The sequence below is a fragment of the Schistocerca nitens genome, chromosome 1, assembly GCF_023898315.1.
Source record: "Schistocerca nitens isolate TAMUIC-IGC-003100 chromosome 1, iqSchNite1.1, whole genome shotgun sequence".
Taxonomy (NCBI): domain Eukaryota; kingdom Metazoa; phylum Arthropoda; class Insecta; order Orthoptera; family Acrididae; genus Schistocerca; species Schistocerca nitens.
In genome coordinates this window covers 1,083,595,470-1,083,739,648 of record NC_064614.1, presented here as the reverse complement: position 1 = coordinate 1,083,739,648, position 144,179 = coordinate 1,083,595,470, and the positions used below count along the sequence as shown (strand labels likewise).

The 144,179-nt window shown below is 42.8% G+C and overlaps 3 non-coding genes across 3 annotated transcripts; all 3 read left to right on the top strand.

Moving 5' to 3' along the window:
- The first annotated feature begins 28,961 nt into the window (after window positions 1–28,961).
- Window positions 28,962–29,036, top strand: Trnas-cga (transfer RNA serine (anticodon CGA)). Its single transcript has one exon. It is a non-coding gene; the product is annotated as a tRNA-Ser (tRNA).
- A 226-nt stretch (window positions 29,037–29,262) lies between these two features.
- Trnas-cga (transfer RNA serine (anticodon CGA)) lies at window positions 29,263–29,337 on the top strand. Its single transcript has one exon. It is a non-coding gene; the product is annotated as a tRNA-Ser (tRNA).
- A 226-nt stretch (window positions 29,338–29,563) lies between these two features.
- Trnas-cga (transfer RNA serine (anticodon CGA)) lies at window positions 29,564–29,638 on the top strand. Its single transcript has one exon. It is a non-coding gene; the product is annotated as a tRNA-Ser (tRNA).
- Window positions 29,639–144,179: the final 114,541 nt, after the last annotated feature.

Here is a 144,179-nt window from a genome sequence, read left to right as displayed (position 1 = left end):
TTTCCAATCGATTTCTCATACACAAACGGCAGTTGCCTGGTGAAACGTTGGTGTAATGCCACGTGTAAGGAGGAGAAATACGTACCATCACATTTACGACTTTGATAAAGGTCGCATTGTAGCCTATCGCGATTGCGGTTTATCGTATCGCGACATTGCTGCTCGCGTAGGTCGAGATCCAATGACTGTTAGCAGAATATGGAATCGGTGGGTTCAGGATGGTAATACGGAACGCCGTGCTGGATCCCAACGGCCTCGTATCACTAGCAGTCGAGATGACAGTCATCTTATCCGCATGCAGACACGTCTCCATCCCTGAGTCAACAGATGGGGACGTTTGCAAGACAACAACCAGCTGGGCGAACAGTTCGACGACGTTTGAAGCAGCATGGACTATCAGCTCGGACACCGTGGCTGCGGTTACCCTTGACGCTACATCACGGACGGGAGCGCCTGCGATGGTGTACTCAACGACGAACCTGGGTGCACGAATGGCAAAACGTCTTTTTTTCGGATGAATCCAGGTTCTGTTTACAGCGTCATGATGGTCACATCCGTGTTTAGCGACATCGCGGTGAACGCACATTGAAAGCGTGTATTCGTCATCGCCATACTGGCGTATCACCCGGCGTGATGGTAAGGGATGCCATTGGTTACACGTCTCGATCACCTCTTGTTCGCATTGACGGCACTTTGAACAGTGGACGTTACATTTCAGATGTGTTACGACCCGTGGCTCTACCCTTCATTCGATCCCTGCGAAACCCTACATTTCAGCAGTATAATGCACGACCGCATGTTGCAGGTCCTGTACGGGCCTTTGTGGATAGAGTAAATGTTCGACTGCTGCCCTGGCCAGCACATTCTCCAGATCACTCACCAATTGAAAACGTCTGGTCAAAGGCGGCCGAGCAACTGGCTCGTCACAATACGCCAGTCACTACTCTTGATGAACTGTGGTATCGTGTTGAAGCTGCATGGGCAAATGTACCTGTACACGCCATCCCAGCTCTGTTTGACTCAATGCCCAAGCGTATCAAGGCCGTTATTACGGCCAGAGGTGGTTGTTCTGGGTACTGATTTCTCAGGATCTATGCACCCAAATCGCGTGCAAATGTAATCAAATGTCAGTTCTAGTATAATATATTTGTCCAATAAATACCCGTTTATCATCTGCATTTCTTATTGGTGTAGCAATTTTAATGGCCAGTAGTGTATTCATATTGTAGGTGGTGACAAACTTCGGTGGTGTCTTGGGATGGTAAATCACCCACAGCGCCGATACGAATAAATACGATGATGTAGCGTCAGATAACCATGTTCTTGGTAATGAAGCTTTCCGTATGCCATGAATCTACTCTGGGAAAATAAAATATGTTACACTCCGCACGGTCCACGACAGTGCAAAATGTATTCATACAGCGACTGTGCAATCTATCATTAAGCGATATAAGGACAGACTTGTAGTAATAAACAGTGATCGACACTGTCGTTCACAGAATCTTACAACGAGAGAGACCAGAATGCTACTCAGAATCATCTAAGAAAACCCGAAAACGACAGCGTCGGCACTATCTGCATATGCCACTTCCGAAAGGACATCACTCCAACGGCAGTTCGTACCATTCTCAGGCGTTCGGGCTACAGAGCCAGGGTCCCGAGACGAAAGCCTTACATCAGCAAAAATAACGGGAAGTGGCGGATGGAATTCGCGAAACAGCATGCATCCATGACAGCAGACTTCTGGGATACTGTATTGTTTAGTGATGAAAGTAAATTTAATATCGTGCACCAGGATGATAGGATCTTGGTCTGGAGAAGACCGAATACAAACCTCGACCGAAACAACATTCAACCCACGGTGAAGCACGGAGGTGGTGGAGTGATGGTATGGGGCTGTATGTCAGCCTCCAGTGTCGGAAAATTAGTGTTTGTGGAAAGTACCATGGACAGATTTGTGTATATGAACATTCTCATACAGAACTTACAACAGTGTGTTGACGCCTTGGGTCTTCCTAGAAATTATTACTTCCAACAGGACAATGATCCCAAACATACGGCGCAAATTGTCCGGCTGTGGTTGCTCTACAACACTCCTCACACTCTTAAAACACCAGCTCAGAGTCCGGACCTGAATCCCATCGAACACTTGTGAAGTGAGCTGAAAACGCGAGTGAGAAAACACGACATCCGTAGTAAGGCCTGTTTGAAAGAGGCTCTCCTTCGAGAATGGGAAGGTATCACGTCGGAAACTACAAGGAAATTGGTCCATTCCATGCCACGGAGGTTGCGAGAAGTAATACATTGGAAGGTTGTGCATACGAAGTATTAAACATGCTCTGGCTTTGTTAGAAGTGTGATTTTCTGTTGGCGTATGAATACTTAATTCCCAGCGCAGTAGAGAACTTGGCAGACTTTTTTTGTATTTTGTTTTGTAACGGCTTGTTCATTATCGTTCTCTATACCAGCACAGCTGTATTGGCGACTGGCCAATGTGTATAGTGCATATCCAGTTAGTGTTTTTGGTTTCGTCTTGTCAATAAAGGCAGTTTACTTTTCCACGCTCTAGTGTATGAATACTTATTTCCATTACTGTAGGTGGTGCCACACATTTAAATGAGGAAGTAGATACAGTAGTGGAAATCAGTAAAAAGGCATGGATATTTGTAGGAAAATTAACATTTTCGATTACAATAGTTGAGCACAGTGTATATGCAGTAGTACGAGATGCAGTATAACGACAAATGCAGTCACATTTGATGTCAGCAGTACAGTATATAGCCAACGGCCAAACGGGTTCCCGTCAGATCACCGAAGATGAGTACTGTCGGGCTGGGCTAGCACTTGGCTGGATGAGCATCCGGTCTGCCGAGCGCTGTGGGCAAGCAGGGTGCACTCAGCCCTTGTGAGGCAAACTGAGGAGCTGCTTGATTGAGAAGTAGCGGCTCCGGTCTCGGAAACTGACATACGGCCGGGAGAGCGGTGTGCTGACCAAATGCCCCTCCATACATGCTTTCAGTGACGCCTATGATCTGAGGATGACACGGCGGTCGGTCGGTCCGTTGGGCCTTTATGGCCTGTTTGGGCGGAGCCTTTTTATTTTTTATTTTAGTACAGTGTATAATAAGATATCAACGATTCAGGCGGGGAACTTGGTGTAAAGGCAGTCGGCTCTGTGCTGTGTTAGTGTGTGCGTACGTGCCTTTACTGCAAACAGGAAGCAGACTCCATTATTGACAGTGTATGATAGGTAGGGGAGATTCGTACAGTATCGGCCGGCTTACAGCACGGCCACTGCTGTACTTCCCTTTCCGCCTTCAAATGGCAGAAGTGAACAGCAAGCAGAAGCAAGCTTTTGTATCCAAGTGTACTGGGATCGGATATCTCCTTCCTCTCTTCAGTATTTTGTCTGCTCTGCGTGCATGATAGTGTTGCTGCAGCTCTTAGCGATACGAAGACATTTCGTTCCCTGTGGTACCTGTTTTTAAGATAAGTGATTAATTTCGTTGCTGTATATCGGTTATCTGTGTTATGTAAGGACAACAAACGTTTGTGATAATTTCCATAAACGAACGTACGATATGAGAAGATTCTACTGCGTGTTTGTCGTACAGTACCAGCCACATGATTGTCTCTCTTTATCGGCCAGAAGTAATTTCAGTTTTTAAATTATACTTCTTCTCCTTACTTCTTTTCAGTCTGGAACCGAGCGACCGCTGCGGTGGCAGGTTTGAATTCTGCCTCGGGCATGGATGTGTGTGATGTCCTTAAGTTAGTTATGTTTAAGTAGTTCTAAGTTCTAGGGGACTCATGACCTCAGAAGTTAAGTCCCCTAGTGGTCAGAGCCATTTGAACCGTTTTGAACTTCTTTTCAGAGTCACATGATGGAAAATGACAAAGAAGAAAATGGAATGAAGACTGCATGAAAATGGCAGTGAGCAAGGTCATGTCTAACAATGTGACCGCAAGGCAGCCAACTGAAGCGTTTTCAACAATTACAAAAGAAAAAGATCGTCATCGAAAAGAAGAGAATAAAATGAGAAAAAATAAAGGCTGAAAGAGAGATGAAGAAGGCTGAACTTAAGTGGGGTGTTCTGAAATAAAATTAACACCCAAACGACGGCCACGGAATGCAAATTACTAAGCAGCACAAAGAACTCGAATTTCTGTTAATAATGGTAAACAGAAGAGACTGAAAATTGCATTGTGTGTTCGGAGTAATTTGAAGAAGATAGAGTGCTGTGTACCAAATACAGAGGCTGGGCACATGTTGGATGTGTGGATCAGAAAAATATTTTGTATTTTATTCGCGATCTCTGTTAAACAGAGAGTAAACATTGGTGAATTGCACTGAAATACTAACAATAACTTCCCATGAATATGTATTCTATTACTATTCAGTAAGTGTCAGTTCAGTGTATCATTCACAAGCCTATCTCTCACAGGAGAGACAAGGCCGATGCTGCAAGACACTTTATACAAGCCTTGCAGTTGTAGCTCTTTTACTTTCGATGTAATTATGCATTATAAATAGGAATTAAAAATCATTACGTTGTGCTGCTCATATCAGAACATATCTTGAAGTAAGAAAATAGAATCTTAATATTCCGATCAACCAACATGGTTACACAGTAAAATAAAAAACTTAAATCGGCCGTCACTGCACGACTCTCCCCTATATAAATCGTGATTGTAAGAGTGGTATGCGGAAAACAGTTATCATGTGACGAAAAAGCAATACTCGGTGCGTGCGAGGAAGTGGGACTCTCTAATCATCAAATCACCAAGAAGTTGAACTGTTCAAGCACAGATAATGATAATTTCGATGCAGTGGGCGCACGATATGGACAGAAAGGAAAATATGAGCAAAGCACAAAATATCTGAGACACCGAAACAGTTACTTTTGCGCAAATCAAGGGCCACAAACCGTAATTCTTTTCTGCTTGTTGTTATTTTACAGTTGCCAGTAACTGCCAGATGTGCACTATAAATTTTGTCACATAAAAATCGTTCTTCAGACTGGGCTAAATTGCTCTCCAGTGAAGAGAAAAAGTCTAGTTTGAATGGGCCAGATGGATTTCAGTGTTAATGGCATGATCTGAAAACAGATCAGCAGATAAGAATGAACAGGAGTTTTGGTGGTGTTACTGTTATTATTTTGGCCGCCTCCTGAGCTAAAGGTAAATCACTCACTGTTTGACTGAACACTAGAACGAACTCTAACATGAACACTGAGATGCTAGAGACGGAACTGATTAGTATGTATAAAAACGTAAGGAACGAAAACGTAATGTTCCAACAAGACAATGCGTCAGTGCATGTTTCTCTTACAACCAAAATGTGGTTTGGTGGTACAGATGTCAATGTCTTGCCCTGGTCTGCACGTAGAATGGATCTGAACCTCGTGCAAAACCTATGTGGAATACTTGCAAGGCGTTTTTATAGCAGTGGAAGCCACTTGGAGGCAGTATGTGAGTTGGAAAGAGAGATGCAACAAGAGTGGGCGACAATTTCACTGTAAGTACTACAAACCCTAACAAAATTAATGCCGAAGAGAATTTTTGAGGTAATTAGGAAGAATGGATGTTGAGCACAGTACTAACAATGCACTAACATAAAAGGACAATGAGTGCGTTCACACCAATTTCCACGCAGAAAATGCACCGTCTGATTTTGTTACTTGTGTTATGAAAGAAATTATGAAATCCGTCATGATTGTTTATGTCTTAGATGCATCTACTGTCCGCCGCTGGAAGTAGCGTTCTCGCTACCCAAGCACGTGGTCCCGGGTTCGATTCCCGGCGGAGTCAGGGATTTTAACCTGCCCCGAGATGACTGGGTGTTGTTGTGTCGTCTTCATCATCATCATTCACCCCCATTACGGTTGAAGGAAGGCAACGGCAAACCACCTCTGCTAGGACCTTGCCTAGTACGTAAGTTCTAGAAGAAGAAGAAGAAGAGGAAGCAGAAGAAGAAAAATAAGTAGAAGAATCGACAGGATTGCATGGCATAAAATGGGGAGATGCTTAGAACTTGGCCGAGGTTCGAACTGGAATGGGTATGGAGATGTTTGCTTCTTGTTTCTGGCTATTTTGTGGACCGACATTCATTATCCTAAGTGAGTCAAAGCAGGTGTGGTTGTTTTATTTGTTGCTGCTTTGCACTGATCGGCAAGAAGCAATGATAAATTAAACGTGCTATTCTTGTCGTGGACTGATGACCATAGATGTTGAGTCCCATAGTGCTCAGAGCCATTTTGTTGTTTCATGTTTTTAGTTATATCGCATGAAAAAAGAAATTAGTGCCTCTTACCACAGTTGTAAAATATTGGTGTCGTCAATAGAAGAATAAACGCGCGATGGAAATCAAATGACAGCAACAGGTGAGAAGGCAAAGCGGCAGGCGGCTGGATGCTAAGTTTACATTGGGTACCAGTTCCTCTTATTACGTCTGTGTCCCAGGAATGAGTAAAATACTATTCACTTAAGTTTATTGCACACTGATCATTTCATTAAAAGGTTTGGGTAACCCCTCTTAATGTAAAAAAGTATACTGTCAAATCGGATGCTTTTGTTTATGAATTACAAGCTGATAGTTGCTAAGATTGTAGTGTTTAACATACTTTCGAAAGGCCAGGAGCAAAAAAGGATTCCAGTTGGAGTACCTTACAATGAAAGGGAGATTCCTCAACCACATACTCAATTGCATATATTATTGTATCGATTATTCTATCGGTTACCAAACAGCAGATTCATTCATGATGCAGAGTAATTTGGTAACAATCGAGAGTAAACTGAAGTTTCAGAGAATCGTCAGGAAGCATCGACGTGTAAGAGAATTGTGCACTGAAGTACTTAGTACTCTGTCTTAGAAATTCTATGGGCCGCTAGATACTGCTCTAACGAATATCACAGTAGCTAATTTATTTGATAAGTAGTAGACATACTTAAAATGGACAGTCAGACATATTGGAGAGACAGATTTACTTACAAGAAAAATCACTGATAAAGGGTAGTGTATAACAAAACATATCAATTCATCGATACAAGAAGGGAATAAGAAAAAATTAAGAAAAAAAGAAATCAATGGAAGCTAATGTTAAACAGCTGAAAAATAAATTTGAAAAATTCCAGCAGTAAACGGTGGTCGGAAGTACAGATTCAGCACACAGAAGAGTCAAAGTAAAACGGCTCTGAGATAATTTAAAACCAAAGGTATCAGGAGTAGCAGTGCAATAGCACTTCAACTGTTGAGCACGAAGAAAGCAGAAAGTTAGAAAGCGTAAATCAAGGGAATGAACTGTCTGATAACGTTTGCAGGAAATATTTTATCCAGTGTCAGAGTAAGAGTTTTGTAGTAGTTCTGTTAGACTTCCGATCAAACAAGGCAGAAGACACACACACATCAACAGAAGTTTTACATCACCCCAATGTGTCTTGAAGGTGTGTTGTTATTGTGACTGTTCCTGTAGCGGTCGGTAGGTCACTCCTGCCTTGTTACCATGAGCATTACCTACGAGCAGAACGCCACACTCGAGTGGACTGCAGCGTTTCAGTTTAAAGTAAGGCACCAGAAGGGATGCATTAGAGACGTCTGTTGAACAGCCATCGTACCACGAAGGACAATCGTCTCTAACGATCGGACCCGCAGCATGACGTTATGGATAGACGGCTTATCAATCGCGGAAGTTGCTCTACGCGTGCACCGGAGTCAGTGACGCTCCAGTTGACACGTAATGTTGAGTGAGGATCCACACTGCATATTCCATCCACATTCGGCTTTTGAGTCAACGGAATCGTTGGTTGAATGCTTCAGAACTGAATTCGGCCTTCGAAGAGGCTACAGAAGTCATGCATCGCATCAAACTGTTAGGAGACGATTTCAGTAGACGAATCAATTTTCACGACTTCCATGGCGAGCCCATGTCTATAGGAAAACACCATGGACTCCGTTACGGATCAGCGGAAGGAAATTCTGTAGAGGGAATGGCGTTGGGTGTTGTTTATGAACGAAACTTTGATCTGTTTGTACCCTGATAAACGCAGACAACGTGTATGGAGCCAACCTAGTAATATCTAACGTCTCCAACACTGTATCTCACATGTGCAATAGGTTGGTGGCTGGGTAATGTTCTGGGCTGGGAACACATGAGGCCACAGTACACCTCTTGTGATTGTTGAAGGCAATCTCACTGCTCTACGGCATAGGAACGACATTCTGCAGCCAATAGTGGACCGTATCGCAGACGTTATGGTGAAACTATCATGTCGATTTATGATAACTCATACCTTCATCGTGTTGTTCTCGTAAACGCGTTCCTTCATCATGCTAGGATCACCAGAATGGAAAGGTCTGTTGTCCCCGAACATGAACCCAAGAAAACAGACACAGAATCGTCACTGAAGACTGGGGTGATTTGGTCCAGGGCTGCTTTGATGATCTCGCCGATGATATGCCACGACGGATTCAAGCCTGCACCTCTAGCATGGGAACGTACCAACATGTATTAACATTGCTCCTGAGTGCTGTGGAGCCACCTCCCTTTCCTGTAGGGAACAGACGATTTTGTCGTTACTCAAAAGTCCGCTTTTTTGATTGGGTGATTTGGACACGTTGCAAACGGTTGTACACGCATGCCTCAGAGCCAGTCTTTGTTTCTCATGCCATGACTTTCGAAATAATGGGGTGACGCAAAACTGTTGTTGATCTGCGTACATTACAACGCGGTGGAGTATCCCAAAATAGTAGACGAACCGGCAACTAAGCGATTATTCACTGTGAAGAGGAATACACCAGGCCCACTGGTGTACTCTTAATGACTGTACGACACAAAGCTTTACGCCTCGCCTGGGCCCGTCAACACCGACAATGGACTGTTGATGACTGGAAACATGTTTCCTGGTCGCACAAATCTCATTTCAAATGCTATCGAGCGGATGGACGTGTACGGGTATGAAGACAACCTCATGAATCCATCGATCCTGCATTTCAAGCTGGTGGAGGCACTGTAATGTTGTGGGGAGTGTGCAGTTGGAGTGATATGGGAACTCTGATACATCTAGATACGGCTCTGACAGGTGACACGTATGTAAGCATCCTGTCCGATCATGACCATTGTGCATTCCGAACGGACTTTGCCAATTCCAGCAGGACAATTCGACACCCCACACGTCTATAATTGCTACAGAGTGGCTCCAGGGACATTCTTCTGAGTTTAAACACTTCCGCTATCCACCAAACTCCACAGGCATGAACATTATTGAGCACATCTGGGAGGCCTTGCAACGTGCTGTACAGAAGAATCTCCACCCCTCCTACTCTTACGGATTTATGGACAGCCCTGCAGGATTAATGAAGTCAATTCCCTCCAGCAGTACTTCAGACATTAGTCTAGTCCATCCCCGGTCGTGTTGCCGCACTTCTGCGTGCTCGCGTTGCCCTACACGATATTAGGCAGGTGAACGATTTTCTTTGGCTCTTCAGTCTATAGGTAATGCAACACTTTTTTCTGAAAGTAAGTTGGTTTTACTCAGGATTTCAATACACTAAATTGCTCCCCACTCTTTTGGTTGGAAACCTTTTTTCTAACATGATCTTCGTTCAATGCGACGGTCTTACTCCACCGTACTCGGAGGGCCTATATACCTACAGGTACCACTCTACTGGTCGACGTCGGACCAATCGTCTTGCTACATCAGTAACGTCCCCATCATCCACATACTCCTTACCACGGAGTGCATCCCTCAATGGGCCAAACAGATGGAAATCGGAAGGTGTGAGATCCGGGCTGTAATGCACATGAAGAAGAAAAGTCCTATGAAGTTTTGAGAGCTCTTCTCGGTTGTTCAGACTTGTGTGAGGCCTTGCATTATTATGGAGAAGTAAAACTGTGTTTGCATTTTTGCGGCGATGGACACGCTGCAGTCGTTTCTTCAATTTCCTGAGGGTAGCACAATGCAAAATGGTTCAAATGGCTCACCAGTTTTGAATTCAGAGAAGGAAAAGGAGTGAGGAGAGCAGTTTTGGCCTCTGGCATGGTATTGGAGAGAAGGAAAGAGATGAATAAAAGAACTTACCTTACCTTCATTGGCTTAGCAAGATTTTGACAATACGGTCTGTTCCTTTGCACTTTATACGTATATTCTTGTTATTTTGACACGGTTCTTATATTTTGAGAAATACCATTTCGACTATCTGGATAATTTGAAAATGGGTCCCGACAAGAAACTAGTCAAGTAAATAAATAAATAAAAGCGAAATTTGCAACTTTGGCTGTTTTTTCATTGTACTGAATAAAACAAGTTGCTGCCCTGAAATTACTCCAACATACTGCAAGACGGAGCGAGGTGGCGCAGTGGCTAGCACACTGGACTCGCATTCGGGAGGACTACTGTTCCGACCCGGGCCCCATCATCCTGATTTAGGTTTTTCGTGATTTCCCTAAAACGCTTCAGGCAAATGCCTGGATTGTTCCTTTGAAAGGCTACGGCCGACTTCCTCCCCCAACCTTCCCTAAGCCAATGGGATTAGTGACCTCGATGTTTGGTCCCCTCCCCCGAAATGAACCAACCAACCATGCTAACCATGCTGCAACTTCATAAAACCATACGTTCTTTTTTAAGCGACGGCAGGCGTGACAATAAAACGAGGAAAGATCAGAACTATAGAGCGGATGTTCACGTATTTCCCAATTTTTGTTGTCATTAATGGATGAGGCTGGGCTTCCAGATCCTCCAAGAGCAACCGGCGTCTTGTGTCGAACCCCGACCAGCACGCAACTTGGCGCGTCATTGCACAACGGTGGTTCTCGACGGACATGCTACCTGGTACACATTCTTTATTGTCCGGTGAATATTTACCGCTGTTTGTCCTTCTACAGCCAAGAAAAGAACAACAGCACGTTGGTTCTATTTGGACTCATCTGGCAATAACGTCGCTATATTGTAGGTCATGTTTCAGCATTAACCGCACGCACGTCGGAAAGACACGAATGCCACACTAGTCCATGGCCTACAAGTCGGTGCTTATATACCCGCATCGGAGTCGTGCTATGTTGCATATAAGCTGCAGCAACACCCTCAAACGGAAACTTTCTGAACGCCCCTTACAGAAGCTGGCGAAATTAATCTACGGCTTGTAAAAAGTGAAACAGTCACAAGCAATGGTCTGTAACACGCCACGGTAAGAGGAGGTGAAGAACAGCGGAACCATAACAAATTATTTAAATCGCAGAGAGGTGCATGCATGTAGTCCCAACAGCGTTCTCTCTTTTGTTACTGGACGCATCAGTGTTACACAACAAGCAGTCGGTGTGGAGCCGCCATACGGAATGGAAGCGTGTAACCAAGCGCCACTATACCTCACCGACATCACAGGGTGGAATACTGGCATGTGAGTGCATTCGAAGAGGACAGAATGATTGGTCTCTGAGAAGCGGGTCTGTCTTTCCGCGACCTTGCGGCTAGTACTTCAACATTGAGGCGTATGTCCGACAGTGGGTCGTACACAGCGCCTCAAAGTACTAGATGAGACAATGTGACCACTGCGCGAGATGACGGCCATTTTGTCCGCTTAGCCGTGACTGACAGAACAGCTCCGTCCACAGTGTTGATGCGACATTGGAGCTACGCAGGGGGTCCGAGCTCGACTCCCGGCAGGGGACTGGGTGTTGTGTGTCCATCATCATTTTCATCATCATTGACCAAATCGCCGATGTGGCGTCACCTAAAAAGGACTTGCAATACGGCGGCCGAACTCCACCAAAAGGGGCCGTCCTGAAAACAATGCCATACGATCTTTTTTTCTGCATTGGATGTGGACGTGTCTGCGTCGATTGTTCGATGCTGTCTTCTGTGGACTGGACTGGTGGCACGCATGCCTTTGCGTCGGTTTCCACTGACCAGAACCCACCAACGCAGACTGTCATGGGCAAGTGAACGCTGACTCTGACGCGCTGAGAGGTGGTTTCGGACGAGTTCCACTTCAGCTTGTCCTATTGTGATGACAGCATACGCGTTCGACGCAGTCGGGCAGACTGTATTGTTGAGTGGCATAGTGGCCAACCGCCAAGTGTGATGATTTGGGGAGCCATCGGCCATTGTCTATAACAAGCGATCTCGCCTCCTACGTTTAGAGAGCAATCTGAACAACTACTGCCATGTTGTGTTCTTCAGTCCTGAGACTGGTTTGATGCAGCTCTCCATGCTACTCTATCCTTTGCGAGCTTCTTCGTCTCCCAGTACCTACTGCAACCTACATCCTTCTGAATCTGCTTAGTGTATTCATCTCTTGTTCTCCCTCTTTAACCTCCACGCTGCCTTCCAATACTAAATTGGTGATCCCTTGATGCCTCATAACATGTCCTACCAACCGATCCCTTCTTCTAGACAAGTTGTGCCACAAACTCCTCCCCAAACTACTGCCTTATCAGAGAGATTTTACATCCGGAGACACTACTCACCCAGCATGCCGTTCCGCACATCATGTTTCAGCAGGACAACGCCAGGCCGCATGTGGCAAGGAATGTGCAAGCCTTCTATAAAGAAGAAGGGTATTGCTGCTTTCCTCGTCTGCCGTTCGCCTGACATGTCACCCATCGAACATATCTGGGCTATGGTCGATCGGCAGCTTGTTCATTCAGGCCCTCCTGCAGCCCCAGTTGATGCTTTGTGGACGCGCCTACAAAACCGCGTAACAAGCATTCCCCAGCAGCACATTCAGGTGCTCTTTGATCCCATTCCACGATGTCTAGTGACTCTGATTGCAGCGCGTAGTGGCGGCGCCATTCTGTACTGAATTTCCACAGTCCCACTGCCTGTATATCTCTGTAATGCTAATCATTTGGCTCTAAGCACTATGGGACATAACATCTGAGGTCATCAGTCCCCTAGACTTAGAACTACTTAAACCTAACTAACCTAAGGACATCACACACACCAATGCCCGAGGCAGGATTCGAACCTGCGACCGGAGCAGCCGCGTGGATCTGGACTGAGGCGCCTAGAACCGCTCGGCCACAGAGGCCGGCGCTAATCATTTGTGTAGCGTCATGTCACTAATCGGCGGATAAAACATCATTGTGATCACATTTCCCATACAGTGGTTATAAATCCTCATTTCACTGTCATGTTGAGTTCTCAAACCACCCTCGTGTCTGGCAGGAATTGTCATACAAAACTAACTAAAAAAGGAGAAAGGGGAAGGAAATGTGATTCCAGATTCGTAATCCCCATTAAGCATGCGGACAGAGCGAACACGAAAAGGCTCCATCCACCGCAAAAACGCGCCGTGCTCGGCTGCACGCGCTTCGTGGCAGCTCTGCTGCGGACTCGCGGCAGAGAGAGGCTGGGAGGGGCGGTGGGCGGTGGCTGTGGTATTAGCGGCGCGGTATCTGCCGGAGAGCTTTACGACCGTCCGGGGCGGCCGCTCCATCGCCGGATGGCGCCCGGGGGAGCCGCAGGCCTGTTACCGCGGCCCACAGCCGCTCCATGTGCGCAATCTCCACTCTGGCGCGCCCGAAGAATACCACCAGCACTGCACGGCCAGAGCGCACGAAGCGGTCCGCTAAGATACTACACTACTGGCCATTAAAATTGCTACACCACGAAGATGACGTGCTACAGACGGGAAATTTAACCGACAGGAAGAAGATGCTGTGACATGCAAATGATTAGCTTTTCAGAGCATTCGTACAAGATTGGCGCCGGTGGCGACACCTACAACGTGCTGACATGAGAAAGTTTCCAACCAATTTCTCATACACAAACAGCAGTTGACCGGCTATGCCTGGTGAAACGTTGTTGTGATGCCTCGTGTAAGGAGGAGAAATGCGTACCATCACGTTTCCGACTTTGATAAAGGTCGGATTGTAGCCTATCGCGAGTGCGGTTTATCGTATCGCGATATTGCTGTTCGCGTTGGTCGAGATCCAATGACTGTTAGCGGAATATGGAATCGGTGGGTTCAGGAGGGTAATACGGAACGCCACGCTGGATCCCAACTGCCAAGTATCACTAGCAGTCGAAATGACAGGCATCTTATTCGCATATCTGTAACGGATCGTGCAGCCACGTCTCGATCCCTGAGTCAACAGATGGGGACGTTTGCAAGACAACAACCAACTGCACGAACAGCTCGACGACGTTTGCAGCAGCATGGACTATCCGGTCGGAGACCATGGCTGCGGTTACCCTTGACGCTGGAGCATCTGCGATGGTGTACTCAACGACAAACCTGGGTGCACGAATGGCAAAACGTAATTTTTCGGATGAATCCAGGTATTGTTTACAGCATCATGATGGTGGAATCCGTGTTTGGCGACATCGCGGTAAACGCACATTGGAAGCGTGTATTCGTCATCGCCATACTGGCGTATCACCCGGCGTGATGGCGTGGGGTGCCATTGGTTACACGTCTCGCTCATCTCTTGTTCGCATTGACTGCACTTTGAACAATGGACGTTACATTTCAGCTGTTACGACCCGTGGCTCTACCCTTCATTCGATCTCTGCGAAACCCTACATTTCAGCAGGATAATGCACGACCGCATGCTGCAGGTGCTGTACAGGCCTTTCTGAATACAGCAAATGTTCGACTGCTGCCCTGGCCAGCACATTCTCCAGATCTCTCACCAATTCAAAACGTCTGGTCAATGGTGGCCGAGCAACTGGCTCGTCACAATACGCCAGTCACTACTCTTGATGAACTGTGGTATCGTGTTGAAGCTGCATGGGCAGCTGTACCTGTACACGCCATCCAAGCTCTGTTTGACTCAATGCCCAGGCGTATCAAGGCCGTTATTACGGCCAGAGGTGGTTGTTCTGGGTACTGATTTCTCAGGATCTATGCACCCAAATAGCGTGAAAACGTAATGACATGTCTGTTCTAGTATAACATATTTGTCCAATGAATACCGGTTCATCATCTGCATTTCTTCTTGGTGCAGCAATTTTAATGGCCAGTAGTGTATCTACAATGAATTTCTTTTATTTCCGCCAACGATCACAAAACTTTTGGTTCTAAAAAAAATGGTTCAAATGGCTCTGAGCACTATGGGACTCAACTGCTGTGGTCATAAGTCCCCTAGAACTTAGAACTACTTAAACCTAACTAACCTAAGGACAGCACACAACACCCAGCCATCACGAGGCAGAGAAAATCCCTGACCCCGCCGGGAATCGAACCCGGGAACCCGGGCGTGGGAAGCGAGAACGCTACCGCACGACCACGAGATGCGGGCTTTTTGGTTCTAAGACTACCTGTTCAGTCAGCAATGACAATCTTCAAATCTGCAGTAAATCATGGGAAATGGGATACAAATAGTGCATAGATTAAGTCTTAGAACTATAAAATACACTATTTTGTGTATACGGGGCATTTCAGGAGTAATAGTGAGTATTTTAGGAGGTGGTAGTATAGACAAATTGCACTAAAATGCCATATAACATGCGTCCAAGTTTTAATAAGTACAGAAATACAACTGTTAGCATGTAACCCAAACATACTTAAAGCAAAGGCAAATGAGGACGTTCGCAGTTGATTTTTAAAAATTCCAGCGCCAATTTCAATGCACTTTTGACATCTCTTGATAACACCATGTGTAGTTCTTCTGAGGTCGTCTTTGCATTATTTTATGAGGGCTGCACTACTCATAACCCGAACGAGAAAACCGGCTCTTGTGGTTACTTTTTGTTTGGAGAATCCGCCTTTCAACTATTGCCACATGCAAAAATCCAAAGGGGCAAGGTCCGGGGACCTTGGTGAGCAAGAAACATGCCCATGTCTACCGCTCCATCTTCCGTGGAATGTTAGGGTGAGGTGATGTGTCACCTGACGACTATAATGTCCAGGAGCCCCGTCACTCTGGATGTACATACACATTCTTGTAACCAAAGGAATGGCTTCCAATAGTGCTAGAAGCTCATTTTCAAGAAAGTGTAGATAATGGGATCCTGAGAGACGATGCGGTAACACAACAGACCCAATCAACTGGTTGTCTGTCAAACTACACCACACATTTACAGAGAAGCGTTCTTGATAATGTGTCTCCACAATGCCATGTAGGTTCTCTCAGACCACTGACGCGAATTATGAGTGTTACTGATACCGTCACGGGTTAAAATCGCTTCATCAGTGAAGAGTAAAAATGGGATTACCAGGCGATTTTCAAGCATCCAATGACAAAATTCCAGTCGTCTATCTTCATCTGCTGCTCGATGGTGCTGAATGATCTGTAAATGATACGGAAGGAACTCGTGCATACGTATTGTCCGCCGTACTCTTGTGTGTGCAGAAATTTTACATGTGCTTGTTGAAGGGCTACGTTCTACCGAGTGAATAATGTCTTCTACTTCATCCACAGTCTATTCATTTACACGTTCAGATGCAGTATGATTGCTGGGCATTGTATCCGTGTCACGTAGTGTATTGAATATACGAGTAAACACTCTTGAATCTGGTACTCTGCGGTTACAATACGTGTTATATGCCGTATTCTCTAAAAGCAGCAGTAGTAGTGTTTCCATTACAAAACCCACACACAAATACCATAGTGGTATACTCAGCATGAGTAGATACGTGCGGCATGTTTACGCGGTACAGTACAGTAGACGTGTCCAACAAATCACACTGGAAACTTCATTGTAAACTAAAGCACAACTTCACAACGTGAACATCAACACTCAACTGCTGACAATCGATAAATGTAGCCCATAGCAACCGGTGTACCAACACACGAACCTAAAATGCTTTGAACTCCGCTATCTCTCTGTATTCAATAAAATTGGACACATGTTATATGGGATTTTTTATTACAGTTCGTCTGTACTACCACCTCCTAAAATAGTTACCATTTTTCTGAAACATTTTGTATTTTGTGACGATACCACTATGGCATTATTATTTTACTGTAAGTCATAAAACAGGTATGAATTGTCATATTTCAAGTGAATGTTTTCATATCATGAAAGTAATAGTTTTCGTTATGGCGAATTTTTTGTACTAAGACGTAATCTGTGTAGTAGTTGTATTCCGTTTCCCATGACTTGATGCAGATCTGAAGACGGTGAGTACTGACTGAAACCAGCAGTCTAAGGACCAAAACTTTTATCATAGACGCAAATAAAAGAAATTCCTTCTACACTTCCTGGATCACTGTCTAAATCTGCGACTAAGTGCAACTTGTGAAAGAAATTTTTTTATGCTATTAGTTCTGAATGCTTAATCTGGTTACACCATTCAAAACCTGTCATAATACGTAACGTAACTTGCCTGTGAATCCGCTTCAAAAATCGATTTTTTTGTTTTTATTTTTAAATCGATATTTTGAGCTTTTTTGAACAAAATAGTGCTCAAAAGAACTAAATTGGACATCAGAAATTCGTTTGGAAATCAAGTGAAATATCCCTCGGTGTGCGTCCACACCCATGTCTCCGCTGATTTCAAGCGTCAATATTGTCATTAAATTCCTATTAGAGAAACATGTAGTATATGACTTTTTTCCAAGTTGTGCAGCCGTGTTAGAAGGTACGCCTTGCGATATTGTTATGTTTCCCTCTTATATCTTTGGTTCTCGAGCAATGTTCTCTTAAATCTTTCTATAGTTTGAATTGCTGCCATTTTATTAGTCTCGAAAGTTATTATCCCTGTAATTTGGTTTAATGTGGGGCAGTTAGTAGGTGTGAAATTCTGGAGTTGTTAGGAATATATTCTGGGTTTAATGTGAGATAATCACTGTTGGCAGTTGATTCCATGAGAGTGGTCGAAGCTGAAAAGTGGGTCATTGGGGCAACTAAAGAGACCAGAATAACAACGAGAAACAAGAAGAGGAAGAACGAAGATGAGGAGCAAATATGCTAAGAAGATTAAGCATTTGGAATGTATTAGGAACAAAAGAGCTGAGTCTTAGATCAAATATAACTTTGAATTGAATTTCCTGAGAATTCAGTTTCCTGACATATTCATTCCGTGCACAAAATTTCTATTTGAGCTAGAAGTTTGAAATTTTTTGGGATGTTTCACGGTACTATTTTCGGGAAAGTAGATACAGACACTAACCTAACAACAACAGGAAGAAAAATACGAACAATGTTTCTTCTTTAGGGCCAGCAGCATAATATATGTCTGATAATGAAATGGTTGATAGAGTAGATATACCAAACAGCTGCTCACAATAATGGCGATAAAGCCGAATTATTCTGTCGTATATAAAGATATTTATTATAAACAGCTATTTATTGTATCTACTCTATTAAAATTCGAACTGATTAATTACAAAGTAGGTGATCTATGATCTTTAACTTTGGCTTGTAGCTTTTTGGTCGTGTCTTGTGTGTTAGCCTACTGGGTCTTGTTGTGCCTGAGCAGTGGTGCTGTGCACTTACTTCAGTTACATTTTTCCATGTTTTCAACGTTGTTTCCTGCTTCGTTAAGCCTTTACTGCGGCGTTATGTATCATTTTCTTACGTTTTCAAGTCAGCAACGGCGTATACTTTTTTGGTTAAATAAGGTGTATGCCATGTGAATTTGTCACAATAGATACGAGTATGTTTCCACTGTGAAGATGGTCCCTGACTGAAACCAGTAGTCTATAAATTTATTGTAAAACAACACATTGTGGATCATACATTTCGCCAGGTATATCGATGCTGTCGGCAGTTGCCTGAAAATTTTTTTAATCAAAGTAAAGGGCATGAAGGAAGATTTTGTGGTATGCCTAGGTGCAGTCGAGTGGCTGGATGTATCAAACATTTTATTATGGGCATGGAATAATGACAGGTATTTGATATGGCAGGAAAGCTGTTGAGGACACGTGGCTAAGAAGCTGACGGAGCCCATCTAATCTTCAGCAGTCTTCTGTAGCAGTACATTTAGGTGGCTACACTGAGCCACAGCGCCAGGGATCGCGCCAGAGAGTATTATTCTGCCGCCTCCACAGGCAGTGCTTGTCGAGAACTCGTAGTAGTCAGTGCTTGCTGAGATGTCTTAGTGAAAAGTTCTTGTCGAGAAGTCGTAGTGGAGAGTGCTTGTTCCATGTTTTATGCAGTTGTTTGATGGGCTAGACAGCAGATGATGTTCGAATGGAGATAATGTAATGATCAGAGTGCTTTTCGTCAATATATATGAAGGTAACAAAATTCCCTGTTTTTTTTTCATTATTTCAATGTCTTAAATAATGCGTCATTACAGGTTCAGTCAACAAAGCATCTGGCTCGTGTTCCTGTATTAGAGTGTAATTCTGGTTTTCTTGCGCAATTATAGTATTTCTATTTTTTTTAATTACTTCAGTATAAATGGTATTTAAAATTTCTTGTCTTATTGAAGAAGAACCGTGCCAGATGTGTACGTTGAATCACACTTCCACACACAGAACAGCGACTCTTGTGGCTTGTTGTTTCGTAGCTTTCGTAGTTGCTGGGGACTTAATTAATTAATTGTGTTAACGGAAATTTTCTTTCATTCTTTGTTGCTATTCTATGCAGTCAGATTGCGTACTAAAACTAGTCAGGGCCAACCGTTTACGAGACTGCGTAATCGGACTTACAGCTACGAAAAATAAAAATTATTTTCATTATATATAATTAAGCCCCCATGCAACATTTCACTTCCGCACAAAACTACACTCCACGCAAATATCTTCAGAAAATACTTCTTTACACTTAAACTCATATTCAGCGTTAAATTTTTCCTTTTCAGAAAAGTGTTTCTTTCCATCGCCAATCTGCAATAATTTTAATCTAGGAGAACTAGTCATGAAATTTTAATTATTATCCCGAAAAAACAGTTATATAATTTATTTTTCGTTAGTTTACAGATACATGTCAGTCGAATTCGCACACAGTGAATGTGCAAACAAAGAAACATTAACTACATAACTTTATTTTCAGTACATAAAGTATATAGCCAGCCGCTTGCATAATTTTACTGTAAAAATCTTGACAAGGCATCAGTACCACTAAGGGTGCTTCTTCAGAATGAAATTCACATAAATTACACGATGTTAAAACTGTAAACAGACATTATGAGGTACTCTTTGACTTGAGCTCCTTAGCTCATAATGTAAGTTTACAATTTTAACGTCATGTAATTTATGTGGCTTTCCTTCTGAAGAAGATACCCTTTGCAGTATTGAAAACTGGTCAAGGTTTTTGCAATAAACTTATGCAAGCAGTTGGCTGTATACTTTCTACACTGGAAATCTATTTACAGCTGTTGCTGTCAGCCATATTTAAAACTGTAACTTTGTTTTACCAGGATAATAATTATAGCACTATGATCATCTACTGACATGTACTCCACTTTAACAAAGGACGAACCATTTTGTTTTAGACGACTAGCGGCTTGCTACAGTACTTAAGCATGAGATTTTTGGTAGTTACCAAGACTGCATACATGCTCGTTTAAATAAACAAAGAAGTAATAACGCATATTTTTGAAGTTGATAGTTAAAAGCTCATAACTATCCTCGTATACGGTGCAGGTAGTACCAGTTGCCACACACAATAGTGATGAGCATTTTATAGACGTACATGTTACTTGTACTACCCCTTTTTTACAAAAAAAATTGTGAAGTGCGCAATAAATAATAGTGGACCAAGAACGGAACCCTGGAGTGGTTCCAGTGGGATACTACCCCTCACACCTAGCGCAAAGAGTGATCCAGAATAGTGTGGTGGGGGGGGGGGGGGGGCGACTCTCAGTGCGCTCTGTAAATGAACAAAAAAGTAATTACGCAATTTTTTGAAGGTGATAATTAAAAAAATGGCTCTAAGCACTATGGGACTTAACAGCTGAGGTCATCAGTCCCCTAAACTTAGAAATACTTAAACCTAACTAACCTAAGGACATCACACACATCCATGCCTGAGGCAGGATTCGAACCTGCGACCGTAGCAACCGCGTCAGTTCCGGACTGACGTGCCGAGAACCGCTCAGCCACCGCGTCCGGCTGATAGCTCATGACTATCCATCGCATATGATGCAAAAAGTATCACTTGCCACATGCAGTAGTGATGAACATTGTATAGACGTACATGTTACTCTCGCAACGCTTTTTTACTACAAAAATTTTGTAAAGTGAGCTTTCAGTAGAAATAGTAGTGGACCAAGAAAGGAACCCTGGGGTTAGCGTGACAGCTAGGTGGTTCCAGTGGGAGGTGGCCCCACACCTAGCGCAAAGAGTGACTCAGAACGGGAGCAGCGGGCGGGTCGGTTCCCAGCGGGGGCGGGGCTGTAAATTAAGGGCGCAGATATCAGGCGCAGGTGCTGCCGCGGCGGCCAACTTACGCCCTAAATCGCGCGCCGCGGGCGTGGCCATGACAAGACGGCGCGCCGCACCTGCGCTCCCCACTTGCTGCCGCCGCAACCGTACGTAGATCACCCTGCAACTGCGCCATCAGCCGCTTAGCCGGCTGTTCCGCTGATACCGAGAGCACTTTGCTCCTTAACCTGGAAACCGCCGACAACGGGGTGTAACCGAAGTTAGGAGCCGCTCTACTTCAGTTTACCGGCATCACCCGCCTCTGCAGCCTACACAAGCCGGTACTGCGACGCCAAGCCGGAGGTTCTCGTTTCGAATCGATATTACTGCTGCGCGGTGTTTTTACTCTCTCTGTAATCGCAGTTACTGATTCGAATTCATGTAACGCAAGAAACGTTAACGAGCCATATTCGAAATGCACTGTTCTGCAAAACTTGAAGACGAGACAGATAAAGTAACATAACATGCTAACAACTCGCTGGAAATGAATGAAAGTGCGGGAGCATGTTGGCAGAGGTCTCCCAGTCGTACACAGAAAGCTGGACGTCATATGACGTAAGATTAGCGCACCTATAGCGCCAAATGGAACTGGCTTCGCAGTACGAGGCATTTGAAGGAACCGGAAAAGAGTGTGTGTGTCAATCAACGAGCAGTGGGGTGATGGGTGATGTTCTGCATTACAGCACTGCCCGGAGACATCTGGATAACTTCACATGGGGAAGAATCATTGGGAAATTGGGAGAAGGACGTAATGTGACGAGTGTAGCCCAGGCGTTTGTTATCGTTCACAGCATTTTTCACAGCGTTCCGAAACACTGGCATCGCTGTCCTAGATAACCGCTACATTGTGCAGTAGGGAACCGCGTCATATAGCAGTCGCAACGGCAACCACATTTAACGGAATGCAAAGGACGCAGTCTCACGCTGCACAGTGGCACGGCGTCTACATCGGAGTGATCTCTTTGCCAGGCGGCCAGTACGTTGTGTTCTGTTGATATCCGTACATCGACAGCACCTTGTGCGATTGTGCCTAGTTGATGAGGACTGGACCAACAAGGACTGGAGTCATGCTGCTCTGGAATGACAGAAGACCCAATCTCAGTAGTCATTCACGACGTACCCTCATATGTCGAGAGGTGGGAACACGTAATGCACGCAAGAACGTTTTCTAGCACGGGTCTGATATAATTTTTTATGGATGACACGGTGCATAAAACAGAGCAGGTGGAGCAGCTCTTCGAACGAGAGAATATTCAACGAATGGAGTGGTATGTCCATTCCAAACGGCCACATGCACCTATGACCATCCAGCGATGTCAGCCGCGCTGGTGGAGGGATGGAACACTTTACTACAAGAACTTCTAACCATCCTTGTGACCAGCATGGAAGCACGCTACAGAGCATGCACCATCTTGTGTGGTGGCAATATACCCTATTAAGAACGATGTTCCGTCTTTTTTAATATCCAGCGGAACGTCATAAATCGCGGTGACTTTAGCATAATCATTGTCTTCGGAGAAAAGTGTCGCTTCTATTCATGACACTGCGTATTTCTTTCAATTACTTTGTGTGCTATACTGTAGTAGTTCTCTTTATGTATGGCCCATGTTTTATCGCACTAAGTCGCTGTATAGACCCCTCGTAGCCTAATTTCTTTCTCTATTTCATAATGTTACTTAAAATCCGTCTTGATGGAAAAAAAAGAAAATTGCAATCAAGACGGATTTTAAGTAACATTATAAAATCACTGATTGCTGTTATCCCATAAGACATTATGTCTGTTTTTGCAAATTTCTCTATTTCCACTGTGCCATTAGATATTTTCTACACAGAAAAAGCATTATACGAGAATGTGGCCTTTTTGGCGACTTTCACGTTATACGAGAATGCGGCCTATTTTGGTGACTTTCACTGACGAAATCTTCTCAGATTATCTGCCAAGTGGCGACGTCGTCACGACGCAACGTTTCAAAGGGTTTACTTCCACTCATCTTCACGTGAAGCGACTAGTCCTTGAGGGGTATGAGCTTCCATAGTTACTTGACCGCACCATCCTCTGCCGAGGGAGTATCGAGCGATACGTTCACCTGCCCCTGGAAGAAGAATGTGTCACCATCAGTGGTGGTAGATCCGGGTCTCTAGTCCCAAGGTAGCAAGGAAGATTACTATAGCGACTGGTCTAGGATTGGTGCTGCCTCTCAGTTATGGCGTCCGCTACCTGCGCCTCTCTCTCTCTCTCTCTCTCTCTCTCTCTCTCTCTCCATTTCTCCCCACCCACCTACTTACACACAGACGCCCGCGCGTTGTTAGTAATGCCCTCCCGCTTATTCCTAGTTGGGAACCCTTCCGTGCCTCTAGCAGATCGCGTGGTAACTGGGTGAAAAGAACCGCGTCTGTAATGCCGGATTTCGAACAGCCCGCTATATTTCTTGGAGTAGAGTGAAAAAAAAATTAATCGTACTCTGCCATAAAGAGGTGTTTCGGTGCAGTACACATGACGAGCATCTCACCGAATTTACTTTCTAACAACATAATCAGAACTTCAAAAATATGAAGTTTTTGTCTGGGATTTACTGTCTCAGAAATAAATTTAAAATAAAATAAAATCCAGCCCCCTGGTCATATCAAAGTTCTCTTGAGTTCTCTTCTGTTGTAAGGCAGATGCCAGAAGACCAGGAAAATATCTCTTGCACCACTTGCCCCCCTCCTCTCCCTCCCGATTGTCCACATTACTGGCTCGCCTACTATATGTCTGAAGATAGCTTGGTTTTATAAGGCGTTAGAACTTCAACAGCGCACTGTAATCTTCAAGATGAAAAATGATAAGTATTACATAGAGGTGACAAAAGTCATGAGATACCTCCTAATATCTTCCTGGACCTCTTTTTGCCCGACGTAGTGCGGCAGTTCGATGTGGTATAGACTCAACATGGTTGTTGGAAGCTCCCTGCAGGAATACTGAACCAAGCAGCCTCCATAACTTTCCACAGTTGCGAAGTGTTGCCGGTGCAACAGTTGTTTGTACAAACTTACCTCCCTATTATGTCCCATAAATGTTCGATGGGATTCATGTCGGGTGATCTGAGTGGCCAAACCATTCGCTCGAATTGTCTAGAGTGTTCTTCCAACCAATCGAGAACAATTATGGGCCGGTGACATGTCACATTGTCATCCATAAAAATTCCATCGTTGTTTGAGAACATGATATCCATAAATGCCTGAAAATGGTCTCCAAGTAGCCGAACATAAGCATTTCCAGGCAATGATCGGTTCAGCTGGACGTGCAGACCCAGTCTAATCCATGTAAACAAAGTCCACACTATTATGGAACCACAACAAGCTTACACAGTGCATCATTGACAACTTGGTTCCATGGGTTCGTGGGGACCGCACCACACTCTAACTCTACCATCAGCTCTTAAAAGTGAAATAAGAAACTAAGAAGTGCTGAAACGAGTTGTAAGGTAAAATCTGTTTTGAACATTATGCTTTATTAAGGAACTAATATGACAGGATGTGTCTCGAAACAGATGTATATTCTACAAAACACTACAGAAGGCAAGCTACAAGAGAAATATTGAATGAGAAGAAGAAGAAGAAAAATGAGAAGAAGAAGAAGAAAAATGAGAAGAAAACAATCCATCAGTCAATTAAAAATGGGCAGAAAATATGGGCAACTGAAGAAGGAAACTGAGGATGGATATGGAAGAGAAGACTCATATTTGGAACCTAAGGGAAGAACGATCGAAATCTCCCGATCATCTATGACGTGGCCCACAGGCAGCAATCTGTTGACGACAGAAATGTCGTCACCCTACAGCGACGTGATAAACTGAAGCAAATGTAGCTCTCTCAAACTCCAGCTCTTCAAAATGGAACTTCTGACACATAATGAATTAATAGCATAAAATACGGTACATCCAAAGCTTTGGAGATTTTATGCTGTGGAAAACGTATTTCCAGACTTCCACAGAGGGAACGAGAGCAGTTGCCCAAGACAGGAGGGGGGAGGAAACAGTCTTCGTCTTCGTATTTGCATCGGTGCCGCAGAGAGAACGAAGCTTTGTTAGTACCAAGCAATGCCACACAGGCGCGGAAAAGGGAAGATGCCGCTTACCTGTGCGGTTTACCAAAAGTAAAGTCTTGATAAATAAAACGGCTGAAAGACAAAAAGCGGTCATTATGTAGATGTGGAAGACAGAAAAAACGAAACAAGTAAGCCACAATTAGTGGTTACTCGTTTCGTTTTTCCTATCTTTCCACATCTTTGCAACACCCTCACAATGCCAAAAGCACTCATTAAAAGTGTGTACTATTGGACGATGAGTCTCTAGGCGCCTTAAAATCGTTCATGTTATAAATAAAATTGTAACATCACAAAAAAGTTTCCGAAAACTTTTAAATGTAACATTGTTTTCAGACGATGTTCTTATTCTGGGAACTATCCCGTCGGCGACCTTGCAAAAGACCTGAAATGAATATCTGTACTGCTTCCCACAGTCACATCCCACAGCCTAAAGAGACCCATACAAGAACATATTCTGAAAAACATTTGATTAAAGCATGAAATTAAATATTGGGACTGGATATGAATTATTATCATGGTGATTATTATTACTATTATTATTATTATTATTATTACTTATGAAACTTTTATAACATAAAGCCAACATTCATGCACACTATGCATAAGGAAATTTTGTTCATAATATAATGAAGCGAAATAGATTAAAAGAATTCGAAAGATTGACAACGAATTTTGCAGGAACTATAAGATCATTATTTTCCTTGTCAGATACTGGGTATTATTCTAAAGGGCGCAGCTTTCTTTTAAGTTATTAGCCTTCAAAGAACACAATGTGAAGGAAATGAGTACTGTAATGAATGGCTGCACGGAAAAAAGAAACTTCAGCAACCTCAATCTCCCTCAGGTGCGATTACTGATATTCTTGTAGGCAGTTCATTAGACAGTTGTACATACTGACCACATCCCTACACCACATTCACTCCCTTACAGAGTTAGTAGTCAGTAATATACATGAATCACAGTTTGAAAACAAATAAAATATTCATAAGTAACATAACAGAAGCTGAAATTAATTACAGAACCCAACTTAACTATAATGTGGTATAGAAAGATGTGAGGCATTCAGTCTATGGCCATGGACCATCTGAATTAAAGAATTCACAATTTAATAAAATTATCTAGAAACAAAAACTGAAATCATATCCATGTGACAACTATTCTTCTGAATATCTAATAATAGTATGTGTGTGTGTATATGTGTGTGTGTGTGTGCGCGCGCGCGCGCGCGCGTGCGTGAACCTGCGTGCGTGAGTGAGAAAGAGAGAGAGAGAGAGAAAGGGGGAAAGGGAGAAGCGAGGGAGGAAAAGAGACAGAAGGAGGCACAGAGAAAGAAAAACAGAGAAAGTAAGGGTGAGGGAGGAAGAAAAAGGGAGAGGGAGAAAGAAAGGAGGAGTGAAAGGAAAGAAAGGATAAAGGAAGAGGGGGAACAAAGAAAGCGGGGGACAAAGAAAGATGGAGGGAGAGAGAGCAAAGGAAAGAGAGACAAGAGTGGTAGAGGATGTGGGTGGGAGGGAAAGTAAAGAAGAGGGAGGTATAGAGAGAAAGAAGGGGGAGGAAGGGAGAGAGTTGTGAAGAGGGAGAGAGAGAGAGGGGTGATGAAGGAGGGAGGGAGGGATGGAGGGACAAAGAACAGACAGACAAACAGAGAGTGAAAGAGGAAAAAGGAGAGAGATGGGATAGAGAGGAGGAATGTGGAGAGAGATAGATGGAGGGAGAGAGAAACAGCAGGAGGAAGAGAGAGGGAAAGAGAGAAAAGAAAGGAAAGGGAGACAGGAAGAGAGGGGTAGTGTGGGAGGGAAAGTAAAGAAGTGGGAAATATATGGAGGAATAATGAGGAAGGAAGAGATGAATGAAGAGTGGGGGAAGCAAATAGAGAGACAAAGAGAGAGAGGACAGAGATACAAGCAGACTGAGAGAAAGATGAAAAGAGGGAGGGGGAGGGAGTGGGAGAGAAAGGGAAGGAAAAGGGGGAGAGGTAATGAGAAATGAGAGTATGGAAAGGAAAGAAAGGAAGTGGGAAGGAGGAGAGAAAAACAAGGGGATGAGAAAGGAGGAGAGAGGACGGAGGGAGAGAGAGTAGATCACTACAATGATAAAGTGTTGTATTTTCACTGAGAAAGTATAATGTAATTATAATAGTGACGCTTTCCAGATTATAGCGAAATTAGCAATTATGAAATGTGGAACATGCAATTAAACGATTGTCGATCACACTTCGCCTAGAGAAATTTTTCCCTGTCCCAAAGTTCCTGAAACAAGAACACCTCCTGTTCTTCAACGAACTTTAGCACACTTGTCGAATTTATTACATCGGCGGTGGTTCGTTTCCGCCATAGGACAGACGAGCTGAGCCGGTGAGGTGGGCTCGTGTGCGCGGTGTGGGGTACATGGCCGGCGAATGCCAGGAATTCGGGCGGCGGAGGCAGCCGGCGGCGGCATTCCGAGTCTTTTATCGCGGCCGGGTGTCACAGATGCGGGCAATTGGGAGCGGCGCGGCGGTGGCGCTGGCGCCCTGCCAGCAGGCAACCCGCCGTGCCCGCCTGCCGCCGTGTTTGCCGACGCGGCGCGCTCAAGGGGCTGGCCCCACCTCGCCCCGCCATTGGGCACCACTCGCGCTCTTCTTTCCCCGTTGTCAGTTTGCCGCGTTCTGAAATGCAGCTGACTCACTCGTTACAGAGTATCTCATCTGACTGCACCTTCATTCCTTCATTATCGTTTTATGTACGCACCATGTACCCAGCCACAGACATAGACAAGGGATTTTTTTTTTGTTCTTTTATTATAGAGGATGATTTGGCTGCCTCTAGCAGTATCGTTTTATCCAACGCCACATAACATAACAGTTTTGCTGGCGGTTCGCACTGATGATGGGAAGCAAACTGTCGAAATGTTGCACAATAACTGTTAAGGAATATGAAGACTTCTTAGACTCATTGTACAAATTTTGTTTATGAAACTACTTTAGTACGCTAAAGCAGGAAGTCATGTATCAATATTTTCCTTGTCTATACACCGGAATGTTGTTACTCCAACGGTAACTATTTTGATATCTCCTGTTAATTTCGTTGTTTCAGATAGTGAGTTGGGTTGGGTTGTTGTGGGGGAGGAGACCAGACAATGAGGTTATCGGTCTCATCGAATTAGGGGAGGATGGGGAAGGAAGTCGGCCGTGCCCTTTCAAAGGAACCATTCTGGAATTTACCTGGAGCGATTTAGGGAAATCACGGAAAACCTAAATCAGGATGGCCGGACGCGGGATTGAACCGTCGTCCTCCCGAATGCGAGTCCAGTGTGTTGACCACTGCGTTCAGATGGTGAAACACGCTTTATAAGAGAACGTTTCAAAACATTTACGAAAGAATAAGTACGATAAACGGTATAAACTTACAGATCCATCCAAAACTTATATGACTTCATCCCTAATTACACAAAAAATGATTGGAGGCACTTGGACAAGTATGGCAGAAATAAGGTATATCTTGAAACTTCCTGGCAGATTAAAACTGTGTGCCCGACCGAGACTCGAACTCGGGACCTTTGCCTTTCGCGGGCAAAGTTTGGAAGGTAGGAGACGAGGTACTGGCAGAAGTAAAGCTGTGAGTACCGGGCGTGAGTCGTGCTTCGGTAGCTCAGTTGGTAGAGCACTTGCCCTCGAAAGGCCAAGGTCCCGAGTTCGAGTCTCGGTCGGGCACACAGTTTTAATCTGCCAGGAAGTTTCATATCAGCGCACACTCCGCTGCAGAGTGAAAATCTCATTCTGGAAACATCCCCCAGGCTGTGGCTAAGCCATGTCTCCGCAATATCCTTTCTTTCAGGAGTGCTAGTTCTGCATGGTTCGCAGGAGAGCTTCTGTAAAGTTTGGAAGGTAGGAGACGAGGTACTGGCAAAAGTAAAGCTGTGAGTACCGGGCGTGAGTCGTGCTTCGGTAGCTCAGTTGGTAGAGCACTTGCCCTCGAAAGGCAAAGGTCCCGAGTTCGAGTCTCGGTCGGGCACACAGTTTTAATCTGCCAGGAAGTTTCATATCAGCGCACACTCCGCTGCAGAGTGAAAATCTCATTCTGGAAACATCCCCCAGGCTGTGGCTAAGCCATGTCTCCGCAATATCCTTTCTTTCAGGAGTGCTAGTTCTGCATGGTTCGCAGGAGAGCTTCTGTAAAGTTTGGAAGGTAGGAGACGAGGTACTGGCAGAAACAAAGCTGTGAGTACCGGGCGTGAGTCGTGCTTCGGTAGCTCAGTTGGTAGAGCACTTGCCCTCGAAAGGCAAAGGTCCCGAGTTCGAGTCTCGGTCGGGCACACAGTTTTAATCTGCCAGGAAGTTTCATATCAGCGCACACTCCGCTGCAGAGTGAAAATCTCATTCTGGAAATATCCCCCAGGCTGTGGCTAAGCCATGTCTCCGCAATATCCTTTCTTTCAGGAGTGCTAGTTCTGCATGGTTCGCAGGAGAGCTTCTTTAAAGTTTGGAAGGTAGGAGACGAGGTACTGGCAGAAGTAAAGCTGTGAGTACCGGGCGTGAGTCGTGCTTCGGTAGCTCAGTTGGTAGAGCACTTGCCCGCGAAAGGCAAAGGTCCCGAGTTCGAGTCTCGGTCGGGCACACAGTTTTAATCTGCCAGGAAGTTTCATATCAGCGCACACTCCGCTGCAGAGTGAAAATCTCATTCTGGAAACATCCCCCAGGCTGTGGCTAAGCCATGTCTCCGCAATATCCTTTCTTTCAGGAGTGCTAGTTCTGCATGGTTCGCAGGAGAGTTTCTTTAAAGTTTGGAAGGTAGGAGATGAGGTACTGGCAGAAGTAAAGCTGTGAGTACCGGGCGTGAGTCGTGCTTCGGTAGTTCAGTTGGTAGAGCACTTGCCCGCGAAAGGCAAAGGTCCCGAGTTCGAGTCTCGGTCGGGCACACAGTTTTAATCTGCCAGGAAGTTTCATATCAGCGCACACTCCGCTGCAGAGTGAAAATCTCATTCTGGAAGGTATATCTTGGTCCAAAAATACCATATAGCTCATCGCCAATGTTCACTTGTAATTGTTACACAATCATCCCATTTCCTAAAAGTCGCCCTAAGTTTTGAGAAGGAACTTATAGTGATTACGTGGCTGTCGCCTGTCTGGATACAGTTCCTGATGCATATATAGTGAGAGTTGCATCAAACGACATAGGTAGCATTAGCTGAATCACCCTGTCTATCTCAGTCTCAAGTCAGGCTAGTGGTATCATTCCGATTTCGACTTATCGGCACTAGGAAACATTGTGTTGCAGGCGCTGAACTTGGCGCGACTATGACAAGAGAAGACCAAGACACGCCCCAGGCTAGGCGCCGATAACATCCCCTTGGGAGAATGCATACAGGCCGCAGCCGCCGACGGAGCTATCTCAATCTCAGTATCTCAGTACGCAGCATCGGGACTTGGTTTTCATTGTAGCGGAATACGATGCACTGTGCTCTAGTCTTCCACAGTGATAGCCGTCGCCTCGCGCCTTAGCTAGCTGTGAGGGAACGCTAGTCATTGTATATAGTTATGATATAGACACGGACAAGATCCAAAAATTAGTACATGTTATTTGATTGCAGTTAACCACAGAACTCCAGACTGGACATCACTGAAGTTAAGTACTCAATTCGTTCCTGTAATAAAGTGTATTTTAACCAAGTGTGCATTTTGTGTTATAGTGGAAGGAAACCGGCTACCCACCTATCATACCAGCCTCTCCTCATCCAGCCAGGTATCACAAAACAAAGCCGCAACATATTACCCAATTATGACATTATCTGTTGAAGAAGAAAGAAAAATAAGCGTAATAAAACACTAGGATACAAAATTACAAATCAAATTAATTCCCATACATAGACATAAGTACTTGCATATGTTGCACAGTAAGTCACCAACTGGACAGGTCTGCAGAAGCAGCCACAGTGTAAACTTATCTGAACTCAGCTTGTTGGGACTAAAGGGTACAGTTGACTATGTGATAGTAAATCACAAAAATGAAATGAAGAATATTTACAATGTAAAATTGATTGCGAGAGAAAGTCTCGTCGAAGTGTAAATTAGTAAAAAAGTTACTTTACTGATGTGATAAGCAAGTTCCTATTAGACTTTCGAAAAAATATGGTACACAATCCCGAAGAACGCAAGGGCAGATAAGTGCGATAACATCACAATATCAGCTTAACCTTTGATCTCCAGTTGTTTCTGCAGTAAACCAATTTTTAATTCGTTTTGTTTTCAAGTACCAGTGCCTTTAGCATGAAATCACCGATGCTAATAAAAATTTGATCCAGGGCTTTCGTAGCATCGGTAGTCTCATGCAAAAACCACTCGTACTTCAAAACTAAATGGATGAAATGGTGGTTTGTGGGCAGAAATCACTGGGGATCGGAGGTTAAAGGCCCACTGCTTACAACAACAATATATAGCGGAGCGGAAAACAAAATTGAGGATCTGATCGATACGGATTTCGGAAATGTGAGTGGACTAGAGGAGTTCTGATGCTGCGACTGATAATTAAAACAAGAAAAATTACGACACTTTCAAGGTGTTAGTCAACCTCAAAAAAGCGCTCGACAAAATATAAAGTGGTGCAAGATGTTCGGAATTCTCAGAAAAACACGAGGAAACTATAGGGAAATACGGATTATTTACAATATGTACAAGAACCAAGAGGGAAAATAAGAGTGACAGACCAAGAGCGAAGTGTTCCGATTAAAAAGGATGTAAGACAGGGATGCAGTCTGAAGCCCTACTGTTCATTCTAAAAATCTAAGTAGTAATGACGATAGTAAATGAAACATTCAATAATGGGATTAAAAATTCAGGATAAAAGGATATCAGCGAAAAGATTCGCTGATGGCACTGCTATCCTCAGAGAAAGTCCAATACAACTTACAGGACGTGATGAAAGGAATGAACGGTCTGACGACTACAGAATATGGGTTGAGAGTAAACAGAAGAAACGCTAAAGTGATAAGGAGCAACAGAAGTCAGATTAGCTACAAAATTAACACGAAAATTGGGAGACACGAAGTAGATGAAGTAAAGGAATTCTATCGTCTTGGAAGCAAAATAACCCATGACGGACAAATTAAGGAGGATAAAAAAGGAGATTAGTGCAGGCAAAGAGGGCATTCCAGGCCAAGAGAAGGCTACTAGTATCAAAAATCAGCCTTAATCCGAGTAAGAAAATTCTAGAAATGTGCATCTGGAGCACAGCATTCTGTAATAGTGAGTCATGTACTGTCGTAAAACCAGAAAAGAAGTAAATCGAAGTGCTTGAGATGTGGTGTTATAGAAGGAGGTTGAAAATTTGGTGGAGTGATAACGAATGATGAGGTTCTCCACAAGAACGAATATTCTTAATCCTATACTTTCGACCGAAGAGCTACCAACTATATATTACCACATAGTCAATTGGAGCCTTCAGATTCAACAACGCTTGTTAATACGTTTAGATTACGAGCAGCCCTTCTGGCGTTTTCAGTTAATGAGATACTGTGTCACGTATTCAGGTACGTATTGCTATTTACAAAAGTTTATTTGATTGTAATTTAGTTTCCTAACAGTTTACTATCCCCATTTTCCTTTCATTTGAACTTTTCAGCTGATGATGACTTAACATGAAGTCGAATTGGAAAGACACCACTTTTCTGACCTGAAGCTGAAATATGTAGTAAAAAAAAATTCACGCTGATCGCTGTGTTCCCCTGTGGCTATATGAATAATCTGTGTGAGCAAAATGTAGGTCATGACGCTCATATTTCTTCCACTTCTGCAACACCCGATAGTGAGAATCAATAACACGTATTTCATATTTTTATTAATTTCTGTAAGACGTAAGAATTTGCTTCTCCCTGTGTTTTCGTGTATTTCATGTCCACTTAACGAGACTATGGCCGAGCGAAATACATCCTACGTATATTAAGGACGGATTTTGGAGCTATCCGTTACATTAACGAGTAGTGCTAGTCTCACAGTATTCCTTCTTTCTTTTCTTGTCCTTTGTGTGTTTCTGTTATTTCTGTCCCTTAACAGATCATTTTTTTGTATGACCGTATAGCTTTTTTTCTCTTGGTTTGGACGAGTAATATTTTAAACAAACTTACGTCGTTATGGATAGAAGCCTGAGAACAAAAATTTCAGTATGGATTAATAATGAAGACAAGGCATTAAATAGATTTTAATGATAACATTTCTTTATATATACCATTCAACGCAGATATGGGACCGGATATTAATAATTAGATTAATAATCTTTCACACAGTGGCGAATTACATAAGGGGCAATAGAAAAGTTTCCGTTCGAAGGCTAATCAAGCAAACTCGCCGTGACCACTAAGGCAATCATCCCATTGATGTACAAGGTTAAAGATACCCGTTTGGTGAAACACCGTGTCCTGCTGCCTGAAGAAGTCCTTAACTGCCTGCTGCACATCCTCATCCGACAGGAATCGGCGACCCTTCAAGGCCTTTTTCAGGAGACTGCCGGGGTGATAATCGTATGGGGAAAGATCAGGGCTACAGAATGGGTGCTCGAGTGTCTCCCACTTGCCTTGGCATATCTTGTGCGTTACGACATTTGCGATATAGGAGCATGAGTTTTCATGAAACAGCACGACGGAATTTGGTGCATCATTCCACATTTTTGCCATTTTTGGCAGATACACTACCCCATATACACTCGTCGTTCTCCGACTCATGTGTACAAATATTTCTCCTTCGATAGCCAAAAAGAATAACAGCACGTTGGTCCTCTTTGTTTGCAGTGTTCACGTTTTCGCATCTACCGCAGGCACGTCGGAAAGAAACGAATGCAACAATAATACCTTGCCAACAAGTCGATGCTTACATACCCCCATCGGAGTCGCGCTACGTTGCATATACATTGCAGCAATGCCCTCAAACGGAAACGTGTAGTTTCCATTCACTAAATTACTGCTAATGGCGGACAAGTATGCGAAAGCATTTTATCTTTTTGAATGGCGTACTAGAACACACTATCGTTGTTCATTGTCTTCATCTTCAGGAAGCGCGAGACAAAAAAACGGAATTCACCGATTGTCATTATTATGTTTATTATTATTATTATTATTATTATTATTATCCGTGGCCTACGTAATGTCGCGCTACACGCAGAGGCAACATAAGTCATGGCATGGCGACATGCACATACAAAGGTGGCGGTAGCATCGCGTACACAAGGTATAAAAAGACAGTATATGGGCGGAGTTGTCATTTGTACTCAGGTGATTCGTGTGAAAAGGTTTCCAACGTGTTTATGGCTGCTTAACGGGAATTAACAGACTTTGAAGGTGGACTGGTACTTGGAGTTAAACGCATGGCACAATCCATTTCGGAAATCGTTAGGAAATTCTTTAGTCCGACATTCACAATGTCAGGAGTTTACCGAGAATACCAAATTTCAGAAATTACCTCTCACCACGTACAACTCAGTGACCGACGGATTCACTTAACAGCCGCAGAAAGGAATGTGGAACGCAGAACGAATTTGTCCGTAGGACAGAGCGGTAAAATTTGGAGTAATCGGCTGTGGAAGCAGACGACCAATGAGGGTGCCTTTGCTAACAGCACGACATGGGCTGCAGCGCCTCTCCTGGGCCCGAGACCGTCGCAGATGGACGCTGGACGAATGGAAAACCGTAGCCTGGTCCTATCACTCCCGATATCAGTTGGTAAGAGCTGATGGTAGCGTTCGAGGCGAGATCCCCTGAAGCCATGGAGCGAAGTTGTCCATAAGGCACTGCGCAATCTGTTTGTGATTCCATAATGGTGTGAGCTGTGTTTACAGGGAGTGGACTGGGTCCTGTGGTCCAACTGAACCTATTATTGACTAGAAATGGCTCTGTTCGACTACTTGGAGACCATTTGCAACCATTCATGGACTTTTAGTTCACAGACAACGGTGGAATTTTTATGGATGTCTACGCGCTGTCACCAGGCCATGGTTGTTCGCGATTGGTTTGAAAAACATTCTGAACAGATCGAGCTAAACAGATGAATCCCATCGGACATTTATGGGACATAATCGAGAGGTCAGTTGGTGCAAAAAATCCTGCACCGGCAACGCTTTCACAATTATGGTTCAAATGGTTCTGAGCACTATAGGACTTAACTTCTAAGGTCATCAGTCCCCCAGAACTTAGAACTACTTAAACCTAACAAACCAAAGGATCACACACATCCATGCCCGAGGCAGGATTCGAACCTGCGACCGTAGCGTTCGCGCGGTTCCAGACTGTAGCGCCTAGAACCGCTCGGCCAACCCGGCCGGCTCGCAATTATGGACGGCTGTAGAGGCAGCATGACTTCCAATGAATTTTTGAGTCCACGCCACGTCGAGTTGCTGCAAAAGGAGGTCCGACAAGATATTAAGATGTATCCCATGACTATTGTCACCTCAGTGTACTTACTCATTACTGACAGCTTTATCTGAATCAAAATCATCGATTTGATTCATAACCACGTTGAAGGCGGAAAATAAATAGATATTAAAGTCCGTGAATACAGTAGTTTCGACTTCAGCTGACTCCATCATCTGAAGATATTATTAATTTATTACGAAAATGAAGCGAAAAAATTATATTGTGTTCATAATTAGTTACTGTTGAGTTGCTTTGCAGTTGCTGTTTCGATGCCATCACGTACTCTTGTGTATGAGGTTATAATATACTGGTACTGCAATCACTTTACGACTTCCTTCCTTAAAAATGATATCTATTAAAAGTGAAAACACGAAATAAAGTATTTCGCGACATTGTATACATTTCCAAAAATCAACTTATCCATTTTGATTTGGAAATTATAGTTTTATTTCTTTTTGTACAGAGAGATGTCTGCAGAGTTACTGTAAAATGTTGGCCGCCGTTTGACCAATAGCATCCTTCGGAGGCTGATGTTACTAAAATAATTATCGACATGGTTTTGTTACATAGATGCGACAAATCGAATCTGGTTAACCAACTAAATCAGTTAGTAAATTTAAATCTATTAAAAGGAAACGGTTCTCAATAGTCAACTGATGCTTATTTACCAGCATTAACTTTGTAGTTCGTAGAGAGTCTTTGGGAAAAAAATATTGCAACTATGATGAAAAAAAGAGAACTGAAATATTTTAAAAAGGACACTTTTAACGCCATTGATTTCAGAACCAAATGAGCGAGTATTAATTCAATGGGGATATGTTGCGTTTTACGCGTCTAAACCAATTTCGTTATTACACTGGTGTGCAAAACTCATGGAAGAAAGTAGTTTTCGCATTATCAGGTATTACCAAGTAACACAGCTGCATGAAACGTGGACCATACATAGAAAGAACTGCTACAGTAAAACTGAATGAAATACGCAGTGATTTGAAGAGAAATGACACTTTTATTCAAGACAATAATCACACTGAATCGCCGCGCCTTACGATGGTCCCCTGCACATTAAAAATGGCAGGACATGCTTCTTAATAGGTTGCTTGATCACCACAGGCAGCAGCACATGCTCTGCAACGTGTGTGCACGCTGATCACTAGGTTCTTAAGGAGCTCTTTGTGTAGGGCATTTCATTGCTCCAACTGCGCATTTGACAACTGCAGGGTGGTCAATGTTTCACGTGGATGTACTGAAATGCGTCTGTCCAACGCATCCGACGGGCACTCGATGGTATTTTAGTTGGGGCAGGGGGGGGGGGGGGAGGCATCAAGAAAATGTCTCTATAGCAACGAGAGGCAAAAAAAATAAAAAATAAAAAAACACTACAAACACAAGCTTCCAATGATCGTCTTGCCCTAGGACAACTAAGAGATTTCAAGTACGAATTATCCTAACATCCATTTTATTCACCAAACTGCCATTCTCTGATTTCCACTTACTTGGGAGAGAGTGTCAGAGAAATGATACAGGATTTGGGCTGGACATCATTAAACGAAAGGCGCTTTTCGTTGCGACGGAATCTTCTCAAGAATTTCCAATCACCAGCTTTCTCCTCCGAATGCGAAAATATTTTGTTGACACCGACCTACATAGGGAGGAACGATGACCACGATAAAATAAGGAAATCAGAGCTCGTACGGAAAGATATAGGTGTTCATTCTTTCCGCGCGATATACGAGATTGGAATAATAGAGACTTGTGAAGATGGTAAGATGAACCCTCTGCCAGGCACTTAAATGTGATTTGCAGAGTATCCATGTAGATGTAGATGTAGAAAGACATTTTACACGGGATAACATAACGAGTTCAAGTAGGATGTTAAGTCAATCGAGAAACAGCATTTTGCAGGCCGTCTAGAATTGCAATTCAAGTATGTAAAAAACTGAACGAAGAATATCGAACTACAGGGTGACTGCATTGTAAATCAACTTAATAAAGCAATGATCTTCGAATAACAAGTGCAAACTCAGTCTAGTGTCTAACGCAGATATGACGAGATACGAGATGACGTTTACCAAAGCAAAGAAAAATTTTAGCTTTTAAGGTTGCACAAAAAATCTTATTATGTTAGAGCGTAAACAGCAATGGGGAGTAAAACCTAAGCCACTACACTAACGCAAATAAACACGTCAAGAAGGTCAACAAAAAAGCGAGAATTTTACAGTATATTAATACACAATTAGAAAAATGAATGTAACGTAAACATCGAAATGTAAGCGTTTTTATATTTTCGATTAGTGTTCGAATAACTGTAGAAACACAAAAAAATATGTTTCAGTCCATGGAACAATAATAAATGCTTTATACTAATAAGACACATATGACGGCATGTAATTAGCATCGTTAACTAGTTAAAGTAGAATGACAGGTGGACAAATACTAATTATTTATTTTAAACTGAAATAGAGGTTACAGCATTTTCTGAATGTACGAACACCTGACGATATGTAAATCACATATTTAGTTTTGTTTGTAAGTTACATGGAGAAATTATCAATCTGCCGATGTACATCTACATCTACATACAAACTCCGCAAGCCACCGTACGGTGTTTGACGGAGGGAAACTTCTATCACTGCCAGTCATTTCCCTTGCTGTTTCACTCGCAAACAGAGCGAGAGAAAAGGGAGTGTGAAACTTCTATCACTGCCAGTCATTTCCCTTGCTGTTTCACTCGCAAACAGAGCGAGAGAAAAGGGAGTGTCTACAAGCCCCCGTATGAGTTCTAATTTCTCTCATCTTAATCTCGTGCTCCTTACGCGAAATATATGTTGGCGGCAGTAGAATCGATCTACAATCAGCCTCAAACACTGGTTCACTAAATTTGAAACTGCATCGTGAAAAGAGATTCGTCTTTCCTCGAAGTATTCCCATTTGAGTTCACGAAGCATGTCTCTAATACTTCCTTGCTGATCGGACCTATGGGTAAGAAATCTGAATTGTTGCGATGTCCTCCTTCAATCCGGCTTTGTGGGTGTCACAAACATTCGAGCAGTATTCAAGAACGGGTCGCACAAGCATTCTATATGAAGGATGAAGCAGTGAAATAAATGGTTGCAATGACTTTGAAGTACAGACTACAAAATAAATGATAAAAAAGTGTCTGTACTTTCAAAAAATGTAAATATGAGGTTTTACTTTTAGAGAGAACAACGCTAAAAAAATTTCATACAGACCTAATCTTGCAATTCATCTTCTTCGTTACTCGAAACTGCACTAATTAAGCTTCTTTGCAGCACAACAAGAAGAAGGGGCATGCTTTTGGTTTTCAAAAATGGTCGATGCGTCTAGAACTAGTTACGTTCAGGAAAATATTCTACCGTCAAAGTTCATAGAAAGGAATCAAATGCTGAAATGAACCAGAATGACAGGTGCGGCATCAAGGGCCATGTCATGGAGAACACAAGTAATGAAAAAAGAATGTGTGTTATTGCTAGTTTGAACAACTTTATAGATACTGTGCAGTGAAAGAAGAGGCTCAAATTTAGAAAGAAGCAATGTTTCTGCCTATAACATCTTATGTATCCAGTGTGTATCATCATAGACAGTGCACCGTAGACTATTTTTAAACGATCTTTTCATTTCCTTTCTTTATCGGCTATTTCCAGTTGTTAAAGTAAAGTTAGCAAAATCAGCCTCTAGCCATTACAACTTACGAGCATGAGTTTTAAGCTGATACCTCGACACTCCTGGTTCTACAAAACGGAGCAGTCAGAATAATATGCGATGTTCATGCACAAGCGTCTTATCTCTTGGATGATGTAGGCTCTTTCATTATGTGTATATTCGATTATGAAATGTTTCACAAATAATGCATCATAATTTCAAAGTGCAGTAAAGTCAATGGCTACAATAATAAATGAAAAAGTGATCTTTATTACTACCTAGCTGACAAACCCAGCGTTACCTTGTACTCATTTGGCCAATTTCTGTTAGAAAAGAAAATTTAAAAAATGAGCTGTATTTGTAGTGTAATACCCCGGACAGTTTCCGTACGCTGGGTGCAACTGCTTCGCGCGTCTACAACGCGATTTTGTAAACGTCTCCATGGTAACGTCTCTTCGTAGCTTTGTAGATGGTGACTGTTTTCACCTACAGCCGTTTGTGCTTTGTAGTTGATGCTGCCAAAATAGTTGCCATGTGTCAGGAATTTCTTTAAGCTGACTCGACTGTAGGAGTCTGTTACTAGTAAAGAGTAAATTTATTAAAACTTCATGCATGATGCGCTATTTTTTCACCCAGCTCAGTGTTCATGATGCCATATCTCTGGAACTATGTGTCGTACAATGATATATTTGAGTAGGTACATTTCGCGTCATATGTGAATACTGTCTGCAAAATGTGTTGCGAATAAAGGTAGTATCCAACAAATTACAAATTTAAACGGCGTCCACAATACGGGAGTTTTTCACGCATCTCAGTGTTTGTGACGTCCTATCTCCTGAACCATTTGTGTTACCTAATATAATTTCCTAGTGCATTTATCTGCATATGTGGATGCCGTCTGCGAAGTTTATTGCAAATACAGTTAGTACATACATGACGCGGGAGTTTTTCACGCATCTTATTGTTTATGACGTTATATCTCCTGAACTGTGACAGGCAGGCGGTTCTCACCCCAACAGCGATTGATGATAGGCAGTAAGGGATATGTGTACCAAGTTTGTTTGGAATCGGTCCAGTGGTTTAGGAGGAGCTGTGGAACACACGCTCACGCACACACACACCGTTATACTTCTATCTATACTTTTGTCTAAGGGTATACTAGGTATGGATTACTAAAGCTGTCAGTGGTTCAGAAATAAGATCAATATGCAGCCACAAAAATATTTTTTCATTTACTCAGTTACATATAATGTCTGACTCGCAGCAATTTTTTTTTTAAATCCAGCCTATAATCATTTCATTGAGGCGCTTTCTAGACCTAATTGAACTAAGAACAATCGGCAGGTGCAACTAAAAACAATGGTGTTAAATATATGAATGTTATGACTGGTATAAAATATTTACACATTCACTCTTATGTAGTTTAAGCCAATATATTTTTATGGCCAGCATGCAGCATGCATTCACTAGTCCTCTAAGCGTAGCCTGTAAACTGGTGCCTTCCACATCATCATAACTTTAATACGCTAACATCGAAAGTTGAAGTACCGATTTTTAATATTAATTGTATAAGGAGCTGAATTCAAAAGCTACTTCGTGAAAGATGAGCACAAAAAAATCGTGTTTGCACGAATCCGTTAAGAGAGGCAAAGTAACTAGACATACGTACACGAAAAAAAAGTTTCCTCTGTCCCTCACGCTACTTACCAATTGCCCCGCGTATCGATCACGAGCTGTGGTAGGAATGATCAATTAAAGTAACAACGTTCCGTGAAATCGCATTCTAGGGACTTTCATCTTGAAATTTGCAGATGCTTCATTTGCAGTAACAGAGGTGCACTAGGCAGCTACAATGTCACAACTGCTAGGTCTTTGATGTTGTCGGCACTGGAAAACAGAACATCGTAGTAACGAAGCCTGCGGGGGCAACACAGGCTGTACATAACGTTAATTACTAGCGCCGTTTTGTCGCTGACTTTTGTCTAAAGGTAACCCGGACTAACTTCGTGTTCATTTGCCGCCGTTAGCAAAAAATTTGAACTAAGTTCCTAATTTTCAGTTTCTTCATTTTGAATAGCAACGACTTCCTTACGAAAACTATGTTATTTTGTTTTAGATTATGCCTTGGAGAAGACCACCAACGGATAGAGAGACATACGTTTTGCGTAGACAAACTAATAAGAATAATATGGACACCGGTAGTGATAACTGTATCTATGTTTTGCAAGATATATTTAAGTGTGTACTGAAGGCAATTGCAAATTACTTTGAGAGATATAATTGCGGTCTAATCAGTTTATAGTCCACATTTTGTAATGCAAAACATTTCGCATCTGTGGTTACTTTACAAAAAACAACGGTATTCGCATTGTGTTGCCCCAAGGGAAAAAATAATTTGTCATGATAATACAAAATTTATTTTTCAACGCACTGAATAAAGGACTCACTTCATACTATCGAACAGTTAAAGAGTGTTCAAAGTATTATTTCAATAATACTCCTTTGTACAATGCAGCATTTGCTACAGCCAATTTTACTTTTTATACGCAATTTGTAGAAGTTCCACCACAGGCGATTCTAGTTTCAATAAAACTCCTGCAGCTGATCTTCCGTATATGTACTTACCCAACAAACATCGCTAGACGAAGACTCGCCCGTTTCGACGATGCTTATCAGTCACCAAGAGCGATGTTTCGCAGCGCGCTTAGCAGCAACTTGCTGGAATTGGACGTTACTCTGGGATCTACAGCTCACTTCATGAGCTATATACGGGAAGTTTCGATAATGGCACTTAACCAGGCGAGCCGTTATTCTGTTCTGAATGGCGCGTTCTGTGCTGTAGTTTGCAGTGTGTCTCTGCGGTTCCTCCGTCGATCTCGGCGCTGCCGCGACGCGGAGCTGTTCGGTTCAGCCAGAGGATACTGAACACTAGCGTCTAACATTACTCACAACTGTGGCGAGGGTGGGAATGGAAGGCCAAACAGTGGCGCAACTCCCTGCCTCGCAGCTTCCGGCGGGCGGACCGCTTTAAAGTCGTGAGGATAATGCGCTTTAGATTAAAGCCGACCTGCTCCTAGGGCCGGCTGCACGAGCCGCCTCCAACAGTGCTGGGTTCCACCTTCCTGCAGCCGTCTCTTATCATTGTCATCACTGCGTTCCGCCTCGACTGCTGAAGATATTGCCTCTCTAACGTACTTCATTGCTGTACCCACACAACACTGTACTGAAGGCTGGATTAGTTGTTCGCGATCTCAGATTGTGACATAACTCATTCTTTTCTTTTTTTTCTTCTATTTATATATATTCACCGGGACCTTGACTACGACTATGCACACAATAAACCAGAAAACAAGCAACAAAAACCACTACTCGCATATCTGTAGGTACGGCATAAAAGTGCCTCAGATGCCGAAAAGCAAAGATCATGCAGTCTTGAAAGGACATGTAGACGAGAGGAGACACATAAAATTGATAACTAAGGTGTTGGCTAAAAGACCAGCGGTTCAATTGTTCACTACCTATAGGGTTTTTTTTTTGAGTCATCAGTCTTGTGAGTGGCTTGATGCACGTGCCAACCTATTTATCTCAGAGTAGCACTTGTAACCTAAGTCTCCAATCACACTGAAGAGCCAAACAAACTGATACAATTGTATTATATCGTGTAGGGTCCCCACGAGCACGCAGAAGTGTCACAACACTGTGGACTCGACTACGTCTGCAGTAGTGATGCAGGGAATTGACACCATTAATCTTGCAGGGCTGTCCATAAAACCGTAAGAGTGCGAGAGGGAGGAGATCTCTTCTGAACAGAACGTTGCAAGGCATCCCAGATATGCTCAATAATGTTCATATCTAGGGAGTCTGGTGGACAGCGGAAGTTTCTAACAAAAAAATTCTCGTTAAATTAGTTATTATTTTGTGACAAATATAACACTGACTCTTACTTGGATGCTTGTGCACTCCTTTACCACGTGGTGGGTGGATGGTGTACTGGCGACGAGGAGCTGAGGCCCTTCCAAAACAACAGTATTTCCGGGTAGCAGACTTTGAGCTGTTTGCATAGGTCGCACTGCTGAAACGTCCGCCTCTCCTATCTCTTCCCGCTCCACCACCATTCAGCTACGTTCGTGCTGAGTGTTTTATCACATTAAGTAACTGGCCAGGTGGGATGGTCCATCTCGCCAATCGAGCTGTCTGTTAGCAATTCTCACTGCTGTTGCATTATGTCCCCGGATCCACCCTTAAAAAAATGCCAAGTAATCTTCCTTTCTAATAGGAGCCTCGCATAGCGCGTAATTCAGCCAGTATCTGAACACAGTGCCTCATGTCGAATCTTAATTCTTGTTGTCATCCATCTCCGACGGTACACATGAACAGCATGCCGTCTCTCCTACATAAACCCGTGACACTTGTGGATCCTCCTTGAATGATGTTGACTGACGAGTTGTTTTGTTCGCATCTTCTTTCAAATGTTCTGTTGTTATGGAAGAAATTAGGGTTTTGTTATTTTTTGCGGGATATACATGTCTTTTAATGCGTAACTGCTTCGATTACATATTTTGTACACCGTTATATAGCAAAAAGAGAGCAGATTTTATGTAGTTACATATTCTGTTCCTTTATATGTACCTACAAAAAAAATTAAAATGTCAGCGAATTACACTGAAATGACCCTTATTTCAAATTACACATTTTTACATATTTTGAGGTATAATACATAATTCACACTATGCTACATAATTGTACGTATTTCGACATTATTGCGGAGTTGCACATTTTTATAAGCCCCTTACATTTTCATTACACGGCAAGAAGGAAAAAAAATAAGTTTTATTATTGTGTTTCACATACTGTCGTCAATCCCTTTAAACTAATAGATAAATGCAGAAGGTCAGTGCGGACAACAATGATTCATTTTAAATATTTTCCTTTCTTGTTCAGAAGCGCTTCACAATACCTAACACTCAGCTGCATTTAAGTTAACTATATTACAGATTCGTTGTCATCGAAGCTGAAACATGGATTGCTATCATTGATGGTAAAATAGTGAACCTCCAAACTTGTGATTAACGTACAGGATGTACGAATGAACAACATTTACGAAGAAATCCGTTTATTAAGTCTAAACAATGAATTTCTTCAAAGAAATAGGTTGTACCTACACAGTTGCAGGGACAGCCTCATCTAATAGTGAATTTTACAAAGAACTATATTTTCACTGGGGAACATAATGTGGAACAAACTTCAGGTACGTGAATTTAAACATTTCTTTCAGAAATACCGCAGCCGAAACGTTCCCGACGAGTCCACTCTCAGGAAGAACTATCTGGATTCTCACTATGTTGACATATTAGAAAAAATCAGGGCTGACATTGGCAAATCACCTATGTGGATCTCTGTTGGTGAGACTATGGATGGTGTACATCGTTTCATCGCTAATCTAATTGTAGGCAAGTTAGACTCTGCCGCCGCATCTAAACCCTATTTAATTTATTTTAAACCACTGGAAGCAACAATTGGTCAACAATTGCTAGACTCACTAATAATGGACATAGGTACTATGTTAAGATGTTGTAAAAGAAGAAAGGGTCCTAATTATGCACAGAGATGCACCTCCATACATGGTAAAAGCGGGGAAATCGCTTCACGAATTTTTATCCTAACTTAGTGCATGTTGCATGTACGCCTCATGCACTGCAACGAGTGGTAGAGACAGTCAGACACCAATTCCCAGAAGTAAATACACTGATATCAACAATGAAGAAGGTTTTCTTGGAATCTCCTTGTCATGTACAACGCTACAAGTAGCAGCTACCTGATGTATCTCTGCCTCCGGAGCCAGTGATAGTCGGCCGCTGTGGCCGAGCGGTTCTAGGAGCTTCAGTCCGGAACCACGCGGCTGCTACTGTCGGAAGTTCGAATCCTGCCTCGGGCATGGATGTGTGTGATGTTCATAGGTTTATGTAGTTCTAAGTCCAGGGGACTGATGACCTCAGATGTTAAGTACCATAGTGCTTAGAGCCATTTGAAACATTTTTAGCCAGTGATAATGACGTGCGCAACATGGACTTTTTGCAGTGATTTTCTACGGTAAGCACTTTGAAGCTGTGAAGTCAGTGACAGAGAACTTTTCTTCCGATCCTTCAGCGTCTGTGAGTAAATTCTTGTCAGCATTCAACATTTTTAAAGTGTTCAGTTCAGTTTCATACATCGCAAGTCACTTTAGCTGGATTCCTGACAATATCAAGAAACAGGAGACAAGTATGTCTCTCCAAGAGGCTGTGGAAGTAATGAAACATGCAGTTCGAAAGGCTAGTGCTGTACCAAGTGAAGTGGGTGGCATAATTTCCAGTAAACTGCCATCTGTTCTGAACAAGAACACTGGATATTCAAATCTTGTTATTTTGTCTGGTTTATTTAATGATGAAATTGTAGGACTCCCTGAGAATAATACTCCTAGCGCAATCCCTCTGTATAAATATGCACTGTTGACTTCTTGGGAAATCGAGCGATCTTCCTCTGTTTATGAAAAGACACAGGCAGACAGAAGACTGTGTATGGCAACGATAAATTTAGAAAAGTGTATTACAATCAACTGTGCATCCCGTTCCACTGTGACTTAAATGCTTGAATAGAAGACACTTGTACTTCAGTGATTTACAGCAAAAGTGAACCGATTAAGAATTAACATAGGCATTGGACTACCTATCTGTGAACTTATATTTTCTAGCAAAGAAATAATATTTTGGATGTTACATATAATTGCTTGATTACACATTTATTTCCATATTTCACGAAGTTTGGTCCCATATTTATACATATTCATTAATTTGATATTATATTAAATCCGGACTCTACTTATGAGTTAACATCCCTTTCAAGACTTAAGCTGTCATTTCTTGATTTTGTTTCACTTTCGGATCCTAATGTAATTTCCTGTGGAGTCCTGAGCTAAAGGAACATGATGTTTACACAGACAATTTAAGTGCAATGAAATTACAGAAAGATAGGTAGACGCAACTGTATGCGATCATTATGTGTGATGCCACTATAGACATGCAGCAGCTGCTTTCTTGCCCAAATAGTCACAAAGGTAATTGGGGTTATAAGGGAACAGGGAAACCTTACGCTTTATTTGGCTTCATATTGAGACACTATGGGAAATGGAAGCAAAATCAATTTTTGCGTGCTGTCTTAAGAAGCTGTTGCGGCCAGTTGATTGTTTGATGAGCAATAGCGAGAGCTTAGCGGGGACAGAAAGAATTCCCCAGGGTTGGAACAGCGGAACCGTGGGGCAGCAAGGCCCTCCGCCAAAGGATGAACCTTGGTTGCAGCATTCGCTTCGTCTCCAGTCTTCAGCACTGCTGTTAAAGTGCGCACGTCGAAAAGAAACTGAAATAAAATTCAGTAAAAGGAGTAGAAGTTCGGAGTTCGCAGACGACAAAACTCTTCTGTCCGGATCTAAGGAAGACAAACACAAAAATTCCGGGCAGATTAAAACTGTGTGTCAGAGCGGAACTCGAATCCGGAACCCTATCCTTTTGCAAGCAGATGCTCTTACTCGACTGAGGTATCCAGGTCATCTCACAATCCCCCCCACAGCCATCTTTCTACCAGTACCCGTCTCCTACAATCCACACTTCCATTTTTTTAACAACGTTTCTAAAGTTTTGGAGAGGTACGGTCGGGAGTATTACTGTGAAGGCGACTCCTGCGTTGTGCCGGGGTAGGTTAATTCCATATTCCTAGATTCCCAGATACGTTTTGACACAGCGCATCCCTGCAGACTGTGAACGAAGAGCCGGCCGAAGTGGCCGTGCGGTTAAAGGCGCTGCAGTCTGGAACCGCAAGACCGCTACGGTCGCAGGTTCGAATCCTGCCTCGGGCATGGATGTTTGTGATGTCCTTAGGTTAGTTAGGTTTAACTAGTTCTAAGTTCTAGGGGACTAATGACCTTAGCAGTTGAGTCCCATAGTGCTCAGAGCCATTTTTTTGTGAACGAAGATCCGAGGGTACGGATTAGTTTCCCATGTAAGTAAGTAGCTCAAAGGCTTCTTAAGTAATAAAACTCAGTACGTTGTCCACGATGGTAAGTGTTCATCAGAGACAAGGATATCGTCAGGATTGCCCTAGCGTATAAGTGATCTTACAGACTGGGTGAGCAGCGAACTGCGTATTTGCTGATGACGCTGTCGAATGGTCGACTTCAGTTTATTGATAGAATTGTAGCAAAGTGTACCACATCTATAAAGGCGACCGCATAGAGAACTCTAGTGCGACCCATTCTTGAGTACTGCTCGAGGGTTTGGATTCCCCATCATATCAGATTAAAGGAAGACGTCGAAGCAATACAGAGGCTTGCTGCTAGATATGTCACCGATAGTACCGATCAAAACGCGAATGTTACGTAGATGCTTTGTGAATCAAACTGTAATCCCTGGAGGAAGACGACGTCATTTCGTGGAACACTATTGAGAAAATTTTCAGAATCGACGTTTGGAGCTGACTGCAGATATCTTCTACTGCCGCCAACGTGCGTTTCGCGTAGGAACCACGAAGATAAGATAAATTACGGCTCGTACAGAGGCATACAAACTGTCGTCTTTCCCTCGCCCTAACGGCGAGTGGAACAGAAAAGGAAACCAACAAGGTACCCTCCACCATTCACCACACGGCGACTTGCGAAATATGTATGTAAGTGTAGACAACGAAGAGTCTGTACTCGAAAGGCAAATGTTCCGGGTTCGAGTCTAGGTACATCACACAGCTCTAAACTCCCAGAAAATTTCATAACTACACTCACTCCCCTGCAAGACGTACACCACGTTTAACTCGATACATGAGCTAAGGATACACAGACCAAAGACGAAGATGATTAATAATAGTAGAAAGATGTATAAGGAAAAGTGAAAGAATTCTTCCATCTAGAAAGCAAGAAAACACAAGAGAGCCGAAGGGGGAAATACATATTAAAAGTGTATTTTCAAAGTCGAAAAAATCTTTCTCCAATACGGGAAAATGATATGAGCGTACGGCATCGTTGGCCGGGAGGCACCTATTCAGGGAAGTTCGGCCGCCAAGTGCATGTCTTATTTCATTCGACGCCACATTGGGCGACTTGCGCGCCGGAGATGAAAATGAAATGATGATGGGGACAACAACCAGTCCCGGAGGGGAGAAAATCTCCAACTCGGCCGGGAAACGAACACGGGTCCGCTTGCATGGAAGACGAGCACGTTACCACCCAGCTAAGCACGCGGAGCTTGCTCCAACCCGGCCGGGAGTCGAACCCGGGCCCTCTTGCATGGGAGGCGAGCACCTTACCACCCAGCTAAGCACGCGGAGATCTCTACTGGTATTTAATACTGACATGGCAATGAAGACAAAGTTTATCAAAATGTACGTTTTGGGAGTGCTTTGTATGGAAGTGAATCATGGACCACTGGAATTCGGAGGAGAAGAAAGTGGAACCATTGGAAACCTTGCGCTTTCGGAGACTGTTAAAATTAAGTGGGCAGATAAAGAACGAAATCAATAGATGCCTAAAAGGACAAGTGATTAAACAATTCCACAAAGAATCTTACTAGAAGCTAGGAAACATTTAATGGGAATTTTGCTATAGAATCCAGAAGTAGATTTTTTTTAAATCAGTTGTCAAGTTTTAAATTATTATAAACAAAAGCCACTCGGTGCGTTTTTCAGTTTGTACGTGAAAATTAGTGTCAGCAACTACTGTAAGAATTTTGATACGGTTTCATTAATAGATCGACTGACACTTTTTTGGGTCTTCAGTCTTCTGACTGGTTTGATGTGGCCCGCCACGAATTCTTCTCCTGTATCAACCTTTTCATCTCGAAGTAGTAACTACAACCTACGTCCTTAATTATTTGTTGGATGTATTCCAGTCTCTGTCTTCCTCTGCAGTTTTTACACTCCATAGTTCCTTCTAGTACCATGGAAATCATTGAGTGATGTCTTAGCAGATGTCCTACCATCCAGACCCGACTTATTGTCAATGTTTTGCATGTATTCCTTTCCTTGCCGATTCTGCGGAGAACCTTCTCATTCCTTACTCTATCAGTCCACCTAATTTTCAACATTCTTCTATTGCACCACATCTCAAATACTTCGCTTCTGTTCCGTTCTGGTTTTCCAAAAGTCCATGTTTCACTACCATACAGTGCTATGCTCCAAACGTACTTCTTCGAAATTTGTTTCTCAAATTAATGCCTATGCTTGACACTAGTAGAATTTCCTTCGCCATGAATGTCCTTTTTGTCAGTTCTAGTCCTCTTTATGTCATCCTTCGTCCTTCCGTCATCAGTTATTTTTCCGCATAGGTTGCAGAATTCCTAACTTCATCTTCGCTATCACCAATTCTGATGTTAAGTTTCTCCGTGTTCTCATTTCTATTACTTCTCATCACTGTCGCATTTCTTCTATTTACTCTCAATCCATATTCTGTGGTCATTAGTCTGTTCATTCCATTCCATAGATCATGTAATTCTTCTTCACTTTCACTCAGGACAGCAGTGTCATCAGCGAATCTTATCTTTGACCTCCTTGCACCTTGAATTTTATTACTAATCTTGAACCTTTCTTTTACTTCCGTCATTGCTTCTTAGATGTATAGATTGAACACCAGGAGTGAAAGACTACATCCCTGTCATATTCACTTTTAAATCGGAACACTCCGTTCTTGGTCTTCAACTCTTATTGTTCCCTCTCGGTTTTTGTACAAATTGTATATTACCCGTCCTTCCCTATAGGTTACCCTCATTTTTCTCGTAATTTCGAACATCTTGCACACTTTTACATTATCGAACACTTTTTCGTGGTCGACTTGTCCTACGAACGTAGCTTGATCTTTCTTTAGTCTTGTTTGCATTATCAACCGCAGCGTCAGAACTGCCTCTCTGGTGCCTTTACCTTTCCTAAAGCCAAACTGATCGTCATCTAACACGTCCTCAGTCTTCTTTTCCATTCTTCTGTATATTATTCTTGTCAATAACTTGGATGCTTGAGGTGTTAACCTGACTGTGCGATAATTCTCGCTCTTCTACGCTCTTGCAATTGTCGGAATTGTACGGATGATGATTTTCCGAAAGTCAGATAGCGTATCGCCATATTCAAACATTCTACACAGCGACGTAAATAGGCCGGCCGGGGTGGCCGAGCGGTTCTAGGCGCTACAGTCTGGAACCGCGCGACCTCTAAGGTTGCAGGTTCGAATCCTGCCTCGGGCGTGGATGTGTGTGATGTCCTTAGGTTAGTTAGGTTTAAGTAGTTCTAAGTTCTAGGGGACTGATGACCTTAGAAGTTAAGTCCCATAGTGTTCAGAGCCATTTTGAACGTAAATAGTCGTTTTATGGCCACTTCCCCCAATGACTCTACAAATTCTGATCAAATGTTATGTATCCCTTCTGCCGTATTCGATCTGGAGTCCTCCAAAGAGAGGTAATGCGAGGGTGTTAGTAGTTAGTGCCAGAGTTATGACTGATATGCCACAGAGCAAGAAAATACGTCAGCAAAGGAAAAATAATATCCGTAAGTAAAGGGAGGAAAAATCTGAGTTCTCTCACTGATTGTTACCCATGCTGTCGCAAATCCACTGCGTGCCAAACTGCACTCTAGATGTATTCGCTGACGCTGACTAGAGAAAAATTTTGCTAAGAATCGCTGTGCTCTAATCATTTGTCTAGTAATTAGCGGCGAGTACTGGTGATCCGGCCACGTTTTCCACTTTCAACCAGGTAAATACTGGACTGGTTGTCACGTACTGCGTCAGATATACACTACGAAACCAGTTAGAAAACGTTATCACACTTGAACGTGAGATCTACATCAGCCTCAGACAGATGGGTTACACACATTCCTTCATGAGGCGGAACGTATGGATGGAGAGGGGAAAATGGCGTCATGGAGGCCATCCAGTCACCAAATGTCACTAAAACTACCAAACCCGATATGACAAAGCCGACCCCGTGGAGAAATGGGAAAAGGGAAGAGGAAAACAGAGCAAAGGAGGAATAAGTATCGCGGATAACTCCTTACTGTATCAGAGACTTTATGTTATGTTAACCGGGGACCTAGAAACGACGGAGAGGCTCCGTCCCCGCCGCAGCCGCAGTGGTCCACAACCCCACGACGACTACCGCAGTCCACTTCACCCCTCCGCCGCCCCACACCGAACCTAGGATTATTGTGCGGTTCAGCCCCCGGTGGACCCCCCCCCCCCCCCCCCCAGGGAACGTCTCACACCAGACGAGTGTAACCCCTATGTTTGCGTGGTAGAGTAACGGTGGTGTACGCGTACGTGGAGAACTTGTTTGCGCAGCAATCGCAGACATAGTGTAGCTGAGGCGGAATAAGGGGAACCGGCCCGCATTCGCCGAGGCAGATGGAAAACCGCCTAAAAACCATCCAAAGACTGGCCGGCACACCGGACCTCGACACAAATCCACCGGGCGGATTCGTGCCGGGGACCGGCGCTCCTTCCCAACAGAGACTTTAGTCATCAATAATATATTCTCCTTCACTATTTACAACAGCTATTCCTTGGGATTCCGCGACTGTAGTAATCACGTAGTTTCGAAGAGAAGAGCTCGTCAACAAACGTCCAGAGCAAATTTTCATCTGGAAAGGAAGTTTCTTGAAGGTTGTTCGATAAACAGCGGAAAATGTGAAAATGAAAATCTGAGGGCGCACAATAAGGTGAATAAGGTGGGAGCGGAGTGACTTCCCAGCCCAACTCCTGTATAGTGGTTTTCGCTAGTCTAGCAGATGTGGACGGACGTTGTCGTGAAGCCCCATCGTTTCACACAGTCTTCCTAGTCGTTGTTTTTGGACTGGTTCTGCAAAACATCTCAGCTGTTCACAATAAATGTCAGCAGTAATGGTTAACGTCGGGTAAGCAACAAGAGGCGATCAGAAAGTTGCCGTTTGAGGGTGCTGCTACAGCCTATATGCTACCCAGCGCGACTCCGATGCGGGTGCATAAGCACCGACATGAAGACAAGAGGTTAGTGTGTCCCTGCAATGGAAACTTTTCGATCGCCCCTTATATATCCTCCACCTCCTGCTCCTCCTTCGTTTGAACAGACCTCGTCTGAAGAGGCCTCTGAAGGCCCAACGGTACCAACCGACCCCTCTGTCACCCTCAGCCGATATCTTTCTACTGGGCCAGCGGTGCGAATTGAATTATTCATAACACTACATAAAATTATTGTCAGTTACACTTCAAGTGAAGAGTCTTGTATCTGTATATGTACTCATGAGATTCCTGTGAAAATGGATTGTACAAAATTAAGTAATTCGTCTTTTCTGTATTATAATAAAGCAAGCAAACGTCGTCCGAACAGGCCTTCAAGGCCCATCGGTACCGACCGCCCGCTGTGTCATCCTCGGCTCTTAGGCGTCACCGGATGCGGATATGGAGGGGCATGTGGTCAACACACCTCTCTCGCGGCCGTTGTCTGCTTTCGTGATCAGAGCCGTTACTTCTGAATCAAGTAGCTCCTCTATTGACCCCACAAGGGATGAGTGTACCTCGCTTGTCAACAGCGCTCGCCAGACACGAACGGTCACTCATCCAAGTACTAGCCCAGACTGACAGTGCTTAACTTCGGTAGTCTGACAGGAACTGGTGTTACCAGAGCGGCTCTGCCATCGGCCTCTTTACGGACTGAGGTGATAAAAGTCATAGAACACCTCCTACTATCATCGGACTTCCTTTCACCCGGCGTAGTGCAGCACTTCTACGTGGCATAGACTCAACATGTAATTAGAAGTCTCCTGAAGAAATAGTCAGCTATGCTATATCTATAGCCGTTCACAATTGCAAAAGGGTTAAGGTGCAAGATTTTGTGCTCGAACTGACCTCTCAATTATGTCCCATAATGTTCGATGGGATTCATGTCGGGCAATCTGAGTGGCCAAATCATTCGCTCTAACTGTCCAGAATGTTCTTCAAACCAATCGTGAGCAGTTATGGTCCGTTGACACGGCGCATTTTCTGCTAAAATAACACCGTTGTTTGGAAACATGAACTCCACAAATTGCTTCAAATGGTCCCCAAGTAGCCGAGCATAGCCAGTTCCAATCAATGATCGGTTCAGTTGGACGAGAGGATCCAGTTCATTTCATGTAATCACAGCCCACACCATTCTGGAGCCACCACCAGTCTACACAGCGCCTTGTTGACAACTGTGGCTTCGTGGGGTCTGAGCGACACTAGAACTCTACCACCAGCTGCTGCAAGTAAAATTGGGTTTCATCTGACCAAGCCACGGTCTTCCAGTCGCCTATGATCCAACCTATATGGTCACGAGCCCAGAAGAGGCTCTGCAGGTGATAGGGTGCTGTTAGCAAAGGTACTCGCCTCGGTCGTCTGCCGTCATAGCCCATTAACGCCATATTTCATCGCATTGTCCTAACGGATACGTTCGTCGTACGTCCCACATTGATTTCTACAGTTATTTCAGCACTACTGCTTGTATGTTATCACTGACAACTCTACGCAAAAGCCGCCGCTCTAGGTCGTTAAGCGAAGGCCAGCGGGCACTACGTTGCCCGTGGTGAGAGAGAACGCCTAAAATTCGGTATTCTCGGCACACTCTTGACACTGTGGACCTCGAACTATTGAATTTCCTAACGATTTCCGAAATGGGATGTCCCATGCGTCTAGCTCCAACTAGCACACCGCGTTCAAGCACTATTAGTTCCCGTTGTGCGGCCATAGTCACGTCGGAAACCTTTTCACACGAATCACCTGAGTAAAAATGACAGCTCTGCCAATGCACTGCACACAAGATATAAAATCTTGTGTCCATGATCTGAATACACGCATATAGCTACCCAATGACTTTGGTCGCCTTAGTGTGTACCCAGTTTCGAAAAATGATGTTGAAATTTACTACAATTTTCTATCTTCATTCATGTAAAAGATATAGGTTTGTGAAATCAGATGCGTTAAGGCACGATATATCGAGCCGGTCGAATTCTAGAGCGGTCTTAGCGCCTTAGGTAAAGGATAGCTCGCAACACATTCTGTTTACTCGCGCGGTGGATGAGCGCTGGGCGAGTGCTGGTGACGCGCGCTGCGAGGGCGGCTGCCGACGTCAGAGAGTTGAAAGCTCCCCCAGCCCGGCTGGCGAGCGCCGAGAGCCGGGCAGATATTAATGAAGGGCCGGCGAGCAGGTGGTTCGTGTGTGGCAGCACGCGTCGGTCGGCAAATATTTGGCGAGCGCGGCGCGGCGCGGCGCTGCGGGCCCCTACCGGCAGAGAGGCCGCTGCCCGCCACACAGCCTGCTCGCTTACACCCAGCTCACGACGGCCAGCGCTGCGGTAGTTACACCACACCCGCCTGGCCCAACTTCCTGCCACTAACTTTCGTATAACGTGCGGTAAGGTGTCCGAATAGTGACAAGAAGAGGGTGGCAGTAAAGCAAACGGCATCGAGAAACAAATTTAATAAAATATAGTTATTCTTGTCTCTGAAGTCATCGCCTTTAAGCTGGGGGGAAAAGGGTGGAGGGCATAACTGAATCGATAGTTTGAAGATGGGGTTGAATCCAAAATATCATTTGTGAGAAATACAAGAAGATTCCTCCTGTTCTTATTTTTAACTTTGTCTTAACGAAATACTGATATGAGCTTCTTTGCTTTAAACTGTTATGTCAGGACTTTGGCTACATGAAATGGATTGTCCCGAAGGATGCATCACTATGTTAAAAACCGAGAACTTGTTCCCTTCCTCAAAATGGTTACGAATTAGCATTAAAACTTTTTATTAAAACATGAGAATCAGCTACATTTTCATAAAAGTTTCATAACAGATATTATACAAGAAATATCTATATTATACACAGGTTTTGCTGTGGAACTTAGCACGCAAATTATTACTGTCCTTCGTTTGGGGACTGATGACCACAGATGTTGAGTCCCACAGTGCTCAGAGACCTTTGTCCTTCGTTTTTATTTTCCTCTGTAGTAGTTATTGTTGCTTTCGTCAACACCTCATCATAAACTGGTCGGTACGCACACGGAATTTTGCATACATCCTCGATCTTCTTGTGTTGTAGTGGCTCAAATGGCTCTGAGCACTATGCGACTTAACTTCTGAGGTCATCAGTCGCCTAGAACTTAGAACTAATTAAACCTAACTAACCTAAGGACATCACACACATCCATGCCCGAGGCAGGATTCGAACCTGCGACCGTAGCGGTGGCTCGGTTCCAGACTGCAGCGCCTAGAACCGCACGGCCTGTTGTAGTGGAATTTTCCCACTGTTATCCATTTCAGTTGGAATGTGGGGCACTCTTATTCTTTTGCAGCAAGAAAGTGTTGTTACCACACCATCAATGAACTCACATGCGTTTAAATAATCTTTAGGTAAGAAGTATAGTAACAGCCTGTATTTGGAAATTGAAAATGAGGACATTTCAAGGGACCTATTTGCTGTTGTTGTTGCCAAATAACACACTTTTAAACCAGCTACAATAGTTATTATATAAATATTATTCATTCACCTTTAATCAAGAATATGCGAACTCATAGATCACACATTAAACACAATAACGAGGTTTGAAGCAACTGAAGAGCAGATACGAACACCAGCTATTAGAGCGACCTCAGCGTTAAGGGTGGACGAACTCGAAACTTGGATATGTTCCCTTCTTCAAACTAAAAAATATTTTCAAGTTCAGATGGTTCAAATGGCTCTAAGCACTACGGGACTTAACATCTGAGGTCATCAGTCCCCTAGAACTTAGAACTACTTAAACCTAACCAACCTAAGGACATCACACACATCCATGTCCGAGGCAGGATTCGAACGTGCTACCGTAGCAGCCGCGCGGTTCCGAACTAAAGCGCCTAGAACCGCTCGGTCACAGCGGCCGGCTTTTCAAGTTCGATTAAGCGGGCACGTGAGTGATTTTCATTCCTTTTTTTACAGCTCACGGTGGGCATATGTTAAAACACGTTTGGTAAAAAAAATTGACTTTTTGGCGATTGTTTCCTTCTTCACACTACCTATACAGATTCAGGTAAATATTCCCCTTATGTGGACAATAGAAAAGTGTTCACAACATGTATCCGGAAATGCTTGATTTCCGAGTTACGGTCTTCAGAGCGTGATACTCACTTTTGGACGCCGTGCAGGAACACTCCAACTCACGAACGATGACGGTTCGAGCAAGTCGAGTCACGGACGGAGATTACCGTGTTGTGGGTTCCAAGCCACAGTCGCGGTACGCTAGTTGATGAGCTCTGTGCCGCACCGGGCGAAAATACATTCGTCAGTACGCTGCGGAGTTCTTTTACTTTATTCCGGGAGGAGATCAAATGAATACTACAGGATGAAAATTATTTAAACAAACAAACTCTGGGAGCTTGCACGGGACACCGAAATAATTATTCTTCTCTAATGTCATGTTCTCCTGTGAGTATTTTTAAACTGGTAGAGGGACTTTTCTCTGAATAAAAATTAATTACAGTAACAGACTCCAGGAGACTGATGACCTCAGAAGTTAAGCCCCGTTGTGCTCAGAGCCATTTAAACGATTTGAACCACAGACTCTAGGAGGTTGCATGGGGCAATGGAAACACTTGTTCTAATTGTTTTACTGTGAGGGCAGAAAGTGGCACAGACAAGTTTTAATTCTCTATTACCAAGAGTCAAAAACATTAACACTAGTACTTCAGTTGGAGTACAGGTTCAAAAATGCCTCCATTGACTTGCAAACACGGGTTACAGGGTGGGGCGTGTTCTGTCCAACAAGGTCAAAGGTTGCAGGACTTGCCTGAATTCCTACTGCTGCTGCTGTTACTATACGGGCAACGAGATCCTCTTCTGATTCTAAAAGGGTTTTGTAAACAAGACTCCATACCTCTCGTCACACAAAAATGTTCAGAAGGGTCAAATAAGGAAAGGAGTAGTCTATGGTACAGGACCACTACTGAACAATTCCCTTTTCTAGGAACTGTCGGTTCAAGAATCAACGTACAAGAGAACTGAAATGTGCTGGCATTGTAGCAAGTGGCACGTAATCCAGCAACTGTGGCAATGATATTATAAGGAAATCGTAAGACTGCCTGTCATTTAATGCCCTAGGTACGACATATGGCCTAATTAAACAGTCACCAACAATATATGCCCACACATTCACCCAGAACCGCTTTGATGAGGGCGAGTAAATGTGGCATGTGGCTGAACCTCACTCGAAACGAGCGAATGGAGCACTGCCATACGCCTTATCGTATATGAGGTGCGATTCTTCCAGCTCCTGATCTGAGTTCTTGTCGACCGCCAACCACAATACTCAAAGCATCCTTCGCCTCGCATCCCCACCACGCCTGAAAGTTTCTTCATCTAATAACAGGAGGACCTAAATGTAGGGTGCATTTGACACTATTTCAGGTACCATTGCGAATACTGTGCTCTGAGTGGATAATCGGTTTCACGTTGTGAACGGACTGAAATGGATTAATAACTGCTCATGAAGGAAATTTCTTACATTCGACTGATTGTTTCCCATGTTACACACAGTTGCACGAGTGCTGAGAGCGATTACACTTCCTACCGGATAAAGAAATGCTCACCGATAATTGTAACATTACAAAAAAAATTATTTTTTGTATCCCGTGCAACCTCCAAGAGTTTGTCGTCTTAAGTAATTTTCACCCTTTATAATATATAAGATATTGTTTCACTTTAATTATAAAATAGCCTTAGACGAATTACTTAACTTTGTACAATCCATTTTCACAGCGTATGTACTGTGACTGAACATTAACATGTCACTTCATACTGACAAGATAAAATACTCTTCACTCGAAGCATAACTGATGATAAGTTTTCTACATATACATGGTTACTCTGCAATTCACACTTAAGTGCCTGGCAGAGGGTTCATCGAACCATCTTCATACTACTTCTCTACCATTCCACTCTCGAATGGCGCGTGGGAAAAAGGAACACCTAAATCTTTCCGTTCGAGCTCTGATTTCTCTTATTTTACTTATGATGATCATTTCTCCCTAAGTAGGTTGGTGTCAACAAAATATTTTCGCATTCGGAATAGAAAGTTGGTGATTGAAATTTCATAAATAGACCTCGCCGTAAATAAAACAGCCTCTGTTTCAGTGACTGCCACCCCAACTCGCGTATCATATCAGTGACACTCTCACACCTATTGGGCGATAACACGAATAGGGCTGCCCTTCTTTGCACTTTTTCGATGTCCTCCGTCAATCCTACCTGGTAAGGATCCCACACCGCGCAGCAATATTCCAACAGAGGACGGACAAGTGTAATGTACTATTCTGAATAATTCAACGTTCGCACTGCTGGCCTAGTAGAAAGACGATGTTGTCGCCTTCGTCGATGATCGCGGAGTAGGCTGAGCGGTCTTGTACTCGACCGGAAGTAGAAGAGTCGATAGGGGGCTTAACAACCGCTTCGGGTTGTGCCTACGCCGGCGTCTATCATTCGTCGTTGTGGCTAGATCAACTATCCTCACTTGTGCTAGCGTTGCAAGGTGCCACTCTTGCCCTGGAATATCGCTCTTCGGACGACACCACACTTTCCGCTTGAAGAAACAGATGAACCTACAAACTGCGTCTTTGCTCGCTTATGTACACTCCTGGAAATGGAAAAAAGAACACATTGACACCGGTGTGTCAGACCCACCATACTTGCTCCGGACACTGCGAGAGGGCTGTACAAGCAATGATCACACGCACGGCACAGCGGACACACCACGGACCGCGGTGTTGGCCGTCGAATGGCGCTAGCTGCGCAGCATTTGTGCACCGCCGCCGTCAGTGTCAGCCAGTTTGCCGTGGCATACGGAGCTCCATCGCAGTCTTTAACACTGGTAGCATGCCGCGACAGCGTGGACGTGAACCGTATGTGCAGTTGACGGACTTTGAGCGAGGGCGTATAGTGGGCATGCGGGAGGCCGGGTGGACGTACCGCCGAATTGCTCAACACGTGGGGCGTGAGGTCTCCACAGTACATCGATGTTGTCGCCAGTGGTCGGCGGAAGGTGCACGTGCCCGTCGACCTGGGACCGGACCGCAGCGACGCACGGATGCACGCCAAGACCGTAGGATCCTACGCAGTGCCGTAGGGGACCGCACCGCCACTTCCCAGCAAATTAGGGACACTGTTGCTCCTGGGGTATCGGCGAGGACCATTCGCAACCGTCTCCATGAAGCTGGGCTACGGTCCAGCACACCGTTAGGCCGTCTTCCGCTCACGCCCCAACATCGTGCAGCCCGCCTCCAGTGGTGTCGCGACAGGCGTGAATGGAGGGACGAATGGAGACGTGTCGTCTTCAGCGATGAGAGTTGCTTCTGCCTTGGTGCCAATGATGGTCGTATGCGTGTTTGGCGCCGTGCAGGTGAGCGCCACAATCAGGACTGCATACGACCGAGGCACACAGGGCCAACACCCGGCATCATGGTGTGGGGAGCGATCTCCTACACTGGCCGTACACCACTGGTGATCGTCGAGGGGACACTGAATAGTGCACGGTACATCCAAACCGTCATCGAACCCATCGTTCTACCATTCCTAGACCGGCAAGGGAACTTGCTGTTCCAACAGGACAATGCACGTCCGCATGTATCCCGTGCCACCCAACGTACTCTAGAAGGTGTAAGTCAACTACCCTGGCCAGCAAGATCTCCGGATCTGTCCCCCATTGAGCATGTTTGGGACTGGATGAAGCGTCGTCTCACGCGGTCTGCACGTCCAGCACGAACGCTGGTCCAACTGAGGCGCCAGGTGGAAATGGCATGGCAAGCCGTTCCACAGGACTACATCCAGCATCTCTACGATCGTCTCCATGGGAGAATAGCAGGCTGCATTGCTGCGAAAGGTGGATATACACTGTACTAGTGCCGACATTGTGCATGCTCTGTTGCCTGTGTCTATGTGCCTGTGGTTCTGTCAGTGTGATCATGTGATGTATCTGACCCCAGGAATGTGTCAATAAAGTTTCCCCTTCCTGGGACAATGAATTCACGGTGTTCTTATTTCAATTTCCAGGAGTGTAGAATCTGTCGTTTATCCCCATCATCAGCCATGACAACTCGCAACAAGTGGAACGAGAATTTAATAAATAACTCGCTACGATCAGGATTAATGATCGCGCTGCCTACGATGTTCACAGCAGGGAGTTCAGAACACTACTGGACGCTATTGGCTGTCGGGGTATACGTGACGACAGATGAGCAAAATGAGCCTAAGCTCGACTGCCATCGTTTGTGACTCCAACTACAGTTACCAAGACAGAAGGTATTAACAGGACAGTCAAACGTGAGGCGAAGGATGCATTGACTATTGTGTTTGGCGTTCGACATGTATTCAAATCAGGTGCTGGAAAATTGCACCTCATGTACGGTAAAGCGTACGGCAGTGCTCCATTCGCACATCGTTTATAATTAACGTGCAGCTACTCGTCGAGGTCCAGGACTGGTTTTAATTACCGCATGGAAGCGAAACTTAGTAACTATGCTAATGTTTAATCCGGAACTGATTTCCGCTGGTAAACAAATTACACTACTGGCCATTGAAATTGCTACACCACGAAGGTGACGTGCTACAGACGCGAAATTTAACCGAAAGGAAGAAAATGCTGTGATATGCAAATGATTAGCTTTTCAGAGCATTCACACAAGGTTGGCGCCGGTGGCGACACCTACAACGTGCTGACATGAGGAAAGTTTCAAACCAATTTCTCATACACAAACAGCAGTTGACCGGCGTTGCCTGGTGAAACGTTGTTGTGATGCCTCGTGTAAGGAGGAGAAATGCGTACCATCACGTTCCCGACCTTGATAAAGATCGGATTGTAGCCCATCGCGATTGCGATTTATCGTATCGCGGCAATGCCGCTCGCGTTGGTCGAGATCTAATGACTGTTAGCAGAATATGGAATCGGTAGGTTCAGGAGGGTAATACGGAACGCCGTGATGGATCCCAACGGCCTCGTATCACTAGCAGTCCAGATGACCGGTATCTTATCCGCATGGCTGTAACGGATCGTGCAGCCACGTCTCGATCCCTGAGTCAACAGATGGGGACGTTTGCAAGACAACAACAGTTCGACGACGTTTGCAGCAGCATGGACTGTCAGCTCGGAGACCATAGCTGCGGTTACCCTTGACGCTACCTCACAGACAGGAGCGCCTGCGATGGTGTACTCAACGACGAACCTGGGTGCACGAATGGCAAAACGTCATTTTTTCGGATGAATCCAGGTTCTGTTTACAGAATCATGATCGTCGCATCCGTGATTGGCGACATCGCGGCAAACGCACATTGGAGGCGTGTATTCGTCATCGCCATACTGGCGTATCACCCGACGTAATGGTATGGGGTGCCATTGGTTACACGTCTCGGTCACCTCTTGTTCGCATTCACGGCACTTTGGACACTGGACGTTACATTTCAGATGTGGTACGATCCGTGGCTCCACCCTTCATTCCATCCCTGCAAAACCCTACGTTTCAGCAGGATAATGCACAAAGGCATGTTGCACGTCCTGTACGGGGCTTTCTGGATACAGAAAATGTTCGACTGCTGCCCTGGCCAGCACATTCTGCAGATTTCTCACGAATTGAAAACGTCTGGTCAATGGCGGCCGAGCAACTGGCTCGTCACAATACGCCAGTCACTACTGTTGATGAACTGTGGTATCGTGTTGAAGCTGCATGGGCAGCTGTACCTGTACACGCCATCCAAGCCCTGTTTGACTCAATGACCAGGCGTATCAAGGCCGTTATTGCGGCCAGAGGTGGTTGTTCTGGATACTGATTTCTCAAGATCTCTGCACCCAAATTGTGTGAAAATGTAATCACATGTTAGTTCTAGTATAATGTATTTGTCCAATGAATACCGGTTTATCATCTGCATTTGTTCTTGGTGTAGCAATTTTAATGGCCAGTAGGGTAGTTCCAATTGCGCCCACCAAGTGCAGATGGGGCGCTGTACACTGTTTGTATGACGTTATGACATTCATGCTACCATTTGACAAACCATAACGGGAGTGAACAGTATGACAATCGAGAAGAGGTACTGGGCGCTCTTAGTGAATTGTTTTGTGTCAACGGCAGTAATTTCAGTGCTGCATTGAGGGAGTATCACCGACTGAAAGATTTGAGGAGTGGCCCGATGCCATTAATTGGTTTAAATAAGATTTATGAATTTCGAAAACATAGGTGAAATTGGTGGTTCAAATAGAAGAGGAAGGTGTCCTATCGCGGTCGAAGTCATTGACGAGGTTGCTGTTGCTGTAACTCACCATGTAGCAATTGCCCTGGAGTAGTGCTAGCGCTGGTGCCATGTCAGGAGAATTGTCCATACCATGGTCAACAGTACGGAAAGTTTTGCGGCCTTCTTTACAGTGGTACACGTACAAGAACAAGGCGGTACAGAAACTGAAACCTCATTATCCGCAGCTCTTCGGTTTCTGGCACGGTTCGAAGTTAAAGACAAGTGTCCATGAAATATTCTACAGAGCGAAAAGGCACATTCTACACTACAGGGTGGAGTGAATACACAGAACTGTCGAATTTGAGGTACTGATAAACGATGTGTTATGCACGAAGAGCCATTGCACTCGTTGTATGTGACTTAGTGATGTGGATTAGCAAGCACCTTTATTCTCGGTCCATTTTTCTTTGAAGAGAGTATACCCAGAGGTCCTGTCTGCACGTCATCGAGACGTCCTTGTACAGTACGTGAGATTCCTGCTTTGGAAGAGTGCAGCTGCGTGGAAACAACTGTTTTCATGCAAGATGAGGCAACAGCTCATACCACTCGCCCAGTGAAGTATCTGCTTCATGCAACCTACCAAGAACTTCCTATATACAGAGACTTTCCACATATGTGGGCTGCAAGATCACCTAATTTGATCCATGCGACGTTTGGCTCTGGGGATAACTGAATAAAAACCGTTTACCTGGAATACGTTCGGTCTCTACCGGATCTGAAGGCCAGTATCCAGGAACACGTTGTCAGATTCCACCGGAACTGCTGCGAGCAATTACTGATCACGTCGTTTTACGGATGCCGCATATCGTTGAGGTCTCCGGTTCTCATATAGAGCACACTATGGAAGCGGCAGTTAATAATAAAATCAATAATACCTCTTAACGTCTTTCTCACTTGCTTGATCTATTCTGTCCACGAGCCGTTACTAATGCATTATGTATGGAAACGTTTTTAGACGTCTTTCCTGCATTCAAAGCACCAGATTCTCATTTGGTGACCAAAATTGGAAATAATTTTCTTCATAATATATCACTTACCCATTAACGCATTAGAATAATTACCATGTTTCGCTGCCTTACAATAATTAGAGCCCACACAGGACCTCTGTCAGTAGCTACACTTTAATAATAACCACCCACTACCGGGAGAGGTTCCCACAGCAAAGATGTCCAGATCGGAAGTAATGTCAACGTCTCCTTATGTGTCGGACAGGTCACACAGTCCGTAGTAATTAACGGAAAGTCTTCGGGTAAGGCAGAAGTGCTTTTGGCGTTCCACAGTGTAGTGTTATAGACCCTCTGCTGTTCAAAAAATGGTTCAAATGGCTCTGAGCACTATGGGACTTAACATCTGTGGTCATCAGTCGCCTAGAACTTAGAACCACTTAAACCTAACTAACCTAAGGACATCACACAACACCCTCTGCTGTTCCTTATCTATACAAACGATATGGGAGAAAATCTGAGCAGCCGTCTTAGGTTGTTTGCAGAAGATCCTCTCGTTTATCGTCTAGTAAACTCATCAGAAGATCAAAACAAATAGCAAAACTATTTAGAAAAGATATCTGAATGATGCGAAAATTGGCAATTGACCCTAACTAATGAAAAGTGCGAGGTTATCCACATGAGCGCTAAATGGAATCCGTTAAACTTCAGCTACACGATAAATCAGTCTAATCTACAGGCCTTAGATTCAACTAAATATCTAGTAATTACAATTACTAACAATTTAAATTGGAAAGAACACACAGAAAATTTTGTGGGGAAGGCAAACCAAAGACTGCGTTTTATTCGCACGTGCGTGCACGTCGTCCCTTATGACCTAAATACGTTCCTGCCCAACTGGACTTCAACTAACACACTAAAATACCTCGAACTAATGCTTGATCGCCGGTTATCATGGGTGCCCCATCTACTGATCTCTTCTGAACAGCATGTTGCAAGGCATCCCAGATATGCTCAATAACAATTTTTAACATTTTTATGCAGCGACAGCAACTGATATTGTTTGTATAATTTAACTGACGAAAAGAGAAAATATAAAAATGCAGTAAATGAAGCAGGCAGAAAGGAATACAAACGTCTCAAAAATGAGATCGACAGGAAGTGCAAAATGGCTAAGCAGGGATTGCTAGAAGACAAATGTAAGGATGTAGAGGCTTATCTCACGAGGGGTAAGATAGATACTGCCTACAGAAAAATTAAAGAGACCTTTGGAGAGAAGAGAACCACTTGTATGAATATCAAGAGGTCAGATGGAAACCCAATTCTAACCAAAGAAGGGAAGGCAGTAAGGTGGAAGGAGTATATAGAGGGTTTATACAAGGGCGATGTACTTGCGGACAATATTATGGAAATGGAAGAGGATGTAGATGAAGACGAAATGGGAGATAAGATACTGCGTGAAGAGTTTGACAGAGCACTGAAAGACCTGAGTCGAAACAAGGCCCCGGGAGTAGATAACATTCCATTAGAACTACTGACAGCCTTGGGAGAGCCAGTCATGACAAAACTCTACCATCTGGTGAGCAAGATGTATGAGACAGGCGAAATACCCTCAGACTTCAAGAAGAATATAATAATTCGAATCCCAAAGAAAGCAGGTGTTGACAGATGTGAAAATTACCGAACTGTCAGTTTAATAAGTCACAGCTGCAAAACACTAACGCGAATTCTTTACAGACGAATGGAAAAACTGGTAGAAGCGGACCTCGGGGAAGATCAGTTTGGATTCCGTAGAAATGTTGGAACACGTGAGGCAATACTAACCTTACGACTTATCTTAGAAGAAACATTAAGAAAAGGCAAACCTACGTTTCTAGCATTTGTAGACTTAGAGAAAGCTTTTGACAATGTTAACTGGAATACTCTCTTTCAAATTCTGAAGCTGGCAGGGGTAAAATACAGGGAGCGAAAGGCTATTTACAATTTGTACAGAAACCAGATGGCAGTTATAAGAGTGGAGGGGCATGAAAGGGAAGCAGTGGTTGGGAAGGGAGTGAGACAGGGTTGTAGCCTCTCCCCGATGTTATTCAATCTGTATATTGAGCAAGCAGTAAAGGAAACAAAAGAAAAATTCGGAGTAGGTATTAAAATTCATGGAGAAGAAATAAAAACTTTGAGGTTCGCCGATGACATTGTAATTCTGTCAGAGACAGCAAAAGACTTGGAAGAGCAGTTGAACGGAATGGACAGTGTCTTGAAAGGAGGATATAAGATGAACATCAACAAAAGCAAAACGAGGCTAATGGAATGTAGTCAAATTAAATCGGGTGATGCTGAGGTAATTAGATTAGGAAATGAGACACTTAAAGTAGTAAAGGAGTTTTGCTATTTAGGGAGTAAAATTACTGATGATGGTCGAAGTAGAGAGGATATAAAATGTAGACTGGCAATGGCAAGGAAAGCGTTTCTGAAGAAGACAAATTTCTTAACATCGAGTATGGATTTAAGCGTCAGGAAGTCGTTTCTGAAAGTATTTGTATGGAGTGTAGCCATGTATGGAAGTGAAACATGGACGATAAATAGTTTGGACAAGAAGAGAATAGAAGCTTTCGAAATGTGGTGCTACAGAAGAATGCTGAAGATTAGATGGGTAGATCACATAACTAATGAGGAGGTATTGAATAGAATTGGGGAGAAGAGAAGTTTGTGGCACAACTTGATAAAAAGAAGGGACCGGTTGGTAGGACATGTTTTGAGGCATCAATGGATGACAAATTTAGCATTGGAGGGCAGCGTGGAGGGTAAAAATCGTAGAGGGAGACCAAGAGATGAATACACTAAGCAGATTCAGAAGGATGTAGGTTGCAGTAAGTACTGGGAGATGAAGAAGCTTGCACAGGATAGAGTAGCATGGAGAGCTGCATCAAACCAGTCTCAGGACTGAAGACCACAACAACAACAACAACAAGAATATACAGCCTACAGTTGCAGGTTCACTTTATCGTTTACCTAAGTTTCAACGTTAGTAATAACGTCTTCTTCAGAACATAAATTATTATTTAAATGTTTGCCTAAAACAGGCCATGTCCGTAAGGTTATGCATCAAGTTTTATGAAGTTGACTTAGGACATGGCCTGTTTTAGGCAAACATTTAAATAATAATTTATGTTCTGAAGAAGACGTTATTACTAACGTTGAAGCCTAGCTAAGCGATAAAGTTAACCTGCAACTGTAGGCTGTATACTCTTATATGCTCAATAATGTTCATGTCTGTGGATCTTGGTGGTCGGCGGAAGTGTTTAAACTCAGAAGAGCGTTCTTAGAGCCACTCTGTAGCAATTCTGGACGTCTGGAGTGTCGCTGGAGTTGCCCAATTCCATCGGAATGCACAATGGACATGAGTGGATGTAGATGATCAGACAAGATGCTTATGTACGTGCCACCTGTCAGAGTCGTATCTAGACACGTCAGGGATCCCATATCACTCTAACTGCAACGCCCCACACCACTACAGAGCCTCTACCAGCTTGAATAATGCCCTGATGACATGCAGGCTCCATGGATAGATGAGGTGATCTCCATATCCGTACACGGCCATCCGCTCGATACAATTTGAAACGAGACTCGCCCGACCAGGCAACGTTTTTCCAGTCATCAACAGTCCAAAGTCGGTGTTGACGGGCCCAGGTGAGGCGTAAAGCTTTGTGTCGTGCAGTCATAAAGGGTACACGAGTGGGCCTTCGGCTCCGAAAGCCCATATCGATGATGTTTCGTTGAATGACTCGCCCGCTGACACTTGTTGATGGCCCAGAAATTTGCAGCAATTTCCGAAGGGGTACCACTTTTGTCACGTTGAACGACTTTCTTCAGTCGTCGTTGGTCCCGTTCTTGCAGGATCTTTTTCCGGCCGCAGCGATGTCGGAGATTTGATGTTTTACCGGATTCCTGATATGCACGGTACACTTGTGAAATGGTCGTACGGGAAAATCCCCACTTCATCGCTATCTCAGAGATGCTGTGTCCCATCGCTCGTACACCGACTATAATACCACGTTCAAACTCACTTAAATCTTGATAACCCGCCATTGTAACAGCAGTAACCGATCTAACAACTGCGCCAGACACTTGCTGTCTTCAATAGTCGTAGCCGACCGCATTGCCGTATTGTGCCTGTTTACATATTTCTGTATTCGAATACGCTTCCCTATACCAGTTTCTTTGGCGCCTCAGTGTATATTCGTGTGCTACATTCAGTTTCCATTCACCTCTGCTATATTTTATCACCAAATCAAGCTTCTATGTTTTAACTTATACGACTGAGATCTATTTTTTTTTACTATACAAACGTTTATTTTTGTCAATCGCAATGTCCAGCTTTTATATTTTGTCCTTACATTTTTACTCTCATGGCGGTCAAGAGCGGAAAACTGTATACGCTGACACCGCACCTCCCAGCCCATATACGGCGAGGGCCAGGGGGGGGGGGGGGGAGGAGGACATGAGATAACAATGGATAAGGAAAAGAAGGATTGAGCTATATGGTTCATATTCATGAAGAAAGTGGCAGGAATGTCGATAACGCTGTGACCTTTCTTGCTCAGGGTTTTCAAAAGGGGTGCTATCACGCGCTTCTTGCCCGGTTATTTGACAGTTATCGACCGACGGAAGTGTGTAACCACGAAAAAGCAGTCTCGAAGAACAGCTGCTAGAGAGAACAGTGGGATTGCGAATTAGCTACTACTTCTCAAATACGCTGAATCATTGTATGTGCGGGTATATAAGTGTAGCGAAGTCGTCGACGACATTTTTAGGCATCTACTATGAAATAATTCTTACAAACAAGCACTCCGTTGGTGAGAGGTGAGAAGATACACGTCAAATGAGCACCAAATTAATGACAGGTGAGACGAAACAACCTAAACAAGAATTTTTCACAATTACTGAACACGACTGGATTACTTTTTTTTATCAATGCATTTTCATTCAGATGATACCGTTTCGGAGCTCCATAGAGTTATTTGTCGATTACAGCGCCTTCTATGGGACAACTAAAATATTAAATACTAAAGTAACGTATTTTTCCCGTAGAATCCGAATTTACATTAAAAACTGGATGTTCCTATTTAAGATTTCACAGTTGCCCTCTGCCCGACCCCCCTGGGGTCAACAAGTGGTTCAACAATGGTATTGGCGGATAGCATATTTAAAGTACTGAACACTTGCTATCCCGTTGTTTAATGCGTTGCGTGGTTTTGATATATTTCGTTCTCTGAAGACAAAAAAACTCACTCTTTGTATCCTTGTAAACTCGGCTAGTTACTTTCAGAATGAATTCTATGGTACTGTTCGTAATTTAAAGGACGTGTTATGTATTTTCAGAAGTTACAGATGATATAATTCCATAGTGGTGTGTTCTCGCATGCACGTATCTGCGCCTGAAGGGAGCAGTAACTTCACTGGATTTCTGCTGATAGGAGAGACGCGGCAGGACGTATTTTTATGCAGTAGCGTAAATAATCTTAAGATTTAAGATAAGGGTTGAGTATAGTGTGTGAGAGCTGCAGTGGTTTAACTTGAACAAAGCCCTTTATCAAAGTTGCTGTGTGCCGATGTTTAGTTAAATTCTTGAGATATCAGTGGTTTATTTGTCTGGTTGAAACACTTCTATAATTATGACAAATAACTAAGTCAACACATCTGTTAACTGTTTCATTTCCTTTCATAATTAGTGTTAAATTCTTGAAAACTGCTGCATCCTTTCCTCATTCGCCTACTTGCGCTCAATGCATCTTCAGAGCAAACAAAGAAATAAATCAAGATAAGAAAACTATGAAAGGTGTGCAAATGTAGTCAGAGCAGAACAGACAGTTCTCTTTAAATCGTTGGCGTTTTATAACTGTTTCTGTACAATACTAAGCAATTTCAGACTCCAATACGAGGTACAATACGTGCACGAGACAATGTCTGTTGTATATTATTGCAGAAATTTCAGAACTTAAATAGTAATCTGTACACGACGTTTGTATCATTTATACCACAGTCGAGATGTGCGTGTATAGGCAAAGATACTGTAAATGCTTCATATTTACGTGGTACATCTGTACAGAGGATACTGTTCATTATATACTAATTATTTCTAAATCATTTGCGTTTGGCACAATTCTCTCTGGCAGTAAAAATTTATTCACAAAAGTATGACTATGTGTATACGATAATTGTCCGCCGCTCGTGGTCTCGCGGTAGCGTTCTCGCTTCCCGAGCACGGGGTCCCGGGTTCGATTCCCGGCGGGGTCAGGGATTTTTCCTGCCTCTAGATGACTGGGTGTTGTTGTGTTGTCTTCATCATCATCATTCATCCCCATTACGGTCGGTGGAAGGCAATCTCAAACCACCTCCACTAGGATCTTGCCTAGTAAGGCGGCGCGTGTCTCCCGCGTAGCTCCCCTACGCTCTGTAAAGAAGTATGGGACGCATCATCATCATCATACGATAATTAATTCATTCATCTTGATACAGAGGATACATGGCATAACTTATCTCCAAGGATGACATGCTTCTGTTAGTAGTCAACGTAAATTGTTCAAATATGAATCATTAAAGAATTTTAAACTCAGACGTTTCCTCTTTCAGCCCTACTATTTTATAATAATTTTATATATATCGAAAATATCGATGTGCTTGCTTCGATATACCAAACTATCGAAATTACTTAACTATCGAAATATCTAACAGATTCGATCAGTAAATAACGTCCCAATTCTTTTTACAGCCATATAAAACACACAGAGTGTCTCAAAGTTCGTACGAGAAATGTTTTTGCCACTATGTATAAGAATCATACCTTGAGACTCTACTATGCCTGCTACAGAAATAACACGTACCCCAGAATGCCTTCAACACAACAACGGAACTTTATTTGATCGTAGAATGCTCGCGATGTTTGCGTGTGTTACTAGGAACTCATGTAAGACTAAAAGTAAGAAACATAGAATAAACAATATACAAAAAGTAACGAAACAAGGAATAAAAGCGCTGCGCATCGTGAGAACAAAGCACAGCTACCTTAGGGGAACGAGCTGAACTACTTGGCTCAAGCGCAAAAATTGACACTTTCATTCGGGTTGACACTCGCTAACTATCACAACACACCCCAGATGGTGGCTATGATCATTACAGGGTGATAGATCACATCATGGGGAACGTCTGATGTTACGGTCAGATCATTCGCTGTCGATTCCCAGTGACGCCAGGCATCCTTCAGTATTCGCTGGCCCTGGCATGATGAGATGTCACAGAATTAGCAGGATCTACTAACTACGCGTCCACTGTACTACCTACCACCAGGTAAGTTGATAGGGTAATTTTAAACAATAAAACCCTAAGAATGAGAGTCTCTAAGAGGAGGTAGATGTTTAAGAAGTGAATTAGAGCTTCAAGTTTGTGCGCCCTATCGCCATTCACACAGAACAGATAGCCGGATGATAGCCGGCCGCGGTGGTCTCGCGGTTCTAGGCGCTCAGTCCGGAACCGCGCGACTGCTACGGTCGCAGGTTCGAATCCTGCCTCGGGCATGGATGTGTGTGAAGTCCTTAGGTTAGTTAGGTTTAAGTAGTTCTAAGTTCTAGGGGACTGATGACCACAGATGTTAAGTCCCATAGTGCTCAGAGCCATTTGAACCATTTTTGAACCGGATGATAGGCATATGAAAGTCGCAGAGTGAATAAGCCCTTCCGCCTCTCATGGGTGTAACCAGTCATAAAACATGGATAGCGTTGCCGGGAAACGTCATCGAACATTATATCCCTAACAAAAGTTGATGCCCCCTACGTGATCTGTCACCCGTATTTATCACGCCGGCCGCGGTGGTCTAGCGGTTCTCGGCGCTCAGTCAGGAACCGCGGACTGCTACGGTCGCAGGTTCGAATCCTGCCTCGGGCATGGATGTGTGTGATGTCCTTAGGTTAGTTAGGTTTAAGTAGTTCTAAGTTCTAGGAGACTTATGACCACATATGTTGAGTCCCATAGTACTCAGAGCCATTTTATCACAAAGACTCTCAAACGACCTGGGTGTATAGGCAAATGTCCTCTTGGGCACTTCAAATTTGGTGTCCATGTTTCTTCTGGAGGTGAGTGAAGTTCGATTCCGAAAGATGGCAGAATTGCAGTGACCTGTCAAAATACCTTCTATGCAAAACACTCGTTCTAGGCAACGAGCTGTAGTTGAAATCTTGGTTGTGGAAACAGAAACCGAGGTGAATATCCATAGTGTCTTCTAGTGTTTGCGCTCAGTATATAGTAATGATGCAGATGCAATTGGTAATACTACTGTTGGGCGATGGGTAGAGAGAGGTGAAGCGTTAAGAAGAGCAGAAACTGAGCCCCTTGCTCGGCCCCATTCGGGCAGCCCTCTCACAGCCAACACGATGAAACGCGCGGCTCCTATTACTTCTGCAGACCAACGCGCCACAACTTGGCAATAGGCTCTACAACTATCGGTGAGCAATGGAAGTTGGTGTGCAATGAGTTAGACTCTTGACTATTCAAAGGTATGCTCAAGCTGAATAACACGGATGCTCACAAAAGTCCACAAGATTCAAAGAAATGACATTTAATTTGAAACGTTGGATCAGTTTGAAGACAATGGAGAGGCCTTTCTGTCACGGATCGTTAAAGATGACGAAACATATATGGATCACTTTGAGCTTTTACCAACAGGGAATATACGTTGTCACACAACGCTTGCATAAGGGCATAGAACGTGATGGAGACCTCGTAAAAAAAAAAAGGTATGTGTAAAATAAATGTTGACTGATGCTGTTATCAATTTGTAACTGAAAAAAAATTGTGCGGCATTATTTATTGAAAGAGCCTCGTATACATGAGGTAATAATTAAATATTGGCTACCTGAGCCAGTGTAGATGGAAAATTTCCTATCGTATGGGTATCCGACTCTACCGGAATGGTGTTCAGACTGTGCGCTGCAGGATTTGTGTTGTTGGTAGTATTAGTGTCATGACTTGCTGTTAGGCGCCGGAACAGGTCTGGCGACGTAGTGTTGTAAGACAAGTATCACGGTGCATTACAGTTTCAGACAGTCAATATGGGTCTGGACAAGGTGAGCAGGGCTTTACTCATGTTTTATCAAAATAACAGCAATAGCGCTGCTGCTCTTCGTGAATATCAACGCATTAAAGGAATGCGGAGAGGCCTTTCTGCACTGGTGCTGAAGAACATGATTCGAAAGTTCGAATTAAATAGCTATTTGCGAATGGCAAGCCGAATACCAATTGCGCCACAAATTGCTGATAAAGTTGTAAGGCTTTAATTTAGCACCTTACAAGCACTCATCCATATACCCTGCCGTGTACTACAACCACAATTAGGTATCATTTGATAGGTTGTACATCGTATATATGAATATTTAAAGGAGACTGACATTGTCACGTACACCTTGTAAATAATTGTTAACGCTTATAGCATGAAAGGTGACGGAGTGTCTTTACTAACAGAATGGCGTAATGAATGATTACCTATACTAGTAGAGGTTGGAACGCCAGTGGAGATGAAACGGAAGGCAGAACTCAAGCTCTGGGTAGCAGGCCTGCACAGGTGTTGGTCCTGCTTCATACGGACGTCGTGGCGCCTGAGCTCTGGAGCACAATAGTGTGACGGCCGGCCGCTATAATAGCAGGACCGGAAGGACGACTGGGAACTCTGCAAATCTTGGGCGCATGTGAAAGGAACGAAGAAGTGGCACCTCGGAAACCTCGCAGGCTGGGTTATTTCCAAGTATTTTTACTCAGAAGCGCACCATTGTACGAGTATAGGCTTTTCCTCGCAAACTTTCCGCGCTGGACAACAAAAGACTAAAATACGGTTGGTCGGCGTTCGGAAGAATCTGTAGAGATGGAGAATATTCCGTGGTTTCGGGAATATGATTCGTTTTCGGAATTACGAGGGTGCGGAACCGAGCCTTGCTGGGAAGCCAGCGGTGGAGATACGAGGTCTTCCATTGTGAGCGCCCGTGTGTGACGGTTGCTCAGTATCAGCTTTGTTGGTACAGACGGACTTTCTGTCTTTGCTCTCAGGAGAGCTTATAGTTAGAACAGTTAGGCGCTGTACTGTTGCGAACCTATACGATTCTGGACTTCACCTCCGGGTTTAAAGTCGTCGTAGAGTACGCAGCGTTCAGAAATTGATAGCACTTCTTCTACCCATACTTACGTTGAGACGTTATCTGAACTCCGCCCTTGTGGCTGGGATTTCGAGTTTCTTATCTGTAGAACACAGGGATGAGAAGACAGTATTAGAGTGTTCTGCCGTCCTAGTGTTTGAAAGCGTTTATTTGTGGCTGGAGTTCTTCCATCGTCGCAGACGAGTACGAGAACCATCACTTCGACACGCCGGACACAGTACATACGGTGATATCGCAAATTGCATCTACTTATTAGGGCTATAAAGCTAAACAGCTGAGAAAACATTAGTTTATTTCCACTGATGTTCCACATCACCGTAGATCATCTTTGAAAACAGTGTCTTCTAGTGTTTGGTACGTAGATGATGTCAGTCGTTTCGTCTTAATTATATTAGACCGTGCACTCATAATAAGGGGCAGAGTTGGGCAATTCATTAATAATTTTAGTTAGTAAATATAGACAATTGTACTTAAAGGGTTGATTTTAATTTATAATAAATATATGTCGAACAACAACGTTTATCATTTAGTAGTATTAGCTGCCTTCATCATTCATTTATGTTTAGATTGTAATTTATATGTAAAAAGAGCATTAAGAGATCCTAAGATCTGCTTCAGGGGGTACTCAGTCAGGGCCAAATCATTTCAGCGTTTATTATTTTCCGTTGCGCACATTCATTTTTACACCCGCCTGGAGTAGCATCATGGCATGTTAGTGTTACCATAGCTCAGAATTCTGAACGCAATGTGCGTTCTTCAAGTAGTGGACGAGGTGTATGACGATAGCTAAACATTCGATGGTCCACAGTTGTTTCGGGCAACAGTACAGCAATCTCTAGTGGGGTTGCAGGCTGTCGTGAATGCAGATGGTCGTCACACGTTTGTAACCTGGAACGTAAACATGGTACGCAATTGACAAATGTTACCCTCTCACGTGGAAAATAAAAATGTGTTCCTTTCAATGGCCTATTCGATATTTCTCTTCCTCGTGTCCTTACACATGGTAAGTTCACTCGTATTTCAGGGAGGGCCTCTCAAGAAGCGAAAATTTAATTACAACCACCTTATACAAACACTGGCGGAAAAGTATCACACACCGGCAGTTTGTAGGCTTGTATCTACTATGAAAGATTATGTTTATTAAAATTTTACGTCAGCAGCATAAGTCGCGATAGTGGCCCCAGTATGATAATGCCATTAGGTTTGCTTTAAATACACGCTGTTACGGTCGTGAGCGTTAGCTACCTTTGAGATTGGACTTGGTTAGTTGATGTTCGTGAAGGATGCATTTAAGACGCCAAAGACCCCATTATCAACACTTCACTTAGTTCGAAGGAGGTCGCGTGTTAGGACTACAAGAAGCTGGATGTTCCTTCTGCGATACTGCAGGAAGACTTGGCAGGAATTTAGCCACTGTACATGATTGCTGCCAGTGGTGGTGACGGTCGCAAGAAGACCGGGCTCTGGCACTACCGAGGGAGCAAATCATCATGTTTAGCGTGTGGGTCTGGCGCATCGTTCTACATTGACAGCAACAATTTGGGCAGCAGTTAGCACCACAGTGACACCACGAAATGTTATAAATCGGTTATTTCGAGAACAGCTCCGAGCCATATACCCTGTAGTGTGTGTTCCACTGACCACAAACAACCGCCGTTTGTATTTCAGTGATATTAAGGGCAGGTTGGAGGTCTGTTGTAATTGCTGGTGGAAGCTAGTTCTGCTTCGGTGCCAGCCATGGCCGTGTGTTGATTAGAAAGAGGCCACTTGAGAGCCTGCAGTCAACCTCTCTGCGTGCTGGACACACTACACCTAGATCTGGAGTTATGGTCGGGGTGCAATTTCGTATGACAGCAGGAGCACGCACCCTGACTGCAAACTTGTACATCGGTCTGGTGATTCGACCTGTTGAGCTACCATTGTAGGGGGTGTTTTCCAACAGTATAACGCTCGCCCAAATACCGCTGTTGCAACCCAAAATACTCTACAGAGTGTCGACATTGTCTCGAAATTTGGTAGAAAATCCGAAGAAATTCTGGTCGTATGTAAAGTACACAAGCGGCAAGACGCAGTCAGTACCTTCACTGCGCAGTACCGATGGTACTGTTACCGACGACTGTGCCGCTAAAGCGGAGTTATTGAACGTAGTTTTCCGAAATTCCTTCACCAGGGAAGACGAATGGAATATTCCAGAATTTGAAACACGAACAGCTGCTAGCATGAGTTTCTTAGAAGTAGATACCTTAGGGGTTGCGAAGCAACTCAAATCGCTTGATACGGCCAAGTCTTCAGGTCCAGACTGTATACCGATTAGGTTCCTTTCAGATTACGCTGATACAATAGCTCCCTACTTAGCAATCACATACAACCGCTCGCTCACCGATAGATCTGTACCTACAGATTGGAAAATTGCGCAAGTCGCACCAGTGTTTAAGAAGGGTAGCAGGAGTAATCCATCGAACTACAGACCTATATCATTGACGTCGGTTTGCAGTAGGGTTTTGGAGCATATACTGTATTCAGACATTATGAATCACCTCGAAGGGAACGATCTATTGATACGCAATCAGCATGGTTTCAGAAAACATCGTTCTTGTGCAACGCAGCTAGCTCTTTATTCGCACGAAGTAATGGCCGCTATCGACAGGGGATCTCAAGTTGATTCCGTATTGCTAGATTTCCGGAAAGCTTTTGACACCGTTCCTCACAAGCGACTTCTAATCAAGCTATGGGGTATCGTCTCAGTTGTGCGACTGGATTCGTGATTTCCTGTCAGGAAGGTCGCAGTTCGTAGTAATAGACGGCAAATCTGAGCCATTCTCTTAGGTTGTTTGCAGATGATGCTGTAATTTACCGTTTAGTAAGGTCATCCGAAGACCAGTATCAGTTGCAAAGCGATTTAGAAAAGATTGCTGTATGGTGTGGCAGGTGGCAGTTGACGCTAAATAACTAAAAGTCTGAAGTGGTCCACATGAGTTCCAAAAGAAGTCCGTTGGAATTCGATTACTCGATAAATAGTACAATTCTCAAGGCTGTCAATTCAACTAAGTACCTGGGAGTTAAAATTACGAACAACTTCAGTTGGAAAGACCATATAGATAATATTGTGGGGAGGGCGAGCCAAAGGTTGCATTTCATTGGCAGGACACTTAGAAGATGCAACAAGTCCACTAAAGAGACAGCCTACACTACACTCGTTCGTCCTCTGTTAGAATATTGATGCGCGGTGTGGGATCCTTACCAGGTGGGATTGACGGAGGACATCGAAAGGGTGCAGAAAAGGGCAGCTCGTTTTGTATTATCACATAATAGGGGAGAGAGTGTGGCAGATATGATAAGGGAGTTGGGATGGAAGTCATTAAAGCAAAGACGTTTTTCGTCGCGGCGAGATCTATTTACGAAATTTCAGTCACCAACTTTCTCTTCCGAATGTGAAAATATTTTGTTGAGCCCAACCTACATAGGTAGGAATGATCATCAAAATAAAATAAGAGAAATCAGAGCTCGAACAGAAAGGTTTATGTGTTCGTTTTTCCCGCGCGCTGTTCGGGAGTGGAATGGTAGAGAGATAGTATGATTGTGGTTCGATGAACCCTCTGCCACGCACTTAAATGTGAATTGCAGAGTAATCATGTAGATGTAGATGTAGACATGTTTCTTTGGCTTGCTCGATCATCAGATCTATCTCCAATCGAGCACATATGGGACATCATCGGAAAACAACTCCAGCGCCACCCACAAACAATATCAACCGTTCCTGTGTTGAAGGATCCAGGGAAATAAACTGACATTCGCCACCTTTACGACACAGTGCATGCACGTTTGCATGCTTGCGTTCAACATTCTGGCGGTTACACCGGTTATTAATGTCCCAGCATTTCACATTTGCAGTACGTTACCACGTGCTTATATTAATCGACGATCTTGCAATGTTATATTACGTAGACAAATATATTCCCGAAATTTTATTCTCTATATTAATTATTCTTAGTGTTGTGATCTTTTTCTGTTAGTGCATATACTTCAGGAACTCTTTTAATCTCTTGAATTTCATAAAGTAAGGTTAAGAGGCGCTAAAAAAATAGTCCGGCCGCCAAAGAGGACAACTAACTGCGAAAACAGAGAGTGGAAAGATTTTAACGCTGCGATGCAGACACGAAGAGCGAGATCTGCCGGCGTTGCCAGACGCCTTTCCTGGTTTCCGCCGCTCACTGTCGTCATCAGAATCGCAATTTTAAATCAGTCCAGCGCGAAGAGAGCGCCCACTTCAAAGCGATAATTTTGATACGGCGTCCGCGGTGGAGACCAAAGTAAACGGGGCGGAGATCCGCCCGCACTGGCCGTCGCGGGCGTGCAGGCCGGCGCGTAATCCGGCAGCCCGGCCCGGGATAAGCCCAGCTCGGCGCGACTGCAATTATTTTTACGGCCCCGCCGGGGAGGTATTCGGGCCCGCCAAGTGGGCAGCCAGCGTAAAAACGCTGACGAACGTCCGGCCGGAGTGCTTTTTTACGCCGGCGCCCGCCAGCCAGCCCTGTGCTGTTCTGTTCCGGTGGCGCCCTGCGGCCGTTTCGCTCCGCTAATGCACAGGCTCGACTCGAATTTATTCCTGCTGCGGATAATATAAAATTAAACCGCTAGTTAAGCTGTTGCGCGGAGTTCTTCATTGCGGAACTACACCAGTTCCTTCTCCCTAAGCAACTTCGGCATTTTGAGGTGTCGTAGGGGCGTTTAGTTTTATCCGCATATTTCCATTATTCCCTCACTCGCAAGCAAAACATCGGCAGTCAAAGAGCATAATCTACAAACCTAACGATAAATACTTGTCTTTGAGGTCTCCAAATGGTTCAAATGGCTCTGAACACTATGGAACTCAACTGCTGTGGTCATAAGTCCCCTAAAACTTAGAACTACTTAAACCTAACTAACCTAAGGACATCACACACATCCATGCCCGAGGCAGGATTCGAACCTGCGACCGTAGCGGTCGTGCGGTTCCAGCCTGTAGCGCCTTTAACCGCTCGGCCACTACGGCCGGCTTGAGGTCTCCGTTAACTCTCATTTTTTTTAGGGTTTAGTCTGCTAAAACGGAACCCTTACATGATCGCTTCGTTGTCCCGTCCGTCTGTCTGTCGGTCTCTCTGACTATTAAAAACACTATTTCTCAGGAAAGGGTAGGTGCCTAAATTCAAACTTACGTCACATATTAAGGTCTATTTTCCTTTGGAGGTGTAAATCTTTTAAGCCTCTGAGTCACTTCAGTGAAAAGATACGGCCATTTGTGTCACATATTTTGAGACTGGAAAACTCACTCGTCAAGATCTATAGGATGCTTCCCCCTGGCACAGAATTATTAAATTTAGGAAGAAGCAAGGTTTCACAGTAAAAGAAAACGAAAAAAATACCAAAGTTGATCTGCCGGGAGGCGTGCTAGGGTAGTCCGTTCAGTGGCGATGCTCGCCGTGTCCGCGTGGCTTAGTGGCCCGAACATTCATCTAGCAAGACGGAGACCCAGGTTCGAATCCCCACCCAGCACAAATTTTCAACTTTCCTCATTTATTTAAATCCTTGCCCACTCACAGCCAATGCCTGAAATTCCTTTGTATCTTAACTCATTGTAGCTGCTGGATCAAAATGTCCGAAAGGACAGACACCACATATACATATATAAAACACAACTGTGACGATAGAAACAGGGTTAAATTCTGCTCACGAGAGTGCATGTGCAGGAAATGGCCTCTACGATCCACACGATACGACACCCTTAAACTTTTCAGTTTGGAGGAGGGTCAGCAGTCAGTCGCAAAATCCGTAATTTACTGCACATCTAGATTTCGACTGTAATATAGACATCATCGGTGTAAACCATAAAGCAGGTAGAATCAAGAACAAGTACGAAAAACGTATGTAACAGAAATGCATATTAGTAGGAACATAGCAATAACATGTGAAAGAGTCACGTGTGTCACAACGTGTCAGAGCATAATATATGACAAAAGGACACTAGCCTTTGCATGCCAGACACATAACAGGTCGTTGCTTACATCCAGAGTATATGGCATGAGTATACGCTATCGAGAACTTATAGTGCCCTCTACTTATCTTGCGACAGCGTTATCCAAAATCAGCCCTAGATTGCATGAATCTAATGTATACAATATCATGTGCCCCGACTGCAGCGCATGCTACGAGTGACAGACGGGGCGAAGAATAGAAGTTCGCCTGGTGAACACGCAGCTCACGAGAGGAGGGGTATAGCGGAGAAATTAAATTTTCCCTTCCAATTAGTTGAGAGAAGACACGGGATTCCATCCATCTCGTCACATCTGAAGTTACTGCATCGAACCGAGAATGGGTGGTTTATGGACCTTCTGGAGAAGGTCGAATCTTTCGCCATCATAGATCTTCTGTCGGCCGCCTGCTTGTTGAAAAATACCCGCTTTTGAGAGCTTTTTGAAGACCGCCTTGTCAAAAAGAAGAGGCAGCTCGTCCCATAAGGGACGTGTCCAACGCCTTCGTAGGCCGTCCCTTATACAACTGTACTTCAGTATATCGTACGAGTGCGCTATTAGTATTTCATTCAGTTTTATTTTGTCTCCCAAATAATTGTTCCCTGGGATACTGCGCTGGTTAACATGATTGGGTATGTTATCATTGTAACTCCGTTTTATATTTCACTTAAAGGTTTTGTTCTTACATTTACATGTTAATAAACGACTTTTTATTATGTCACCAGGGGTGCTCTATTGGTTAAGAAAAAACTACCTTCTGTCCATTTCTTATATTGTCTTGTTACCAAATTCTTCTTCAAACACTTTTATAAAAAAGTTATTAAAAAGTTTGTAATGGCCCTAATTACAAGACAGAAATATGCTACGTTGTAACGTATATTAGCAAAAATATTTTATTCTGTAATATAAAGCTGTTCAGATTATTACCTCACTTAAATGCAAGCTCAAAGACGGCGCCTCATAACCCTTTTTATACAGTTTGACACACAGTAAGCCAAATATGTTGTATGAAGCTTTCGTAAATGGATTTTAGTCTACTAGTCCTATTATTAAATCCACAATGCTTTTGTCGCAATGCAATCCTGCAGGGGATGCTACAGGTTCTTTACGACGCTATTTACGAGGGTAAGTCAAGCATTATCCGTAATTTAGTTATATTTTTGTTTATTTTGGTAGTACTGCAGTTTTACGTTGATGGTGCATGTTTTGTTTATTTGTTGTTATATCTTTGCAATTTTCCATAGAGTAAGTATCTCTGAAGTGAGCATTCACATGCGCAGAACAGATTTTGTGTTGTCGACATACATTGATTGCCGGCCTGGTCACATGTTCACGGGACGTCGTGTGTTTGTCCGTATAGCACCCTGTATATTTCGGATGTCACTACATCCCTAGTACAGACGGATTCTTTTCGTACGTGTCGTGGATTATTTATATATGTTGCGTAGACATTTTAACAAAATCCATTTGATACCGGGAATAAACCAGCTACGTAACCTTTAAGGGCAACTGATATTGCATTCTGCTTATTTGCGATAGGTGTCACAGTTCAGATGCACTCGATTTTTGGTAGTTTTCGGTATGATACGGCACTTTATAGTATTACAGAGCCTGACGTACATCTCTGCAGTGATATTCTTGTAAATCGACTTGACAGTACGCTAGTACTTTTGCAAGTGTCCGAAAAACACCGAATTTGCTACACATTAGCGATTATATCCCTGCTAATTCGTCCTTTTTTCTGCTATTTCTGCATATTTATTTTCTCGTTTTTGCGACCTAAAGCACAATTTCTCTTACTGGTGACACTTTGAAGTGTTTATTTAACGCATTTTACGTACTTGCTCCCAGTTTGTTAAATAAACAGTAAACTGAGTAAGAAGTTGGAAAAAAGGCGATCGGAGAATAAATGCACTGTAAAGCAAATACAGTTGGTCATGTAACAGTCAACCCATAAAACACCACAAAGGGAAGCGGTAAGTGACACAAATGAAACGGTTTGGGGACATGTTTACTAATATTTTACGCTTCTTAATCAAATGGTGAAGAAAATAAATTGGAGGCAAAATACACCAAAGAAGATGAATGTGTACTTTGATTAGCTACACTGTTGTGTTTTTTATTTGATTTGTGCAGAAAATGTATTTAAGCTGAATGCAGAAAATGGTAGTAGGTGCTGTGGAAAATTAAAAATAGTTGGTATAGCATCTACCTTCAGCCACACACGTCCATATTTTTCTCTGTCTAAACATTCCTCTTCAAAGTGTTTTGAGTATACTTCGGAATATTTTATGGGGACAAAATTACTCCTCCTTATTTTCTGGAGCCAAATCTTTATTTGTTGTTCATCCTTCGGGAAACTAAAATATAAATCACACATAATCATTCTCTATGTCCTAGACACACTTAACATGGTCTCCTACTGTAACTTTACAGTAAAGAAAAAGGTTTGGACACACATATTATACGAAGACAATTACAGACTCCCACTCTATTGAATTTATCTGTCTCCCGGCTTTTAAATCTATATACGTAATCGACAAGTCACTGATAAATGCGTGGAGAATGGTATTGGCTGAAACAACTACCCATTCGTTTTCCTGTTCCACTAACAAAATTTACGAGAGGAAGCGATAGTTTGTAAGCTTTTGTACGAGCCGTAATATCTCTTATACAGTCATAAAATCGTAGAAAAATAGGTCTACAGAATCAAGCCTTAATTATAATGCGTCTCGAAATTTTTAAACATAGTACCCATGAAAAGTTACTATCCCTCCTTTCACATATTTTTCTTTGCATCCGTAGCAACAACAGTAATTACACTATCAACAAACGGTGAAAACACAACAAAAACTCTTGATATTATAAACTTCAAACTCTGCTGAAAGCGCACACGCACAGCGAAGTCCCGAAAGCACGTGACAATCCTGGTTTAATGTTGACAACATGCGCAGAACGCAATGATCACTCCAGAGATATTTACTCTATGGTATTTTCAAGCTGCTAGGTTAGTTTCGTTATCGCTGCCGTGCTGTTAATCATGGCTGCTCCGCTGTCTATTTACACCAAAGAAGAGCAACGTTCAGTGATTCGTTTTTTGTGATTGGAAGGCGTATCAGGGGCGGAAATTCATCGAAGACTTTCGTTACAGTACGGGAACAGTGTTTTGCCACAACGGAGTGTCTACGAATGGATTTAAAAATTCTAAAATGGTCGCACAAGTGTTGTGCACGATGAAGGAGCCGGACGACCGTTTACCGCCACAAATGAAGAAACCATTGATCTGTACCATTTTTTAATCAGAGGTCGCTATATGCGATTCGACTGAGCGAAATTGTGTTTTTGATAATAAATAAATTTGAAGAGACGAAACTAGCGACAGCATAGCAGCATTCTAAAGTTTAAAGAGGTAGATGAGTATAGATTCTGCAACCGAGAGCATAGGAAGACTGTATTTCTATCAATCTCAATGAAAAGTTTGTTAACAAAAAGTCAGAAGTAGGAAATATTTTTAATAATCATTTTTTAAGCGTTGTAGAGAAAATGGGATCCAGCTGTTCACTAGAAAATGTAAGGCAGTATATGGAAGAGGCAGTATCCATGCAATCTGATAAAACTGAAATTCAACCCACCTCTCCTACTGAAATTAAGAAACAATAAATTCACTCAAAAATATAAGGTAGCATGGAATTGATGGCATTTCCGACAGAGTACTAAAAGCTTGTTCCCAATAGATAAGTAGAATTCTCAGCCACATATGTAGAAGCTCACGGAAACAGAGCATTTTTCCAAATAGACTGAAATATGCTATTGTTAAACCATTGCATAAGGAAGAAGAGAGGTCTGATGCTAACAACTATCGCCCAGTCTCACTTCTGACGGCTTTATCCAAAATTCTTGAAAAAGTAATGTATTCAAGAGTAGCATCACATATCTGTAAAAATGAAGTACTAACAAAATGTCAGTTTGTTTTTCAGAAAGGAAACGCTTTTCAACAGAAAATGCTAACATGCTTTCACTGATCAAGTATTAAATGCTCTGAATAACCGAACATCACCGAGTGGATTATTTTGTGATGTCTCAAAGGCTTTTGACTATCTGAATCACGGAATTCTTGTAGATAAGCTTAAGTATTGTGATATGAGTGGCACGGTTCACAAATGGTTTAATTCTTATTTAACTGGAAGAATGCAGAAGGTTGAAATTAACAGTATAGGTAGTCTGCAAAAATCAGCAGACTCCTCTAACTGGTTGAGTCTTGGCTCCCTTCTTAATATGTATTAATGAATAACCGCTCTACATCCAGGAAGATGCAAAGCTACTTGTTTTTGCTGGTGATAAAAGCATAGTACTCATACCCAACAAACAAGAATCAGCTGAGGAAATTGTAAAAAAGTCTTTAAGAAAATTGATAAGTGGTTCTCTGCAAATTTACTGTCAAAAAATTTTGAGAAAACACAGTGCATACAGTTCTGTACAATAAATGGCATAACACTATTGATAAACACGGACTTTGAACAGAAGTCTGTTGCTAAGGCAGAATATTCAAAATTTCTGTATGTGTGCATTGATGAGAAATTGAATTGTAAGAAACACATTCATGATCTGTTGAAACGTAGAGGTTCAGCTACTTGTGCTATTATGGTTATTGTAAATTTCGGTGATAAACATATTAGTAAATTAGACTATTATGACTATTTCCATTCATAGCTTACATATGGCATCATATTTTGGGGTAATTCATCATTAAGAGTAAAAGTACTCATCTCACAAAAGCGCATAATCAGAATAATAGCTGTAACCCACCCAAGATCACCTTGCAGACATTTAACTAAGCAACTCGGGATATTCACAGTACATTCGCAATACGTATATTCACTTATGAAACTTGTTATTAATAACCCATCCCAATTCAAAAGTGATAGCGAAGTGCGTAGCTACAACAATAGAAGAGAGGATGACCTTCATTATTCTTTGGCACAGAAAGGTGGGATTATGCTGCCACAAAAATCTTTGGTCATTTGCCATATAGCATTATTAGAGTGACAGATAATCAACTAAAATTTAAGAACAAATTAAAAGTATTTCTGAATGACACCTCCTTCTACTCAATACATGAATTTTTAGATATGAAGTAGTACCTACAAAAATAATAAATAAATAAAAAATAAAATAAAATAATTGTATTGTGTAAAGAAGATATGTTAAACTGGCACGTTCCATATCGTTACGAAGTGTCGTATTCATGACCTACGGAGCAAGTATTATAGTAATAAAATGTAGTAGCAGGAGAACCTATGCGCTTCTTGGACTACAGAAAACAGGCAGCACAAGCACAAAATTCGTCACCAATTTCCTGCTTTCTAGTTCAGAGCCATTATCAGCTTTTTCAAGCGTCGTCCCTGAGTTTAAAAGTGCTAGCTGTAGTGCCCTACAAGCAGAGTGCGCTTGTATACACGAGAGCAATCCCACATTCGGGCATTTTTACGCAACTAAAGAAATGTTACCGCGGAAATTAATTTCAAAACTGCCAGCGTCCGCTAAATGCGAGAGCAGCTTTAAATAATACATAGAATAGAACCTGGAAATGCTTTTCTCTCGCGGCTGAAATATTAAAATTTTAATAACCTCTCTTTCTGAACTACAGCCTATTCTTCTCTCTTAATTAGACTAGCTTTAAACAGCTAAAATTTGCCACGTTCATTTGCATAACAAGAAAAAAATTGTTCACTTAATGTTTACTTTGCTGCACACTAATTAAAGCTCTCCTTTGTAATTAAAATCGTATTATTCCCCCGATTGCAAAAAAAGAAAGAAGTCTCAGAAAGGGCCGCCGCGACACAGGTGAGATACTTCTCGGCTAAACGTCTCCTAACCGCTGCTCAGTCGAGACCAGTCAGCGTGGGCGGGTACAAGTGTGTGTTTCGCGTAGTTAATACCGCGGGCGGAGCAACGCCTGGAAAGGCCACAGTGCGAGTTTCCTTCCTCGCATTATACTCGTAGCACATTGACACAGACGTATACTTCAATTATTTGTTTGGTATGGTTATGAGACATACACACATTATGTGGCAAAAAGGCTATGGAAACGCCAGACGCACATTTATGGAGGGGTGGGGAGATTAGCACCTCCTTTTGCCACTGTAATAAAGTTCAGTTTTCTGAAAAAATTAAAGTTCTCATTTGCTGAAGAAACTTCTTTCATTATTATTATTATTACTTTTAGTTGGGTTGGCCTACTGAGGACCACAGGAAATAACTTATATCTTCTTTCTTTTGTCCTCTCTTCCTTTCTAGTATTTCTTCATTCTTTCCCTATGTTGTTCTTTCTTCCGTCCAAACTCCGCCTGGCTTTTTCTGTTTTTCCTGGAAACCTGCGGAATAGTGAGCGCGTGCTGGCTGTAACCTACGACGGCTCTTACCGACATACATCAGATCCGTTCCTATAGGACGTTTTATTTCTGTTGCATTTGTTTACCTTTTTTGTATTCATTCTGATTTTATTCTGTCGTCTTCTGCTGCTTTCTACCCCGCCCTCTCTTTTGAACGTGACTACAATTTAATATCGATTTTCATACTTAAGTCCCTAGTCCTGGTTTTACAACTTTATTGTTCTTTTTAGAGATAACCTTCTTTTATGCTCGTCCTCCTCATTCCGTCTGTTTTAAATTTTTACTTTCGTCACTATTCGACGAATTTATTATAACCTGACTGGGAACGACGGGACGTCCAATGCGCTCCACTTCTGATCTGAAAATAAGTAATCTCAGTTTGTAAGGTTCTTATATGTTTTCTGATACTGCAAATAATTCACCTTTACTGTACTGGGACAAACATGAATAAACACACTGTATGAACAGCAAATAAGTTCCTTGACTCTGTGTTAAGTTTTACCCGTGGTTGACTTGCTAGTCAGTCCGTTGTGCAGCGCTAATACACTCTTATTTGAGGCACTGTAGCGTGCAGTTGAGTTTTTCAGAGAAATAGACCAGTTATTTGTGAATCTCGGAGAAATTCTCTAGAATACTTTACTATCGAAATGGAAACAAATTTATCAGATTTTAGAGGAATTTTGAAGGTATGTTTGTAATTTTTGTAACTGGAGAATTTTGTAGATCTTAGTCTCTTCTTATATCTTGCTGTCTTTTCCTCGATAATCAGAGTTTGGTTTCTCAAAAACGATTTTCTTTCAAGTAAAGCCCAGCTCCATGATTCATGATTAAGTTTTGAATTTTTATCTTGTGTGTCCTGCACCTTACGCCACAAGAAGCAACAGATTGTTTCTGGAAAAAAGTTAGAGTAGATTATCTGTCTTTAGCTGCTGCATCTGCTGATTTATATTTGCTTTCGAGAACTTCATTTTTGTGCAAACAGTGTGCAGTCAGAATTGCCAGGTGTCGTGTAGTAAGTACATTAATTCTCAAGATAACAGTGTTGGTAATTTCAAACAATTATTATCTTCCGAATAGAGCAGGAATTTATTTTTGTGGATATTTTTAGTCTTTTGTTCATAATGTGCTTCGGTACTGAGTTTTAGTAATATAGTTTTCATTGAGAATATTATTAGTTTCTCTTAGCATATAATTAGATTCATTTTCTTTACTTAAAATGTTTCGTTTCATGAAGTTAAAAGTTTTATTTCTCGAGACTGTTCAAACGCCTAACACAGGGCCAATCAACAGTCAATTTTGCTCAGCAACTGAACACGATACTTACAGTACATGCTACATGAGGAACAAGTTTTCGAAATCTGTCTTCAGCTCTCTGAAAGCCGACAAAATTTTATAGAAAGCTTACAAATTACGTATTTTGTACACCACATTACAATTCTTCTGTCTAGATTCTTGCCATCTGTAAAAACATTTTGTAATTTTTAAAGCCTTAGCCTTCTGAACTAGATGCACCTGAAGAGACTACTTTAACGTTGTGAAATCGGTAGTATTATTAAAGGATCAAACACCAACTGATTATGGTTTATTTTCCAAGAATTTTTACTTTTGCTCTGAATCCGTAAAAGTATTCTGGAAGTGTTCCGTCCAAATGCCTTCCGAAGTTGCCACCAGACTGACGGATGCAGACTTAGGTACTGTAGGCTCCTCACAGCCCGATATTACAAACAGGAATGATGTGTAAACACTTCTATCTCTGTCTCATCTGCTAGATAATTGTATTTAGCTATCTCCTCACTGTAGGTACTTAGCACATTTCAAAATTCTTTACATGACTGGAGCAGCAACCGTAAGATGAAATCTTGTTGTAGAAATAATAAACTGCCAAGTCAGTTGAAAATGGAACTTTTATTAAAATCCCTTTACCACGGTTTCAACGTTTGTAAAAAGTCTTCTTCAGAAGGAAATATTGACATCTTAAAGAAGTTAGAAGTGAGAAACAAATACATATATACAGGGTGGTCCATTGATAGTGACCGTGCCAAATATCTCACGAAATAAGCATCAAACGAAAAAACTACAAAGAACGAAACTCGCCTAGCTTGAAGGGGGATAACCAGATGGCGCTAGTGTTGGCCCGCTAGATGGCGCTGCCATATGTCAAACGGATATCAACTGCGTTTCTTTAAATAGGAACCCCCATTTTTAATTACATATTCGTGTAGTACGTAAAGAAATATGAATGTTTAAGTTGGACCACTTTTTTCGCTTTGTGATAGATGGAGCTGTAATAGTCACAAACGTCTTCTACGTGGTATCACGTAACAGTGCGCACGGTATTTGCTTCGTGATACATTACCAGTGTTAAAATGGACCGTTTACCAATTGCGGAAAACGTCAATATCGTGTTGATGTATGGCTATTGTGATCAAAATACCCAACGGGCGTGTGCTATGTACGCTACTCGGTATCCTGGGCGACACCATCCAAGTGTCCGGACCATTCGCCAGATAGTTACGTTATTTAAGGAAACAGGAAGTGTTCAGCCACATGCGAAACGTCAACCACGACCTGCAACAAATGATGATGCCCAAGTAGGTGTTTTAGCTGCTGACGCGGCTAATCCGCACATCAGTAGCAGACAAATTGCGCGAGAATCGGGAATCTCAAAAACGTCAGTGTTGAGAATGCTACATCAACATCGATTGCACCCGTACCATATTTCTATGCACCAGGAATTGCATGGAGACGCCTTTGAACGTCTTGTACAGTTCTGCCACTAGGCATAAGAAAAATTACGGGACGATTACAGATTTTTTTGCACGCGTTCCATTTAGCGACGAAGCGTCATTCACCAACAGCGGTAACGCAAACCGGCATAATATGCACTATTAGGCAACGGAAAATCCACGATGGCTGCGACAAGTGGAACATCAGCGACCTTGGCGAGTTAATGTATGGTGCGGCATTATGGGAAGAAGGATAATTGGCCCCCATTTTATCTATGGCAATCTAAATGGTGCAATGTATGCTGATTTCCTACGTAATGTTCTACCGATGTTACTACAAGATGTTTCACTGCATGACAGAATGGCGATTTACTTCCAACATGATGGATGTCCGGCACATAGCTCCCGTGCGGTTGAAGCGGTATTGAATAGCATATTTCATGACAGGTGGATTGGTCGTCGAAGCACCATACCATGGCCCGCACGTTCACCGGATCTGACGTCCTCGGATTTCTTTCTGTGGGAAAGTTGAAGGATATTTGCCATCGTGATCCACCGACAACGCCTGACAACATGCGTCAGCGCATTGTCAATGCATGTGCGAGCATTACGGAAGGCGAACTACTCGCTGTTGAGAGGAATGTCGTTACACGTATTGCCAAATGCATTGAGGTTGACGGACATCACTTTGAGCATTTATTGCATTAATGTGGTATTTACAGGTAATCACGCTGTAACAGCATGTGTTCTCAGAAATGATAAGTTCACAAAGGTACATTTATCACATTGGAACAACCGAATAAAATGTTCAAACTTACCTACGTTCTGTGTTTTAATTTAAAAAAACCTACCTGTTCCCAACTGTTCGTCTAAAATTGTGAGCCGTATGTTTGTGATTATTACAGCGCCATCTATCACTAAGCGAAAAAAGTGGTCCACCTAAAACATTCATATTTATTTATGTACTACAAGAATATGTAATAAAAATTGGGGGTTCCTATTTTTAAAAAATGCAGTTGATATACGTTTGACCTATGGCAGCGCCATCTAGCGGGCCAACCATAGTACCATCTGGTTTCCCCCTTCAAGCTAGTCAAGTTTCGTTCTTTGTAGTTTTTTCGTTTGACGCTTATTTTGTGAGATATTTGGCCCGGTCACGATCAATAGACAACCCCCCTATATATATATATATATATATATATATATATATATATATATATATATATATATATATATAGAGAGAGAGAGAGAGAGAGAGAGAGAGAGAGAGAGAGAGAGAGAGAGAGAGAGCTGAATATTACGCATACAATACAGCTGGAACGATGTTATCTGCATAACTATGTATACTGAAAATTTCAAAGCTGATTTTGTTCTTGACTAATCTCAGTTTAAAATTTAGAAATGAAGTTTTCTATTAACGTTCTGTATTTCTTCGGTGAAATTAATTTTCTCATGATAGTCCTTGAAAGTATGGAACATCTGTTGTAGATCTTGGTCACTGAAATTAAACACTATGAGTATGTCGTGTATGTAACGAGCGTACAAAGGAATCATATTCTTCAAAGCGGGATTTCTCCTGACAAAAGTTTTCTTCTAACGCATGTATAAAAAATGTACTAAAATTTCAGCAAACGGACATTTCATAGCGAAAAAAGTTTTGCAAATTATGAGCGTCTGGTATACCGATCTCCATGCAGAAGGTGTCTTGCCCACCTTTATTAATCATTCGTGCGTCAAGTCTCTTACAACTGATTTTTTATCGGTTATTATGCTGTGATCACAAAATATATTTTCATTTTTTCGTTTTCTACTTCAGTGAGAGGATTGTCTCTGTAGTACGGAAGAAATACTTTCACTAATTGACTCTGTTTCCCAACTTCTACTGAATTAGTTTGACGACCTCATCATGACTTGTCAAATATTCTATGGACGCCAGTATTTTCCATCCAGATGTGTTATGTGACATAATCCCTTTTTGATCTCCACACTTCTTGCAGCTAACTGTTACCTGCTCTTTCAGTGCGTACTTGCTGATGTTCTTCATCGCCGCGATCTGAACTTGTACCGCTTTCAGTAGTCGCTGCCTGCAAACCTCCATGAGTCAACCAGTCGTTTAATGCTTGCAAATCGGGGCTATGATAGCTGAGGTCGTTCGCCTGTTACCCGAGCAGCTATTTGCCATAACAGACTATTATTATCAGACAATTTAAATGTATACATACTATTATACATGTGTTTAGTCAATATGGACCAAACACGAAGCTATTAGTGAAACTTGTACGAAGTGGTAAGAAGCCGCAAGGAGTTTTGCTTGACTGTATTGATAATGTACATGTGCTGGCTGAAAGAAACCTTGTTAAATGCCAAAAAGAAAGGGAAAACAGACATCAGTAGGCCCTAATATTCGTTAAGAGTGACAATAGATGGCGTAAAAAAACGAAAGTGATGAAAAATAGTAGAAGGAAATTAGAGATAGGTACAGCAGTGAATTTTATCTGTAATGAATGCAGTTTAACTCCGTGACTGTTCCTTTGTAGGGTGTAGAATAATCACCGCTACTAGTGACAACAGAAGATGCTTTTATTTAATGACGATCGGTTCGGGCTTCTGCCCATCTTCAAATGGTTTACATTAAATTATCTGTTTCAGTTTTCAGTGTTGGGGATCATTGTTTCAATAAAAAAATCGAACACTGTGCTGATGACTAAATAGATCCATCTGAAACTATTGGGCATTGCTGAGAGACATGTGTCGAAAACTTTGGATCTAAGGAGTTCAAAGATATTACACATACAGAAACACAACAGGTATTAGAGGTTATGACAATGAAATTCTTACATTATTATGGAACCACACTGTCATTTATAATATACAAAATGGCTGCTGGCAAAATGTGTAACATTGTAATCATAGTTAAATTTTTTACTAGTTGTGAGAGAGCAATGACTAACGACTTCAGTTTCTTAAAAATTTCATAAAAGATGTGTAGAAATGACTTGTTTGTCAGGTCTACTTGTTCACTGAGAAAGACGTATACTAAGTTTGAGGTAAGAATGCAGATTTCAAACTCTTCAAGAAGATTCATTTTCTTTCCTTTGCTGTCAGTGTAGTATTTGCAAGTTGTCTGTAATGATTATGGCTAAGTCGCCATGTTCTTTCAGATGTACTGCAAAAGTGATTTTATCAAAATTATTTAGCCGCAAGGCATCCATGTGTTCCCAGTACGTTATAGCGAAACTCCTCCTGTCTGACATTTGAAGAACTATGGGCAATTATCACATGAAAGTTTGTAAGTACCTCATTTGCAGTGACTTTGGTTGTCTTGCTGCAGTGAATGGAGTGCTGTTATCGCTTAATGTTAATATTGAAGATTACTTGAATGTTAGTGCTACGAAAAAGGGTACCAACTTGGTATGAAATTTTTCCTGTGAGGGGAATGCGAACAGTTGTGTGTGTTTGGCATTGTGAATCTGATTTAGGAGGTATGCATCGTTTCTTTCTGATTTTATTGCCGAGATGAAAGAATTTTGGTTGATGAGAAGCAATATTAGGCTAGATACTTGATGAGAAATTCGAGGAACAATTTGGTTTAGGTAAGCAAGTTTTCGCCAGCTGAATAGTCTTACTGGTATTGAATATTCGCATCAAAGTAATGAAATCTGTGAAGTTGTATGTCAGAAGCATAGTATCGTATGAATGTGTGGCGTACACTGTGAAAAATAGGTGAAAAAGGAAATGGGAACATGTGAAATATTTTGCGATAGAAGGAGCTAAAACATTGTTAAGACGGTAGATGAATTGGGAAATTAGGAGAAACTGGGAAGAATAGGAGGGGAGATGAGCCAATATTATTACAAAACCATTAACAGTGAAAAGATATTTTAAGTGGTACTAAAGCACCCAGAAACAGTTAACTACGAAATGTGTAGAGGAAAATGAAGAACAGAATATTTTAACTTGATAACAATGGACGTTGACTTTAGCTGGTGTGCAGAGACGAAAAAGTTGCTATAAAATAGAAACAGATAGAGGATGGCATGAAACCAGCTGACAAACCAGTTTTGGAACTTTCAAGCGTGATTCCTACAGTAGTGATTATTGCTTAAGAAAAAAAATCGTATATAATGACAGACAGTTTAATGAATCAGACAACTTGTAGCTTAAAACTTCAAAAGCATCCACGTAGTTTTGCGCAAATAGTACACCACTGCACCATGATATGGAAAAATGGAATGTCAAAGCACGAAAAGAGAAGCTATAGCTATCAAATGAACGAGACTGGAAAAATGAAAATGGGCAGTGATGGCATTTGCGCAGGAGGGCTTTCAAAAAGTTTTGCATTAAAGAGAAGGTCGCCGCGAGCCATTTCCACGTTTGCGCACAGTCGTATAACCGCAGAGAACGAATGTAGCACCGCTGACATTCTGAACTTTTTGTTGATATGTTATGTTGTTGCCGGGACCATTTTGTAATGAAATAAAACGTTGACTGGTGAACGAGGACGTCAAACAACGTGCTTTGCTTTCAAGCCAAGCCGCTTGTTCCCGCAAAAAGCTTCACGGGCCATTATTTGCTGCCACCCGCAATCAGACAATAACGCATTCACTGGTCCACAAACCTGACAGCATGCAAATGTACAATGAGAGATAAATACGAATGGACGATCACAAACACTTGGACATAATTTAGGAGAGCAGATTAAACAAAAAAAAATACCTTCACATGTATCTGCTGAAACACGTTTAATTTGTATCAAGAGGCGAGACACAAATGCAGTTTTTCTACTATTTCTCATTCAGTCTATCACGTAGGTGCGAACTAGCACCATCTTTATTGGTGCTCCTCCGTCTATAGTAAACATGCAGTCGACAAAATGAAACTGTTCGCATGCCTTCGGTTCTGCACAGCTCGGACCAGTGGTAATGCAACACACGCCGGCAAAGGTGGCAGCACTAAAGTAACTTTTAGTAATGCATTTGTTCCGTCTTTACTGCAATGATTTTACTTATAGTCATTTTGATTCTCTGTGACTAAGTATAATTACCTCACATTGTTTTATACATACATTAGCAGAATATTAGACGTTGCCTGATCATAACATCCTCCCCTTCTCTTTACATATATTTTCCTCCCCCAGTCTCCGCCATCTCCTCCTATCCTCTCTCACTGACATTTCCTCCTCCCCATCTCTCAGTTCATATCCTCCTCCATCATTTCAGAATCCATCTCCTGCTTACACCTCTCTTTCAATCTAATCCTCCCCCTTTCCCTCTCTGCGTTACCTCCCTCAACCCAGTTTGAGGCTGGTGGTTCTTACCTCTACAGTATTTTTTTCGAAATCGCAAATAACATGTGTACCAAATTTGATTGAAGTGGTTAAAGGAGTCAAAAGTGACCTTTGTACCTGTGGTTTTGCCTGCGTACCTACATGTCAAATATATTTCACATATATTTAACATATTTCACAAGTATTTGTACACATATTTCATCTGTGGCAATCACAAAAACGAAGGCGTTTTTCTTTGCCGCAGGATCTTCTCCTAAAATTTCGATCACCAAATTTCTCCTCCGATGACGAGAATATTCTGCTGTCGCCCACGTACCACTTACATACGGAGAAATGATCATCATGATAAAATAAGAAAATCAGAGCTCGTACAGAGAGATCTAAGCGCTCGTTTTCCCCGCGTGCCGTTCGAGAGTAGAACGGTAGTGAAATGGCTTGAAAGTTGTTCGATAAACCCTCTGCCAGGCACTTAATTGATAATTCCTGAGTAATCAAGTAGACTTAGATTATCTCTAATGAATGTTGGTCTGCAGTTTCATTTTCACGCTACTCAATGTGTACGAAGTCGTTATTGCGCAAAAGAACTGCAGCAGGTGTACAAAACCTCTTTTTCAAATTACCACTTTTCTGGAGCCCAAGGACAGCATTCCATGCACTGTGTCAATTGCTCTCCATTAGTCTTCAGAGATATGTCCACTTATTCTTCAGATAGTACATCTGAAGCGATGTTCATCGTTAGATTCTTGCCAGACTCTGAATGTCTGGAAAATTATTTTTTGTCTGTTTCTCTCGGGTTTTTTTCCCCAAGACTTCCGCTTGTGTATCATTTCATTTCGCTACAGCCTACGTCTATCTCAACGTGTTTCGATCATCAAACTTTCACTGTACGGAGATTATGTTAGCTATTTAACAGATTCAGAACGTACTGATTTTACTAGAGTTGGTGGCTCTTGATGTGGTTTGCTGATATTGGGAGCTGGCCGGGTACCATTTGGACTCACATTTGCTCCGTTGTTTAATCTTATATGTCAAACACCTGATGTACTGCAAGATCATCGTCTCTAAGTATATGCCGGTTACGTGGAAAGAGTCCCCTTTTCCAGAGACCATTTAAAGCATTTTCCATTGTTACAGCTCTCAAGTAAGCCGCTCCAAATAACCTCGTAAATAAAAATGAGGTTACTACTTGACCTGGTTATTTGCCCATTAGTTATCTATTTTTTGGGTATTGTTCGATTTAATCTGTCTCGTGAATTCCACATAAGAGATACATTTTATGTGCGGAACAGGGTGATAAACAGTTTATATGGACACAGTTTTAACTTGAGTTGTCTGTCACACAAATGTGATGCGATGCGCACGAGTATTAGCACAACAGGATCATCACCAGATGGGTTCACAAAGTTCACAAAACTGTCAAACCAATCAGTGAAAACGTTACTCTGAATCCAACTCCTGTCAAGCTGAAGTTATTCTAATATGGGAGAGCGTCTCCTCACTTTCCTTTTCATTTCATTTCATCTATAGCACATCTGAAGATTTGCCGCCCAGTATTTTAAAAATTTTAGTATAAAATTTTACATTTAATAGTACATTGTTCCACATTACTAGCAAAATTTGTTTCGAGCAATAAAAGAAGGGTAATAACAATGTGTTGCAAAGAAAGTTAAATTAGTTATAGGAAATGGAGTGTTAAAATATTAAATGTTAGTAGTTTAGAAGAACATAATAGAAAAATAGGAAAGGCATGATCTGTAAATTTTCTTTCACTGTTGAAACAAAATGTAACATATAAATTATGATTGATGGTGTTGCTATTCCAGGTGCAAGAGCCTCGGCAGAAACATCAAGCCTGTTCCACCTGAAGTAGCATACAAAATTATGTCTTCGTGTATTAGTGAATGAAATACATCATGAGTGACTCTGTATGTATTTGTTTCTATTGACCCAATATGCTATACTGTCGAATCATATTATAGAATGTTAGGATCCCCATGGTATTGGCTATTTGGAATAAGCCATCTTGTGCTAGAAACCTAGCCACATAGTTACACTGTCCGGTTTGAAGGACGGTTGGAAATAGAAATGCCGTGTGGCTAGGGCCTCCCGTCGGGTAGACCGTTCGCTTGGTGCAAGTCTTTCGAGTGAAAGCCACTGCGGCGACTTGGGTGTTGTTTGGGATGAAATTATGATGATAAGAACAACACCCAGCCCCTGAGCGGAGACTATCACCGACCCAGCCGGGGCTCGAACACGGGCCGTTAGGTATGAGAGTCCGTCACGCTGACCACTCAGCTACCAGAGGCGGTGAAGGACAGTTCATTACAGCAAATGAAAGAGCACTTTTTGGAGAACATAATTGTATGAATATTGTTGCAATAGCTTTTCAACGTCAGGTATTAAAGCCCTGCAAGAACATACATTCAAAAGACTTGAATCTCAACATTTTTAATATTAAGGGTTCTCGAAAAAGTCCAGCTTGTAATGGTTTTATTGTCACAGCTCTACGCATCAAGCGCTGTGAAAACTAAGTTCTGATTATTCCTAACAGAGCTGGGCACTTATTTTCGTCACAATCGAGCTGTCTCACATCAGCAAACCCCTCCATAGCCAGAGATGTGCAAAATAGTTTAACAAAAGTATTTAAATTCAAAATGCAAATACTTTATATTTTTTTCTATTTCAAATATAAATACAAAATAGTTTTAAATAAAGGTATTTACATACAAAATGCAAAATACAAATTTTCAAAATGCACTTATTCAAAACAGAATACCTCTGGTAGGTGTACATTTTAAATGATTTTATTTTACGATTTTAAAACTGATAATTGTTAAATCTTTCATATTTCATGTTCTACATATGTGGCCTCATTATCTCTCCATTAGTGGAGGATAGTCAGTCAACAGAAGTAGAATTTGTTAAACAAGTATCATGTTTAAGTAAAAGTTTTTACAGTTCGATATCTGTTCTATGAATCTAAACTGTTATCATTATCATATAATGTTGCACTGTTTCCAGGTATGTTGTAGTATAGGCACTATCACTGGCTGCAGAAAAATCAGAGTCCTCAACAAACATATAATAACATTCAAACTATTATTTCTTTTTATCAGAATGTTGCAAGTTTTTCTCATCTTCCTCTTCTTGTTTCATCTTCTGCACTTCTGAAATAAAAAAATTCTTTAAGGCATTCACTGCTAGCTTTTTGCACTCATTTCATTTTGAACAAGTATAAGATATGGATGTTAATATGCCATTCTTTGCTTTTGGTACCTCTAATTTATAGAACCTTTCAAAACGCCTATTTAAGCTTTCTTTAACAGCTTTAATGAGCACACCACAGCACATTGGGTTATCCATTTGCAAGCTACTTTGCATTCTTTTCATTCTAGTTAGTTCTGGCGGAGAACATGCATAGTAGGTATCTTTGTCCAGATCTAAACTTGTATTTAAATTTCTTTAAAAGCTGTTATTGAATTTCCTTAAAGTTTCATTTAGACTATCCTCGACTGTGAGCATATTTTGAATAGAATTACAGTATGAATTTCATCTTGTTCAACATGGGTAAGTAGGCGATTTTCCAGTTGATTGTAAATAGATTTCACAAACTTTAGGAGACCTCGAACACAAATTCCAAAATGCTTGACATTTTAACAAAGCTGCAGCAAGAAGTTTTTTGCATGAATTACTTTGAGATCTGGACCTTATCCATATCTCTTTGTGCCTCTCATGATTAGACAGTTGCAACTCTTCAGATCCTTCAGACGTCTCCAGAAAATCTCTTAGTCTGAACTCATGATCATCATCACCAACAACATTATCATGCACAACATCAGTGTTTTGAACATGTGGTGAATCCCTTTCAATTTTTCCTCTACCCAAATATTTTCCATATATTTGAAAAGGTTTGATCATATTTGACCCTTTGTCGGTAATAATTTTTACACTTTTTGTCAGCTTTAAGTCAAATTCAGAATGAATGTCTACAAGTTGTTCAGCTACTTCATCGTAATTGTTTACGCCCTTAAATCTTCCAGCAAGCCAGGGCTAAACATTTTCCCTCAAATGTTTCACAGTCAGTCCAGTCAACCGTTACGCCGAGACAGCTTCTCTTGAATGATGACGAAATACCAGCAGTGGTGTATACAAAATCAATCTTTTTCGAAGCTCCTTTCAACTTGTTGCACCTACTTGTTTCCTGAAGGAATCTTCCCACCTGGCGTTATCCCGTCGTCTGTCTTTTCTTTGTATTTGTCAGACATCTTCCTTGGTCTGTCTATTATTCTTATATATGGCTAAATGTGTCGCCTAATTCCATTTCATTTTCATTTTAGTACTGATCATATCTTCCACTACAGTTTGTTTACCGATCAATGTCTTTTCCTATCTCTCGCAGTAACTTCCGTAATGTGTCTCCTATAGCTTGTTGAGCAACATTTAGTTTTTGATCAGTTCTTGAATCAAGAGTTAATGTCTCACTGCCGTGAGTCAAGCATGCGTCCAGCGCGCAGTAGTCGGTAGGCTCACGGCACATGTCCCTCAAGCCATCGTCTTTAGCCTGCCCCTGTTCTGAGCCAGGTTTTCGGGAGGTTTGCAATGGTTTTAAGACAAATGCCACAACTGTAAATTACACCCCAAATATTACCTAATGTGGCCCCCTCTTTCTCATTATCATATCAGCTCGTATTTATTGAAAATAATTCGCTTCTGCAGTGGGTCGGATCTAGAACAGCTCGCTCAACACGTCGATGTCGAGAATGACGTGTATTAAAGAAACACTGACTGCTCCACCAAATTTCCATCATTTCTGTCTGTCTCTCTCTCTCTCTCTCTCTCTCTCTCTCTCTCTCTCTCTCTCTTTCTTATTTTCCCACGTGAGTCCTTTATCATCTCAAAATTTCACACCCATCTTCGCCCACATTGACCACTTCCATATTTTCTAACCTAAGCACACTTTCTACAAAACAACGAAATCCTCCCTCTCCTAGCAGCTGTAATTCTTCCCTCCCTATCGTACTCTCCATACTTCCTATTATACTTACTATCATCATTATACTACAAACCACCAGATCCTTTTCTTTATAACCACACTCTACGAACCTACAGAACCTTGACTCATACTTCTCTTACTCCATCATTTCTCACTGAAGATCCGCCATTTTTCAGTACATATGTAATGTTTTATTTCAAGATCTTACCCCTTTTTGCATTAACTTTTATTTAAAAAGCAAAAGGATGGTCAACAATTTTATATAAACTAGCTGTCCATCCCCACAGCCACCAGGAACATATTTTCACACGTTTCAGAAGACATTTGTAGTTTCGTTTCTGCAATGTGTGACTGGAGACATCCCAAACTAATACTGTTCATCGCGTCTTTCACGTGTTGCTTTGTTTTCTGTTACAGAAAATTACTTTCGTTTGATAATTGCCCACAGTTTTTCAAAGGTCAGACAGGAGGAGTTTCGCTGTAACGTACCGGGAACACATGGATGCCTTCCGGCTAAATGAGTTTGATAAATCCACTTTTGCAACACATCTGAAAGAATATGGCGTCTCAGCCATAATCATTACAGATAACCTTCAGATAGTACACACTGAAAGCAAAAGAAAGAAAATGAACCTCCATGAAGAGGTGGGAATTTACATTCAACTCATTACACATCTTTCTCAATGAACAAGTAGACCTGTCAAGCAAGTCATTTCTACACATCTTTTATGAAATTTTTAAGAAACTGAAACCGTTACTCATTGCTCTCTCACAACTAGTAAAAAATTTAACTATGATTTTGCCAGCAACCATTTTGTATATTATAAATGACAGTGTGGTTCCATAATCACGTAACAACTTCAGATTCATAATCTCTAATATCTGTTGTGTTTCTGTATGTGTAATATCTTTGAAGTCCTTAGAGCTAAGGTTTACAACACATGTCTCTTAGCAGTTTCCAATAGTTTCAGATGGATGTATTTAGTCATCACACTTTTTTTATTGAATCAGTGATCCCCAACTTTGAAGACTGAAACATAATTTAATGTAAACCACATGAAGATTGGCAGAAGTCCGAACCGATCGTCATTAAATAAAAACACCTTCTGTTGTCACTGGTAGCGGTTATTATTCTACACCCTATAAAGGAACAGTCACGGAGTTAAACTGCATCCATTACGGATAAAATTCAATGCTGTATCTACCTCTAATTTCCTTCTACTATTTCTGATCAGTTTCGTTTTTTACGCCATCTATTGTCACTCTTAACGAATATTTGGGCCCGCTGATGTCTTTTTTCCCTTTCTTTTTGATATTTAACAAGGTTTCCTTCAGCCAGCACAAAACAGTGCAAGAAAAACTCCTTGCGGCTTCTTACCACTTATTATAAGTTTCACTAACAATTTTCTGTTGGGTCCATATTGACTAAAAACATGTATAACGGTCTGTATACATTTAAATTGTCTGATAATAATAGCCTGGCCTGGAAGATAGCTGCTTGGGTAACATGGGAACGACTTCAGCCATCATAATCAGCCAGATGCCGCCTCATCCGTAGCTGATCGGCTCATTGCTCCCATCACTGCCAAGAGATGTCTCTCCAAAAGCCAGTAAAATATAAAAGAGATAACAATGTATACATCATATATTCATTATTACTATATTTGTATGCACGAACCTTGCTGGTGAGTCAGCCTGTCTATTGGAAATAATCGTATCAAAATATTTACAGTATTTCCTGAGACTTGCCTTCACATTCGGATAGAAAAGCGTGCTTGGATGGAAGGGGGAGGGGGGGGGGAGACTTTAGATGATATACAGGATGCCCCTCGTAAGAGTCGTCAGGCACATTTTCCCTGGTATGTCGACAGACGCGAAGAATAACCAATAGTTAGCAACAACTCATGTGTCGCCCTGGCATGAGCTGCCTGCTACCGCTTTGCAGTAGCGCTACTAAGTCGCTTCTGAAGTACTGGTTATTCTTTGTACTTTACTATCCCTGTTAATACATATCGATAAAACAATCGTCGCACTAGACTAAACTGAGACCGCTCTATCGAATGGGCACATAAAATTTCACTTTAAATTGCTAAATGTACTCATATGGGGTAGTTAGCTCCCTAATATTTGGAATAGATCTTTACAATGATCTGGATTACTATTTTCGGTTATTATTCTTATGACCCTTTTCTGTTGTTTGAAAACTGCGCTCATATTTTGTGCACGAAAGAATTCCTTAACTAAGAACTGAGTGTACATGTGATTGGTATGTTACTAAAAGACACTGACTGTTACTAGGTATTGACATTCTGTTTGCAAATATCATTGAGTGTTCACACTATTTGAAATGAGAATCGACATTCATTCATAGAAAATACGTGTTTGGTTCGCAGTCTACAGAGATACTGTCTATATTTAATTTTATAGTGTCATTCTCCCTCTTCACACAGAAATTCAAGGCATTCGTTTTCTTTATGTTCAATGTAACTTTAATGCACATTCACAAGTTGTAATCTTCGTTAAAAGTTTCATTTGCTTTTCCTATAAGTTCTCTTCCTTTTTAGTGAATTCCCGTTACTAGCATCCACTAGTTTTTAAAGAATCGAACTCCCGAATATAACACAGCTTAAAACGTCTGATTATTTTACAAATGATTTCATGAATTAAATGTTTGTTGTTAAGCATGTAAGCAGAAATAAATTTGACAGAGGTTTGAAATTACGCGTAAAGATTGTTGAAAATCGCTAAGTGCTGTCCAGACGTCGTGGGGTTGGGTAGCCACCCCTCATTTCAGATGTCGGACGTCGTGGGCTGGGCAGTCTGGTAAAGCAGGACAGGCGGCGAACTGTGGCGGAACTAATATCAGACTTTAATGCCGGGCAGAGTACAAGTGTGTCTGAACACACAGTGCACTGAACACTCCTAACGATGGGCCTCCGCAGTCGACGAGCCATGCATGTGCCAATGTTAAGACTACGACATCTGGAACTGGACCGAAACGGCCACGTGACCATCGACAGCGGACGATGCATGATGTAATGAATCCCGATAACTTCTTCATCATACCGATAAGGGGGCGCGAATCCTTCCTCTCCCAGACGAATAGCTCCTTTACATCTATACTACGGGATGGGACTCATGAAACATGAAACGTGGCACTAGTGCCGTTTCGTTTCGAGTCCCCAAGGTCACCGGGTCCCCCAGGGTGCAAAGGTCTGGAAGGCGCTGGCGCTGTGTCGCTGAGATAATTAGCTCTGTTAGAGCTATTATCTGGGCAAGCACCCACACCAGCAAAAGGCTGGCGCGTATAAAATTTTTCATTATATGGCACCATGCAGTGACCGCATGTAAACGGTTGCATTTTGTAGTACTTTCATCTATGATTGTTCAACTTGAGTTAGAGCCTACATCATATTCTCATGGTGTTTTGTGTCCACCATATGTTCGAAAATTTACTTACTGCTGTGCATTTTGTGCAAATACGCCATCGGAGTATACATTGCAGTGGTTCACTAGGCGCAGTATCTGATTCGGAATAAGAATATGATATTGCTGATGGTTTGCTTGTAGATTGGCAATAATGGACAACCTACAGGAGGTGCTTCAAATAATCTACACGTTGATGGAAGCATCCATTGGACAGCCAACGCTCAAGATGATGCTGTGCTTGGTGACCCGATTACACTACACGTGGGAAGAAGGCGATGAAGTCTTAGAGAAATACACCAGTGTAATTTTGAACTGTTTGATACAACTAGAAATTTCTTTGCAAGCATCTTCGTTTGGTTTAAGGAATTTATTAGACTCTGCGAACTCAGTGAGCGATGGTACTTCACTGTCGTCATTGTCCTCAGAACAGAAACAGTTGTGTAGACGACTTGTTAATTTCACAGCGTCCTATCCTGGAGAAATTCTTATCTTCAAACAAGACGGAGACCACTTCCATCTCATCCATGACTGCGTCTACTCCTCGCGACGTTGCAGATGCAGAATCCGCACTGATGCATTTATTGCGGCTGCTACATTATGCTCTGGAGAACATTCACGTGGACAGCCATGGGTTCAGTGGAGCTCGTGCAAGGCACCGTGATGGCTAAGGAGTATCGTATACTGGTTGCAGACATCGTACACTTCTTCATGACGACCACGTTTCCCGACGGCAGTGGCATTTTTCAACGAGGGCAATATCACAAGGCCAGAAGTGTGATGGAGTGGTTCGAGGAACACTAGCGAGTTCCAATTGATGTACTGGCCTCCCCGCCCCACAGATCTGAAGGCGATCGAACATATCTGGGATGTCACTGAACGTGGCGTCAGAGGTCACCGCCCCCTCCCGGTAATTTAAGGGAATTAGGTGACTTGTGTATGCAGATGTGGTAGTAACTCCCTCCAGCGACCTACCAAGGCTTCATTGCTTCCTTGCCTTTACCCGTCACCGCTGTTATCTGTGCCGAAGGTGGCACAAACTGGTAGGTGGTCATAATGTTCTGGCTGATCAGCGTATCATAACAGGACAAAATGAAGTAATACTGTAACTCCAAACACCAGAGCGCCACTGCAACAGTCAAACGTTGCAGAAAGGCCCGAGATCGAAAACACAGAATAAGTACTGTGCCACCACAAATAGGGAAGAACGCTGATAAGTCCAATAAACCAGGGAAAATTCGCTCATCCACCTAGACCCACCCTGTCACAGGCGCAGGCTCTGTTGCTTAAGTAATAGGGTTTCGGAATCCACATTCAAATTCAGTCGCGCCACTATTCTGTCCTTGTCACCAGTACCAGAGAGAATGGCGGTCGATTGAGTTTCAGTGAAACCATGAAAAGCTGATCGATGAAGGTCTACCTGGTACCTGCTTGCTGACTTCGACGCCAAGTCACAGCCATCCCGATGTAAGTCACAGCCGCGGTTGCCGTTGCAGCTAGTTGTAAATCGCGGATGTGGTGAGGACTCGTGTGCTGCCAGCCTTCCACCACCAAGTTTCGTTGGTGAATGATCTGCGAGACGTCATCGCCATACCGTCCAGGCATGGCGTGTTCAGGCAGCTCCTTGGCCATCTCTTGAGCTTCTGCTGCAATCTCGGTTACCACATAGTGGGAGACAAGAGCCAATCCTACACGACAACCGTTGGCCTGCACCACACAGACGGCTACACCCGCCTTAGTACGTGTTACGGCGTAAAGTCAAGCGCCGGAACGCCAGTCGGGAACGAAAGAGAAGAGAAGGCTGTGAGAAGAATTCAGCCAATTGCAATCTGACCTACCTCCCTTCCAGGACGACAACGTGACAGCAGCGGCCCCTACGTGAAGAGGACATAAGCGCCGTGCCCGACTGGTGACAGCCCACTTCAATAGCAGCTTCAAAATCAGCGTCTTGGATAGCAGCGTCAACGTTACGCCCTTCGATAGCAGTTCATCTACATCCACATCTACACCACTACTCCGCAAGCCAACTGCCGGTGTGTGGCGGAGGGTACCTTGAGTACCTCTATCGGTTCTCCCTTCTATTTCAGTCTCGTATGAGTCGTCAGTTAGAGATCAACAGTCACTGCAAAGCCTGACTATTTCGTATGTCGCCCTTTGCTTGCGACACATCTGTGTAATTGCCAAAGTTAAGTATTGCAATTTTCTTATTGTAATACAACCCATTAGTACGAATGTCCAAAAATGTTCAAATGTGTGTGAATTCCTAAGGGACCAAACTGCTGAGGTCATCAGCCCTTAGTCTTACACACTACTTACACTAACTTAAACTAATTTATGTGAAGAACAACACACACACCCATGCCCGAGGGAGGAACTGAACCACCGGCTGGAGGGGGGCGCGCAAACAGTCACATGGCGCCTCAAACCGCGCGGCCACTCCACGCGGCCCATTAACACATGTTTTATTGTTTGTCTAGCGAACCTGAGTAGGCAGGATTCCTGGACACAACAGTACGATGGGCCATCTACGTGAGCGCTGAAGTGTAGAGCTGCCCTGTGCTGTCAAAACGTCGGAATGGACAACGCCTACTCATCTTTTTGCTGCAGCCGTCACATCTTCACACTGGCCACCAATCACAAGCCTGCGACACCATTGTCATGACTAGCTCACAAGGTGCATCAGCGATTCTCCCTAGTGCGTCGTAGAGTCAGTCGCTGCACGACGCTACGAGGTAGTTACATTGCTCTGTGTGACCGTCCCGCAATAAAATACCATTCTAGATATCACTTGCTATTGACACCTCTAGGAGTAGCACCTGGAGACTCTCACACCACCGCACGGTTCCCTGACCTTAGTGGTCTTGGTCAGTCCGAACTGTTGCAGTATAACCTCAGAATTTGAGCACTTTGGGTTACGCTGTCTAAAAACATACTCATTTTCTAACTGTAACACTTGTCCTATTTTATTAAGCCTTCAATATAAGGTCTCTTAGTGAGCAGATTATGACAGAATTTTAAATTTTTAAAATTTGTTCAATAATTAAAAAGATACTAAAATTCATATTTTTTTCCCATGGAAACCGTTGGACAGGCAACCAGCAACTGTGCATCCTTTTACGCACATAGTAACAGACAATGTTGACATTTTTATCAGAGAGAAATTATCTGTTCATGACTAAAACTACTGGAAAAGTTATGTTTGTTGACATTATCAACGTTGGAGACAAGTGATCTGCCAAATTTTTTTTTTTAAATTAAGGATTAAAAAATGCTCAAAGTTAAGATTGCAAACAAATTTCATTTTGATTACTAGTTTCAGCTGCACACGAGCCATTTTCACATTAGAAAAACAGTCTTGATTGGTGTAATCACCATAATGGCTTAACACACCGACATAAAATTTTGAATCACAACAATCATACAGAATGTATAGGTGGGATAATTCGACATATCGTTCATATACAAGCAGTTAGAACGACTGTCATAAAACAAAGACATCAAGTCGATGAAGCTTAGTAACTGACATATTTTATCAGTATTTGCTATGTGACAACACAAATACTGACTAAATTGAAAACTAACGCATCTAATCAGTATTTGATATAAGACAACCGAAATATAGTCCAAAGATATCAGTTAACGACCTTCATCCTAACTGCTTGGTTGTGAACGATATGTCAAATTATTCCACCTATAGGTTCTGTATGAATGTTGTCACAAAAAATCTTATGGCGATGCGCTAAGCATTGAGGCAGTTACACTGATCAAGACTATTTTTATAACTAGTAATAACAATAAAATTTGTTTGCGATGTTGACTTCGACTAATTTTAATCGTTAATACATAAAACATATTGGGAAAGTCATTGGTGTGTATCAGGAGCAACATTTGTCATAGTATGCAACCTAATGATGTCCTGTATTAATGTATTTTGGCTTTGATAAGAGTTTCACTAAAAGTTTAGCGTTATTTGAGGTTCGGCTCAAATCCACTCTTTGCAATTTCTTAATTAAGGTTTCCGTCAGAGTCGCATACAAATTTTCATTTGTGACTAGTCTCGAACTTTTCGTTCATTCTCAAACTATTATGTAAATAGCAGAAATAATGTCATCATGAAAACATGAAATACAATACCTTCTAACATTTCGCGTGCACAGATTACAGCAGTGCAATAAATGTTTTGTGACGTATCTGCATTTGTAATGTTTCACTGTACACAATACATTTGTTTTTACATCATATCAATAGCAAAAATGTTACTTAATTCTATTACCGTTGTCTTAAAACATTCAAAATTCGATAGGCATCTTTAGTTTTTTGGACAGGAAAATTTGAGATGCACCTTCAGTTGCTTATTGTGTGTCCGTATGCTTTGTTCTCGGAGATAACAGACCTAATGTTGTAACTAAATACATAGATACTGTATAGTAAACGGCTCATATATTATCGCACCGGTTTACAAATTGCTGATACGTCGTAAGTTAACTGTTTTACTGAATCATGAATGCTTTTTAAAAAGAGGAAATAAATTATTGTATTTAAATTCAGAATGTTAGTTAATCAATTTCGCTGGCTTCTTAATCTGCAGTTTATATATTTCCCATTCTTCAAATACATGTAACTTCATTCACTTAGTTGCCATCCGTAAAATTATCATAATACTGCCAATACCATGTACTGTATGTTTTGTTCTTCGCGAATAACGACCAAAAGCAGTCTTGTTATTTGTGCTGAGATGTTCACTATCTCTAGCTTCAAAATTCCGACCCGTTTGGCCCACATAAAAATGATCAAACGTTCCACAATGTAATCTATACACACCAGATGCATAATACTTGTTTTCATTTCTTAGAGTTTTATGTCTCAGTTTAAAACTTAACTGACCTGCACTTCGAAATTCTATTTTGTATTGTGTAGGAAAATCACGCGCTAACTTTTCGGTAATACGGCCATAATATTTCACTGTAATAAACTTTTTCCTTCCTTACATTGTTTTTTCGCTTTTGTATTTTCTGAGAATTTGTGTAACTGCCATTCTCTTAAAACTATTGGCTACAGCTGGTTGTTTGAGGTTGCATACCTCCCGTTGTGTGTCCGTTAATGGAAGTTTACATATGTGAGCTACCATAGCAAACAAATGTTGCTGATCCTGATAGCAATACAATGTTGGAATTATTTATCTGCTATATGAATGCGCGGAATAAGCAGCTGTAATACATATTACGTAAGGTGGGGGATGGAGAAAGGAAACGAAAAGGAAGGAATTATTTATGTCAGCTACATCGGGAGTTTATACAGAATCAATAGCGACGAGCGAAAATGTGTGCCGGACCGGGACTCGAAACCGGGATCTCCTCCATTCTGGGCAGTTGCGTTGACGACTGCGCCATCCACATTTAGTGTTTTATGCAATTGCATGGACTCTCTCCGCACGTTTGCCGACCGACCCACATGTCCGAAAGAAAAGATTACAATATGAATGTTGGGCTCCATAAGGTTCCCTATCTGTGCAGAGACCGTGGAATATAAAATTATAAACAATGTAGCAGTCGCGGAAACATAATTTATTTATCTTGTTGCAAATCGATTTCGACTGATATCAGTCATCATCGGTGCATTTTTCTAACCGATACATGCCATAGTAGAAGTCATGACTTCATGCCTAACAAGCGGGAGATCTGGGGTTCGGGTCCCGCTCCAGCACACATTTTCACTCGTCGCTGCTGATTCTGCATAAAGTCCCGATGCAGGTGACGACAATAATTTCTTCCCTTCCTTTCCAATCTCCCCTCTGCACCTTTATTTTACATAGTAGTTATCCACTCTCTGTGTCCTACTTGCTAGGTATGAACCGGAACCACGTCCTGTTCTTAATGGTTTTGCTTTGCAGACTCTTATGGTAAACAGTATCAAAAGACTTAAAAAGATCAAAGAATATACCTGTGATACACTCATCGTTGTTATCAAATATCATTTTTGTTAATTCTACTAAAGCTATAGTTTCTGCGCTTCTGCCATTTCGTAATCCAGACTTTGATACACTTACAAGATTTTATCTGTATGTCTGTCGTTACTGACTGTATTATTTTTGATGACTAAGACAGCCGGGAAATGGGATGGTACACTTCCACAGCTTTTGCAAATGAGAATCAATTTGCAACTATTCCTGTGCGTGCGTATCACTTCACCTGAAAAGCAATATTCAATCCTAGACGTTTGGTGTTTGTTAATCACCTACGTTAATTTACGTCTTAAAATTGGAGTTACCAATGATAAAGTTGGAAAAGTCCTTATTAAAGCAACCTGTAGTTACTACTCACGCCGTAAAGGCTGACGACATCTCGAGTGACGGATGGGAGCAGTCCGGTTTCCTATCAGAAGAGGCCGGCCATTAGCAGCGAACTAGTGTAGTTTCTCCGCACAGCAGTAGGAGCGAGCCGGGCCGGAGTGGCGGCAGTGCGGCTCGGACCACGCGCTCGCCAAGTAGCGTTGTCTGAGTGCCTAGCGGCGCGGCGGCGGCCGGCTCCGAGATGCCTCGGCCGTGTTTGCGACGCCCAGCTGATGGGCTTTCGCTGTCTGCGCCGCCTCGAGGGCCGCCGACATGCAAATGCTGCCAATGCTTCAAATTACGCCTCTTTGATGTTTGCCCGCGCAACTAGCTTTCCTTCTCAGCGGTGAGGGGGAAGAGGGAGTGGGTTGGTGGAGGGGGGGGGGGGGGGGGGGGCAGCAGGGCGGTAGGCGGAATGAATAATTTATGCGTCGCCGTCGTTCTTCCTCCCATCTTCGTGACGTCGCGCCTCGTACGTGCGCGACTTGCATAAAGAACGACTTCGCTGTCTCAAAATAGGACCCGGTAATTATACTGTGTAAAGAGATGTTTAAAATTAAACGTTCAATTTCCGTCCCGTAGGGTGAGCGCAGCTTTCGACCCCTCGATGGGCCAGTGCTGGGATAGAAAGAAAAAAAAGAGTTCGCCCTTCGCATCGCCTCCGTCTAAGTTTCATCCATTACTTCAAACTTTCTGTCTCCCGGAACTGAAGTCGAACCAATATCAACCAGTAATGAGTATCCACTTTCTAGAACTAAGAGTCTGACCTGCTTTTATCTTTGTACAAGATGAGCTGTCACCTTATACAGGGCGTATTTTTTTTAAAAAAATAGCAAAATCTATTTCGTTGAATTAATTAGTTTAAAGGAGCAGCTACGAGGCTTTCTTAGACACTGCCTTAAGGAATTTTTATGTACACATTTTTATGTACCCACTGTAACACTCAGATTTCACACATGAGTAATACTTTTGTTTGCCACTTCTAACCAGATGAAATTACTTCCATCTGGCCCAAATACAGGTATTAGCTCACTTTATTACATTGCTGAATAAAAGGTTTACTTAAGTTTTACAATATTCTTTGCCACAGGAGTACTAGATAATTTACAACTGCCATTGACCAGTAAAGCGTCACTTGAAGCACTAGTTAAGAAACTGTTCTCTTGAGGTACAATGTTCAACGTTTACAAAAGCGCAAGTTTATCAGAAAATTTAGCAGCTCGTTGTTCCTATATAATGATGCTGACTCCTTCAGATGAGGTAACAAACTAGGCAGAGCTCTACCGTCTCGGCTCCACTGCATATTGACCTCAGTGCCTCCCACATGTCGTTGTGGATTGTAGCGGGCCCTCGCTAACGTCTGTGGTGTATGTATATTCTTTGCCACCTTTGGTGTGGCACCTCAGTCTCTGGACTATACGAGAGTTACAAAGTGTGCATCCGATATTTACTGTACATAAGCGATATGTGACACGTCTGTAGTACTATCTGTTGAGTGTCCTTGTAACTCGAAGACATATACTATGTGATCAAAAGTATCTGGATACCTGGCTGCGTACAAGTTCGTGGCGTTCTCCATCGGTAATTCTGGATTCAATATGGTGTTGGCCCACCCTTAGCCTTGATGACAGCTTCCACTCTCACGGGTACACGTTCAGTCAGGTGCTGGGAGATTTCTTGGGGAATGGCAGCCCATTCTTCACGGAGCGCTGCACTGAGGAGAGGTATCGATGTCGGTAGGTGAGATCTGGCAGGAAGTCGGCATTCCAAAACATCCCAAAGGTGTTCTATAGGATTCAGGACAGGACTCTGTGCAGGCCAATGCATTACAGGAATATTATTGTCGTGTAACCACTCCGCCACAGGCCGTGCATTATGAATAGGTTCTCGATCGTGCTGAAAGATGCAATCGCCATCCCCGAATTGCTCTTCAACAGTGGGAAGCAAGAATGTGCTTAAAACATCAATGTAGGCCTGCACTGTAATAGTGCCAAGCAAAACAACAAGGTGTGCAACCCCCTCCGTGAAAAAGAACACGACTATAACACCACCCCCTTCGAATTTTACTGTTGGCAACTACACACGCTGGCAGATGACGTTCACCGGGCATTCGTCATGCTCACACCCTGCCATCGGATCGCCACATTGTGTACCGTGACTCGTCAGTCCACACAACGTTTTTCCACTGTTCAGTGATTTAATGTTTACGCTCCTTACACCAAGCGAGGCGTCGTTTGGTATTTACCGGCGTGATCTGTGGCTAATGAGCAACCGCTCGATCATGAAATCCCGCCAAACTGTCATAGTACTTGCAGTAGATGCTGATGCAGTTTGGAATTCCTGTGCAATGGTCTGGATAGATGTCTGCCTATTGCACATTACGACTGTCGGCGGTCTCTGTCAGTCAACAGACAAGGTCGGCCTGTACGCTTTTGTGCTGTACGTGTCCCTTCACGTTTCCACTTCACTGTCACATCAGAAACAGTGGACCTAGGGATGTTTAGGAGTGTGGAAATCTCGCGTACAGACGTATGACACAAGTGACACCCAATCACCTGACCACGTTCGAAGTCCGTGAGTTACGCAGAGCGTCCCATTCTGCTCTCTCACGATGTCTAATAACTAATGAGGTCGCTGACAGAAGTACCTGGCATTAGGTGGCAGCACATTGCACCTAATATGAAAAACGTATGTTTTTGGGGTGTCCGGATACTTTTCATCACATGGTGTACGCAGCTACATTCTGCTGGAAAATTCTCATAGCAGTGCTGGGAAACGTTCAAGACGACTAAGTGAGCGAAGATTCTCTTATAAAAGAAACTGAAGGCGATGATACCATTGCCTCCAACACAACAGCTACAGCAATATGGCGGAAGACTGCTGGTGTTCATAAAGTGAGTCCTAGGTAACGCCTTACACGCTTCGTCTCAGAATATAGAGACTGCAGTGAACGTTGAGTTATTTTATCCCTTCCTGTACCTCTTCTTCTGTCCTGGAGAACAGTAAAAAGCGTTAGTTAGTACTGTTCACGCATTTGAAGTACTTATCGAAAGAACTAGTTATCATGAATTTACTTGCATATCTGATGCCTCAAAAACGTTAATCAGAAAAATTATGCATTACACCGACTTGCTTGTGTTTCAACATGGTGTTATTTTAGGACACTACATTGCGCTTACGTTGTTCGTATTGTTCCTTCTGATTACCACTTTATATATACACTTCTTCAGGACTGCGAACAGGTGATCGAAGTGTATTCATGTTTACTCAAATGCATGAATGGATATGTTTCTGTCCTTTGTCTATTTCTCACTTTCATTTGCATTAGATGTCGCTGTGTCATGTGCGAAACGACACTGTGAAGCAGCAAGAGCAAAACAAAGGACGTTGTTCGTATTGTTCCTTCTGATTACCACTTTATATATACACTTCTTCAGGACTGCGAACAGGTGATCGAAGTGTATTCATGTTTACTCAAATGCATGAATGGATATGTTTCTGTCCTTTGTCTATTTCTCACTTTCATTTGCATTAGATGTCGCTTTGTCATGTGTGAAACGACACTGTGAAGCAGCAAGAGCAAAACAAAACTGGTCAGGTACCAGTAGAACTAGAGCTCTGAGGTTTGAGAACAAACTTAATTATGTAGATAGACAGTTCATCCGTCCTGAGAATCGTTAACCTCGTCGATTTTTACCTGTTATCGACATTGATACTGGGAAGATATTCGTCCCAGGAATTCGAAAACTTTCTAGAATGTTTTAATTTTTACACTGACACCGGCACTTGGACAGTACCTATGATTGCACACACTATATAACAACACAAGAGTATACATTAGTTTTGTGGGTTCTGAACAGTAACGAGACAATTGACTATGACAGGCTGTGTTCAAAATGACACCGGCAGCGGCCTTACACGCTTCCAGTCTGGTACAGAACGATTGCCGCACACGTGCTAGCGATTCAGTGGAGATGTCCGAGGAGGTTGCAGTTAATACCTCATTGCATATCACTGGGTGTAGTTGGTATGTCCTTGTAGACAGCATCTTTCAGCTTTCCTCTCAGAAAAAAAGTCTGCAGGCGTTAAACGAGAAGAACGAGCCGGCCAAGGTACAGGTCCTCTGCATTCAATCCACCGACTTGGAAGCAGTTCGTGAAGACATGCTGTAGTGTAACTTGTTGCATTAATTTGTTATGAAAGCGGTTCTGATGGACAATAAAAGCGGGTTAAAAGCTGTGAGCTATGTGGGGAAGTTAACCTTGCATTACTGCGCAACTGTTTCACCAGGTACCCAGTCTAGCTTACCAAATTCCCAACCAGACTAACATTAATTATAATATTTTAATCGTCATACGATCAAATATGGAGCCAAGATTGGGAGACTGCATACAACACTGCATTCATAAAATAACACACAAAGAACGTTGAAACATATGCAAGAGGAAATTAACCACAACCAACCGATTCAATTTTCACCCAAAGAAGTTACGTTCGTAGCGCAATCCTGTCATGTAATTACCACACACTGGTATACTAAATTCATACTAACTCACTGTGAAATATTGCCGAAAAGAATAGCTGAGGGCTACTTTGATGCTTACACCACATGCTTCACGTGGTCAACTTGGTTTACACAAAGAGTGTAACTCCACAATAATTTTGATAATTAAAATAAATTACATCGAAACGCAATTTACTAAAGAAAAACCTCGAACTGGTTACTATCGTCTTACTATTAACCTGGTGGGTCAAACAATTGTATAAGCACGTGGTACTCGTCTCACAACGTACACCCCACGTGGGTTGAACAGAAAGAAAAGTCGCTATATTGGAAAATACTGTCAAGACGAGACGTTATAATCTCACGCACATTCGCATTTAAGATTGATGATCTTAGAGTTACTGATCAACACGTGGTTCCACATTACTCACAAAGTAGTGACAAAGCAACTACTGGAAGATATTCTGAACTTCACACTCGAAATACACTGCGTTGCAATTTAAGATAACATTAGATATTTTAGAGCTAAACCTGAAAAGGTGATTAAATTTTCAGTTAAGCTGACCTTAAGAAATCCATTGTCCTACGGACTTAGCAGACACGCGCTTAGCCGGAGATCTTACAACTTCAGACGCTCGCCGCGGACAGACTGCTTGGGCTCCTACCTGAGGGGTGCCTCACAAAAATACAAACGGAAGTGACCCTATACCAACATGACAAGGGACAGACAGGACCATACTAAGAATAGAAACCTCTCTGCTTTTAGAAAGCGTAGCTACCTGTTCCGACGTTGGTCCTACTGTTCTCTAGCAGACAGGCTTGTCTGCTACCCTAAAGCATGCAACTAGAAATACATTTGCTCATTCATTCATTCTTTCACACAGAAGGGAAGGGGGATGACAGTATCTTATCATATACAGTATATAAAAGAAAGCGGATGTAGGTTCCGTATGAGGCTGTGTGACATGAATTACATATAAACTGTGTTTTAAAGTGTAGTAGTGTGACAGATCGTTCTTGTTTATGTGTAAAAGTAACACGTTTCACTGCTCAGTCTCCTCCCAGATAGTCAGAAACACCACAGCAAATTTAGAAGAGGAATTTATGCCGTAAATGACAACAGATTGCAGAAATTAACATGAAAGGAATCCAACAGAGACCTTTCAGTAGTACTTGGTGCACTATGAGCTCGATAGCCATCATGTTGGTACCACAGATTCCTCCTAGTCTGCAAAAGAAAGTCTTCTAGCGTCTGTGGAAGATGATCTGTCAGGAGGCAGCGATACTTTTGCATGTTTAGTGCTCCTTCCTTGAAAAACAGGCCTTTGAGCTGATAGTTCGTTATCCCACACTACGCGTTTTCACTTCATGGACACTGACGTTCCGCCTGACGAAGCCAACGGGGATTGTCAACAGACCTATAGTTCTTGTTTCGGCGGTTCACCTGGTCATTATTGGTAAATGTGGCTTCATCTATAAACAAGTTATATCTGGAGTATCCTGGCTTAAGGCCCACGTACAGAAGTTAACACGATGCTCATAATAACTTCCACGCAGCTCTTGATGAAGAGAGATGTGATAGGGATGGAACCTATGTCACTACGGAATGCTTAGGACACTTGCCTGAATCATGCCACTTCCTCGTGCGATTGCGTGCGAGCTAACTTTCGGATCAACTGCAACAGCAGCAAGAATATTAAGTTCCCCCTGTTCTGTAACCACCTGTTTCTTTCTATAACGTCATTTAGGTGTTACACTACCGTGTTCATGTAAGTGGCTGAAGAGGCTGCTAAATAATTGCCGAGATGGCTAGCGTATATTGGGATATCTCGCCTCATACACGTACAAGAACCAACTGTATTCGTCCTACATTCTCCATACACCATAAGCATATCGGCTTTTTCTGCCCACCGTCCATTCACGACCTACTGTTTGGACTGTCACACACTATCGGACTAGCAAGTCACAGTGCAGTCAAGGAACACATCTAGGCCTTCAGTCTGGAACTACGCGACCGCTACGGTCGCAGGTTGGAATCCTCCCTCGGGCATGGATGTGTGTGATGTCCTTAGGTTAGTTAGGTTTAAGTAGTTCTAAGTTCTAGGGGACTGATGACCTCAGATGTTAAGTCCCATAGTGCTCAGAGCCATTTGAACCATTTTTGATCAAGGAACACACAAGCACATTGTAAGCAAACATAACAACATCGTACCTAGCGACTACGCAGGTTGAATAGCACAGACAAGGGTCAGTACGGAAACTTTTCAAAATACAATATCTCGTAAACGACTCGCACAAGAATCCTGCAGGCCGCGAGCTGCAGCCGCGCGTTCTAATCGCCCTGGCCCGGTTCACGTGGATCCCCCCGTCGGTGGTTCGAGTCCTCTCTCGGGCATGGGAGTGTGTGTTGTTCTTAGCATAAGTTAGTTTAAGTAGTGTGTAAGTCTAGGGACCGATGACCTCAGCAGTTTGGTCCCTTAGGAATTCACACATATTTGAACATTTGAATTCGCCCTAGAATCCCCCAACAACCACTGACACTCTGTTTTATCCTACTTTTAGTTTGTTATGTAACTAGGCATTGTTCCATTTTAAAAAGTGTATATTTGAACTAAAATACAGTTCCGAAGTGTTATTATAATCTGTTTATTGGCTAACAATAGGAGACCCTGACTACCAAGCACACATCAGTAGCACATTCCATATGTGCAATATCTACGGTGCAATGTGTGGGTGATTCACACTGTATATCCTCCACTGCTAGTGCTGGCATCTACCATCTGTGAGCGGTTATTGCACGTTGACGTCGCACATAGACTGTGTTCACACTAATGTGGCTGGGCAGTGTATTACATGCTCTTCAGACCGAAAACTTACTGGTACCGACTCTTGCATCTCTCTCAGTCACTAGCCTTCTCCATCCGAAGACATGTCCTTATAACAGAAAATTTTCCATTCTTGACAGAAGCAATCGGATATTGTCGTCAGAGCCGGCCGGGGTGGCCGAGCGGTTCTAGGCGCTACAGTCTGGAACCGCGCGACTGCTACGGTCGCAGGTTCGAATCCTGCCTCGGGCATGGATGTGTGTGATGTCCTTATGTTAGTTAGGTTTAAGTAATTCGAAGTTCTATGGGACTGATGACCTCAGAAGTGAAGTCCCATAGTGCTCACAGCCATTTGAACCATTTATTGTCGTCAGAGTTTCCTGAGGAAATGGTTGGCTTCCACTATCCACATCCATGCTTTGCAGTCTGAAGTGCATGACAGACCGTACTGCCCATGGCACTACATGTCAAGGAACCTTTCCGTTATATCCGAGCATGGAAAGTAGTAAGCATAACTGCCTCAAATGGCACTGCGAGCACTGTAGTTAGTCTAATCTTGTCTACACGGTCAGCGATACGTAGGTGGCTGTAATATAGTGCTCATTTAATACTGGTTCCTGAAAGTTTTTATGTACACTTTCACAGGATAGCTGGGGCCAATATTCAAGTGTTTGCCCGTTCAGGTTTCTTAGCATATCCATGATGCTCTGCGGTGAGTTAAAGAGACCTGCTTTGCTGTCTACCCGTTCCTTGTGTCCACAAATCACACGAGGACGCGCTGAAAAAAAAAATTCCTTCGAAATTTTTGTATTGTCAGTATCGGTTTAGGAATTACATGGCATGCATATTATTCGTTCGACTTCCTGTTTCCCTCACGCAAGTTGCAATGCTCTGCCGCTATAGGGTCGTGAATTGTAGCGTGTAACGTGACGATGTGTAGCGTAATTACGTTGGTGCGTGAGAGACACTCAGAAAACTGAAAGCATGAACGCGAAGAGTTCGTTCACACTTGGAGCTCCCTCTCCTTCAGCTTGACAATGCCACATGACACACGAGCGCTGCGACGTCTGCAACAATCAGATGCCTTGGGTTACTGCCACCGATCAACCTCCATATGCTCATACGTGTGTGAAATCTTATGGGACTTAACTGCTAAGGTCATCAGTCCCTAAGCTTACATACTACTTAACCTAAATTATCCTGAGGACAAACACACACACCCATGACCGAGGGAGGACTCGAATCTCCGCCGGGACCAGCCGCACAGTCCATGACTGCAGCGCTATAGACCGCTCGGCTAATCACGCGCGGCATCCTCCATACAGTCCCGACTTGGCCCCATCTGATTTTCATCTGTTTAGAAAACTTAAGGTACACACTTGAGGAATTTACTTTTATAGTGATGAAACAGTGCAAGCAGAGGTGAGGTCGAACATTGTACAGTGTCGTTATTAACAAACCAATCTCGCATTTGGAGAAATGTGTCCATCGCCAGGGTGACTATAATGAGAAATAAATATGTAGTCATGAAGAATAAATATATATTTAATATCATTAAATTTTCTTTTATTTAAAAAGCTTTAAGACTTTTCATAAAAAAAAGTTCGCAGGCATTGCTTCTCAGCACGCGATCGTAAAATAAGTCCGTCAAAGAGAAGATAAGTACGAGGAATATCATAAAAGATTAACATCCGATGTGTCTTTCAGCTGTGAGGAGCGGTATTAGCGTCTCCTTAGCTTCATGAGCAATCACAGAAGAGTTTTCATCAAAACAATGTACAAAGTGGCTACAATTAAAGTTTCGCTACTTGCGCCAGTGTAGAAGGGAAACTATTTACGGTATGGGTACCCAAATTCATAGGAATGATGTTCTGGCTGTGTGCTAAGGATGTGCGTTGTTTGTACACTACTGGCCATTACAATTGCTAAAACAAGAAGAAATGCAGATGATAAATGAGTATTCATTGGACAAATATATTATACTAGAACTGACATGTGATTACATTTTCACGCAATGTGGGTGCATAGATCCTGAGAAATCAGTACCCAGAACAACCACCTCTGGCAATAATAACGGCCTTGATACGCCTGGGCATTGAGTCAAACAGAGCTTGGATGGCGTGTACAGGTACAGCTGCCCATGCAGCTTCAACACGATACCACAGTTCGTCAAGAGTAGTGACTGGCGTATTGTGACGAGTCAGTTGCTCGGCCACCGTTTACCAGACGTTTTCAGTTGGTGAGAGATCTGGAGCAGCAGTCGAACATTTTCTGTATCCAGAAACGCCCTTACAGAACCTGCAACATGCGATCGTGCATTATCCTGCAGAAATGTAGGGTTTCGCAGGGATTGAATGAAGGGTAGAGCCACGAGTCGTAACACATCTGCAATGTAATGTCCACCGCTCAAAGTGCCGACAATGCGAACAAGAGGTGACCGAGACGTGTAATCAATGGCACCCCATACCATCACGCCGAGTGGTACGCCAGTATGGCGATGACGAGTACACGCTTCCAATGTGCGTTCACCGCGATGTCACCAAACACGGATGCGACCATCATGATGCTGTAAACAGAACCTGGATTCATCCGAAAAAATGACGTTTTGCCATTCGTGCACCCAAGTTCGTCGTTGACTACACCAACGCACCATCGCAGGCGTTCCTGTCTGTGTTGCAGCGTCAAGGGTAACCGCAGCCATGGTCTCCGAGCTGATAGTCCACGCTGCTGGAAACGTCTCCGAGCTGATAGTCCATGCTGCTGCAAACGTCGTCGAGCTGTTCGTGCAGATGGTTCTTGTCTTGCAAACGTCCCCATCTGTTGACTCAGGGATCGAGGCGCTAAAGACTACACTGTTGAGCGCCCATAACACCATATCCATCCATCCATCAGGGATCGAGAAGTGGATGCACGATCCGTTACAGCCATGCGGATAAAATGCCTGTCATCTCGACTGCTAGTGATACGAGGCTGTTGGGATCCAGCACGGCGTTCCGTGTTACCCTCCTGAACCCACCGATTCTATTTTCTGCTAACAGTCATTGGATCTCGACCAACGCGAGCAGCAATATCGCGTTACGATAAACCGCAACCGCGATAGGCTACAATCCGATCTTTATCAAAGGCGGAAACGTGATGGTACGCATTTCTCACAACAACATTTCACCAGGCAACGCCGGTCAACTGCTGTTTGTGTATGAGAAATCGGTTGGAAACTTTACTCATGTCAGCACGTTGTAGGTGTCGCCACCGGCGCCAACCTTGTTTGAATGCTCTGAAAAGCTAATCATTTGCATATCACAGCATCTTCTTCCTGTCGTTTAAATTTCGCGTCTGTAGCACGTCATTTTCGTGGTGTTAGCAATTTTAATGGCCAGTAGTGTAGTATTAGTACCACAACTGGCCGTTAGGCGCCGGTGCTGCTACTGGAACTCGGACTGAAAGAGCCAAGGACACACAGCGTGAATGGTGCACATTTCTGTGATCTGCTTCACCACCATCTGATCTCTGCTCTACGGCAGAGAGGTATTTTGAACTGAACTGTTTTGACGCACGATAGTGTTCCACCTCAAATCACTTGCTAGGTCACTCGATTACTCCTCAACACATTTGGAGGAAACCGAATTATTGACCGGTCGTTCCAAACTGCGTGGCCATTAAGATAACCGAATTTGAAGCCGCTGTGATTTCTGGCTGTGGGGTTAACGGAAGAACAGGGTTTATCAACGGGACACCAACACACGTTGGAGGTTGAAGATGACTAGAGTTAGAGAGGTAGCCAACATCCCACCTGAGATATTTCGGGCAGCATAGAGCAATGCCTACACTGATCCAAGTTGTTGTGGAAGTAGATGGTCGTCACGTCGAGCAGCTTTTGTAACCTGGAACGTAAACACGGTACGCATTTAACAAATGTTACCCTCTCATGAGAAAATTATGAAGTGTTTCTTTCAATGGTTTATTCGTTATTTTTATTCCGCGTGACCTTATTAATGTTTCCACAAATTTTCATTCTCCTACGATTCCTCGTTTTTCATGCGCTCCCCGTCAAGTAGCGAAAGTTTAATCATATCCATCCCTTACTTGCTTAAGTAAATAAACTGTATATTATTTTTAATTCAGTTTCGGTATAAAAGCAAGACATATTATGCAAATATATACTGAGTACGTATCTTCTGACAAGGACGCAAAAAAGTTGTATAGACGAACTGAAGAGACCAGAATTGAAGTGCAAAAGTTGACATTTCACGGAACTGAGAACATAGATTTTATTGTTCTGCTCGAAATCTTCGTTATCTCATTCGCTTTTGATAGTCAACAGTATATGCTAACGTAATCGATCACATTTTCATTAGGATAAAATCCCTGGACTCGTTAACACTATTGTGCCCTGTGGCTTTGACCTTTTTTTTAAGCTTTGACTTTGAGATACTCCAGACATTGAGGTAATCCGACTAATGGAACCTGTATAGCGCGTAAAATAAATAAACCGCTCGCAAGATTTCTACTTCGCTATCCAATAAAACACAGTCTTTAGCCTCATCCTCCCCCTTTCTCAGTTAATCATTTATTCTGTCACATCGTGTTTCTCTACCGTGAAGCATACCTGTAGGGGAAATACTACATAAAAAACATTAATGGTATTCCAATGAACTGGAACAAAGAACATGATAATTTCTTCCTTAATTTCTTTCTCTATATGATCCTTGGTGATGAATCAAACTGCGTCTCAAACAGGTACTATAATTTAGCTAGAGAATAGTTACGAAAGGTAATTAAAAATATTATAAATCTCAGGAACACCATCAGTTGTAATTTCATCTCCAAATTATTAGCTACCTGTTTCAACATTCAGACCCTCTATACCAGGTAGCAACTAAATTTCCTCAGCGACAACAGTATGAGTGTCATAAGTGAAATTACCGGGTTTTGCACCAGCTGTTGCTTGCACTGCATTTGTACATTACAACACTTCGAGGTGTGTTAAGTAAGTAGCATATATTTGATGAATTTTTGGTTTAAATGATGTAGGTATTCAAACTGAACGAAAAAATAAAACGAGAAATGAAGGCCATAGTGATATTCGAACCAGCGATCCATTGATTACCAGATAACCATTGTCCAAGCCATCGATTGAGCCACGCACGCCATTCTATACGCAATATAATTTTAGTGAACCAAGTTTCCTCGGCAAACTTCGAAGTCGACATTCGCAGTGAACAGCTTTGGACAACTGGTATTTAAGCTTTGAACTTCACGTACCATAAATATAGAAAATCACACAAATGCGATTGCCGTTGGTTCCCTTGTAAGACGCACAGCGTCGACGACTAGCAGTTGTTAGCAAAAAAGCAATAGAAGTCTGAGATTATAATAGTCTGTCGTTGTATTGTATTCATTCTGGAATGGCCGGTGAATGACTACGCCAGAGCTTTTGCAGTTATAGCTTTTGAAGATTAGTAAATAAGGTCGTTCTTCGAGGTGCAGTGCCTGTAATGGAATTGTAAGAATATATTATGCTTTTAGTTCTGTGATCAGAGCTTTATTTTAAATAGTAAACTGATAAGTTCTCAATTTATTTTCAGTAATGTTGCGGAGGGACCATATTTCTTAAATCGCTGAGTAAAGCGGAAATAAACATTTATTCCTGGTTTTTACTTCGTTCAGCTTTTTGCTAACGGCACTAGTATCTAACGAAGATTTTTTTTTTCAAAGTTTCTCATAATGAGAAATGAGAAGGAGCGATCTGTATGTACTTTGATAGGTGTCATGCATAATTTTGGAATGTGAAGTTTTGGTATCTGAATCGATTGTGAGGGAGCAGCGATGTTGTAAGCTGTATCACAAAGTGAGTATCTTTGAGCTGCACGAGGGCGCAGTGGAGCAGACAATATTTAGCTTGGGTAGAGATAGAGTTAAAACTTCAACTGTGTTTGAGTTAGGCTGATTATGTTAAGCAGTGTTACTGAGGAAGCTAAGGCAATATTATGATTCAAATTTGATGACTCAATTTATCCTTTTGTTCAATCGACATGATTCTGAAACTGAATTGTAAAGTAAGAAATCTAATGGAATGTCAGGTAAATACAATAATGATGTTACTTTATTTTCACTTTTGCTGCGCCATCGGACTAACTAGGTTATTATACTGAAAGTTGTTAGATTTGACAGATAGGAAAGTATATTGTTTGGATGTTGAGAAGTTCATTAAATTTAAAATCCGCCTTGAGCATATTTTCCCAACACACAAAAAAAGTGTTGTCATTTATGAGCATATTTCATTTTCTTACCAACCTTTCTCCTACAATTCTTTTTAAAGGATCATCCAACCAAATATGCTCGATAAACAGTTCGATTTGTAATTAATAGAGAACTCATTGAGTGACTCTGTGTAGATACAGTAATTTGCAGCTTTAGCACAGCGGCGCGAAAGACAGAGAAGTACTGCAACGCGTTATCCAGATTTGCGCAGAAGAGAGGTATGGAGAAAATATTAAGAATTTTTGTTATTTATTCAATCGGGTCCAACTTATGCTATTCAGAGACAGTTTTCTGATCAAATTTTTCAAAGCCAGTTACTCTAGGTTTCACGTCCAAGTTAATTATTCAGGCAGTTTATACTGTTCAACATTCTTGCAGTCAGATTGCTAACTTTTACAGTTTGAAAGATTTCCCTTTTCATTACGACAGTTAATCAGATACACTGCTTTAGTATTATATTTTAGATATCTTCCACTTGGCGACGTAGGAATATTTTGAGAAAGTCAGAAATTCTGTACTGCTCTGTCTGACTTTAATTATTATTGTACTTTAGCGCAACGTATAGTTTGTTAGTACAGTGTTCTGTCTTTCAGCTTTGATATTGTTCTCGACGTTGTATTTTGCATCTGTGATTTTGTGATTTGTTTTTATATTTCATTATCATCATACCGCGTAGTACGTTTGCCAGCGAATCACGCACTGCGATGAATTCGCAAAAATCTGATTTGCAAAATGCAACCGACAGCAACAATACCTTTGCTGATCATTCTGCTGCTACTAATGCTAACCATATTTCTGTCGTAATAATGCAAGACGCTGTGTCTTTGCAGCCGGATAGTCAAGTCACGAACATTGTATACACTCTTGATACGGTTATGACTCCGATTCAAATAATAATGTTTGTGGTAATTCTGATATTTTATTTTCGGAGATTACTAATAGCACACAGATAAATGTGGAGGATTCGCTAACTTTGCCAAAATCCGACACCCAGCCTTCGGGAAATTTTTCCAACAGAACTGTTACGCAACAGCTTCATTTGACTACACACAGTATCAATTTCTCGCCGCAAGCTCAGCTCCATCATTTGTTTCAATTCTTATATGAAATGCAAGAAAAGAATAACGAACGTTTTTATGAACAATCCACTCGTTTTGACGGCCTTAAAAACAGTAACGAGTCTCTTAGAAAGCAATTTCAGGAACTTAATCATAAATGTACTAAAAATCATGAATCTCGTACAGAACGTTTTGATGCACAGGCTACTCATCTGAAAGAGATTAATCACAAACTCGAAGAGCTAAAAGAAATATTTACATGCGCTCCGTGACAGTCAGAAAGCACGCTCAGACGAATTAAGAGACAGTCACAAAACTTTAACAGACCTTATAAAGGATATTACAACAGAGGTTGCCAATGTCACGTCTCGTTTAAGCGAACTAACTACAGCTCATGACAACCTTAATCAACGTGCGTCAGACGACACTGTTATTTACATTTTCGATACGACTGAGAACAAAGTTGACAATTGTAAAGCCACCTCTGGTTTTCATAAACAACAATTACGGGAAGTCTTGCAAATTCATGCTCACGTTTTGGATAATGTACCTGGCACTATCCGTGGTTTTCTTTATGAATTTCTAGTTAAGTCACACAGTACTTTTGTTGGACGACACTCTCCAGAGATAGTTAGCCTAGATATTACCACAAATATTTTTTATGTTAACATAGAGATGTTCTTACAACCATTTGGAAAGTGTCTTGTCATAAAGCAACTATGTTTACACACTTGTCTGAATGTATACAACAACTATTTTATAGAACTGTGTTACTCATGTTATCGAATGTGACATACTTTGCTCTTGATAAGTATTTTTCATATTCCACCACTATAACTTTGTATCTAATGATTTTGGTGATACTGCAACTAAGTTTGCACATTACATGGAACATAACGGAGTGTTCCCATGCCATTTGTCTGTATTATGATTTATGGAACTTTATGTATACTCTTTTCTTGCTGATATTGCTACCCTGATTATTTGCTTGGTTTTAGGTCACTTCTTTAGTGTTAAGATGTACTATATTCTCATATTTTTGCTCTTTAACGTCAAAGATTCTCGTTACACAGCAGCTAAGTTTGCATATTACTCTGACATGTGGATTTTGTAACTACTTAAGAAAATATGATTATTTATATAATTTTAGGCGATTTTGTCAGTGTTCAGGTGTGCTGCATTCTGGTATTTTCTTTCTTATTTTGTTTCCCGATGAAAAATGTATACTAGTTCACCATTGTACTTGATTGCCTAGACATACCCTCTTGTTGTATATGAAGTATTTGTACTTTATTTGCACTCTGCACAGATATTGAAATATTTTCTTTGGTAGCCACTGCTAGCTGTCATTTTACTTGATTATACCCTGGTTTGTGATTAGTAATACCTAACACTCCTGATGTTGATGCCAGTGGGTCTGCAAGAGTGTCTCGCTGTGTTTTCCAGATAATATTTTTACTGTCAATGTCTGTAGGACTGGAAGATTTTCCCTCAATGTGTCATATAGTTTGCCTACACACTTATGGTGGGCAGTTATTTACATGTTTTACTGCTCTTTGGACACTTTTTTGTGCCGCAACCTAGGGTGATGATAAACTTATGCAACTGTTTATGTCCAGCAATAATTTGTACTTATTTTCTTTCATGTATAGCTGTATTATTACTTGTGCACTCGTATTGTAGCTTTAAACTTTTGTATTCACCTTTCTACATCTTTCTGTCACAATATTGTTTTTGTAAAGTAAAATTTTCCAGTCTCAGCAATGTCACTAATATCACCTCACATGTGCAATTTTGGTCCGCCGGACCGCGCGGTAATGATAGGTGTTATGTATAATTTTTGTATGTGAATTTTTGGTATCTGAATCGATTGCGAGCGAGCAGCGATGCTGTAAGCTGTATCACAGAATTTAAGTGAATATCTTTGAGTTGCCCGAGGGCGCAGTGGTGTAGACAATATTTAGCTTGGGTAGAGATAGAGTCGAAGTTCAACTGAGTTTGAGTTACGCTGATTATGTTAAGAAGTGTTACTAAGGGAGCTATGGCAATATTATGATTCAAATTTAATGTCTCAATTTATCATTTTGTTCAATCGACATGATTATGAAACTGATTTGCGAAGGAAGAAATCTAATGGAATCTCAGATAAATGCAATAATGATGTTACTTTATTTTCACTATTGCTGCGCCATCGGACTAACTTGGTTACTGTACTGAAAGTGGTTAGATTTTAAAGATAGGAAATGTATTGCTTAGATGTTGAGAAGTTCATTAAATTTAAAATCTGCCTTGAGCATTTTTTCCCAGTATACAAAAAAAAAGACTGTTGTTATTTAAGCGCTTATTTAATTTCCTACCAACCTTTCTCTTACAATTCTTTTTAATGCATCATCCAACCTAGTTTGTTCGATAAACAGTTCGATTTGCAATTAACAGACAACTCATTGCACCTCTCGAGTGTCTCTGTGTAGGTACAATAATTTGCAGCTTTAACATAGCGGCGCGCAAGACAGAGCAGTACTGCAACGCGTTTTCCAGATTTGCGCAGAATAGACGTAAGAAGAAAATATTATGATTATTTAAAATTTATTCAATCAGGACCAACTTATGTTATTCAGAGACAGTTTCTGAGATCAAATTTTGCAAAGTCAATTACTCTAGGTTTCATGTCCAAGTTAATTATTCAGGCAGTTTATACTGTTCAAAATTCTTGCAGTCAGATTACTAACTTCTACAGTATGAAAGACTTCCCTTTCCATTACGACAATAGACTATTTTCAAATTTGCACCTTGGCTTTATCATTACGACGGTACAAGTTTCATTACGATAGTTCATTTACTAACACAGCTCAGGCTTACAACCAGAAACAGTACTTCAGTCTTATCTTTGTTTATTTAGGTAACTTCCAGTATATTTTTATTGATTTAGATAAAATTCAACTTTAAATACATTTTTTATATCCAGTATTGCGTTGAGAACTATTTTTTATTGACCGGTTTTGACTGGTAAGATTCAGAACTGTAATACACTCTTAGCCAAAAGTATTGAGCACCATAGGTAACTTTGAGTGTTGTAAAAAATAGGAAGATTAAATAAACAGAAACCATTTGTTCGAGCTTATAATGTTTATTAAAGGAGGAGGAGGAGGAGATTAGTGTTTAACGTCCCGTCGACAACGAGGTCATTAGAGACGGAGCGTAAGCTCGGGTGAGGAAAGGATGGGGAAGGAAATCGGCCGTGCCCTTTCAAAGGAACCATCCCGGCATCAGTACTTCGTGGACCCTTATTACAGCAGCAATTCCTTTTTGGTGGACAGCACACTAGCTTCTTACAACCTCCGGCACTTATGGCGTTCCACTCAAAGTGCAGGCGGTCTTTTAATTCTTGTTTTGACTTATTTGTGTGCCGCCTAACTTTGCGATCCGTAAACCCCATAAATACTCAATGGTGTTCAGGTCTGGTGATTGGGCATTCCAGCCCAGAAGTTCAATGTTATTATCACGAAGCCACGTCACTGTGCGGACAGGTTGCATTATCGCGCTGGAATTTAACGTCGTCCATGTTTGTATAGCCAAAAGAGTTGTAAATGAGGGCAGTAAAGTAGATTCTAGGACATCTATGTACTTTTTGAATTACATGCGACCTTCACATACGACCATTTGTCCCACTCCTGCAACTTTCATGCAGCCCCAGATCATGATGGTCCCTCCGCAGTGTTTTACGGTAGGTATCACACACTCTGAGCTATAGTCCTCGCCCATACGGCGAGGACATAGGTCATACCTGGTGAACCAAAAACCTGAAATGTAAATAAACACTGTAGATAATTCGTTCATGAGTTTTTAAATTAATACGTTTAGTTTCCTGCCCAAATTGGTATGTGCTGTTAGAGCATCAAGCTGACAAACTTACCTGAATCTTTGCTTAGTCAGACCACACAATATTTGATCAATCTTGTTCGGTGAACATTTGGTGTTTTAGGGACCACTCGTACCGTCGCTTTCTATTCTCGTCAGAGAGCCATGGCTTCTTCCTGGCTTTACAGCCTTTTAGACCAACTTGAAGTCGTCTACAAGTGGTACAAGCAGATACTGTTTTGGTAAAACTTTCAGAAAACTCACTAGCGAAGTGAGTCTGTTGTGATCCGCTTGCCCCCAGTTCTGGGCCTATTAACATGCTACTCAGTCAGGGCAAATCACTCAATTGCGTATTGTACAAATCGGCGTATACGTTTCACAGTTTTCGAATTCTCCATCTGCGAATTTCCTTACGTATGCGAAAGCTTTATATGCACTCATTTTTCTAAACTAGGTTAGTTTCTTTTAGGCATAATGCAGCAGTATCACCGATACCACAGATCTAAACAGGAAAAGGGCATTAGGTTAGTGATATGTGCCCACAACGAGCGGATGTAGCGAACCGATTAGTACACAGAAAAATATACCGGATGTTTTATTGGTAGCTTTGAGATGGCTCATTGTTTTTGGCCTTTAAACCAAAGGGTTTATTTACTATTACGTACATCGCACACGTACAACATTTCTGGGGTGCCAACACTTTTGGCCAAGGGTCTATTATGCATTTACGTATCAATAATGCAATCAAATTGTGCCCGCCAGACGCTGAAGGAAACCTATGCATTGTTGATATGTAAACGCATACATGAGGTTACAGATGTGAAGATGACAGTAATACTTGTCGAAATCGGCAAATAAAAAATAGTTTTGAACGCGATCTTTGTTACAAAAAATTTCTTTAAGAAAGCGCTGCGGTTATGATCCTTATACTGGTATCTTAAATTTTCCAGGAGATTTCTATTTTAGTGATACTTCACTGTAAAAATACAGCAACCAGCCACTTTTTAATGCGTTTTATTTATGCCAATATGCATTTCGGGTTTGCACCCATCTTCAGCTGGCAAATTACATGGATCTTCAGTTACTACAGTAGTACAATCTCGACAGCAGCATTGCCTGCTGCAGCATCCAAACTGCTGTCGAGATTGTACTACTGTAGTAACTGAAGATCCATGTAATTTGCCAGCTGAAGATGGGTGCAAACCCGAAATGCATATTGGCATAAATAAAACGCATTAAAAAGTGGCTGGTTGCTGTATTTTTACAGTGAAATATTATCCACGGCCACGGAGCTCAACAGTCCAAATAAAATGGACAAATTGTTATTTCTATTTTAGATCCCTTATTGCTGTAGATCGCGAGAGACCTGCTGCAAGGACTAAATTATTACTGAACTCAGTGTTCGGCATTAAATAACATTTAATTCAATTCAAGCCTCATTACAAGAAAGAGAATCGCGGCAAGTCTTGGTCGAATACAGATTCTCCAAATTTATGCAACAGCGTTTCACGAGAACCACTTTCTAGGATTCCTTTCAAGGATTCACTATCTTTCCAGGATTCCCGTTTGAGAGAGCAAGGTCAGATTCTCGGAAATTGATCACATAGCAGGCTGCAACACTGGCGTAGATAGGTGTCCGCTTGCAGTAAGGATGCGGTGCACGCGGAGTTGCTTAGCCCAGGGTGCGCCCCAAAGTCTCTCAGGAAATCAGAAAGCAGAACATTAGACCCATACACCAACAATTACGATTAAAGTTTGTAAGAGATAAATAAAGCTTAAGATCGACAAAAATGGTAAACTCCTATTAATTCGGAATTCGAGATAATTCGGGCTGCCTTACTGAACCGCGCGCGATTCGCGCCAGGCTCATTAATCGTACAATGTTGAACACATCCTCCCCTTCCCTTCGCATTCGCTTTCCCCTTACGTTCTATAATGTGAGAAGTGTTGGTCATAAGCGCACAATCAAGTCATAGTGTGTCCAGTTCGCTTGTTGCAGCCCGCATGACACGTTTTGTCACATTCCATCTCTGTGATTGCTTAAAAGCGTATTAAAATGTCGTCTAGTGCAATACAGTTACTAAGGCAAGATAATAGGGATGAAGGTATTGCCATGACATCAAAATGAAATACTAGTGGCTGTGCACTACATCATTGTAGATCCAGATGATAGCAGAAAAAAAATTATGTGCTACAATAAATGAAGCATATAAATTCCATTTTTTAAGACAAACAGTTATACATATATCAGCTGTGCATATACCTAGCTTGTTTAATCTAATCTTTGTACGAGGGCGTGCTGAAAAGTAATGCCTACGAACTTTTAGAGCTTTTAAATTAAACCAACGTTATTAACATTCATCTTTATTCTTCACATCTACGTACTTATTCCTCAACCTAATCAACCTGGTGACGAATACATTTCTCCCAACGAGAGATCATTTTGTTGATATCGTCGCTGTACAATGCTTTGACCCTGTTGGCGGAGCCACAACCTCAACCCCGCTCGCAACGCATCGTCATTATATAAGTGAAGTTCACGAAAGTGTTCTTTACGTTTTGGAAACAGGTGAAAATCGGATGTGGCCAAGTCGGGATTGTTCGGAGGACGACCGACGACAGTTGCATATGTCACAGAGCTCGTGTTACGTTACACACCGTCATGTTACACGATACGATTCGGAGCCTTCTAGCGGCCCAGGGCTGCAAATATGTAGACATGAGAAATAAAAATGTAAAATGTTAACAATGTTTGTTTCATTTAAAAAGCTTTAAGGGTTTTTCAAGTAAAAAATTCTTAGGCATTAATTATCAGCACGCTCTTGTATAAGTTCTCCTGGTTGTGCTGAGTCTTGCCGACTGAGTAGCACAACCAGGAGCACCTCCGAAGTTGTCAGACGTAGCTTTGGACGAAACGTCAGGGATAGATGAGTTCCATGGAGCACGGCCATACAACTCGGCATCTGTACTCAGTGCTATGCGACGCTTGAGGTGGTGTAAAGAGACGTCACTGGACAATGGATGACTGGAAACGAGCGAACTGGTGTGATGGATCACGCTGTACCCCGTGGAATGCCGATGGAAGGGTTTGGACTTGGCGAATGACTGAATGACAGTACCTCACGTTGTTTGTCGTGCCAACCGTGAAGTGTGGAGGAAGTGATGTTAAAGTATGGGAGTGTTTGTCGTGGTTAGGGTGTCGTCCTCTTATTGCAGCGAAGAAACTATTAAAAGCAGAGGCATATGAACAAAGCTTTGTGTACTGCGTACAGTAAAGGGACAGTTCATAGACTATGCTTGTATCAAGACAATGCATACAGTCATAAAGTAGCTTCTGTGAAGCAATGGCATGAGGACATTAATATTTCTGAAATACACTGGCTTGCACAGAGTCTCGACCTGAACCCAGTAGAACACCTTTGGGAAGAGTTAGAATGCTGACTTTCCTCTAGACTCGGCGTCCAACATCACAATGTTCTCTGTCTTCGGCTCTTGGTGAAGACTGGGCTGGCATTCCTCCACACACACACCGCATACGTCTGAAGGAGGTTCCTAGCCGTAATAAAGGCGAAGGGTGGATGCTCCCCACATTAATGTCCTCTACCAGGTGTTCGTATACCTTTGATGTGATAGTGTATTATGAATTTCACTGTACACTATTCGTCATTCACATTAATCTGACCACTGCCTAGGTTCGACATCGACGTGCAATGACCAATCACAGAGGGCGAGTGGCAGCATTAGCAATGTATGGTGCACAAAGTGTGGTGGGGTCACACGGTAAACAGTGCAGTCGTTCTCGTAATCCAGAAACGGACAGATTTATCTGAAGTCCAAAAGGCTTTCCGTCCAGGGATGGAAGAGTTTCTGAAACGGCTAAGGTTGTAAACTGCTCGTCTGCCGCCATAGTTTAAGTACACGGTGCATAACAAAACGGCGCTATCCAAACCAGGTGCCGAGGTAAGTGTGGTGCACCATCGGCCATAGATGACAGCAGTGAACGACGGCTACGGAAATAGACACGGGCGAATAGACGTGCAACTGTTGAGCAACTGACTGCCCAGATGAACCAAAGCGCTACCAACTATGTCTCCTCAACGACTGCTCAGCGAACGTTATTGCGTATGGGCATCCGCAGCAAACTCCTGGTTCATGCACCCCTACCGATTGCTGTCCATCAGCGACGAAGAATGGAATTTTCGCACCAGTAACCAACTGTGAGGTGACAGGTAGACTTTTCAGATGAATCACGTTCGTTGGACAAATGGCTGCTGGCGTGCGCGGCGTGGAACGTCTGAAAGCAAACACAATACAACCTGGATGGAGTTTTACGGCCTGTGGAATGTTTTCGTGGCATTCCCTGGCTGATTTGACATTCTGGAAGTCACAATAGGTCAACAGATGTATGCATTTATCCTTGAGGGCCATGTTCACCACTACAGGCAGCTCGTTTTTCTTCGCGACGTTGGCATCTACCAGCAGGACAATGGAACCTGCCACACAGCTCACAGTGCACGTGTATGTTACGAAGTGCACCAGGATAAGTCTGCCGTACTTGCCTGGCCACAAGTCTCCCCAGTATCAAATCCAATCGAGAATCAATAGGACCACCTCGATCGGACGGCTAGCATCACGTATCCTGTTCTTATAAATTGTACTTAATGGAATTTGAAGTTATACTGTTGTCCAGCTGTTCACCGTTTTTTGGAATCACATAAAAATATAAAGCCATCATCAACCCGAGTATTGGATTAAACATCACAGCGCTTTACTGGGCATGGACCTATGGAAGCTGATAGGCTGTAGTCTTTTTGCGAACTTTGCATTGAGTTATTATAGGGGAACCTACAGTTTAACGTCTACTCCAACCACGGACAATTAGTCATTTTTCACATTAACAAACATTGGCAGAGATTAAAGAAATGATATAAAAAGACTAGGATTGACCAGGTACCTAACCCGTCTCCTTTGGATTCACGTTTACCACTGACCATCGACATGCAGGCACGAGAGACATATGCTGGGAGTCACATATGCAGGGAATTTTTCATGTGGTTCGGCTGTCACGAAATGTTGCCTGGTCCGCGACTGACCAAATCAAAGCTTCTGTGAGGGCAGCGCAGCTGCAGGTTAAATGAGCTAAAAACGCGATATGCAAGGTGCGAGGCTTCAGCACAGATATGTCGTAATGACGTTACGCTACTGTATTCTGCAGGGCATGGTTTACGCTCAGCATGATGCTCACTACGCCGGCCGCTGGTGGCCGAGCGGTTCTAGGCGCTTCAGTCTGGAACCGCGCGACTGCTACGGTCGCAGATTCGAATCCTGCCTCGGGCATGGATGTGTGTGATGTCCTTAGGTTAGTTAGGTTTAACTAGTTCTAAGTTCTAGGAGACTGATGACCTCAGCTGTTAAGTCCCATAGTGCTCAGAGACAAGCCATTTGATGCTCACTGCAACGACATAATAACAAATGCAAATGAATGCACAGCGCACGGTTTACTTCCTTGTTAACGTACGATGAACAGAGGGGCACAATTCAACTCTCTGCGTCCCTCAGAAGATACAGAACACAGCGTACGTACACTACTGGCCATTAAAATTGCTACACCACGAAGATGACATGCTACAGACGCGAAATTTAACCGACAGGAAGAAGATGCTGTGATATGCAAATGATTAGCTTTTCAGAGCATTCACACAAGGTTGGCGCCGGTGGCGACACCTACAACGTGCTGACATGAGGAAAGTTTCCAACCGATTTCTCATACACAAACGGCAGTTGACCGGCGTTGCCTGGTGAAACATTGTTGTAATGCCTCATGTAAGGAGGAGAAATGCGTACCATCACGTTTCCGACTTTGATAAAGGTCGGATTGTAGCCTATCGCGATTGCGGTTTATCGTATCGCGACATTGCTGCTCGCGTTGGTCGAGATCCAATGACTGTTAGCTGTTAGCAGAGTACGGAATCGGTGGGTTCAGGAGGGTAATACGGAACGCCGTGCTGGATCCCAACGGCCTCGCATCACTAGCAGTCGAGATGACAGGCATCTTATCCGCATGGCTGTAACGGATCGTGCAGCCATGTCTCGATCCCTGAGTCAACAGATGGGGACGTTTTCAAGACAACAACCATCTGCACGAACAGTTCGACGACGTTTGCAGCAGCATAGACTATCAGCTCGGAGACCATGGCTGCGGTTACCCTTGACGCTTCATCACAGACAGGGGCGCCTGCGATGGTGTACTCAACGACGAACCTGGGCGCACGAATGGCAAAAAGTCACTTTTTCGGATGAACCCAGGTTCTGTTTACAGCATCATGATGGTCGCATCTGTGTTTGTCGACATCGCGGTGAACGAACATTGGAAGCGTGTATTCGTTATCGCCATACTGGCGTATCACTCGGCGTGAAGGCATGAGGTGCCATTGATTACACGTCTCGGTCACCTCTTGTTCACATTGACGGCACTTTGAACAGTGGACGTTACATTTCAGTTGTGTTACGACCCGTGGCTCTACCCCTCATTCGATCCCATTTCAGTACGAGAATGAACGACAGCATGTTGCAGGTCCTGTCTGGGCCTTTCTGGATAGCGTTCCGAAGATGTTTAGCAAACTCAAGTGGCAGACCATGCAAGAGTTTGGCGCTCTGAATCGCGGTGTACCTTGCTGTCCAGGTTTCGAGAGGGTGCGTTTCTGGATGAGGTATCGAATATATTGCTTCCCCCTACTTATAGCTCCCGAGGAGATCACGAATGTAAAATTAGAGAGATTCGAGCGCGCACGGAGGCTTTCCGACAGTCGTTCTTCCCGCGAACCGTATGCGATTGGAACAGGAAAGGGAGGTAATGACAGTGGCACGTGAAGTGCCCTCCGGCACACACCGTTGGGTGGCTTGCGGAGTATAAATGTAGATGTAGAACTCCATCCCAAAAACTGCCACCCGGCACCTGAACAACACAATGCATTCGCGTCTGCATGCTTGCATTCAACATTCTAGCGGTTACATTGGTTATTAGTGTACCAGCATTTCACATTTGCAAGGGCTCATCTCGCGCTTACGTTAACCTTTGATCTTGCAATTTTACTCCTTACAAGATGGGAAATCGCGTAACTGAGGAGTTTAAAATTGTGACAGGACTCAGGCAAGGAGATGGGTTGTCCCCTATCCTGTTCAACTTTGCCCTCGAGAAGATCGTACGCGAGACCTTCCAAGAGAACGAAGGGATTGAAATCGAAGGAAAGAGACTGGCATACTTAGCCTATGCAGACGACATCTGTTTACTCTCTAGGTCGGAAGAGGAGTTGGAGCAAATGACCAAAGCACTAAAGGAGGCTGCCAGCAAATTTGGGCTAAACATAAACGAAGCCAAGACAGAGTACCTCGTTATGACGCGTGGTCATTGTCAGACTGCTGATCATCTACAATCACTGCAGGTTGGGGACCATTCCTACAAGAGAGTGCAAGAGTTAAAATACCTAGGGGCACTTTTCACTGAGAACTCGTCGTGTGAAGCAGAGATCAATGACAGAGCACAAGCAGGAAACCAATCTTACCACAGCCTAGCACAACTGCTTCGGTCCCAATCTCTCTCCAGACAGTTCAGTATTCGACTGTACAAAATCCTGATCCAGCCTGTTGTGCTATATGGCTGTGAGACATGGAATATCCGGAAACAGGACTTCCATAAACTCCTTATTTTTGAGAGAAAAGTGCTTCGGAAGATCTTCGGTCCGGTTCTGGATGCAGATACAGGGGAATGGAGGATCAGATACAACCAAGAGCTTGAGGAACTATACCAGCAGCCCAACATAGCACCAACTGTCAAAGCCAAACGAATGCAGTGGGCCGGCCATGTGGCCCGGATGGAGGATCACAGATTGCCTCGGAAGCTCCTTGATTTCACACCTACAGGAAAGAGACCGCCAGGGAGACCCAAGAAGCGTTGGGGGGATGGACTCCACGAAGATTTAAACCAAGTGTCCATAGATGTGGACGAATGGCGGATATCTGCAATGGACAGAATACAGTGGAGGAGGAAACTTGTAAATGCGTGCGGTCCACTGGGCCTGATCACATAGTAGTAGTAGTAGTACAAATGTTATCTTGAGAAGTGTATTCCAAAAACTACATTCCTCTACATTAACTATTTTTTGGTTTTGCAGATTTCTTCGTCAGTGTATTTCTAGAATAGCTAAAAAATAATCTGTAGTCCTGGAGAAGTGGAGTCAGCAACTGAAGTTAGCTAGGAGCTGAGATTGACGACAGCTGGGGGATTGCCCGAGCCGTTTAGCGAGCGGGTGCCGCCGCGACGTCGGCGTTTACCCCGCCGTCCCCAGAAGACGGGAGGCGCTGCCCTCGCGCCGGCCAGGCACCCACCTGCCTTCAAATATTTGCCGACTCTGGGACTGCGAATGAGAAAAGTCGCCCTCCTCCCGCATCCCGCGGCGCGCCGGGAGATGGACGGAGGAGGAGACAGAGCAAATACTGCAGCGCACGCACACACAGTGAAAGCCAAAATAAGCACTTTGCAAGGCAAAGTTGGCGACTGCCGCGCCGCAGCGCCACTGCCGGCGCCGGCGCCGCTAGCGCCAGCTGAATTCTGCAAACAACGCTCGCAGCCAGCCAGCCGCCACTACAGCTGCCGCTGCGCTCTGCGCTCCGGCCGCCACGCCTCGTTTCCATGCTAACGTCTTTTTGCGTCCCCAGAGCCGTGCCTGCCGAGTAATTGGTGCACCGGTCTCTCCCTTTTTTTGTGGCCCTCCTTACTTTGCATGTGTCCACGGTCCGTCTGCGGCTGGTTGCGAAGCCTCAGCGGCAATGTCGGTTCACGCACCGAGTCCAGAATTCCGGCAGACGGAAATAACACAATAGAAATCCTCCCGCCGCTACTGCTGCTGCTGCTAGTGGCTCACTGCAGGAACGGGATTATCCTGTAAGGACCTTTACTGAGGGGCAACGACACCCAGGACTCCATACCCTACAAATCTATCTCACAAGGGAACCTCCACACCGCACCCCCCTCAGATTTAGTTATAAGTTGGCACAGTGGATAGGCCTTGAAAACTGAAAACAGATCAATCGATAAAACAGGAAGACGTTGTGTGGAACTATGAAAAAATAAGCAAAATATACAAACTGAGTAGTCCATGTGCAAGATAGGCAACATCAAGGACTACCGAGCTCAGGAGCGCCGTGGTCCCGTGGTTAGCGTGGGCAGCTGCGGAATTAGAGGTTCCTAGTTCAAATCTTCCCTCGGGTCAAAAGTTTAATTTTTTATTTTCAGACAATTATTATCTGACAAAATCTTACGTTTTCATCACTTTTTTGGGAGTGATTATCACATCCGCAAGGAAACCAAAATCGGCCAAGGTAGAAGAATCTTTTTACCCATTCGCCAAGTGTACAAGTTAGGTGGGTCGACAACATATTCCTGTCATGTGACGCACATGCCGTCACCAGTGTCGTATAGAATATATCAGACGTGTTTTCCTGTGGAGGAATCGGTTGACCTATGACCTTGCGATCAAATGTTTTCGGTTCCCACTGCGATTAGTAGACGCGCGCGTAGTGTTTCGGACTGTACGTCACTCTGGATTAGGCAGTCGAGAAGAACAGACATGTTGTCTGTCGTAGCATGTGTTTCCAGTTTTTATTTCAGTTCCTGCTCGTCACTCTGGATTAGGCAGTCGAGAAGAACAGTCATGTTGTCTGTGGCAGGATGTGTCTGTCAGTATTCAGTATTAAAAGATTCACTCCGGTAGTTATGGGGCACAGACACGTGCCACAAATAGTGTAAAGATACATTTTCGTAAACATTGTGTTTGATCATATACTTTCCTGTATCAGAAGGTGTTGTGTTAAGATCATGTAGTCTTCTCGTGTGGCTATATTAAAATACGCGAGTGGCATCCCAAAGAAGAGATACATTATTTCAGAACAGAACCTCGCTAAAAGTCAGTTTCAGCCTCAAGATACAGAACCTACGACCTGCGTGCTGTTTTCTGCGCTGGGGACATCAACTTGAAGACAGCAGGTTAGTGAACTATAACAGAACCTTCATATTCCACACAGTGCAGTGGAAACAACTAGGCGCCTCACGTGTACTGCATGCACAGAACAAATGTGCTCAGTGACACGTCATCTGCAGTAATGCAGAGGAGGTAAATGAGGATGATCGTTATTAACACCAACAATCAATTCATACTTCCTTTCTGGCCGTACGGCGTTTGCGTAGAGCTGTCACAGCTAACAGACAAGTAGCATTGCGTGAAATAACCGCAGAAATAAATGTGGAACCTACGACGAACTTATCCGTTACGATAGTGCGGCGAAATGTGGCGTTAATAGCCTACAAGAGTAGACGACCGATGCGAATTCCATTGCTAACAGCACGACATCGCCTGCAGCGGCTTGCCTGGCTTCGTGACATTATCGGTTGGACCCTAGATGACTGGAAAACCGAGGCCTGGTCAGATGAGTCCCGATTTCAGTTGGTAATAACTGATGGTAGACCCCTCGAACAAAGCACTATGCAAGCTAGAAGTGACTCCATAATAGTATGAGCTGGGTCTGCATGAAATGGACTGGATCCTCTGGTCAACTGAACCGATCACCGACTGAAAATGATTATGTTCGGCTATTTGGAGACCATTTGTAGTCCTCCATATACTTCGTGTTTCCAAACAAGGATGGAATTTTCAAGGATGAAAATGCGCCATCTCACCGGGCAACAGTTGTTCGCAGAATGGTTTCAAGAACATTCTGGACAATTCGAAGGAGTGGCTTGGCCACCAAGGTCGGTCGACATGAAGCCCGTCCGATACGTATGGTACATAATCGAAAGGTCAGTTTGTGCAGAAAATCCTGCACCGGCGACACTTTCGTGATTATGGACGGTTATAGAGGCCGCATGGCTCAGTATTTCTGCAAGGGATTTCCATGACTTGTTAACTTTATGCCGCGTCGAACTGCTGCACTACGCCGTGCAAAGGAGGACCGATACGATATTAGAAGGTATTCCATGACTGTTGTCACCATAGTGTAACTCTTTCTGCTGAATATCACTGGCCGAATAAAAAAGTTCTGCGTCAAATTCTGATAGAATTTCAAGCTCGTAACATCATCCATAACCACCTTTGTCACTGGCGTGTCAGTAGCACAAAGCAGTGAGCAAATTAAAAAGAAACCTCATGAAGTAATGATAGTGCATGGACTGATTAATTTAAGTACTGTTTCTAGCTGTCGAAATGCAACTGGTTACTGAAATGTGTCCATGTTGATCCTGATCCTGAAATGCTTCATTTTACTGATCAGGCAAGGCTATATTTACTTGGGAAGGTCAACTCGCAGAGCAATCGACGCTGGAATTTTGACAGAATAATTCCAAGGTTTGAGACAAGGTCTACTTTAACGCCTACCCTTTTTAATTTCTATGCGGCATACTGTGATAACTCATTATACCATATGACATAGAATAGTAAGTAACCATCTTTTCCTTTTGCAATTAAATTATAAATCTTATATATTACACTACTGGCCATTAAAACTGCTACACCAAGAAGAAATGCAGATGATAAACGGGTATTCATTGGACAAATATATTATACTAGAACTGACATGTGATTACAAATGGTTCAAATGGCTCTGAGCACTATCGGACTTAACTTCTGAGGTCATCAGCCCCCTAGAACTTCGAACTACTTAAACCTAACTAACCTAAGGACATCACACACATCCATGCCCGAGGCAGGATTCGAACCTGCGACCTTAGCGGTCGCGCGGTTCCAGACTGTAGCGCCTAGAACCGCCCGGCCAATCCGGCCGGCTGTGATTACATTTTCACGCAATTTGGGTGCATAGATCCTGAGAAATCAGTACCCAGAAAAACCACCTCTGACCCTAATAACGGCCTTGATTCGCCTGGGCATTGAGTCAAACAGAGCTTGGATCGCGTGTACAGGTACAGCTGCCCATGCAGCTTCAACACGATACCACAGCTCATCAAGAGTAGTGACTGGCGTATTGTGACGAGCCAGTTGCTCGGTCACCATTGACCAGACGTTTTGAATTGGTGAGAGATCTGGAAAATGTGCTAGCCAGGACAGCAGTCGAACATTTTCTGTATCCAGAAAGGCCCGTACAGGACCTGCAACATGCGGTCGTGCATTATCCTGCTGAAATGTAGGGTTTCGCAGGGATCGAATGAAGGGTAGAGCCACGGGTCGTAACACAACTGAAATGTAACGTCCACTGCTCAAAGTGCCGTCAATGCGAACAAGAGGTGACCGAGACGTGTAACCAATGGCACCCCATACCATCACGCCGTGTGATACGCCAGTATGACGATGACGTATGCACGCCTCCAATGTGCTTTCACCGCGATGTCGCCAAACGCGAATGTGACCATCATGATGCTGTAAAAAGAACCTGGATTCATCCGAAAAAATTACGTTTTGCCATTCGGGCACCCAAGTCCGTCGTTGAGTACACAATCGCAGGCGCTCCTGTCTGTGATGCAGCTTCAAGTGTAACCGCAGCCACAGTCTCCGAGCTGATAGTCAATGCTGCTGCAAACGTCGTCGAACTGTCCGTGCACATGGTTGTTGTCTTGCAAACGTCCCCATCTCTTGACTCATGGATCGAGACGTGGCTGCACGATTCGTTACAGCCATGCGGATAACATGCCTGTCATCTGGACTGCTAGTGATACGAGGCCGTTGGGATCCAGCACGGCGTTCCGTATTACCCTCCTGAAACCACCGATTCCGTACTCAGCTAACAGTCATTGGATCTCGACCAACGCGAGCAGCAATTTCGCGATACGATAAACCGCAATCGCGATAGGCTACAATCCGATCTTTATCAAAGTCGGAAGCGTGGTGGTACGCATTTCTCCTCTTTGCCCGAGGCGTCGCAACAACGTTTCACCAGGCAACGCCGGTCAACTGCTGTTTGTGTATGGGAAATCGATTGGAAACTTTCCTCATGTCAGCACGTTGTAGGTGTCGCCACCGGCGCCAACCTTGTGTGAATGCTCTGAAAAGCTAACCATTTGCATACACAGCATCTTCATCCTGTCGGTTAAATTTCGCGTCTGTAGCACGTCATCTTCGTGGTGTAGCAATTTTAATGGCCAGTAGTGTATATACGAATAGGCCCGTTCTTTGTGGGGCGTACGTAATCCACACATATTTTCTTTCTTGTTTAAAGCTCTTCACCCAGTATTTTAAAACATCTCACATAACTTCATTTACCTACTATCAAAGTATTAATTTTTAATTCTGTAGAGATAGACACCAGAAGATGCAACTTAAAAGTTGCGAAACCGGTTGTGTGAGTCTCTAATCCACTTCAGCAAATACAGCTATTGCTGATTATTCAACTTTGTATTCAGTTTTATATTTTAACAGTTTTAACAACAGTATGTAAACACCTGTGTTATACTGTATGAATGGTCAGTCAATTATGTATTTTTTAATATTTACATAGACGACACAGTTCGAAAATGGAACGAAAGAGTGGCAGGAGGGACCCATATATAAAACGATAAATATATTAACGTAGTATCAAATGCCAACGACATTCTATCGATGGCAAATTCTGAAGAAGAACTACAAAAAATCATATTTTAAACGTATTTGAAAACGTTTATAGTTTGAAAATAGCAGTAAATAAAACCAAGACAATAGAGTTTCACGTAAGACAAAATTGTAATTGGAGGCCAGATTTTGGAACAAGTTTAGCTCTTCAACTACTAAGCGTGGATCTCTTAAAGCTTTTTAAACAAGACAAACCTTATTCTTCGTGTCTAGGTTTTTATTTCTCCCAACGAGAGACTAGTTTGTTCATACCGTCATTGAGAATGTTTGACTTTGTTGACGGGGCCACAACCTCACCTCTGCTTGCTCCGCTTCATCACTATTAAAATAAAGTGCTCGAAGGTGTTGTTTAAGTTCTGGAAGCAGATGAAAATCTGATGGGGGCAAGTTGGGACTGTATGGAGCGTTTCTTGATACAATAATTTACCAACAGCCGTATGTATTGTAGAAACTTATTTTATGAACTTCTTATATGCAGCCAGTTTCGGCATTACATTGATGCCATCTTCAGGTCCCACACGTCATAGTCGTCAAATCGCTGTACAAGGAAGGAGCCATATAACTGGATCCGTGAATCAAATCGTTATGCAACAGCTCTTGGTGGCCAGGCGACACCGACTTCAGCTGTTGCATAGCGATTTGATTCACGGATCCAGTTATATGGTTCCTTCCTTGTATAGCGATTTGACGACTATGACGTGTGGGACCTGAAGATGGCATCAATGTAATGCCGAAACTGGCTGCATATAAGAAGTTAATAAAATAAATTTCTACAATTCATACGGCTGTTGGTAAATTATTGTATCAAAAAATACATGTCAGCCGTTGTCCCACAGTCCATAATGGACCAACAAAGATTGTATGGAGGATGGTCGAGGGCAGTGAACGCAAGGAATTGAATTGTTGCAAATGTCGCAGCGCTCGTGTGTGGTCTGTCATTGCATGCTGAAAGAGAAGATGCTCCATGTATGGACGAACTCTTCGAAATTCTGCTTACGGTTTTCTGAGCGTCTCTCATTACTTTGCAGAGCTTATGGTGGTCCCCTTAGGTATGAATTCCAAATGCACCACGCCTTGAACATCCCAGAACAGTGTGAGCATTACTTTGCCTGACGACGACATGGTCTTGAACTTTTTTGGTGTTGGTGATCCTTTGTGGCAGAACTCCATTGATGCTCTCTTGTTTTTGCGGTCGAAATGGAGAACCCTGGTTTCATCGACAACGTCGCACATTACTGATGTCGGTTCAACCAATACTGTAGTCAGCTCTCATTCTTCTGTGGATTTCAGTTAAAGCCGCTCTTTCTGCAGTTAGAAACTCGCTTACAGCACGCTATTTCTCACGCACAAGCATAATTACGTTACACGCCGCCATGTTACACGCTAAAATTCGGAGCCCTCTAGTGGCAGTGGTTTGCAACTTGCGTCAGCGAAGCTGGAAAGTCGACCAAGTAAGATGCACGACATGTAGTATCTCACCCGATATTGAGAACAGAATAAGTACTTCGAGGGTTTTGCTATTCATCACACGCTCGTAGATATTACATTACAGAAGTAGTAATGCATACGGTAGCTTAAATCACTTTTTTGTGTATACATGTGCTCTGACAGCATCTGATTTCTATACCGTGCTGTAGCATCACACAAAACAAAAAAATTTTGCAAAGAAACCGAAAAACGAAATTCTATAAGATCATGACAGTACCTCTTCCACTGTGTGGCAGCGGAACTGGGGTTATGAAGAGATTAGATTCTAGCCATATTCAAACGGCTGAAATGAAATTTTTACGAGTAATCAAGAGTTGCACTAAGTTGAACAGGACGCTTAATGACAAGATTAGATAAGGACTGAATATTTTTGCAGTAACTTTAAAAACGGAAGTATATAAATAAAACTGGAATAAATATATCTGGAACGAATGGAAGAAATAACGATTGCTAAAAATGACCTTACAGTGCAAACTCACAGGAAAGAGGCGCATAGAACAGCCAGTTAAAACGTGGAACTGAGACCAGAACAGGTCGATAGGCCTAATCTGTGAAAGGCAGAGGAAATTACTACCATCGAAGACTCGGTAGATCTGCTCTCCTAGTTCGTTGATAGCACGGTGGTGGATCTATTCGAGTACACACTGATGCTTCATTTTTTTGTATGGCAGATACTATTTCGATCAGATGAACGGTATTGCGCGAGTGACACGGTCTTTAGCGCCAATCTTAGCGCACCTGTTCATATACAACTTCGAAGATATCGTCCTGGACAAGACTCTCACAGAGCCGAGGTCGTTTTATTCACTACGTCGGCGACGGCACATTCATTGTGGGGCTAGACTGTCGAGAAAAGCCCGGAGAGTTACTGGAACCGCTCAGTAGCATCGATGAGCACATCACGCTCACGAAGCAAGTTGAAAAAGTCACTTGACGTCCTCGTGCGCCTAAAGACCAACAGTAGCCGTGTGAACACTGAGGTGGCAGAAGTCACGGGATAGCGAGATGCACATATACAGATGGTGGTAGCACCGCGTGCACAAGGTATAAAAGGCGGAGCTGTCTTTTGTACTCAGGTGATTGATGTGACAAGGTTTTCAAGTTGATTATGGTCGCTCTCACCACGGACAAAGCAGTGGCCGACGGCCTTCATTTAACGACCGAGAGCAGCGGCGGTTGCGTAGATCTGTCAGTGCTAACCGTTAATCAACACTGCACGAAATAAGCGCAGAAGTCAATCTTGGTCGATCGAGGAACTTATCCGATAGGAGAGTGCGGCGAAATTTGTCGTTAATGGGCTATGGCAGCAGACGACCAACGCGAGTCCCTTCGGTAACAGCACGACATCGCCTACAGCGCCTCTCCTGGGCTCGTGACCATAGCGGTTAGACCCTAGACGACTGAAAAATTGAGGCCTGATCAGGTGAGCCCCGATTTCAGTTGGTAAGAGCTGCCGGTACGGTTCTAATGTGGCGCAAACCCCACGAAGCCACAGACACACATTGCCAACAAGGCGCTGTGCAGGCTTGTGGTGGCTCCATAATCGTGTGGGCTATATTTACATGATATGAACTCGATCATCTGGTCTATCTGAACTGATTATTGACTGGAA